This window comes from Dasypus novemcinctus, chromosome X (assembly GCF_030445035.2).
Source record: "Dasypus novemcinctus isolate mDasNov1 chromosome X, mDasNov1.1.hap2, whole genome shotgun sequence".
NCBI lineage: Eukaryota > Metazoa > Chordata > Mammalia > Cingulata > Dasypodidae > Dasypus > Dasypus novemcinctus.
In genome coordinates this window covers 147123796-147267092 of record NC_080704.1, presented here as the reverse complement: position 1 = coordinate 147267092, position 143297 = coordinate 147123796, and the positions used below count along the sequence as shown (strand labels likewise).

Sequence of the window (143297 nt, the reverse complement as noted above, 5' to 3'; positions counted from 1 at the left end):
TTTGCCAGAGTATATATTTCATACCTCAGTTTTGACTATAAGAGATTCAATAATTTGACATACATTTTTAGATGAGTAGAGATTTGGCTTAAGATCCAAATACTGTAGTTTTGTACAGTGTGCTGATATAAAAATTGATTAATATTTTTTGTATGGCTATGTATTAGGGTTCTTCAGGGAAATTGAACCAACAGGATATATACATATATATGTATATGTACACATATATAAATATATAAAAAATATTGTGTGATTTATTATAGGAATTGGCTTAGCAACTGTGGGGATTGGCAAGTCCAAATTCCATAAGGCTGGCCACAGGTAGATAGAAATTCTTTCTTACTGCTGAAATCATCAGTTCTCCCTTTAAGGCCTTCAACTGATTAGGTGAGACTTCTTTCACTGCCGAAGGAAATCTCCTTTGTGATTATAGATGTAATTTGTGCATGCAGTCAACCGACTGATGATTTAAATCCATGAAATATCTTCATAGTAATAATCAGGCCTGTGCTTGCTTGACCAAACAACTGGACACCATAACCTAGCCAAGTTGACACATGAACTTAACCATCACAACCTGATATAGGCACAAGGGGCAAAATTCCAAAGTTATAAAATGGTATATACTGAAAATTCTCTCTCCCTCCCTTATCCCCAAGGTGTCTAGTTACCTTTCCTGAAGGCAACCGCTCTTGCCAATTTCTTGTGTTTCCTTCTACAGATATTCCACAGTGCTAATTCTGGTCCAGAATCTTTTCCCTCCCCTAGAAATCTCTCAATATCTCGCAGCACAAAAATGTTGCTCTTTGTGGTAAAAACTTATGGTCTGAGCAGTAACATAGGACATTTACTGCCCTTACTACTTTGTGTACCCTTCCTCTGAAACCATATTCCCCGGGCAGGCGACAAGACTTTTATCTAAACCATTTTTAATTGGACATAACAGTAACTCAGACACTTTCATTATGAGACACAAGCAATCACAACACCTATCCAATCCATACATACATTGTGTGTATGGGAAAAAGTAGATGCTTTTGGTAGATTGTTGAGCAAAGAGGGGGTTATGTTTCTATGCGGGATGGAATCAGTGAGAAGTTGTTCACTGTTTTCCAAGGAATCGGAGAAGATTTCAACAAAGAGGTGCTGCATAAATGACAGAAGGGACAAACCTTGGTACGAAGTTGCAGAGAAGCATTCCAGCATGAGTTTAACCTGGGAGAAATCTTGGAATCAGGATTTGGGAATAAAAGAAAGAAGCTAGTGTTGAAAGGTGATTTGTGGAGAACAGAGGGGATGAAGTAGATTGGCAAGAAGAGGCAATACAATGAGAATGAAGTCATATGGGATGAAAAAGCTCATTTGCATTTGCATACAGTGAAGGCTTGTCTAAGGATCTGTGGACAGAATCAGTCTATATAAATTTACTAAGTGCCTCCTATGTTCCTAGCATTGCCATCAAAACTATCGTTCAGCCCAGAAATTTTTCTCTAACAGAGGTATCAAAGAATGAATTATGGGGCATTATGTTAGTTCTCCTATATTATGTTCTTCTCAGGGGTTAACTCTATTTACTAAATGGCCCTTACTTTCTTTAATAACTTGTTATGGATCTATCACCTACACATTTATATAAAATAGATTTTTACCACCCCGGCAATACTGACATTCTAGACTGAATGCTTCTTTGTTATGGGAAACTGTCCTGTGCATTGTAAGGTGTTTAACAGTGTCCCTGACATCTGTCCATCTGGTGCCACTAGCATCCCCCAGTTGCAGCAAACAAAAATGTCATTAAACATTGCCAGACATTCTCTGGCAGGTAAAATTGCCCCCAGTTGAAAGTCACTGATGTAAAGCCTCATGAACCTGTGGTTTTTGTTCTGTGAAACACCTTTTTAAAAACTAAATGTTTTAATTAAATTTATTAATTACATTAAACTTAAAAATGGAAAAGTTTTATAATGGAGGGTGGTGATGGTAGGACAACATTGTGAATGTAATTAATATCATTGAATTATACATTTGAAAGTGATTAAAATGTGACATTTATGTTGTATTTATATTACCACAGTAAATTTTAAAAAGTAAAAATAAAATAAAAATAAAAATAAAAAAGGAAACAACATAAAACCCATAGAACATGAAAAACAAAGAGTGAACCCTAATATAAACTGTGGATTTTAGTCAATAATATAATTCTAATAATATTGATTCATCAGTTGTGACAAATATACCACACTGATGCAAATTGATAATAATAGAGAAAACTGTGTGTAAATGTGAGTGGGGTGAGAGATTATATGGGAACTCTGTACTCTCTGCACTGCATTTTTCAGTGAAAAGAAATAATTTCTTTTTAATGAGGTAAAATTCACATGACATAAAATTCACCATTTTAACTATTTTAAAGTGTATAATTCGGGAAATGGATTGGCCCAAGTGATTGAGTTCCTACCTACCACATGGGAAGTCCCTGGTTTGGTGCCTGGTGCCTCCTAAAGAAGAAATCGAGCTGGCATGATGGGCAGGCGTGGGAAGCTGATACAACAAGAGACACAAGAAGAAAAACATAATGAGACACTAACAAAGCAGGGAGTGGAGGTTACTGGTGCCTCCTAAAGAGGATGAGCAAGACAGCGAGCTGGTGTGACAGGCAGGTATGACAAGCTGATGTAACAAGATGATGCAGCAAGAGACACAAGAAGAAAAACACAGTGAGAGACACAACAAAGCAGAGAACGGAGGTGGCTCAAGTGACTAGGCTCCTCCCTTCCATATTGGAGGTCCCGGGTTCTGTTTCCAGTGCCTCCTAAAAAGAAACAAGGAAAACGAACAGACACAGCAAGTGCGAACAAAGAGGGGGTGGGGAGAAATTAATAAATCTTAAAAAAAATAAAGTATATAATTCAGTGACTTACAGCACGTTCTCAATGCTGTACAACCAACATCCACTATCAAATTACAGAATGTTTTCATCACCCCAAAAAGGAACCGCATACCCATCAAGCAGTCACACCCCATTACACCTTTCCCCAGCCCCTAGTAAATACTAGTCTGCTTTCAGTGTTTATGGATTTTTCTATTCTAGACAGTGGCCTGTTGTGTCAAGTTTCACTCACATAACATATTTTCAAGGTTCTATGGCAGATCTGCATAGTTTTTTGTAAACCCTACAAGTGCCCTAAAAATAGTCTATTAAATTTAAAAATGTTTATCGAAATAACACATTCACGAAGATAAAATAAGATAATACTTGTGATGGTTAGGCTATTGTGTCAACTCGACCAGGTAATTGTGCCCAGTTGTTTGGTCAAGCAAGCACTGGGCTAACTGTAATACAAGGGCATTTTTTTGAACTTTAGTCACCATTGATTTTACTGCAGTGGTAAATCATAGCTAGCTGGTTATATTTACATAAATCAGGGAGATTGCCATCAGCAAGAGTGACCCTTAACCCAATTAGTTGGGTTAAGTGATTCCATTTAAAAGGGAAAGTGATTCCAGCATTGAGAGAGAATTTCCCAGCTCGTTTTTTGACAGCCAACATCTCCCAGAACTCATCAAGGATCTTCACTGGGCTTTCATTGGAGCTCCTGGTTGCAGCCTGCCTGCAGAACCTGGACGTGTGCATCCCCATGGCTGCATGAGAGACCCTTTTAGAATCGCATACTATTGACAGATATCTCTTGTTTATTCTGTTTCCCTAGAGAACCCTAACTAATACAGCTTGGTATTGGGAGTGATTCTTGAGGAACAGAGTCTTAAACATAGGGTGTCTGCGGTGGTTCTGGGAGTTTTGCAATTGGCTCTCTACTATAATTAGACTCAAGGGTACTAAGGACTCCCTTTCCAATAATGAAGAGGCTGCTAACAGTCCATGGCGCGAGTTGGCAATCGAGATACGCAAAATAGCATTACTGGATTCCTCTAATCCATGCTTATAAGAAGAAGAATTTGGGTTAGAGTGTTTTCAACACCTTAACAGAGTTTTGTGGAGTCAAATGGTATAATGATGTTGGCTGGTCCCTCCTAGATATTCTAGATACTGTTACAAAAGAAAGAGATGAGTTAAAGGCTTCAAATTTGAAACTTAAACACCGACTGGATGATGAGAAAGTTTCTATGTGTGCTCTGAAAGAAAATCTTGTCTCCTGTAGCCACAGGCTTGAGATATCTGAGAACCACTTAGACTCTCATTGTATGAGTAGCAAGTAGCGGAGTTACAAAGGAAAGTAAAATCTTCAACCCCTCAGGGTTTCTACATTTAAAATGAAGTCATTGATTGGAAAAAAGTGGAACCCAGAGAATTGGGTGGATGGAGACATATGGGATGATGGTGATACTGATGGAGACATTGGAACCCTGATTTCTGCTGAGACTTTACCAGATAAGCCTGCCATGGCCTGCCCTGTCCAGACCACACCTTGTTAACCTTGTATCATCCAGCCTCCAGTCTGCCCCAGGGAGTCTGAAACAACTTCTAGCTCTGAGGTGAGTACCAGCCAAACTGAAGCCTGCAATGCCCAGCCTCTGGTCTGCCCCAGGGAGTCTGGACCTCCTCCCAGCCCTGAGGCACATACCATCCAAACTCCAGCTTGCTCTGCCAAGCCTCCAGTCTGCCCTGAGGAAACTGCCTTCCAACCCCTGCCTGAAGAAATTAATTCTGTCTCCCAGAAGAAAATACAAGCTAATGCCCTGAGGTCAGTAGGTTGCAAGGCATTTCTAATCCTTCTATTTACTCACCCCCACCACCTCTCTTGTCTTTAAGACCTATTACTAGACTAAAATCACAACAAGCCCCCAAAGGTGAAATACAAAGTGTGACCCATGAGGAAGTAAGATATACTCAGAAAGAACTGCATGAGTTTTCCAACTTATATAGACAGAAATCAGGGGAATATGTGTGGGAATGGATACTAAGGGTATGGGATAATGGTGGAAAGAATATAAAGTTGGATCAGGCTAAATTTATTGATATGGGCCCACTAAGCAGAAATTCTGGATTCAGTGCTATAGCTTGAGGGGTTAGAAAGGGCTCTAACAGTTTGTTTGGGGGGGCTGATTGAAACATGGGCCAAAAGATGGTCTAGCATATCTGAGGTTGAGATGCCCGATTTTCCTTGGTATATAGTAGAAGAGGGAATTCAAAGGCTTAGGGAGATTGGAATGCTAGAATAGATTTACCATTTGAGAGCTGCCCGCCCACCCCACAAATGTCCAGGGGACACACCTTTAACCGGGACTGTGAGGAATAAATTTGTAAGACTAACTCCATTTTCCCTGAAGAGCTCTGTGGTTGCTCGTCTCTGTAGTCCAGATATTACTGTAGGGAGGGCTGTGATGGAATTGGAATCCTTAAACATTATGGGGATTATTGGACGTCAGTCTAGTAAAAGTCAAGTATTGGCAGTTAATTGCCAAAGTCAAGGTGGGTGTGGCTACCACAATGAAGGGCAGATTCAAAAAAGCACTCAAAATAGTCTGAGTTGTGTAGAGTTATGGCATTGGCTAACACATCATGGGGTACCTAGCAATGAAATAGAAGGTCAGTCTACTAAATTTCTCTGGGATCTGTATAAACAGAAGAGTTCTAGGCCGAGTGAACGAAACCCTAACTCAAATTACAGATGCGAAGAATCATGGCCCCTTAATTAATTCCTGGATTTTAGACAATATACAGACCCAGAGCCCCTTGAATGAGGAAGAAGCCAGGTCTCCCTGGGGAAGGATCCTGTTAAAGTGCCAAAAATTTATACTATCAGTCTTCCTCCCACCTTTTCCCAAGGAGATCTAAAGCCTTTTACAGGAGTAACTGTGCAAAAGGAAATGTCAGACATTTTGGGGATTATTAGACACTGGCTCAGAAGTGACATTAATTCCAGGTGACCCAAAACGTCATTGTGGTCCACCAGTCAGAATAGGGGCTTATGGAGGTCAAGTGATTAATGGAGTTTTAGCTCAGGTCCATCCATCTCACAGTGGGTCCAGTGGGTCCCGGGCCCATTATATGGTTATTTCCCCAGTTCCAGAATGCATAAGTGGAATAGACATACTCAGCATCTGGCAGAATCCCCACATTGGATCCCTGACTTGTGGAGTGAGGGCTATTATAGTTGGAAAGGCCAAGTGGAAGCCACTAGAACTGCCCCTACCTAGCAAAATAGTAAACCAAAAGCAATACCAGATTCCTGGAGGGACTACAGAAATTAGTGCCACCATCAAAGATTTGAAGGATGCAGGGGTGATGATTCCCACCACATCCCCATTCAACTCTCGTATTTGGCCTGTACAGAAAACAGATGATCTTGGAGGATGGCAATAGATTATCATAAACTTAACCAGGTGGTGACTCCAATTGCAGCTGCTGTCCCAGATGTGATATCATTGCTTGAACCAATCAACACATCCCCTGGTACCTGGTATGCAGCTGTTGATTTGGAAAATGTTTTTTTTCTCAATTGGTATTAGTAAGGACCATCAGAAACAGTTTGCCTCCAGCTGGCAAGGCCAGCAGTATACCTTCACTGCCCTGCCTCAGGGGTATATCAACTTTCCAGCCCTATGTCATAATATTGTCTGCAGGAATCTTGATTGTCTCTCCCTCCCACAAGACATCACACTGGTCCATTATATTGATGATATCATGTTGATAGGACCTAGTGAGCAAGAAGCAGCAAAGACTCTTGACTTATTAGTAAGGCATTTGTGTGAGAGAGGATGGGAGATAAATCCAACTAAAATACACGACCCTTCCACCGCAGTGAAATTTCTAGGTGCCCAGTGGTGTGGGGCATGTCGAGATATCCCTTCTGAGGTGAAGGATAAGCTGTTGCATCTGGCTCCTACGACCAAAAAAGAGGCACAATGCTTAATTCATCTCTTTGGGTTTTGGAGACAACACATTCTTAATTTGGGTGCGCTACTCATGCCCATTTACCAGGTGACCAGAAAAGCTGCTACTTTTGATTGGGGACTGGAAGAAGAAGAGGATCTGTGTCAGGTCCAGGCTGCTCAGCAAGCTGCACTACCGCTTGGGCCATATGATCCAGCAGATCCAATGGTGCTGGAAGTTTCAGTATCAAATAGAGATCTGTCTGGAGCCTTTGGCAGGCCCCTATAGGAGAATCACAGTGCAGACCCTTAGAATTTTGGAGCAAAGCCCTGCCATCCTCGGCAGATAACCACTCCTCTTTTGAGAAACAGCTTTTGGCCTGCTACTGGGCCTTAGTAGACGCTGAACCCTTTAACCATGGACTACCAAGTTACCAGGAGACCTGAATTGCCTATCATGGGCTGGGTATTGTCTGACCCGCCAAACCATAAAGTTGGGCATGCACAGCAGCACTCCATAATAAAGTGGAAGTGGTATATACTAGATAGGGTTTGAGTTGGTCCTGAAGGCACGAGTAAGTTATATGAGGAAGTAGCCCAAACGCCCATGGTCACCACCCCTGCCATGTTACCTTCTTTCCCAGCTCACAGCTTTGGCCTTTTGGGGAGTCCCCTATGATCAGTTGACCGAGGAAGAGAAAACTAGGGCCTGGTTTACAGACGGTTTCGCACAATACACAGGTACCACCTGAAAGTGGACAGCTGCAGCACGACAGCCCCTTTCTGGGACATCCCTGAAGGACAATTGTGAGGGAAAATCCTCCCAGTGGGCAGAACTTCGAGCTCTGCACCTGGTTGTTCATTTTGCTTGGAAGAAGAAATGGCTAGAGGTGCATTTGTACACTGATTCATGGGCTGTTGCCAATGGTTTGGCTGGATGGTCAGGAACTTGAAAGGAATATGATTGAAAAATTGGTGACAAAGAGGTCTTGGGAAGAGGTATGTGGATTGACCCTTTTGAGTGGGCAAAAAACTTGAAAATTTTGTGTCCCATGTGCATGCTCATCAGAGGGTAACTTCAGCAGGGGAAGATTTTAATAATCAGGTGGGTAAGATGATCTGTTCTGTGGCTAATGCTCAGCCTCTTTCCCCAGCCACTCCTGTCATTGCCCAATGGGCTCATGAACAAAGTGGCTATGGAGGTAGGGATGGAGGTTATGCATGGGCTCAGCAACACGGACTTCCCCTTACTAAGGCTGACTTGGCTACAGCCACTGTTAAGTGCCCAATCTGCCAGCACCAGAGACCCACACTCAGCCCCTGATATGGCACCATTCCTCGAGGTGACCAGCCTGCTACCTGATGGCAGGTTGACTACACTGGACCACTTCCACCATGGAAGGGGCAGTGATTTGTTTTAACTGGAATAGACACATATTGTAGATATGGGGTTTTCATTTCCTGCACACAAGGCTTCTTCCAAAACTACCATCCATGAGCTTACTGAATGTCCTATCTACCATGATGGCATTCCACATAGCATTGCTTCTGATCAAGAAACCCATTTCACAGCAAATGATGTGCAGGAATGGGCACATGTCCATGGGATTCACTCTTCTTACCATGTTCTCCATCACCCTGAAGCAGCTGGATTAATAAAATGGTGGAATGGCTTTTTGAAGACTCAATTATGGCACCAACTAGGTGGCAATACCTTGCAGGGCTGGGGTGATGTTCTCCACGAGGCTGTATATGCTTTAAATCAGCATCTGCTCTATGGTGCTGTTTCTCCCATAACCAGGATCCATGGGTCCAGGAATCAAGTTGTGGAAATGGGAGTGGCACAACTCACTATTACCCCTAGTGACCCACTTGGAAAATTTTTGCTTCTTGTCCCTGCAACCTCAAACTACAGGTTTTATTCCCAAAAGGAGGAATGCTGCACCAGGGAACACAACAATTCTACTGAACTGGAAGTTAAGACTGCCACCTGGCCACTTTGGGCTCTTCTTACCTCTGAATCAACAGTCAAAGAAGGGAATTACTGTACTGACTGGGATGATTGATCCTGACTAATACGGGGAAATAGGACTGCATCTACAGAATGGGTGTAAAGAAGAGTTTGCTTGGAATTCAGGAGCTCCTCTAGGGCATCTTCTAGCACTGCCATGTCCTACGATTAAAGTCAGTGGAAAATTGCAACAACCCAATCCAAGCAGAATCTTCAGGAATGAAAGTTTGGGTCACCCCACCAGGCAAAGAACCACGGCCAGCTGAAGTGCTGGCTGAGGGTAATGGAAACATGGAGTGGGTAGTGGAAGAAGGTAGTGATAAATATGAACTTCGACCACGTGAACAGTTATAGAAACAAGGACTATAATGGTCATGAATCTTACTTCCTTGTTTCATTATAATGGTGATCATATATGTACACAAAATTAATTTCTTTGTCTTCTTCCCCAAATTTTCCCTTATATTACAAGTTGTGTCTGTTTCATGTCATAATGATTGAGGATGTCAAGTTTGAGTGAATAATACCTAAGAACCTGCACCTTCTTCTGTATGGAATTAATGCACTTCTGGTTGTACGCAGGATAGTTGAACACTGTTAGGTGGAAATATATATATATATATATATATATATGCATGTCTGTTATGGTTTTTACTTAGAGATTAAGTATGGTTTAAGGTAATGTGTATGGTTGTTGAGTTGACAATGGATGGACTGTGATGATTAGGCTAATGTGTCAACTCGGCCAGGTAATTATGCCCAGTTGTTTGGTTAAACAAGCACTGGGCTAACTGTAATACAAAGGCATTGATGGACTTCAGTCACCATTGACTTTACTGCAGTGGTAAATCATAGATAGCTGGTTATATTTACATCCATCAGGGAGATTGCCATCAGCATGAGTGATGCTTAACCCAATCAGCTGAATTCCTTAAAAGTGGAAGTGATTCCAGCATTGAGAGAGAATTTCCCAGCTCATCTTTGGACAGCCAACATCTCCCAGAATTTGTCAAGAACCTTCATTGGACTTTCATTGGAGCCCCTGGTTGTAGCCTGCCTGCAGAACCTGGATTTGTGTATCCCCATGGCTGTGTGAGAGACTTATAGAATCGCATACTATTTTTTTAAAAAGATTTATTTATTTCCCCCCCCCACCCCAGTTGTCTGTTCTCTGTGTCTCTTTGCTGCGATGACTTCTTTGTCCGCTTCTGTTGTCAGCGGCACGGGAATCTGTGTTTCTTTTTGTTGCGTCATCTTGTTGTGTCAGCTCTCCGCGTGTGCGGCGCCATTCCTGGGCAGGCTGCACTTTCTTTCGCGCTGGGCAGCTCTGCTTACGGGGCGCACTCCTTGCTCATGGGGCTCCCGTCCGAGGGGGAAACCCCTGTGTGGCAGGGCACTCCTTGTGCGCATCAGCATTGCACATGGGCCAGCTCCACAGGGCTCAAGGAGGCCCAGGGTTTGAACCATGGACCTCCCATGTGGTAGACGGACGCCCTAACCACTGGGTCACGTCCGCTTCCCAGAATCGCATACTATTGACAGATATCTCTTGTTGAATCTGTTTCCCTAGAGAACCCTGACTAGTACAATACTGAAGGACTTATAATGAAAGGCTATTATCTTTTGTTCCACCCCTCCCACCTGTAGTCCCATGCCCTGAGAGTTACCACTTTTAACTGTTTCTGTTTTGGGTTTTTCTAATGGTTCTTGCCAAATTCATCTATTCTATCCACCCATCCACTCATCTATCCATCCATTTATCCATTATTTCAAACAAAATATTTATTGAGAACCTACTGTATGCCAGTCACTGTTTGTGGCACTGCAGTATAGCAGTGAACCAAACAGTCAAAAATCCCTAATCTTATTGAGTTATGTTCTAGTGGGAGAAAGCAACAATGAACAACATAAATAATTTTTAAATGTAATATGTTAAAAGACAGTAAGTGTTATGGAAAAAAACAAAGCAGAAAAAGGAGATAGGGAGTTCTTGGGTGGGGAGCTGCAATTTTAAGTAAGATGGCCAGAGAATACCTCTCTGAGAAAGGGACATTTGAGTAAAGACTTGAAGGAGAAGGTAGAGTGAGATATGCAAAAGGCACAAAGGTCCTGAGATAGGAACATATCCAGTTTGTTCAAGGGTCAGCAAGGAGGCCCCTGGAACTGGTGCAGAATGAGCAAGGAAGAAGGTAGAAGGAAGCATATGATTGTGTAGGACCTGGTAAACAACTGGACAAACTATGGGTGACAGTGTCTGAGTTAAGTTTTAAAATTGTATCTCTAGACTGAAAGGGGGCAAGAATGGAAGCAGGGAGATCATTGAAGGGGCTATTGCAATAATCCGGTTTCTCTAATAATATGCTTACCCTGTCCTTCCTTGGCTTGCCAGCTCTATTGGCTTCCTGTTCTGACAGATGGGGATTTAACTCACATAGACTACAGCAGGCTCCTCTATCTCCTCCTAATACATCACTATTTCTGGTTCCTCAATTTAGTTCCCCTCTCCACAGGTAACCACTCTAATGTGTACTGCCCCCTCTCCAGATGGCTCCCTTGTCTATTTGCTCGTTGTTTTCGTTCGTTTTCTGATCATTGTTTTTTGCTCATTGTCTGTTTGTTTTTTCTTTAGGAGGCACCAGGAACTGAACCTGGGACCTCCCATGTGGGAGGCGGTCACTCAACTGCTTGACCCACATCCACTCCCTGCTCGTTTGTTTTTGCTTGTCTGCTTGTTGTTTGGTTGTTGTCTGCTTGTTGTTTTTTCTCATTGTCAGCTCATTATTTTTGTTCATTGTCTGCTTATTGTTTTTGCTCAATGTCTGCTTGTCTTCCTTAGGAGGTACTGGGACCAGAACCTGGGACCGCTCATATGGGAGGTGGGTGCTCAACTCCTTGTGTCACATCTGCTCCCTGATGTGTACCTTTTTGTTAAAATGTCCTTTTGGTTGTCGTTGTGTCTTTAGATAAGCTACACAGATGTCTATTTCTTGTTCCATCATCTATAGGTGGTATCTCTTGATTTCACACCTTCTAAAATACTAGAAATGCCTATATGCATCCTTCCATTTCCCTTGCTTTGTCTACTTTCCAACTTCTGTAAGCTATGCTTTTACATTAATTTTGTTAACATTTACTTAATACTTTGTAATCATAATTAAGTTTCTTGTGATTTGTCTCTAGGTTAGAATCCAAAAGTTGAAAACAAATAAAGGTGGTGTTTACATTACTATTATATCAATACTTTGCAGTATAAAGCTAAGGGATGTGCCAGACTACATTTCTTCTTTCTAGTTCCAATGTCACTTAAAGAAGACTATTCCATGCCTCAAGTGCCAAATAATTCCGCTTTTAAAAAATAATTCATCGATTGCTTTATATTATTATATGCTCTAGCTTCCTTTATAATTGGAAAATGGTGTTTTGAACAGTTTAGTATTTTCTTGTAATTTCCTTTTTTTTTTTCCTGTGGAGAGACTAAATAAATGCATTTTTTTCATATCTTTGCTATCTTCCAACTTCTGCCTCTTTTTGTCAATTGTTAATAATCAATTCTATTCTTCTTGAAGCCTACTTCCTTTGTTAGTTTCAGCCAGCTCTTCACGTTTGATCTATGAGTTTCTTGTATAGTTTTTGTTTTTCCTGATATTTCTTACTGCCCCTTTTTTTGTTTGTTTCTTGCATTCTGTGCCTTTACTGGTTCCTCAAATTTTTCTACCTCTTAATCATAACATCTCCTTTACTGACTCCCCCTTTTCCTGGAGTCTTCTTCAAATGTTCTCTCTGATGTTTTTCTGGGCTGTTTGACTCCATAATTGGCTATAGTCTCTGTGCATTCAGTCAATAACCTTCCCACCAATTTCTATTTTCCAGAAATATGGGAAATATATTGTCAGCTGATGTCCTCCTTTTCTTCTTTGTTGTGGGGGTATGCCTTTTTAATCCATCTACTTTAATTCTAATAGTGCTTTAGCAGAGAGAGGAGCTAAATGTATGTGGTCATTCTGCCATATTGAACAAGAGGTAGACAGATTTATCATATTTTTTTTTAATTCTTGATTTTTAAATCCCTAAAATTAGTACATGCTCCTTGTAACCAGTTCAGATTTTAAAGAAGTGTATAATGTAAAACATAAATGTTTGCTCACCACCTCCATTCCCAAGACGTAACCCACTGTTTGGTAAATATCCCTCCAGATGCTTTATTCTTATGCACATATCAGATCATACACATACATGTATATAGACAATTGGTTTTTTATTTTATAAAATTGGATTTTATAAAGGTTGAGAAACTTGCTTTTTTTTAAAGGTGTCATTTTTTATTATAGACATTTTCAAATATATACAAATATAGAACAAATGGTCTAATTAACACCCATATACCCATCACCCAACTTCTACAATTATCAAATCAAAGTGAATCTTGTTTCATCTACAGCCCTACTCATTTCCATGACCTGCATAATTCTGATGCAAATGATATAACATTTCATTTGTATATATTTCAGTGTACATCTGTAAAAGAGGTTTTTAGAAAAAACAAACATAACCACAATTTCAACTCACCTAGAAAAATCACAATAATTCCTTAAAAAATTTTTTTTTCTAAGGCTTTTTTTAATTTTAATTTTTTCTTTATTTTTATTTTTTTGTCTTTCTTTCTTTTTTTAATGTTACATTAAAAAAATATGAGGTCCCCATATACCCCCCCCACTCCCCTCACCCCACTCCTCCCATAACAACCTCCTCCATCATCATGGGACATTCATTGCACTTGGTGAATACATCTCTGAGCACTGCTGCACATCATGGTCAATGGTCCACATTACAGTTTACACTCTCCCCCAGTCCACCCAGTGGGCCATGGCAGGATGTACAATGTCCAGCATCTGTCCCTGCAGTACCACCCGGGACAATTCCAAGTCCTAAAAATGCTGCCACATCACATCTCTTCTTCCCTCTCCCCACCCTCAGCAGCTACCATGGCCACTTTCTCCATCTCAGTGCTACGTTTACTTTCATTACTAATCACAATAGTTCCAGAATAGAATATCAGTTAAGTCCACTCTAATCCATACTCGATTCCTCCATTCTGTGGACCCTGGGATGGTTATGTCCGCTCCACCTCTGTATTAGGAGGGTGCTTAGATTCCACTTGGATGATTGATGCAATTCTCCCGTTTGCAGTTGTAGGCACTCTTGGCTCCCTGGTGTGGTGGTTGACCTTCTTCACCTCCCTGTTACCTGGCTGGGGTAAATCCAATAAACCAGAGGGTAGGAATTGCAATTCTGTTGAGGCTCAGGGCCTGGCTATCACATAGACAGTCCAGAGATTCAGGTCCCCTAAGTATACACTAAACCCTAGAGCCAACCACAGGTCTGGTAAAAGTGACAGAAGAGGTTTGTGAACAAAGATCACATCTGAGTCCAACTCCATCACACTCAGGAACACAAACTCCAAAGTAAGGCCAACTGACATGGCACTGAAGTCCATCTGTCATGATCATAGAACCTGTGATCATAGAACCTCAGAAGAACTAATACCTGGGGTTGTATCTACTTTAGCTGTCTCTGGGACTCTGCTGAGGTGTGCATAAGGGTGACCCCTCTGATGACCTCCTGGCTCTTTTTTGGAGACTCATAGCCATATAAACTCATTTGTCCTTTCCATTTCCCCTTTTAATTCAAGGTCAAAAAGCATTTTTAACTCCTGATATTACACGTAGGCCGAGATATTCTGCTGGTCTGAGTTGACCCTTTTATTCAAGGTCATTCTCCAGCCACATCATCAGCTGGTACTTGGTAGTAATCCTTCGGTGCCAGGGAGGCTCATCCCTACGAGTCATGTCCCATGTTGGGGGGAAGACAATGCATTTGCATACTGAGTTTGGCTTCCAGACTGGCCACATTTGAGCAACACGGAGGCTCTCAGGAGGTAACTCTTAGTTACCTAGCAGCTCTAGTTCTTATTTCAGGCCCACAGGCCCACAAGCATACTCATTAGCATCAAGGGCTCATTGTTGGGCAATCCTTCCTTATTGGTCTTAGCCATTGCACTTGGGAGATTGTTGCTGTTCCATTAGGGAGTGTGACAGAGCTCCCCTGGCCAGGAACTCAGCACTCCCCCAGCCATCGTTCCCAACTGTAACCACTATGAAAATATCCAAACATTTTTATGCACCCCGCACATATGCCCTGAAGAACTCCCTCCCAACCATGCGCTCCCCCCGCACCAATAACACCCTATACCAGTATTCCTCCCCCGCCACCATCGAACCCCTCTGTGGTCCAAAACCTCCCTGAAAATGAAGCCCAATATATTGCCAGGTTCCATTAATAGTAAAATGGAATATAGTGATGGGTTTAGAGGTTAGATATAGAATACATACTAATTTAGAAAAATTAAAGTAAAAATAAATTGGGGTATCAAAAAAATAAAAAAATGAAAAAGATTTTTTTTTTATTTTACCTTCCATCACTGCAATAAGTGTTGCACTGTATGCACATTGGCAAGCCAACTTCTTTCATCTCTTCCTCAGTGTCTATGTCCTTTCTTATTCTTTTTTTTCCTTCTAATTATTAAGCTTGTCTTCACAAAAGTTTTAGACCACAGTAATTCATATATACAATATACAGTACTCCCACACATTCAACATCAGACACTTTGTCCCTTCCCCAGTAATAATCTTTTTACATGTTCATACTATATTTTCTGAAACTGATGTACAGATATTGAGACAAAAGCTTTCAAACAAGGTTACACTTGGGTTTACATTATGGTTTATATTTTAAACTATACAATTTTCTAAATTTTTAGTTATCTTATGTTTTAAATTATGATTTGCATTTTAGCCTATAGGCCTCTATACATTTTTGGTGTAACATAACATGTCCTATATCCATCCTTGCATAACCTTGTGGAAAACTTCCATTGCCCCACAGTTAAACTGATTCCACCTATTTAATACCTCTTTCCCCCTCCCCTCAGGGCCCACAGTGACAATCACTCTTCATTGCTTGAAGGGCCTTGTTCAGAGATACTTGCAACAATGTTGAGGGCTTGACATGCTTGACTGCCCTAATGCATTGGGAACCACCATTTCTCTCTAGAGATACAATTCCCTCTATTTGAGAACATCAGTCCTCCCCAGGATGTGGGTATACATTCACTCTCATTGTATGGGTCTCCATCCAATGATATAACTCACTCTGACAAAATGAGCACTCACACACTCCCTAGAAGCCTGTCCTGTGTCAGATTCTCCCCTTTAAGCATTTTAAACAGGTAACCTTCCTTATTACATTTTTGAAAAAGTTTTCTCAACAATATACTCCCAACCACATATCTGACAATCTCCTATGTTCATATGTTCCCCCACCCTCCCCCCAAGTTTTTGGGCCATACTGCCCATCCTCCCATCCCTAGCCCCCCTCAAGCCCTCAAAGCCCCACCCAAAAGTATCCCTATGCCCCCATTTTATCCCTCCCCGTACAAATACTTACCTCCAGCTTATCATAGATTTCACCCAGGTAGGTGTCAGCTCACAACATTCCTCTACCCCCCAAATTCCTTTAAGCCTATCATCTGGTCTCTAGCTCTCTGAGGCAGCTTGGTTTACTATTTCATATCATTGAGGTCATGTAGTATTTGTCCTTCAATTCCTGGGTTGCTTCACTCAACATAAGGTTCTCAAGATTCATCCATGTTATCACATGTGTTTGTAGTGTATTCGTTCTTAAACCTGAGTAGTATTCCATTGTATGTATATACCACATTTTATTTATGCATTCATCTGTTGATGGGAATTTGTGTTGATCCCAACTTTTGGCAATAGTGAACAATGCTGCTATGAACATTGGTGAGCATATATCGGTTTGTGTCCTTGTTTTCAGTTCTACTGGGTATATACCCAGCAGTGGAATTGCTGGGTCATATGGCAAAGCTATAGCTAGTTTTTTGATAAAACGCCAAACTGTCTTCCAGAATGGCTGGATCTTTCTGCATTCCCACCAGTAGTGGATGAGTGTTCCCATTCCTTCACATCCTCTTCAGCATTTGCAGTCTGTTTTTTTCATAGCTGCCAATCTTACGGGATTAAGATGGTATCTCATTGTAGTTTTGATTTGCATTTCCCTAATAGCTAGAGATTTGGAGCATTTTTTTCATGTGCTTTTTAGCCATTTGTATTTTTTCTTTGGAGAAGTGTCTGTTTAAATCTTTTTCCCATTTTGTAAATAGGTTGTCTTTTTATTTTCAAGATATAAGAGTTCTTTATATATGCAGTATATAAGTCTCTTATCAGATATATATGGTTACCAAATATTTTCCCCCATTGTGTAGGTTCTCTTTTCACTTTTGTGACAAACTCCTTTGAGGTGGAGAAGACTTTAATTTTGAGGAAGTCCCATTTATCTATTTGTTCTTTTGCTACTTATGCTTTGGGTGTGAAGTTCATGAAGCCATTTCCTATTACAAGGTACTGTAGATGGTTCCCAACATTGATTTCCAAAGTCTTTATGGTCTTAGATCTTATATTTAGGCCTTTAATCCATCTTCAGTTGATTTTTGTATAAGGTGAGAGTTGGTAATCCTCTTTCATTCTTTTACATATGGATATCCAGTTCTCCAGGCACCATTTGTTGAAGAGGCCATTCTCTCCCAGTTGAGAGGTTTTGGTGGCCTTATCGAATAATATATGACTGTATATATGAGGATCTATATCAGAACTCTCAATTTGGTTCCATTGGTCAGTGTGTCTATCCTTGGGCAAATTCCATGCCGTTTTCAGTACTGTAGCCTTGTAGTATATTTTGAAGTCAGGTAGTGTGATTCCTCCAATTTCATTTTTCTTTTTCAAAATGTCTTTGGCTATTCGGGACCTCTTTCCTTTCCAAATAAATTTCATAGCTAATTTTTCTACTTCATTAAAGAATGCTGTGTTGATTTTTATTGGGATTTCATTAAATGTGTAGATCAATTTTGGTAGGATAGCCATCTTAATAATATTTAGTCTTCTTATCCATGAACAGGAAATATTCTTCCATTTATTTAAGTCTTCTTTGATTTCCTTGAACAGTGTTTTGTAGTTTTCTGTGTATAAGATTTTTACATCTTTAGTTAGATTTATTCTTAGTTATTTTACTTTTTTATTTACTATTGTAAATGGTATTTGTTTCTTAATTTCCTCCTCAGAGTGCTCATTATTGATGGACAGAAATGTTACTGATTTTTGTGCATTGATCTTATAACCTCTGACTGTACTGAACTCATTTATGAGTTCTAGAAGCTTTCTTGTAGAGTTCTCAGGGTTTTCTATGTACAGGATCATGTCATATGCAAATAATGAAATTTTTACTTCTTCCTTTCCAATTTGGATGCCTTTTATGTTTGGTTCTTGCCTCAGTGCTCGAGCAAGTACTTCTAAAACAATGTTAAATTGAAGGGGTGATAGTGGGCATCCTTGTCTTTTTCCTCATCTTAGAGGGAAAGATTTTAGGATTTCACCATTGTAAATGATGTTAGCAGTGGGTTTTTCATATATACCTTTTATCATGTTCAGAAAATTTCCTTGTATTATGATCTTTTGGAGTGTTTTTATCAAGAAAGGGTGCTATATTTTGTCAAATGCTCTTTCTGCATCTATAGATATGATCACAGGATGCGTTTCCTTCAATCTGTTTATATGGTGTATTACATTGATTGATTTTCTTATGTTGAATCATCCTTGCATACCCAGAATGAATCCCATTTGGTCATGGTGTATAATTCATTTAATGTGTTGTTGAATACGATTAGCAATTATTTTGTTGAGGATTTTTGCATCTAGGTTCATTAGAGAAATTGGTCTGTAATTGTCCTTTCTTGTGGTGTCTTTGTTTGGCTTTGGTACTAGGGTAATGCTGGCATCATAGAATGAGTTAGGCAATGTTCCTTCTGTTTCGATTATTTGGAAGAGTTTCAGCATGACTGGCGTTAGTTCTTTCCGGAATATTTTCTAGAATTCGCCTGTGAAGCCGTCTGGCCCAGGGCTCTTCTTCGTTGGGAGGTTTTTAATGACTGATCCTATCTCATTACTTGTGATTGGTTTGTTGAGATCATCAATTTCTTCTTTCATCAATAGAGGCTGCGTATGTGTTTCTAGGAATTTGTCCATTTCCTCTAAATTGTCCTTCTTGTTGGAATATAGTTTTTCAAAGTATCCTCTTATGATAGTCTTTATTTCTATGGAGGTCAGTGGTGATATCTCCTTTCTCATTTCTTATTTTGTGTATTTGCATCTTCTCTCTTTTTTTCTTTGTTAGTCTAGCTAAGGGTTTGTCAATTTTATTGACCTTCTCAAAGAACCAGCTCTTGGTTTTGTTTATTTATTTATTTTTAAAGATTTATTTTTATTTATTTAATTCCCCTCCCCTCCCCCGGTTGTCTGTTTTCTGTGTCTTCTTGCTGCGTCTTGTTTCTTTGTCTGCTTCTGTTGTCGTCAGTGGCACGGGAAGTGTGGGCGGCGCCATTCCTCGGCAGGCTGCTCCCTCCTTCGCGCTGGGAGGCTCTCCTTATGGGTGCACTCCTTACGCATGGGGCTCCCCTACGTGGGGGGCACCCCTGTGTAGCAGGGCACTCCTTGCGCGCATCAGCACTGCGCATGGGCCAGCTCCACACGGGTCAAGGAGGCCCGGGGCTTGAACCGCGGACCTCCCATGTGGTAGACGGACGCCCTAACCACTGGGCCAAAGTCCGTTTCCGGTTTTGTTTATCTTTTTAAGTGCTTTCTTATTTTCTATTTCATTTACTTTTACTCTTATCTTTGTTATTTCTTTCTTCTTCCTTCGGGGTTACTTTGTTGTTTTTTTTTACTAATTCCTCCAGATGTACAGTTAGTACTTCAATTTTTGCTCTTTCTTCTTTTTTGATGTATGAATTTATGGCTATAAATTTCCCTGTCAGTACTGCTTTTGCTGCCTCCTATAAGTTTTGGTATGTTGTGTTATCATTTTCATTAGTTACAAGGTAGTTATTAATTTCTATTGAGATTGCCTCTTTGACCCAATATTTTTCTAAGAATGTGTTTTTTAACCTCCATTTCTCAGTGCCAAATTTGGGGCTCTGGCCCTTGCAGATGTCCAGCTTTACTCCTCTGTGGTCAGAGAAATTATTTTGTATGATTTTGATCTTTCTGAATTAATTGGGACTTTCTTTGTGGCCTAGCATGTGGTCTATCTTGGGGAATGATCTATGTGCACTTGAGAAAAATGTATATCCTGCTGTATTTAGGTGTAATGTTCTGTATATGTCCATTAGGTCCAGTTCCACTAATATATTGTTCAAAGTCTTTTTTTCTTTGTTGATTCTCATTTGAGATGTTCTGTCCTATTGTCATAGTGGTATTTTAAAGTCCCCCACTATAATTGTAGAGGCATCTATTCTTTCACTTAGTTTTTCCAGTGTTTGACTCACATATTTGGAGGAGCCCTTGTTAGGAGCATAAATGTTTATGATTGTTTGTTCTTCTTGAAAGATTATCCCTTTCACTAATAGGTAGTGTCCATCTTTGTCCCTCACAATTGTTTTGCATTTAAAGTCTATTTTGTCTAATATTAATATAGCTACTCCTGCCCTTTTTTGGTTATTGTTTGCTTTTAAGATTGTTTTCCATCCTTTCACTTTCAACCTCCTTGAATCCCTGGGTCTAAGATGAGTTTCTTGTAGACAATATATAGATGGGTCATATTTCCTTATCCAATCTTTCAATCTGTGTCTCTTAACAGGTAAGTTTAATCTGTTGACATTTAGTGTTATTACTTTCAAGGAATTACTTATATTTAACTATATTTTCTTTGGATTTGTGTTTGTCTTATGTTTGATTTTTTTTTCTCTTTTTGTAGTTTTAGTTGTATTTACACTCTCCTCCAACTCTGTCTCTCCTGTTTTTTCTTTCCTCCTGCAGAACTCCCTTTAGTATTTCTTGAAGGGCAGGATTCTTGGCATACTCTCTTAGTTTCTTTTTTTTTTTTTTAAAGTTTTATTTTTATTTATTTAATTCCCCCTCCCCTCCCCTGGTTGTCTGTTTTCTGTGTCTTTTTGCTGCGTCTTGTTTCTTTGTCTGCTTCTGTTGTCGTCAGTGGCACGGGAAGTGTGGGCGGCGCCATTCCTCGGCAGGCTGCTCCCTCCTTCACGCTGGGAGGCTCTCCTTATGGGTGCACTCCTTGTGCGTGGGGCTCCCCTACGTAGGGGACACCCCTGTGTGGCACGGCACTCCTTGCGCGCATCAGCACTGTGCATGGGCCAGCTCCACATGGGTCAAGGAGGCCCGGGGCTTGAACCGCGGGCCTCCCATGTGGTAGACGGATGCCCTAACCACTGGGCCAAAGTCCGTTTCCCTTAGTTTCTGTTTACCTGTGAATATTTTGAACTCTCCATCATTTTTGAATGCTAGCTTTGCTGGATAGAGTATTCTTGGTTGGAAATTATTTTCTTTTAGTACCTTGACTATGTCATACACTGTCTTCTTGTCTCCATGGTTTCAGATGAGAGATCAGCACTTAATCTTATGAAGCCTCCCTTGTATGTGATGGTTCTCTTTTCTTTTGCTGCTTTTAGTATTTTCTCTTTGTCTTGTACATTGGATAATTTGACAAGTATATGTCTTGGCGTAGGCCTGCTGGGATTTATGCTGTTCAGGGTGTGTTGTGCTTCCTGAGCATGTACATCCACCTCTCTCAATAGGTTTGGGAAGTTTTCAGCCATTATTTCCTCCAACACCCCTTCTGTCCCCTCTCCCTTTTCTTCTCCTTCTGGGATGCCTATAATGCATATGTTTGTGCATTTTGCATTGTCATTCAGGTCCCTAAGTCTCTCCTGGATTTTTTCTATCTTTTTATCGATTAATTCTACTATCTGTTTGATTTCAGATGTACTGTCTTCCACATCACTAATTCTTTCCTCTGCCTCTGCAAATCTGCTGTTATTCGCTGAGAGTGTATTTTCGATTTCTTGGATTGTGCTATTGATCCCCATCATCTCTGTGATCTTTTTGTGCATGATCACAATTTGTTCTGTATGCTCTCCAAGTGTTTTCTTAACATGCTTTATCTCTTCCTTCACTTCATTGAATTTGTCCATGATACATGTTTTCCGAGCTTTAATTACTTGTTCAGTTTTCCACTTCTCTTCCTAGTTTTTAGTTTGTTCATTGTATTGGGTCATGTTTTCCTGATTATTGGTATGGTCTGTAGTTTTTTGTTGCTGTCTGGTCATCATTTTATCTTCCTGGGTTTATTCTGTTGATTATCTTCTTATTCTAGCCTTGGGGTTTAATTAGTTGTTTTTGTGTGCATGTTAGGTCTTCTCTTTGTAACTTTTTTCTTCATATTCTATTTCCCTGTTGTTTGGCTAAGTTTCCTTGAAGAAAAATATTAGGTCCAGAGAAAGCAAAAGGGGTAAGAAAAGAAAAATATAATAGTATTATTACTACTATGGTTCACGAACCACTACATATGGTTAACAGAAGAACCATATGAGATCTAGAAGAATGGATATAGAACTCATGGAAGCTGTGTATAGTTATAACTGTAAAAAAAAAGTGGAGTACCTATAATGAGATATTAAACTGAATATGGGGAGGAATATACTATGAATTAAAAGGTCAGTGTAATCAGGAGAGAGGGAAAAAGAAAAGACAGGACAATAACATAAAGAGTGAATAAATTATAGAAAACAGATTAGAGGTATTTGAGATAAAATGTCAGAAAAATTGAGGGCTAAACAGATTGAGGTGGAATGTAGAGAAACAATAAATGATGGAGGAGAGAATGATGTAATGGAAAGGGGATAGTGTTGGAAGCCAAAATCAATACACAGAGGAAAGAGAAAATTGAGGATGAGGAAGCACAGCAAATAAGAAAAACTGCCTGCAGCACTAATATAAAAAAAAAGAAAAAGGGGGAAAGAAAAAAGGGAGAAAGAAAGAGAGAAGAAAAAAGCAGAGAGAGGGGAGAAAAAAAAGAAAAAGAAAAAGAAAAAAAAAGGGTGGTGGTGGGGATAAAGAGGAAGAGAATACAAGAAAACAGACCAACGAAAAAGACCAGACAAGGCCTCAGGCAAAGAATCCTCTTTGCAATTGAATAAACTGCTTAGGAGTCTGACCTTCCCTCTTTCTTCCTTCCTCACTTCCTTTTCTCCCAAGGCAGCAGGAAGGCTGCATGAAGGCTCCTGTAGGAAATTCAGTTGGGTCCCTGGTGAACCAACTCATCTGAGAAAATAATAACTCTTAATTTCTTGAGAGAGCACTCACCCCTTGCCAGGAACCCTAAATATGCTATTGGAAGCCTGTAAAGCATGTCCTACTGTCCCTCTCCCTTAGTTGTGCTACAGGTGGGCTGGTTAATTTTCTGACTCCACCTTCTTCCAGACCAAGTTTCCTATCCCAGGGGGTTTAGGTAAATTGGGCTCTCTCACCAGATTTGCCTCTTCTCTATTCCTAGGCTCTCCTCAAGTCAGCTAATATCTCCTCCAAACTCAATAAAAAGGGGGAGGGGGACCAGAAAATTGAACCTGCACTCCTTGGCCTCTCTGCACCTCCCACCTACACTCTCCCACTTCCGGATTTAGTCCGCGCCAGGAGGGGTAGGGCAATTCTGGATTTTTGGGAGTGCTTGGCTCGGGAAACAAAGGCCCAGGAGAATGTGGACTCGGAGTATTTAGCATGAGCCACGGGGGTTCAGGGGACACAGGCTTAGGGGTTCACGTGTTTCGGGGACATAGAGCTTGGAAACTCCGCCCCACGACCGACAGTTCTCAGTGAACTCCACGGCTCTTAGCCCTAGGGGGAAGGGATTTGCCTTCCCAGGGCTTCCGAGTTCAGTGTTAGAAACCCACAGTTCTACCTTGAGCAAATTCCAATTCTGCTGCAGTCTCTCCAGATCAATGTCCAGACACGTCCCGCCCTGCAGGTTCCTGAAACAGCCTGCTCCAGTAGGACTCTGTCACCACACAGCTGGTCTTTTGTAAGAGAGATGACGACGGTGTATTTACTCAGACGCCATCTTGCCCCACCTCCACCAGAAACTTGCTTTTTATACTTTATATATTGGACATTCTTGCATTTCAGCACAGAGAATCTTAATTTTTTAAATGAAGATTTATTTTTTATTTATTTCTCTTCCCTCCCCTACCCCCCCCCCCAGTTGTCTGCTGTCTGTGTACATTTGCTGTGTGGTCTTCTTTGCCCACTTTGTACTCTTGTCAGCAGCTCAGGGAATCTGTGTCTCTTCTTGTTGCATCATCTTGCTGTGTCAGCTCTCCAGGTATGCAGTGCCACTCCTGGGCAGGCAGTGCTTTTTTCACACTGGGTGGCTCTCCTTACAGGGCGCACTCCTTGCGCGTGGGGCTCCCCTAAGCGGGGAACACCCCTGCGTGGCACGGCACTCCTTGTGCGCATCAACACTGCAGTGAGCTGGCTCATCATATGGGTCAGGAGGCCCTGGGTTTGAACCCTGTACCTCCCATGTGGTAGGCAGATGCTCTATCCATTGAGCCAAATCCGCTTCCGGAGAAACTTTATTTTTAAAGAAAATACTTCTAATGTAAAGATTTATTTTTTATTTATTTCTTCCCCCACCCCCGCCCCAGTTGTCTGCTCTCTGTGTCCATTCACCGTGTGTTCTTCTGTGACTGCTTCTATCCTTATCAGAGGCACTAGGAATCTGTGTTTCCTTTTTTTTTGTTGCGTCATCCTGCTGCATCAGCTATCCGTGTGTGTGGCACCACTCCTGGGCAGGCTGCACTTTCTTTCGTGCTGGGTGGCTCCCCTTACGGGGCGCACTCCTTGCGCGTGGGACTTCCCTATGTGGTGGATACCCTTGAGTGGCAGGGCACTCCTTGCACGCATCAGCACTGCACTTGGGCCAGCTCCACATGGGTCAAGGAGGCCCAGGGTTTGAACCATGGACCTCCCATGGTGTAGGTGGATGCCCTATCCATTGGGCCAAGTCCACTTCCCCTAATGTAAATTTTTATTGAAATATAACAGACACACAGAAAGGCTCTTCTTTTCTGTATGTGTGCTATAGCTCACATAGTTATTTTAACAAATCAATTTTATTGATACATATTAATAAAGCTTAAATCCATCCAAAGTGTACAATCAATGGTATTTGGTATAATCACATATTTGTGCATTCATCACTCCAATTATTCCCAGAGCACTTTCATTATTCCAATAATAATAATAAACAACAAACAAAACTCATCACCTCTCAATCTCTCTATGCCTCCCCTGCCATACATATGAGCTATTCTTTTTGGTTCTTGCTAGTATATTTGTATTTATATTTTGTAAAAGCAGTCTTATATATGAAATATCGTCATATTTGTGTTTTACACAGGGTTTTACTCTCTTATACAGTCCCATGTTACCGTTTTTAGCTTTCCTTTCAGTAATATACATGACTTAGACTTTCCCTTTCAACCACCGCCATACCCATACAATAGCACTGCTAGTTACAAACACCATGACATACTTTAACCATTTCTGTTCATTTCCAAATACTTACAACCTTTTTACCAATTCTGCAAAGATTAACCCTCAGATTAATCTCTAATTAACCAAATTAAAATTAACCAAATATTATATTGTGGGTTAAAGATTAACCCACAATATAAACCCACAATTTATATTGTGTAAACTCATGGAGTTTAGGTCATAATTTAGGTCATAATAGTGCAGCCATACAGTATTTGTCCTTTTGTGTTTGGCTTGCTTCACTCAACGTAATGTCCTCTGGGTTCATCCAGGTTGTCATACGCTTTATGACTTTATTTCTTCTTACCACTGCATAATATTCCATTGTGTGTATATATCACAATTTGTTTATCCATTAATCAGTTGATGAACACCTGGATTGTTTTAGACTTTTGGCAGTCGTGAATAATGCCTCTATGAACATCAGTGTGCAGATGTCTGTTTGTGTCTCTGCTCTCAGTTCTTCTGGGTATATACCTAGTAATGGTATTGCCAGGTCCCATGGCATGTCTACATTCTACTTCCTTAGGAACTGCTAAACAGTCCTCCACAGTGGCTGTGCCATTCTACATTCCCACCAACAGTGAATAAGTTTTCCTATCTCTCCTCATCCTCTCCAACATTTACAATTTTCTGACTTAATTTTTTTTTATTTTTCAGGAAACTTTAGATTACATAAATGTTACATGAAAAATATAGAGGATTCCCATATGCCTCATCCACCACACACACTTTCCCACATTAACAACATCCTTCTGTAGTGTAGTACATTTGTTACAATTGATGAACACATATTGAAACATTGTGGAAGCAGACTTGGCTCAATGGATAGAGTGTCTGCCTATCACATGGGAGGTCCATGGTTCAAACCCAGGGCCTCCTTGACCCATGTGGAGTAGGCCCACATACAGTGTTGATGTGTGCAAGGAGTGCCGTGCCATGCAGTGGTGTCCCTCGTGTAAGGGAGCCCCACGCACAAAGAGTGCAGCAAAAGAGAGACAAAGGGAGAGTCAAAGTGAAGTGCAGCAGAAACCAGGAACTGAGGTGGTGCAATTGACAGAAAACCTCTCTCCCCATCAGAGGTCTCCAGGATCGAATCCCTAGAGGGGAGAAAATGAGAAGAGAAGACAACACGGACAGCAAAAACAGCAGGGCAGGAGGAGGGGAAGGGGGGGAAATAAATAAATAAGTCAATCTTTTTTTTAAAAAGTTCAGTGATGTATTTAAAGGCTGTGAAAACATGGTGGCGCATGGATGGTATGACCTGTACAAACTGAAGAATGGGTCTCATTCTTCTCACCTCTCTATCCCTAGTTGGCAGAGTTGGCAGTATGGATAAAGGAGGGAGGTGAGCAAAGGCAGTTGCACAGATGTCATCATAACTCATAACACAGTATTGATTGTGTTTCTTCTATATGCCAAACATTTAGCACACATTTTCTCTAATCCCCTTTATAACACTATGAAGTAGGTAATCTCTATTTTACAGGTGAGGAAACAGGTTTAGGAGGGATAAATCATTTGCCAAGGGTTACACAAGCTATTAAATATCAGGGCCAGGATGTGAACCTAGGTCTGTCTTGCACCTAAGTTTATGTGCTTTCTACTTTATATACCATCCTGCTTCTTCTGTGTCAGTGATAGCAACGCATGACTCAGAGAAACAGATATTGCTTAAGCATACTCGTTGGTCATGTGTGGGCAGGACATTCTGTGATTCTTTCTATTGCTCATTAATTAATCCTACAAATATTTACTTATTTATAGTCAGAAAGTAGGGCGAGGAGTGTAGGTCAGGTAGATGGTGTGGGAAGGACGTAGGTGCGGGGAGGAGGGTAAGGAGACATGGGAGGTTTGAGGCTAGAGGAAATAGAGAATAAAGGGACCATCATGAGCTTGAATGCAGGAGGGGGATGGCGGCTGATTTTTAGGAGGTCTGTTCTTAGATGCAGTACTAAGTGGGTCTCTGGGTAGTTGTAGAAGACAGTTTCTAGAGTAACAGTTAACAGGCAAGTTCCGATGCAGTGGTGGCACTCAGGATCTGAGGTCCTTCAAACAGCACTCTACACCTATACACCCATAGCCACACGTATAGAACCATGAAGGTGGAAACAAGTATTTTTAAACAAGCCCATGAGAAATGTGTGCATCCGCATTTGAACTGTCTTATACAATCAAAGTCTATATCTTCATTCTAGTGATATCTAGTGCTTACCACGAGATTGTAACTCCCTTTCAAAGGAGCCAATACTGATTTGGAGGCATGAAGTTTGGGAGTTTCGTTGAGAAGAAAAAAAGAAAAGAAAAATCTCAGTTTATAGTCACTATTTAGCTGTGCATGTATTAAGAATTTGAATGACTAAGATGATGTAATTACCTAGAAGGAGCTAAGTTTAATTACCTAGAACTAAGGAGTATGTTTGTCCACATAGATTTTCCTTAGTTTTATTAGTGGTGAGCACAAATAACAAATTGTAATAAAACAAGCCTGATTTACATAGCCAGTTAATCCCAGAGGCAATGTGACCCAGACCAGGGAGGGGTAGAGCTCAGGAATGTGTCACTGTGACACATTGATTCCAGGACTCCTAGGCTTCACCTGCACCTGAGGTATGGGCAAAGCATGTTTGGGTACTGTGGAGGCTTATTTTTTACTGTTCCAGGGTCAGGAGGATGGCAGCTGGGGTGACCAAGCTTAAAAAAGTGCCTCAGGAAGAACTTTGACAGTCTCTTCTGTATTGGTTCCAAGTACCTCCACTGTAGAGAAACTTCAGTGAAGCTCAGGAAAGAAGCTGTCTCCCAACAGTGTGGCACACATTTGGAAGCCAAGAGCCATACTAATGGAGACAGACCTAGTGCCCTTTAAAGTCCAGTTTATAATATAATACAATGGTTCTCAACGGGGTTTCCTTCTCCAATATCAAAATTCTCAAGAATATGACTTCTTTGGGTCAGTAGCAGTGGCATGTTGTGGCAGTGACTTGGGAGATGGAGGTGGTGGAAGAATCAACCCAGACGGTGGATGTCTTGTAAGTCCCCCTCCCAAAGTGTCATGAGGTTTCAAAAATCTAATAGTAATTTTGGCAGTCTTTACTTCCTTCCCTACCTGGAAATATTTAAGTCCCATCAGTGGGGTTTCTCTAACTCGGTGACCGTCAGTTAGTTGTTGTCGGTCTGGCACAGCAAACTGACTTCCATGTCCTTGGGACCGTTATCCCTTTCAAGTTGCTTTTTTATGTTTATTTCATTCTGAAAACCTTGGAGTTGCAGGTCAGGCTGTCTGGGACAGAAGTGGGGTTCCTAGCTACTGAATGGGACTTGGGAGGCAGAGGACTTGTCTTTCTGCATTAAAGAGTAAAATCCCGAGTTAGGGTGGATTTTAGTGCAAGCAGGGCTGGAGAGGTCCAGGGCGGACCAAATTCGGTTGGGGCCCCGGGATCTGTGAGCTGGTGTTGCTTCAGCCTGTATGTGTGTGTGAGGCTGGTCGCCGCCCATCCCTGTCCAAACGGCACAACCCTTTGCGTCCGCCTCTGTTTAACTCTTACTGCAAGGCAATACTTGACGCGTTGGCGCTGGGACCCTAAAGGGAGTCTGGCGGCGGCTTGGCAGGTGGGCAAGTAGCAGGGAGCTGGGTGGGGGAGGGGGCGGAGGCTTCGTCGAGTGGCGTTCGGGTCAGCCAATGGCAGCTCAGAGCCGGAGTGGACGGGGCGGAGGCGCCGAGGCCAATGAGCCAATGGCAGGCGAGTGACTGCTGGAGCGACCTGGTGACGTGAGGAGCGTTGCCTTCGGCCAGCGGTGGGCGGTTGTCACAGTTGGTTTTGGGCCCCGGCCACTGGGGCCCCTGGTTAGGAGGAGGCAGCCTCCCGCCCTGGCAGGACAAGTCGCTGCCACCTTTCGGCGGCCGACGCCGTCCCCTGGGGATAGCTGACTTCCTCCCCTCGGTTGCCGGCCGAGGTCAGGCTCCCTCTTCCAGGTACCGAGAGATGGGGCCGTGCGGGGCTTCTCCGGGGCTCGGCCGCATGGTGGGCTGTCCGCCAGCGGCCCCGCCGCGACCAGGGGCGCCTGGCACTGCCCTCCTCCACTGCGCCCGGGGTGACCGCACGTGGCGTGGCGACTGGGAAGTGTGTGTGCGCGTACGAGCACGGGGATGCGTGTGCAGGTGGAGGCGGCGCGCGTTCCGACCCGACTGGGGCGCTGGTCGGCGGTGCGGCCGAGGCGGGGCGGGCCTCCCCAGGCCGCGCCCGGCCGCTCGGGCCTCGGGCCTCGGGGCCCCACGCTGGTGGGCCGGGCGCGGCTTCTCCACGGATGGTGATCTTTGTTCTCCCAGGCCCTGCTCCCCTTCCTGGTCTCTCTTTTCCCGCGGGGCGGGTGTATTAGGAGGAGATGGTTTTTCAGGTTAGTTGTACACAAAGGAAGTGTTTTTCTGCACCTCTGGTGCCACTGGTGCCCCCTCCTCCCCCTTTCCCCGGCCTTCGACGTTTACGCTGCCCTGCCCAGCGCCTAGTCTCGGAGCCTTGCCCTCTCCAGCCCGAGAATGATTTCCCGTCAGTCGCGCTGCAGGCTTCCGCCTCCTTGCCAGTGTGGGGCATGTGGTGTCAGTAAATAGAGGCCACTCCACCACACCTGACAGAGGGAGGAGGGCGACAGTGACTGACAGAAACGAGGCCTGGGAATCAGGATGCCAAGTAGAGGTGGGACTTCTGGACCCTCTGAGATGTCCCGGAGAGCACCTTTAGGACTTTTCTTAGCTGCTGCCATCCTCTCCCCCCACCTCCCCACCCATCACTCTCCAACCATTCCAGAATTTCTCCTGCTTAAGTCAGCCTTTCACCTACAGGTCTGTGAGGTGGTTTTCATTTTGATTGCCACCAACATTAGGCTGGTCCAGCCAGATTGTTTCGTTTCCCGGACTCGGGAAGTTACAGAGGGTTTGATTAGGGGAAATCTGTTTGGAGTCAGTACAGTGTGTGTCTGTAAGGACAATGTCCTGAGCCTCCTGCCCCTGCCAGAGGGTGACTTGTTCCCTAGCATGATTCATATTTGAGCGCCTATTAAAGAAAGAAGGTGAAGAACTGGAGGAGAAGAGGGAATGGCTCCTTAAGGACTCTATTATTTTTATTGTCCTTTGAATGATGATTATTGAACAGTGTGGTATACTGGGAAGTGCACTAAACTGGAATTAGCAGACATGTTTCTTCATCTCAGCTTTGCCACTGTGCCACATTGGATAAGTTATTTCCTCTCTCTGGTCCTCAATTTACTCATTTAAAAAACAAAGTAATTGAGACTATCGCCTATGATCATCACTGGTTATATTGTAAGCAGAGTAGTTAATTTAAGGAAAAATATTAGCCCCCTTCCTTTTTTTTTACAGAACCATTAACCTTTCTCCTTTTAGAGGACAAGCACAGACTGGAAAGAAAACTTTTCCTATTTCCTCACCTCCACCCCTTCAGGCATTGCTCATCTTTCTGTCTGGGAAAGGAGGGTTGAACTGCATTTTCTTATTCCTGCCTCATTTTTTTTTTTCTTTTTGTGCTTTTTCTTAGGGCTACACATTGGACTTTTGATGATGCTTGACCCAGCGGCAGCAATAGCAGGCAACGTGATTTCAAAGCTGGGCTCAGTATCTCTCTTTTCTCTCTTGTAATCACAAAGCCCATTTGGACCAGGCATTCCAATCATGTCTGTGATGGTGGTGAGAAAGAAGGTGACACGGAAATGGGAGAAACTCCCAGGCAGGAACACCTTCTGCTGTGATGGCCGTGTCATGATGGCCCGGCAAAAAGGCATCTTCTACTTGACCCTCTTCCTCATCCTGGGGACCTGTACACTCTTCTTTGCCTTCGAGTGAGTTTCCATTGGGTAGAGTTGCCTGGTTATGGTTACTTTGGGTCTAGGGGAAGAATCCTCTTTTTGTGGAGATCATGGATGGTCCTTGGATGACTTTCATTGTTCTCTTGACATGTCTAGCAATCCTTTGAATTCATTGGTTACAGCAGAGAGCTCTTCCTATAAAGACCAAGGCCCTTTGATACCAATTTTATAGCTGATTTGGGCCTATCTGACACACTTGGGAAATAAGGAGTTTATCTTTATTACTCACCTCCCCTTTTCAGGGTGTCCTTTTCTCCCCTATGGTCTCCTTAGGTGCTTGGTGACAAACTGCCTCTTTCCCCACCCTCCCAATCTTAGGAGCACTCCTCACTGAAATAACTCCACCTACTGTGGTTCCTATTTCCTTAGAGTCCAGCTCTCAGCTAGCTGTTAAATGGAAAAGCCAAATGAGTGGGAACCTGCAGACCTGGGTTCCAGCCTCAGCTGTGCCACCAACTAGCTGTGTGTCTGGCACATATGTGCTTATTAAATGTGAGTTGCTTTCTTTACTGCAAAATCACTCAACATAAACAACTCTCTATTCTGTGTTTGCCTGATACCTGCCTTGGAATTATTTTTTCCCCATGAAGTAATACCTAGTACTAGAACCACTGTTTAAAGTCTGTGTAGGTCGCTGCTCTAGGGAGGTGGCCAGTTTGGATTCTAGGGTGCTGTGGGCATGGCTACTAGATGTGCTGAGAATTTTTTATACTCTATGGATGTGAGCAATGCTAATTGGTTTGGGATTGCTGTGACGAAGGCCCCAAGGAGACAAGAGGTATGTGAGACTTCAAGCCACACCTGATATGAGCCTGCTATAGTTCACATACTTAGGTAACCTGGAAATGGAACTCCCGCATTGGGGCATGGCCATTGTAGATAGGAGGGGGCTACTTGGCCAACCTTTGTGGGTAATTAAAATGAGCTCTGGTCTCTTGGGACTCATTTTTGTCCTTCCTGTGTTATGGCTTCAGACTTTCCCAGTGCATCAAGAGTGATTTTTGGGCTGCTTTGCCAGACTTCTTGATGCTTGCAGCTGGCGGGAGTAACAGCAGTGGGAGGAGGGGAACCCATTTTATAACAGGGCTGGGAAAGTAAGGTCAGAGGAGCTCTTTGTTAAAGGCTCTTTTGCGGCTGCTGTTGCTGACTTCGCGAAGCATTTGGCAAAGTCAGGCAGGTTGCTGAAGGCTTCTTAGCTGCTTTCCAGTCTGAATTTCATGGCTGAGAGTGTGTATGTATTTGTGTGTGGTACAAATAAATGAACACGTGCACTCAGGCAGCATAAGCATAACATTTAAGAACATTTTTCCCTCCCCTCACCCTTCTCTCCAACTTTTCTTTTGCTTTGTTCCTGCCTTGCCTCTCATTGGAAGTGCACAGCTGAACTCAGCTCTCTATCATTCTCCCTCTCTTTCACACCTTGCCCTGTTGAATTGCTAGCTGTTTTTGTCCTTCTGTGGTTAAATTTTTATGGTGGAAACCATTCACAACAAAGATAAGACTTGTGTCCAGACCCTGAGTGATGTGGTACTTTCTGGGCCCAGGAAACCTCTGGTTTGATTGGCCATGGGAACTTGGAAATTTGGGAGCTATTGGAGTATGGCCCTTTTTTTTTTAAAGATTTATTTATTTTTTATTTATTTCTCTCCCCTTCCCCCTCCCGCCCCAGTTGTCTGTTCTCTGTGTCTATTTACTGCATGTTCTTCTTTGTCTGCTTCTGTTGTTATCAGCAGCACGGGAATCTGCGTTTCTTTTTGTTGCATCATCTTGCTGTCAGCTCTCTGTGTGTGTGGCGCCATTCCTGGGCAGGCTGTACTTTCTTTCGCGCTGGGCGGCTCTCCTTACGGGGCACACTCCTTGCGAGTGGGGCTCCCCTACGCGGGGACACCCCTGCGTGGCAGGGCACTCCTTGTGTGCATCAGCACTGTGCATGGGCCAGCTCCACACGGGTCAAGGAGGCCCAGGGTTTGAACTGTGGACCTCCCATGTGCTAGATGGATGCCGTAACCACTGGGCCAATTCCAATTCCCAAGTATGGCCCTTTTTATACCTGGGAGCCAAGAGAGAGTCTGATCTGGGTCTGTTCTACTTAGGCCCCTGAAGGCCTCTGGAGGAAAACTGTCTATGAGAAGAAGCTTATAATTAGCAAGTGACTGTTTGATAGAGACAGGTTGAGTCTTCTGTTAAGATGGCATTTCCCCCCAAGTTATTTCTTGTGCTCAGCTCTTGTCTATGAAGGCTCAAGTTGTTTGTAAACTGCCTGAGTTCCAGCTGTCTGTATGACAGAGTAAATATTTTGGTAGGTAGGGATGGGGGAGGGAATAATGGGAGGCAGAGGGGAGAAGGAAGTAAATATGTTAGCTTAAGAGTGGAACGGGGAAGTGTAAATCTGCCCAAAGAGATTGGTGGCATCTGTGTTCATAAATGTGCATATGTGTGTGTGCATATGTCTGTCATACAGACATACAGACTCCCTAGGTGGTAGCTGCCTTGTGCTGTGCAAATGACAGGTCATCTATGGGACACCAGCATGCCCTTGAGGAATTAAGTCTCTCTCTGGTCGATCTTTTTCTTTGGCATCCTTAGTTTACTACCAACCACACAGGGGGATAGGGCTTGAGGGACAGAGTTTGGGCTCCTTTGTTAGTGTTAGATCATTGTGAGACCTAAGGAAATCAGCTGATTTAGCCCCCTGCTGTCAGGCAGGTGAGGGCTCTGAATCAACAGTGACAGATGGCTACCCATTATAATTGTCAAATTGTTGAAGAGCATAGACCCCCACATCCTCTGGCTGTTAACATTTTTCCCTTGTAGGAAAATAGTCCAAATATTGAGGCTCATCTGGATGTATGTTTTAGTAACGTGGTTCTGCTTGCATGCAGCAGGTGCTTAGGAACAAGTGTGAGTTGATTTATCGCTGCCTGTGGCACAACTCTGGGTTAGCCAGATGGCTTGAGAAGTCTGATCAGGCCCCTTAAGGAAAAACATGCAGCATTAGTAATGCCAGTGGATAGCCTTTTACTTTTGGATTTGCCTTTATAAATCTAGACATTTCAAAGGAGGGACCTGTGATTTTCAGTGGATAGACAGTAGGTCGAATTCATAAAACAAAATAAGATTGTCTGTCCAGAAGCTAGTTGACTCCATATTGTTAGAAGTGTTTCAGAAGAAGCTGGGTGGCCATCTCTTCGGGCTGCTGGCACAGAGAAGATTCCTGCTGCACAGGATGGGAAATTAGACTAGATTATCACTAAGCCTCTCACAACCCTTAGAGTCAATGAAAGTCTATGCAACTTTGTTGCCATCTGGAAGACTCAAATATGAAAAAAAAAAAGAGTAAAGAAGATGGCCAATCAGTAGTTCAATAATATATTTAAATTTAAAATCAGAGTGAAAATTGTATATTGCTTAATAAAAAGGATTTCCTAATTTGTTCTTAGTGTGAGGGCTTTAGGAAATATGAGTGTATATGCCTCTTTTAGCTTTGAGCACATGAACCATTTTCAGTTCTGTCTGCCCAAACCCTTTCCAGTTTGTATAATGAACACATAGCAACCAGCTTGGCCTGGAATGTCAGGACAATGTAGCAGAATGACACAACCTGTGAGCTGTTCAGCTACTGAAAGGCTATTGTGGTGTTTCATCAAACCAACCTTCTGTTAAAGCATAGCCCTGGGGAAAAGAACAGGTACCTTGTTTTCTGGAATTGGCTTCCCAACTTTCTCTTTTAACTTTGTGACCAGACAGCTAGTGTGGACAAGGTCTCCAGACTTATCTTTCAGCAAGAATGAGTGTATGACTAGACACCTGAAGTGGAAGTAGTTTTTTGCTATCATCAGTATGTATGCTCTCCCTATATCAAATACAGAGGGACACATACGAAGGTACTGCCAAACTCAGACTGCTCCTCGTGGGTGCTTTTGATGTCCATATTGGCAAAGGAATCACTGAATTGGATGAACTTAAAAAGCTTTGTATCGCTGGTTAGTAATTGTCCCACTTCTCATAGCCTATCCAGATTTTCCCTGTGTTTTAAGTTCCTTCATGAAAACTTTCCAGAAATTTCTGCATTTATAGGAATAATTGCATACACCACTCATTTAGCAAGAAATCATACATTTCTTATATTTCTGAATTCTATTGTTATTATACTTTTCACTTGTCTTTGTCCCCCACAGCTAGATGCGAACCTTTTCAAGATCAGGGACTATCTCCTGTGTCTTTATAGCCATCCCACTATACTGTGCCTTCCACCAGTTCTTGCATAGAGTACTGGATCAATAAATGTTGCTGAATTAACACATTCTGGGTGCACTTACAATTTAACAATGTTGACTCACAGACATATAAAATGGTAGAGCTGGAAGGGATTTTGAAGACTATCTCTATCATTTTGCAGGTGAGGAAACTGGACCCAGAGAAGTGAGGTTACTTCACCAAAATCAGTTGGCCAGCTAATATCTCTATATGACACTGCCTTTCATCTCATTGCTACCATTTGAATATGGAATCCTGAAGATACTCAGATTGCTAAAGCTGTGCATAGTGCTAGACCAGTATATTCCAGGTTCTCGTTAGCTAGTGTTTGTGTTACCTAATGACATCTTATTATATGGGTCTCCCAAGCTAATGCTCCAAGAAAGTGAGGACATCTTTGTGGAAAACTGACAGCATTCTGGCATGCCATTCTGGTAGCCTTGCAGGAACAGGGAAGCCTTCTCTAAAGATGAACTTAGAAAGTAAGGCCTACCCTAGTCCCTCCTTCCAGGATGAGGATGGCTCAGAGAAAAATTAAGCAATATGCACTCCCTATCCTGTCACTCTCTGTGTGATCCTGATGAAATGGGCTCCACATCCTTACAGACAGACGGAATAGAAAAAGCAAATCTGTTAATATAAAGTTACTGGGTTTGAGGAGATGCAGGGCTCTGTAGACCAAAGCCAAACTTTGATGTAATAGAATATTAGTGTCTGTAATAACAATGTCCAGGTTAATGTAGAATATGTTAAGGTAAGATTGGGAAGAGGAAGAAGTGCCTTTGTCATGATCTCTAATAAAGAGAACATTGTATAAGGAATTACTATAAGGAGGTCAGTCTTGTACTTCTTGTAGCCTAGGATTCTGCCAGTGACTTGGCCAACCAAATAATAGTATTAGAAAGGTGTGGTTTTCTCTTTGATATAAATCTGTTACAGCACTTAGTTAAACTTACTTCCTAATAAAGCAGGTTCCCTGGGGAAAGGATGGAGTATGTCTCCTGACGTTTGCTTTCCTTTAACAATTCTTTATGGTTCTTTCATTTGGAATTTATCTGCATATTTTCAGCTTCTACTACCTTTTGTGGTCACAAGTTTCACAGGGTCAGTCTCCACTGAATGTATCTCCCATCCTTAGAGAATGAGTCTTAATTGTGAGCCTCTGTTTTGGGAAGAGCAAACACAAAAAACATGTCCCTCAGTATGTTGACATCAGTCAAGACGTTTATTATGAGAGAGAAGAGACCCTCGAAATCTTTCTCCTCAGAGATGCCATAGATGGCATTGTGTTTAAGAACAATGGGGGCACCTCATGCCTCTTGCAGTAGCAAGAAGCTAGCGAATTTAGGAAAATTAATTGGGTGTTTTTGGAATGGAACATTGAGAAGACAGGATTGATTAGATAAGGCCAGTTAATGGAGGGCCTTGACACTGACCTGTGGAGTTTGGGTCTTAATATATTAGGCAGCAGGGAATTGTTCTAAATTCTTGAGCAGAGGTGTATTATAATTCCCTCTGAAATTTGGCAGCTGCTGAGCAGGTTGTCTGAATAGAGATTTTGAACCTCCTCTGTGAGAGGATGGCATATCATCTCTGAATTGAAAATGTCCCTGTCTGATTAATTTCCCCCATTGCCACTGGAGCAAAACACAGTCGTGCATTTTCCTCTAACCTTCACATAGCAGTATATCTGGAGGCTGATATTATGTTTCTAGTGTTTCAGGAAACTATTTTCCCTCTCAGGAATGTCATCAGAAGAACCTTAAAACAGTCCTATGGGTGGTTCTACTTGTTTCCTTTGCTCTAGAGGTAGGTAGTATTTGTAAGAGAATAGATGGCCATCTATGTCAGGGAGGATGCCTATCATGTAAGTCCAAAGGCCATCATGGGGCTCTGATCCTTGGGCCCTTCCTGCTATTCCAAGCACAGTGCTTCCTTAAAGCCATCCTTACCTACTGTTATTGGAGCATTTTAAAGCAGTCACCAGCAACCCAAGAGAGCTTTTCTCTGCCACTTATAGTTCTTGATCTGAATCACCATTCTAACACTTTATTGGTCTTACTGTATTTTTTAGCTGTTTCATATGTTAGTTATGTTTTCCCAAACAAAATGAACTCCTACTTCTCTTGTTCTTCTTTTGTTAGGCCCAAGAAAGACTCGTTGGTTCATGGATTGCAGTGATAAAAGAACAAATGGAAAAAACATAGTGAGAAAGCTGTTAGGGAAACTTAGAAGCAGGATATTGTATGGAATATCAATCCACACTTCCAGTCTATGGCATAGACCTCCATGGAATCTGTCTGGTTTCTTATCAGCTCCATTTTTGAGATTTTTCATGTGAATGGAATTCTGTCATTGTCGCTGTTTCTCCCATGAACTAGCATACTAGGGATATGGGATGGAACATGATGCCCTAGCCCAGCCTGGCACTGCTGGTTGCTGCTGGTCAGTACCACCATGTGGCCCAGGGGACCAAGTAGGAGTCCTGTTGTCCAGCCCAGCTCTGGTAGCTTAAGGCCAGTCAAGAAACTGGTAAAGGATGGCTTCAAGTTATGGCATTTCTTTAGGTGGTGAAAATGAAGATTTAGTGGGGACGTGATTGTATTTGTAAAATTCACAATGAAGCAAAGGAATTTCTGATCCCCCTGGAAGGAGGAAAGCCTCTTGGTACTTTGAAACAAAGGAGAGTTCTGTTTCAGGAGGTGTATAGATATCACTATTCCAAGAAGTGATATAGATTGAAAGTACTAGGGGGCTTCAGAAACATTCAGCTACACTCAGGATGACAGATCCAGACTTTGCTAATAGAAATTATTCTTTTTTTTATTTTAATTTTTTTTAGAAGTTGTAGGCTTACAGAAAAATTATTCAAAAAGGACAGATTCCCCATATACTGCTCCCCCACTCAGTTTTCCCTATTATTAACATTTTGCATTAGTATGGTACATTTGTTGCAATTGATTAATCAATGTTATTATTATATAATTATTAACTAAAGCCCATATTTACATTAGAGTTCATTCTTTGTGTTGTACAGTTCTATGGGTTTTTAAAAAAATTCTTATTGTGGTAACATGTATACAACATAAAATTTCCCATTTTAACTACTATCAAGTGTACAGTTCAGCAGTGTTAATTATATTTACAATGCTTTGTTAACACCAACACCATCCATTACCAAAACTTTTCCATCATCCTGATCAGAAACTCTTGCTAATAGAAATGACTGATGTTTGAGGATACCCCTGACTTTTGTCATCAATATTGGAAATAACTAACAAATCTTCACGTTGCTTATTCCTGTCAGAGACAGAGCTCCAATTTACTGTAATCATGAGACTAACATAGGGGGGCATAGTCGTTCATGACTATTAAAGACAGACACGAGGGACTGTACTTCACAATTGCCTTAGCCATTGGCTTTCTAAATCTCCTCTTACTTAGAGTAGAAAGGCCTGCTGGTCGGACATCTGCCTTCCCAGCCCCACCCACTTACTAGTGACCACTGGCTGCCAATAGCCTCATCTCTGGAGGAGAACAATATAATGGGCCTGTTGTGTATTTGTTGACATACAGAGTGGATTGTTTTAGCAGGTGCAGAAGATTGTGTGGAGATTACAGAGACCTTTATCCTTGATGATGTAGTATAATTCAAATCTAAGTTGTCCTTTGTTGGTCTACAAGCAGATGCTGGAACTGGGTTTAGTTAAGCTTGGATCTTTCTGTGCATGGAGATAGCATTAGTTTTGGTTTTCTGTTGTTGTTTTATTCTCTCTGTATCTTTTCTCTGTAATAAAACTTCTTTTGGTGACCAGACATATAGCTCTGATTTTTCTGAGGCTCTTGATTGGAGGCTTTAGACCCAGGGCAGTTTGAATCCTGGAGATGTTACTTTGTTTTCAAGAGTGATTTTACTGATGGCCAGTGACTGCTTTCTTTTAGTGTGGTAATTTCACTTGGCTTGTTCATGGAATGAAGCCTTGTGTTTCCTATGTCCTTTGGGTCCTTGATAAGTGGAAGTGACTTTCATTTCTTGATTATCTGTACTAGTGAAGGGAAGAAATAGAAAAGAGTGTAATCCACAAGCTGTTGATAGGGAGAAACTTAATTTTCCTGAACTCAAGCTAGCCAGGTCCTTCATTCTTCGAATTTTTTTGCCTAACCCTTGGCTTTTTTTTTTTTTCAAATTCTACTCAATTTATTCATTTTTTAAAAAGATATTACATTAAAAAAATATGAGGTCCCCATTCGCCCCCACCATCTCCACCCCACCACTCCCCCCACAGTAACACTCTCCCCCATCATCATGTCACATCCATTGCATCTGGTGAGTACATCTCCGGGCATCGCTGCACCCCATGTCCCATGTTCCACACCATAGCCCACGCTTTCCCACGTTCCATCCAGTGGGCCATGGGAGGACATACAACATCCAGCAATTGTCCCTGGGGCACCACCCAGGACAACTCCAAATCCCGAGAATGCCTCCACATCTCTTTCCTTCCCCCAATTCCTGCACCCAGCAGCCACCATGGCCACTTTTTCCACATCAGTGCCACATTTTCGCCATTATTAACCACAATAGTTCATGAATAGAATATCATTAAGTCCACTCTGATCCTTACTGTATTCCTCCTTCCTGTGGACCTTGGCTTGGTTGTGTCCATTCCACATCTATGTCAAGAGGGGGTTTAGATTCCACATGGATATTGGATGCAATCCTCCTGCTTTCAGTCCACCACACCATGGAGCCTAGAGTGCCTATAACCCTTGGCTTTTAGGAGAAAGACGTTAAGTACTGTAAACCTTTAGAAAACAAACTAAGAGCAAAGATTTTGTTAAAATCAACCAAACAAGCAAGAAAGCACAAAAGCCCCTGAAGTAATCTTCCAGGTTCAATACATATGTTCCCCTTCATAACAAACTGCTTAGTGTAATATTACAGTTAGTTTCCACCCCCCTCCCATATAGTTGTGTGTATGGTGGGGAGGCAGGAGTAGGATCTCCTGGGGGTTGTTCCAAAACTGCAGCGAATATACAACTCAAGGTTAAACATTTGCTCTGAATGGACAGCAGCTTGCTTAATCCCCATGCTGATGAGGTAAGCCTTTTTCCTTGTTTACTTTCCCTGCTCTCTCTCTGGTCCTTGCTCATCCACTTATAGTGTTGTCTGCAAGAGAAGATCTCTGTTTTGAAGGAGAAAATGTGCCTCAGGAAGAGGAAAATAAAAATAGATCAGTGATAACTTTCATCATATATTCCCATTTACTTGGTTTGAATTCAGTTAAAATCAACAAGTCTTTACTGTTACCTTCTTTGTTTCCATACTTGTATTAGTCTGTGAGTGATAAAGGATCATAATAATAATGCCAATAGCTAATGTTTATTCAGCATTTACTGTGTGTCAAGCACAGTTCTATGCAGTTTATTTATATTAGCATACTTTGACCTTCTAACAACCCCATGAAATACTATTATTACCCTCATTTTACAAATAAAGAGACTGAAGTTTACTAACTCACCCGAGATCACACAGTCAGGAGCTGGTAGAGCTAGAATTCCAACCCAAGCAATCCCACTTCAATAAGAGAAGGTTGTTTGTCTTATGACAGTTCATTTGGGGGAAATGAGGTCCACACACTGAGAAATAGCTTGGAAATGCTACAAGACTCTGGCAGTGAGGGCTACTGGGGGTAGAGAAGGAAGAGATTGGAGCAGCTTAAGAAAGGCCTTTTGGAGAAGGCAAGACCTCTCTAAGTCTCAGGTTCTTCATCCATCTAATGGATATAATGGAATCTATCTCATGGATTTATTGTGAGAATCAGATGAGATAATGCCTATCAAGAGCTCAGTGTGGTGCCTGGCATATGGTGGGTGCTTAGTAAATTGTAGTTGCAATGATGATGGTGATGATATTGATACTTCCAGGTCTTGAAAGTTGGGATATTACAGAGGGGAAGAGGAATGACTTTCCACATGTGTTATGAGGAAAGGGTGAGCATGAACCTGAGGTTGGAAAGAGGTTGTAAGGAGATACAGTTTTCTTACTCCCTTGCTTATAGTTATTAACCATCTACTAGCTGGGCTAATTGAAGAGAGTAGAGGAATGGATGTTACAAAGTCAATCAGGAGCCTTAAAGCTTTTCATTGGCCTTGAAGCATGCTGAAATGCTCTGTCTGACACTATAACCCTGCTTCATTACTGGTTCTCATCTCTTTTTCCTCCTCATTGAGCTCAGGCCTAATGCCAGATGGGTGAGTACAAAAAACCCTAGACATTTCCAGAGTGAGTTCAACCTATAGTACTTACAAATCCTTGGCAGGCCCGAACCTTTCTTGAGGCAGAGAGGAAATGTGGTTCTTAGCAGGCTAATGGTAGGGACAGGGCCCAGGGATAGGGGAGGTCCCTTGAGGCTGTCTTCTATCTATATGTTATAGGTGGCATCAATTAATCCAGTATTTGTTGAATTCCTACTATGTTAGAACCATATGCTAGATGTTGTGGGTGATTCAAAAGAAGTAAAAAGCATGGTCCCTGCCCTTGAGGCACGGCTGATTTTGTTGTTGAGACCAGATTGACATAGTTGCAAGAATTAGAGATCCACATAGGGTAGGTATAATTGAATGTTTAATTGTCTGCTTTCTTCAGGTGCCGCTACCTAGCTGTTCAGCTGTCTCCTGCCATCCCTGTGTTTGCTGCCATGCTATTCCTTTTCTCCATGGCTACACTGTTGAGAACAAGCTTTAGTGATCCTGGAGTGATTCCTCGGGCCTTACCAGATGAAGCAGCTTTCATAGAAATGGAGATAGGTGAGTTTCCCAACCAGCTGGTGAACTGCTGTACAGTGTGTGGCCTTAAACAGTGAGAGAATGGAATCATCATAGTAGTTGCAGATTAACCATTACTTCCAGTCTATACCTCCTGAGATCCTGACTCTAACATCATGACCACCCTGTAAGTTTGGTCAGGCAAGATTGTAGAGTCATATGTTTCATTTTTCCTTGTGTTGGGTTCCAGTTCAGGAGGGATTTGTTATTAAGGTCCTGCTGCATTGTTCCTTAGAGGATTTTTTTTTAAACTTTTGGGTATCATTGACACATTTGAAATTTTGACAAAATTGTAAACCTTCTCCCCATAAAAATATCCTTACGTGCATGCACATACAGACAATTTTGGTTGTAATTTCAGGGATTCATAGAGCTTAAAAGCCCATTCATGGGCATCTGACCAAAATGACAGAACTCCTGCGTTAGGGGGACACACAAGGTGAGACTTGGTAGCTATCATGCTACCAAGCTGAAATTTCTAGAAAGATGAAGGAAGCAATTAAATGACCAGTACTGGGCAATCTGCAGCCCAGGGTAAGAATTGTTGGGGCATAGATAAATGGTTACACCACCTAGGATTCAGAGTGGCTTCAAAAGCAGTACCCTCCAGGGCTAGGGTAGGGGCTATCTCAGGAGCTAACAGTGAGAAAGAAGCCTATGGTGCCAGTATTGAGATGGACTGGGAGCCCACCACATCCAACAACAGTGCCTATCTAAATCATTCTCAAGTTGGATACCCAAGTAGCTTGAGTCAGCATCCAAGCCAGATAGCATAGCAGAAAGGGACTCAGGACTTGTAAGACTAAGAAGCTATGCCAGTGGAGCCAATCTGTGGCTAGGCTTTAGTTGTTTTAGGATGCTCTGAAGGCTTCCATGCTTTTGTGTATTTCTTTTATTTTAGCTGTATCTCCCCCTTGCTTGTTAGTGGATTTCTTTTTGAAAAACTCCAGCCTGCTTTAGTTGAGCTAAGAGGAAATCAGCCTGTGCACATCTGAACTAGAACTATTTATGTGTGGGATGATATTGGGAATAGTGGGAAGAAAGCAGAGGCTAGGTATCTTGGCACAGCTGGAGTTCTGGGGTGACCTGGTAGAATTGGTGTAGTTAGGAGCCAGTTAAGGAGGGAGAGTTGTGATTGCTGCTTTCTCTCCACCTGGGTTTATTCCTTTATAGTTCCTTTTCATTTACATACGGAGAAGCTGAGGGTCAAGGTACTGCCTTGACTTGTTTCTTGCACCACGCACCAGGTTGTTAACAAGGTTAGCTCTTTTTTGCCAGGTTACTAGGCCCAGTGACTAGCTGTCATGCTGTGACCTCTACATTTAGCATATTTCTCTAGATAGAAGAGTATGTTTTTGAGTTCATACTTAGGTTTATATCAGCAAGTTTTTATCAACTTATATTTAGCCCTGTACTGGATATGCTGTGGGTGGGGACTGTAGGGTGGGGAGAAAAGAAGGCACGTGATTCCTTTACGTCATATCTCCTCATGGGGAGGGTGAACCACAGACTCTGCTTCCCAGGTACCTTCATGCAAAGCATATGCAAAGGAATATAAGGTGACGGCTTGTTCTTATATCATCCTCTAATGAATAGCTATTCCTCATTGGTTTAAGATTGTGACATACTGTTATTGTTTGATTTCACAGCATCCACCCCACTCCTCAAAAAAGGAAAAAAGTTCCATATGGCAGATATTTTAAAAATAAGAGTGATTTGAAAAAAATATTCTGTTTTTAGAATTATACTGCACAGTGAGGGTGCAGCGAGACAAGCACTCTCATATGCTCTGGATGGCAGGCATGCAAATAGATACAGTCTGTTTGGGAAGCGGCTTGGCAGTACGTAATTTGGGTTTTGAGGGTTACCCTTAGACCTGGTAATTCCACTTCTCTAAAGATGTATTATCCTAAAGGAAATAATCAGAGATTTATACAAGTTACTATGGAAGGATTTTTCTTATATCATTTTTTTAAAAATTTTATTCATTTTGTAAAAATATTACATTCCAAAAACATGAGGTCCCATTCAACCCCACCACCCCCACCCCACCACTCCCCTCACAGCAGCACTCACTCCCATCATCATGACACATCCATTGCATTTGGTAAGTACATCTCTGGGCATCTCTGCACCTCATGGTCAATGGTCCACATCATAGCCCATACTCTCCCACGTTCCATCCAGTGGGCCCTGGGAGGGTTTACAATGTCCGGTGATTGCCTCTGAAGCACCATCCAGGGCAACTCCAAGTCCCAAAATTCTTTTTTCTTTTTAATATGAGCATAGCTATTTTAATGCCAGCAACTTCATATTACTGCTCAGACTTCAACATATTAATACTTCTCTTTTTTCTTCTTCTGTTTAAGAAATTAGTTTTAGTACATGAATACAATCTTGGAGAAAGAAGGAGACTGGGGTTGGGGTGGTAATCAAATGGAGTTTAAGCTTTATCTGTAATGTTTTAATTTTTTTCATTCAGCAATCATTGGTTGAACATATAGGAATCAAGCCCATGCTAGGTTCTGGGTATTTAACAATGAGTAACATTCCCTTTCTGTTCCCAGGTTGGATGAGACAGAAGTGCAAACAGATAATAAAAATATGAATATGAGAAGGTCTGATATAAACTTGTTTTTGTAATCTGGTAGATTATATATCCTAAAAATTCTATTATAAAGCACCTGGAAATACTACATTGGGCATTCAAAATATGCTTTTAAATATATGGTTGATATTCCAAGAATGTAAAAACAAAAGCGTTAAAAGGCACTTGCTCCGTTCCTCCTCCCAATTCTTTGGTAGTCCAACCCCACCCTACTTCCCCTTACAGACTAGCACCACCGAACCTGGAAACAGCAGTGGTTAGTTTTCCCTGGAGCTGCTTGAGAACATTTGCTGATGTAGGTAACGTGGATGCTTAGGTGTTAATGGTCATGTGTAGGCAATAGGAATGAGGACTTCCTGTACAAGTTGGAAAGTTGAAACCAGGAACCTTGAATATATCTCAGTGCCTTAAAGGATTCCTCTCAGTGAAATGGTGGAAAAAAAATTCTGCTGGTGAAGAGAGCTGACCAGAAAATTTTCTATCAAAGCCTTGGCTCTAGGTGGGGAAAATATTTCTTTACATGCAGCATCAGTTACATAGTAAAAAAGCAGAGGCAACTTAAATGCCCAACAATATGGAATGGTTAAATAAATGATAGTACATTCATGCAGTGGAATATTATATTGCCCATAATGATGTTTTTAGGGGAAAAAATAACAACCATGGAAAAAGTTTCACAGTATAATGTTAAATGAAAAATATAGGGTACAAATGTTTATTTATAATATGATCTCAGATTTTTAAAATTCATGAATGTTTACTTGTCTGTGAAAAAAAAGATTAGAAAGAAATACACCAAAATGTATGAATATCTTTAGTTGAGAGACTATAAGTGATTTTTATTTTTTCTTCATTATCTTCTGTTTCTCCCAAATGGTCTACTGCAATCAGCATATATTACTTTTATTTTTAAATAATTGTTTTTCTAATTTTAATTATTACTAGTTTATGTGTTTATTTTATTTTTGCAAAGTAGTATCCTTTTATATATATTGCTTTTAGCTTAATTCTCATTTTGCAATATATTGTAAATATTTTCCCTGTCATCATTCATCTACATCATTTTAAATAGCTGCATAATACTCCATTCTATGCATGTATCATAATTTACTTATGCAACCTCCTACTGTAACATTGAAGTTATTTTCAGTGATGTATGGGAATCCTGTATGTTATGCATGATAGTTTTATAAGCTCACAACTTCTCCTATTAAAAAGAAAGAAAAAATAATAGTGACTGTACCACACTAGTTCAAGGTATTAATAATAGAGTGGTATATGGGAAGTCTGTATTTTGTGCATGTTTTCTGTAAACCTGCAACTTCTCTATTTAATATAGAAAGTGACTCTGTGAATGATAGCCTTGTATAAACATCTTTTAGAACATATCTTTTTAATTTTGATAAATCCCTAGAAGTAGAATTGATAGATCATTTAAAATTTTGGTGACCACTGCTGTATTGCTTGCTAATAATGTCTGAGAATGACCTTTTCCCTCATCTCTTGCCAACATTGGGTATTTTTACCCCTTTTAATATTGGTAGAATTAGGTGGAAATGATATCTTTAGGTTTTAATTTTTATTTCTCTGATTATTAGTAAAGTTTAATGTTTTCATTTCATATGCTTTTTATTTTTTTATTCTGAAAAATATATACAACCTTATGTGATTTTAAACCATGTTTATTTCTTTTTTAATGAATGTGTTTCTGTGTAGTCAGACAAAAAAAACCTTGAAGAAATACTTTTTTATATGTACACAGAAGAATTACATGACACTCAGTGGAATTTTGGGGAGATACTCTGTAACATTGAAAGTCTGGTCTGGAAATGCTGGTGTAGAGAAGACAGTGGACCTCGGGAACCTTTGATTGCCCCCATTGCTTTTGGAGATGCTTTTGGGCTCAAATAATGGCCAGATGTGAGACTAACTGTCTTTACCGGTTTACAGAAGCTACTAATGGTGCAGTACCCCAGGGCCAGAGACCACCCCCCCGTATCAAGAATTTCCAGATAAACAACCAGATTGTGAAACTGAAATACTGTTATACATGTAAGATCTTCCGACCTCCCCGGGCCTCCCACTGCAGCATCTGTGACAACTGTGTGGGTGAGTAAAACTAAGGTACTTTGCCTGGGGGAAGACTGAGTTGAAGAAGATGGTCAGGGTGGTTTTCGATTCTTGGGGAAAACCAAAGGGAGTGGTATGATAGATTAGAACTCATTTTAGATAAGAAACAAAGCTCCTCAACAACTCTGAATCAATTGTACTTGTGTAGATCAAATCACAATTTAAGTATCCTCTTGGCTAAAATAAAAAACAAACAAACAAACACCTCTTTGGTAAATGGGAAAATACACTTCTTTAATTTACCTGTTTTGCAAACCCGATTTTCCTCTACTGGATAGATCTGTTTCAAGTGGGGCCCACCTTACATAGGGGGAGTAGAACCCTAGTGTACTGGAGGGCAGCTTCAGGGAAGGAAAGGCTATATAAGAAGTTGTACTCTCAAGAAGAACAAAGTTGCTAGTGTTTAGTGAGTTGCTACTACATCCTAGGCACTGTGCTGTGTGCTTTCCCTTTCTTTCATTTAAGATTCGTAACAACCCCATGAGGTAAGTATTATCCCTATTTCACAGATGAGGAAATAAGTGAATCAACTTTATATAAGTTCATGTAATTAGTATGAGATGGAGCTGATTCAGATCTGATTCCCAAAACATCATTTATTCTGTCTCTGCTATTGCTACATGGGTGGTGGGATTATGTGAGCATAATAATGGTTCTGTGCTGCCATTTGCATGTATGTGGCTTAGTGTATTCACTGCATACTTTGAGCTGAACCCTGAGAAACATGAGAAACAGGCAGTAAACATGCCTATGGATAAGTATATATATGCAATTCCTTAATATAGGCATAGTTCTAACATTATTTATATATGCCATGTAGCATGTCTAAGCACATTGCTTTCCTTTCACTACCCAATTCTATAGGCAAAAGTTGGGGAAGCTTGGTATTCGAAGAAGGTCTGATGTGATGGTTTTGTAAATAAAGAATTCCATCTCCTTATTAATACCCTTAAATATAAAGAATTCCTACAAATGGATTTTTTTAAAGAAAACCTTAACATTCTGGTAGAAATATGGACAGTTCATAAAACAGGAAATACAATTGGCTAGGCGACATGAAAAAATATGTTTATCCATACTAATAATCAAAGAAACAATAAAAATCGAAAGGATGCCTTATTTATTTATTTAATTTTTACAGCCTGAGGATCAAATGAGACTTCGCATGTGAACATCCTCTGCAACTAATTATGAATTGTCCTCCCCCTCTTCCTCTTATGTCCCAACAGGCGGTGTGCTCTTTTCATATCCCTAGGGCTATAGCATCCTAAAACAATGGCTTTTTAATATAGAAAATAAGCTGAATAACGCTTAGTCCTACGCTGGTAAGAGTGTAAACTGGAACAAACTTTTTGGAAAGCAATCTCATAAGATTCATCAAAAGTCCTAAAACAGGTACACGCTTTGATGCCAGTGATTCCTTTTCTAGGAATCTATCTCAAGTAAGATGTGGTAAGAGGTTTAGGTATGGAAAGATTTACCTCAGGATTATTATAACAGCGAAATATTGGAAGGAACCTATTTGTCCACCAATAAATGAGTGGTCAAGTAAAATGTGGAACAGTCACTACAATACAATTTTATGGGAAAAGCTCATACCAGAAAGCTAAGTGAAGTAAAACAGAAGATAGGCTACATTTGCAATGTGATATCAGTTACATGTTTTAAAAAAATTGTAGGTGTGTATAAAGAAATCTACAAAGAAATACACCAAAATGCTCATAGTTATCTGTAGGTTGTGGAATTAAGAGTGGTTTTGTTTCCATCATTTTTCTTTTTCTTTTTTCAAGTTTTCTACAATGAGCATGTATTACTTGTATTATCAGAATAAGTGTGATTTAAGATATTGTAAAAAAAATCTGAATAAATCTGCATTCGCTAGGGTTTTCATATGGCAGGTTTGTTTAAAGTGAGGCTACATCTACAGTTCTTGATCCAGATATTGCCCTAACCGCTTGGGCATGTCATTCTTTTCTACACCTTCCTTCTCTTTTCTGAATAGGTGTCTTGTAATTCTTCAAACCAGGAAACTATTCAGCCTTATTTTTTGACCAGTACACAACTCATTGTTCTTTAAAAATGATATTTTATTTTTTCTGTTAATTTTGATTAAAGCAATACATGTTCACTGTAGAAAATATGAAAAGTATAGAAAGCATAAATAAAATTTAATCCTACACCTCTCTCCATTTTCCTATATTTCCTTCCAGTTTAATCTTGTTTGCAAAATTGGATCATACATTATAGAGTTTTCAGCCTGCTTTTTCCACTTAACATTATATCATGAGTATTGGTAATACTCTTTAGTAATTTTTTTTAGTAATTAAAAAAATATTTTAATGACTGCTTAACCCATCAAATGACTATACTCTTAATTTATTTAGGCAGTCTCCTGTCATTAGACATTATTCACTATTCCATTTTATTCATTATTATAGCACTCCAATCAATATTATTGAACTTACATTTCTATGCACATCTCTATTTCCTTATGCTAAATTACTGAAAATGGATTTATACTACTGTCACAAGGTTATGAGTGTTATTGAGGCTTTTGACACATAGTGCCAAATTGCTTTCCAGAAAGGTTCTCTCATTTATACCCTCACAGTCAGTATATTTGAATGTCCATTTTACCCTATTCTCACTAGCACTAGATATTATTTTTTATATTCTTATTTTGATAGGCAAAAACTGTCTTAATGCTTTACTACTATTTATTAACTGTTTTTGCCCTTTGCCTATTTTCTTGAAGAGGCATTTGTTTATTTTTCTTATTGATTTGTAAGGACTTTTCATATAGTAAAATACAAAATTCGTGTATATTTCCAGTTGTGTTTTTTTTCTGCTTTAATTTTCTGTATAGTATTTTTAACATATACAAATATATTTTAATGTTTATGGAGTCAATTCAGTTTCTTCTGTGGTCCATGTTTTCTTCCATTACTTTTATGCTTAAAAGAATCCTTCTCCATCGAGAGAATAAATGTTAAGCTATCCTTATAGTTGTTTTATGGTTTTACTTTATTTTTATACTTAACTATTTATTTTATGTATACTTGTTTTATTCATAATTTATAACGTACTGAGATACCAAAGTATTTCTAATGATGACTGAATTTAACAAAAAAATTTTAGCCTCATCTTAAAACATCCACTGATCCATCTCAATCAATGGCAGTATCATATCAAATGTTCAACGGAACACACACACACACACAGACATGCACACAATTGCACAGTTTTCATAAAGGTTGATTTCATTATTAGTGGGTAGCACATTTAACAGTCAAATACATTTAAATAATGTATAGGTGACTGCAAACTGCAGCATTGGTAACTGGATAACCAGTTCAACTAGAGACTAGCTAAAAGTAAGTGTCTAAATATTTAAAATACAGCTCTTGTTTAGATCATCCTTTGTTTTGATCACCTTCTTGGTGTGTGTGTGTGGGAGGGATGTCTGCTGGTCACAATGGAAATATATTAAGGCCAAATCTTCTGATAACCATTCCCAGAGGCTTCTTTAGCTAGATTAAGTTTCCAATTCCAGGGCAATCCCACGTTTGTGGCCTCCAGCACTAATACTCTTCCTATCTACCAGGCAGACAGCATAAGCTTCAGGCCTCATTGTCTTAGTGTAGCCCACTCCAATTAAACTAGAGTTGTTGACATTTGCAGAAATGGAAGCAGTGGGATCCAACTGATATTTAGCTGCAATGCCAAAACAAGTGTGGTTGGTACCCGATGTCCAAGCAAGGTTTACTGAGGTGTCAAGATCTTCCCATACTTTCTGATAAATTGATCCTCCAAATTCTGTCCCATCATTGACATTAGTGTGTAGCTGAAAGTCTCCAGTCCTGTAGCCCACTGCAAAGTTATTCCTTGTCATCTTTGATTTGGTACTGTCAAAAGTCATCTGGTAACCAGCAAGCTAGCCCTCATAACCAAAGACAGCTGAACCATGGATTGCAGGTCCAGCAGAATCAAAGTCAGCATCACAGCCAAGGTTTATACACTCCCTCTTGTAAGAAGACTTGCTTTTATCACTCTTTCCTATGTTTGGTGAGAAGGTGGTATCAAATGTCAGTTTCAGACCTTGGCAAATCTGGTCTTTGATTGCGATTTCTGTTCCTAGAGTGTTAGAGTGTTATCAGTATTCCATTTTTCTGTGAACGAGTGACCATACTCACACCATTTGTGTTTGGTCTCCAAGGTCCCAGTAACTTTACTGGTGTCTATATTAGATGAACCAGATGTTGTGAGTTCCACGCCACTGCATGACTTTGTTTTCACATCCGGTTTCACCAACCAAAAACCAAATCCTTTGTTAAAAATATCTCTGGCAGCTTTGCCAAGGTCAGCGTATGATGGAGGAATACACGTTGGTCACACACAGTCTGCCCATAAGTTGCCATAGTGAGGTGGTGGGAAGGGGTGATCTGGTTGTCTACTGAGGGGTGCTGCCGCCACCACTCTGCTTATAGCTGAAGTCACTAGGTTCGCTGAAGAAAGGGATGCAGCTGCCAGGGCCGGAGGGTGAAGTCTACACTTAACTCTTTAATTCATCTAAAATTTATTTTGATAGTGTGAGAAAAGAAACTAACCTTATTTTCCCCCAAAATAGCCAGTTGCCCCAGAATTGTTTGTAGAATAATACTTTCTTTCACCATTGATTTCATAATACTGCCTTTATTAGATAGTAAATCCTTCTATATTCTAGAGTCTTTTTCTGAGCTCTGCATTACATTGAGCTAACCCACATCATTTTAAGTATTGGAGATTTATGATATTTTTAGTAACTGGACATCAAGAAAAACCCCAATACTCCTTTTTCAAAAATTTCTTGGCTATTTTCACCTATTTATTCTCCCTGAACTTAGTAGGCCTACTTACAAAGATTTTTATTTGGAAAAGCAATGGCTCTGCCACTAACTGGCAGAGTGAGGCAGTTCACTTAACACCTCAGTGACTTAATTTCCTCATCTGAAAAATGGGAAAAGAATTTCTCCTTTTTCCTAATTTACAGGGTGATTATAAAGATCAAGTGAGATTGCTATAAAAACGTTTTGAAAAAGTAAAATATAGAAAGCAGTATTTTTTATAATTGAAATAGGCAATGATCCTGGAGGACTTTGGATTAGGTATTATGTGTAAAATGGGATTGCTGTTTGTTCTGGAGGCTATGGCAGTGGACTCTCTCTTTCTTCCACAGAGCGCTTTGACCATCACTGCCCCTGGGTGGGGAATTGTGTTGGAAAGAGGAACTACCGGTACTTCTACCTCTTCATCCTTTCACTCTCCCTCCTCACAATCTATGTCTTCGCCTTCAACATTGTCTACGTGGCCCTCAGTGAGTATGCCTGCTTTTGGGGGAAGACTTAAGGATGGCTTAGATGATTGATCCAGTTTCCTGGTGGGAATTTACCATTTGTGAATGTACCTTAGGACCAGTTACAAATGAGCAGGGCTCCAAACCTCAACTCACATCAGTAAGTATTTACCAAGTATGTTGACCTTCCCTCTGGCCCTTTTGAAGACTGGAGCCGTAATCACTGGTCTGTACCTAGAATACTGCATATTTCTGAGCTGATTTCAAAGGATGGGGGTATATTTTTCTATATGCATCCTTTATTCTTCTACCTTGTAATACCTGCCCTGTTCTAGGTGGTAGAAGGGGTTATAACAGAAATGTCTTTCAGTAGCTCGTGGTCTACTGTGGGAGATAGAAAAGACACATCCACATTTGTGCGTGTGCACACACACTCTCCCCCTCGCCCACCCTAAGGGCAGATGGGATGTGGAGTTAAAGAGTGTCATTAATTAAGATAACTTCCTGGAAAGAGATGAGGTCTGAGCTGGATTTTGAACAAGGGAGGGACATATATTAGTGAGGAGAGAGGCTTTTCCTTAGATGTTTTTGATTTCTTTCATCTGTTAATATCCACATGCATGCCCGTAGTTGGAAGCTAGGAAAAAGGGAAGGAAGCTGATGCTTACCTTCTGCTCGACTCTCTAGTCCAGTGACCGGGTGCTGCATTGGAGATGTAAAGTCTTTAGTCATGACTACCAGCTTAGAGGTGAGAGTCCCTTGCTTGAGTGAGAGCTTATCCCTTGCCATTTGTGACAAGGAATAGGGAGGGAAGGAAGTGAGTAGGCACTGGGGCAGTGTATATTTTTACTAAAGTCACTAATCTTTCTCTCTTCTCTCAATCTCACAGAATCCTTGAAAATTGGCTTCCTGGAGACATTGAAAGAAACTCCTGGAACATATCCTCTCCTGGCAGGATGTCCCTGTGAAGCCCTATTAAACTACTTTTCAGCTTGCTTTCTCCCTGTAGCTCTCCTGCAATCTAATTTTTCAGACATCAGAGGGTATCAAAGTCTAAAATAAATGATATAGTTTTGGTATAGCAATCAGAATGGAAGATGGCCAGGGTGTAAAGGGATGCCTTTCCCTCACCCACTCCTTCCTTACCTCTCTCCCAAGTCTCAGGCTCAGCCTTGCCTCCTAAGCACATCTCTTATGTTACTTACTAGGAGCTCTGCCTTGCTATTACAGCTAAGGCTTATTTTATTTTAATTTTTTTACAGCAGTTGCTTTTCTGAAAAGAAGATTCAGGTGGGATTTCTATAAATCACATCCTGTTTTCCCCTCAATTTTTCATTAATAGAGTTTTTCATCTGCCCCCCAATAGCATTTGTTTTTTGATGGGTTTTCCATTGGCAGTGATGGCCAACATTGTTTACTTTGGCCCCTTCCTAAATTTCACTTCAAAGACCTAATGGTGAATAAACACTCACATACACTAAAGATGCTAGAAATCTATCTGTAGTGAATAGAAGAGAATCCTTTACCTTTCACAAGGGATATATCCAGTGAATTTAGAATTCATCTGTTGTTTTAGATGGATACTTAGCCATTTGTGCCATATTTTCCAAAGATGGTGTGGGCCATGCCATGAGTATGGGCTGAGACCTTGAGTTCCCTGGGGTGGCTTCTTAAACATTCCTTAACATCACCTTACTGTTCTAGAAGTACTCATTTGCTTCTTCACACTCTGGTCCGTCGTGGGACTAACTGGATTTCACACTTTCCTCGTGGCTCTGAACCAGACAACCAATGAAGACGTGAGTCAACTTCTTCTCCTCACATATGCTTCTTTTTCTAAAAAACTTTTCTCATTACCTGCTAAAGAATTGAGTCTCCAGGATCTGGAAAGTCGAGGCAGGCAAATACCTGGCATGTGAGATTCTTCAATCATGTACATGTGTGGAAGAGAAAGCAGACTATTACTTTGTTTGGAGCTGAATGTCTGTAGGGTGTTAGAAAGAAGAGATTGGAAAGTTGGGTGGGTACAAGGTCTTTGGCTGTTTTAGATCCTTGAAGGCTAGCTGGGGACTTTGGATTTGGAATGGAGAAGGACAGGTGCACTGAATAAATCTTTGCTTTTTATAATTAATTACCAATTAATCCATGCTTATTGTCGAAAATACAGATGAGCAAATAGAAAATGAGTCCCTATAACTTTAGCTCCTATTGTTATGGTATAATTTGTAGTTCTGTAGACTTGTCCAGACCTGTTCTCATGTTTATATGTATATATTATGCATATTTTAATAAAAATAAAACATATCATTCAGTTGCCTGCTTTTCTCATTCACTCTATTATGAACATTTTTCCATGTCTATGTGTCTGTTTCTTCAACATGACTTTTAATGTAAGCCTTGACTTTTATCTTACAGATCAAAGGTTCATGGACAGGGAAGAATCGTGTCCAGAATCCCTACAGCCATGGCAACATTGTGAAAAACTGCTGTGAAGTGCTATGTGGCCCCTTGCCCCCCAGGTACTCAGGGGACTAGAAAGTCCTGCAGTTCTTGGGATGAACAACTCAACCTGATCCTGTTACCTGGTCTGATGCATTCTGAATGTGACCTTTTGGTGTCAAATACTTCTTTCCAGGGATTGCCCCTTAGAGCCATATGAACTGTAGACATGAACTATAGACCATGAACTGGTTGTTTTGGAAGGATGGACATTTTGTTCTTATTTCATCTGTTTGTTCCCTGGTTAATGTGGTGTTCTTGGTTTGTGGGAGAAAAAGTGAATGGAAGACAGGAGACATGCTAGGATCAGACTAGATTGCCAAAGGACAGGTTTATGTTTTCCAGTATACACAACAGGGGTTCAGTGAGATGTGTGGGTAGAGGAGTGACTGTGATGTGCTTTATTAAATCTCTTATCTCCTGGCCCTTTAGTGTGCTGGATCGAAGGGGTATTTTGCCACTGGAGGAAAGTGGAAGCCGACCTCCCAGTACTCAAGAGACCAGTAGCAGCCTCTTGCCACAGAGCCCAGTAAGTGTTCCTGACTTTAAGGTTAAGACAGTGATAGAGAGGGTGTAGGCTCAATTTACAGCTTAAATATATAATTGGGCAATTTTGTTTTTTGTGTGTTTTTAAAAAATTTCTCTCCCCTTCCCCACCCCCAGTTGTCTGCTCTGTGTGTCCATTTGCTGTGCGTTCTTCTAAGTCTGCTTGCATTCTTGTCAGCGGCACTGGGAATCTGTGTCTCTTTTTGTTGCATCATCTTGCTGCTCCAGCTCTCCATGTGTGCGGCCCCACTCCTGGGCAGGCTGCACTTTTTTGTGTGGGGTGGCTCTCCCTACGGGGCGCACTCCTTGCGTGTGGGGCTCCCCCCCTACGTGGGGGACACCCCTGTGTGGCAGGTAGCACTCCTTGCGTGCATCAGCACTGCGCGTGGGCCAGCTTTACCACACGGGTCAGGAGGCCCTGGGTTTGAACCCTGGACCTCGCATGTGGTAGGCGGATGCTCTATCCATTGAGCCAAGTCCACTTCCCTAATCGGGCAATTTTGTATCCTATTTACCCCAGCTTCCCTGTCTCTGCTTCTACTCTGACATGCCCTTGGGGTAGATTGAGATTTACTCATTTATTCAAAATATATTGAGCAGCTACTCTGTGCCTGCCACTGTACTTGATGCTAAGGATAAATCAGTGAACAAGGCAAATGATGTTCCTGCTGTCAAGGAGCTCAATGTCTAGTGAGGACAAGAGTTGAAAATCAGTCATTATCATTGTTGTAAAAAGTGCCTTGAGAAGGAAAGCATAAAATGCTATAGAAGCAGAGAAGGGGGTCAGGGGATGGTGTTAGAGTTAGTGAGCTAGTTACTTTTAGAAGGAGGCTTCCTCACTAGAATATGCAGAAACTGGGGAAATGGCCCCAGCTGTCCTGCCCAAGGTAGATTTTATAAAGTAAGCATGTTCCTAAAAAGTTGTTTTTTGAGCTTTCTTTTTCTGTGATAGCTTTATTGGGATCTAATTCATATACCATACAATCCACCTATTTAAAATGTACAATTCACTGGATTTTAGTAGTATATTTACAGAATTGTGCAAACATCACGGCACTTAAATTTTAAAGTATTTTCATTACTCCTCCTGCCCCAAACCCTGTACCCATTAGCAGTCGCTCTTAGGAAATTGCTAATCTACTTTTTGTCTATAGATTTGCCTTTTCTGGACATTTCATATAAATGGGATTGTGCAATATGTGATCTTTTGTGAATGGCTTCTTTCTCTTAGCATTATGTTTTCAAGGTTCATCCATGTTGTAGCATGTATCAGTACCTCCTTCTTCTTTTTTTGGCTGAATAATATTCCATTTTGTGGTTATACCACATTTTATTTATACACTTCATCAGTTGACTGACATTTGGGTTGTTTTTTGTTTTTTTTTTAAGATTTATTTATTTATTTCTCTCCCCTTCCCCCCCACCCCAGTTGTCTGTTCTCTGTGTCCATTTGCTGCGTGTTCTTCTTTGTCCACTTCTGTTGTCAGTGGCATGGGAATCTGTGTTTCTTTTTGTTGTATCATCTTGCTGTGTCAGCTCTCTGTGTGTGTGGCACCATTCCTGGGCAGGCCGAACTTTTTTTTCACGCTGGGCGTCTCTCCTTATGGGGTGCACTCCTTGCGCGTGGGGCTCCCCTACGTGGGGGACACCCCTGCATGGCATGGCACTCCTTGTGTTCATCAGCACTGCGCATGGGCCAGCTCCACACGGGTCAAGGAGGCCTGGGGTTTGAACCACGGACCTCCCATGTGGTAGATGGACGCCCTATCCACTGGGCCAAGTCCGCTTCCCTGGGTTGTTTCTTCATTTTGGCTGTTGAATAATTGTGCTAGGAGCATTCATGTACACATTTTTTTGTGGCTATATGTTTTCATTTCTCTTGATTGTTGTATTAGTCAGCCAAAGGGGTGCTGATGCAAAGTACCAGAAATCTGTTGGCTTTTATAAAGGGTATTTATAAGCTTACAGTTAAAAGGCCCTAAAAGAGTACAACTCAAGATTGGTTTCTCACCAAAGTCAGTTGCTGTGTGTTGAAGCAAGATGGCGGGTAGTCTCTGCCTGGTCTCTCAGGCCTTAGCTGTTCAGCTGCTCTGTTCTCTTCAGCAGCAACTATCAGGCGAATGGCTCATCTCTCCCTGGGGCTGCAGGATCAAAGGTCTCTCCTCTTCCGGGTCACGACAAAGTTCTCTCCTTTGGCATCTATGGAGCTCTTTCTCTTTTCTTGTTTATCTTCTTCTGTGAGTGTCCATTTATATCAGCCCAAGAGGGTGGGGACTCAACCCTGAGTCATGCCCTACTGATGTCGTTGAATCAAAGCCTTAATCATAACAGATAATTTAATCAAGACATGTCAGTTGAATCTAATGCATTCAAAAGGTATCACACCCAGAGGAACAGACCAGTTTACCAAGTTCAAGGAATTTAGCATTGATATAATGTTTATATTTTATATTCTAATTTTTTCTTATATCTCAATAATGTCCTTTTGTACATTTTCTCCTCCATTCCTAGATCTCATCCAGTATCATGTATTTTATTTAATTGTCATTATCTCTTTAGTTTCTCTTTCTTTTTAAATTATGGAAACAGATATACTACTTAAATCTTCCCATCTCAACCCCTCCCAAACATACCATTCAGTGGGATTAATCACATTCACAATGTTCTAGTAACTTCCCCACCATCCATTATTAGAATTCTAGTTCACCCCCAACAAAAACCCTACACTCATTTTGCATTAATTCCCCATTGCTCCCCCCACCCCTAGTAACCTGTACTTTACTTTCTATCTCTATGAGTTTGCATATTTTCTCTGTGGTTACCATGGGTGTAAATTTAATATCCTAAAGCAATCTTCTTTACTTTGATACCAAATTAACTTCAATAGCATACATAAACTGTGTTCCTATACCCCTCCATCCCTGTACCTTTACATAGTTCTTGTCACAAATTCATGTTATGTGGGTCCAAAACCACTGATTTATCATATTTTCTGCATTTGCCTTTTAGATCCTGTAGGAAGTAAAAACTGGAATTACAAACCAAAAATACAATATTACTGGCATTTATATTTACCCATGTCTTTACCCTCACCGGTGATCTTTATTTCTTCATGTGGCTTTGATCTCTTGGCTACCTCCTTCCCATTCAACCTACAGAACTCTCTTTAGACACCATCTAGACCCTGGTCATGAGATCCCATTTGGAACTCTTTCTGGGGTCAAGGGGAAGCCCCAGATAACTCCAAATAACAGGCCTCCCTATTGGCCTCCTGAGAGCTAACAGGTGGGGCAAACAATCAGAACAGCAAACAGTTGGGGCCCCTCCCCAACATTAGGAAAGGGGAGGAGGAAAGGCTTTAAAAAGGCCTAACCTGGGGTCCCACATGTCCATCTCACCCTGCAGCACATCTGCAACCATGTCTAGAGTTGTGTACTGCTTTTTTTTCTTCTTTCTTAATAAACTCTTTACTCCCTTGCCTAAAAAAAAAAAGAGCTCTCTTTAGTATCTATTGTAGGGCTGGTCTAGTGATGATGAACTCCCTGGGCTTTTGTTTGTTTGGGACTGTCTTAATCTCTCCCTCATTTTTGAAAGACAGTTTTATCAGATATAGAATTCTTGGTTGGCAATTTTTTGCTTTTGGCACTTTAAGTATGTTTTCCCACTGCCTTCTTGCCTCCATGATTTCCAATAAGAAATCATCACTTAATCTTATTGTGGCTCCCTTGTATGTGATGTGTTGCTTCTATCTTGCAGCTTTCAGAATTCCGTTTTTATCTTTGGCATTTGACACTTGGGCTGTGGCATGGTGCAGTATGGATCAATTTGGGTTTACCCTGTTTGGAGTTTGTTCAGCATTTTGAATGTGTATATTCATGTCTTTTCTTAAATTTGGGAAGTTTTCAGTCATTATTTCTTTGAATATTTTCTCTGTCCCTTTGTCTTTTTCTTCTCTTTCTGGGAGAGGAAATACATAAATTGGTATCCTTGATGTTGTCCCACAGGTCCCTCAGGCTCTGTTCACTTTTCTTCTTTCTTTACTCTTTCTTCTCCTCAGACTGGATAATTTCAATTATCTTATCTTCAAGTTCATGGATTCTTCCTTCTGCCAGCTCCACTCTGATGTTGAACTTCTCTAGGGAATTTTTAACTTCTTTTACTGTGGTCTTCCACTCTGTTTGGTTTCTTTTCATAATTTCCATCTCTCCATTGATATTCTCTTTGTGTTCCTCTGTCATTTTCCTGATTTCCTTTAGTTTCTTTGTCCATGTTTTCCTTTAGCTCTTTGAGAAGGACCATTTAAAAAGAGTCATTGTCTTGAATGTCCCAGGTTTGATCCTCCTCATTGATAGTTTCTAATGCTTTAATCTTCTCCTTTGCCTGGGCTATCAGTTCCTGTTCCTTTGTATGTTTTGTAAACTTTTGTTGAAACCTGGACATTTTGATATTTTAGTGTGTTATTGCTAGATTTTAGACTCTGAGGCATGTGTTCCTTAAGCTTGTAAACAGCTAGTGTCATGACAGAGCTTTCCTTGAATGCCAGGAGATAACACAAAAAAGGAAAGAAGGAAAAACAGAGAACACCTTTCCCAGTCTTTGCAGATTGACATGTGCAAGTGCTTCCCTTCAGAGGTTATTCATACAGTGAATTAGAGAATAGTTCCAGGCCCAAACATAGTATCCTCCCTGGTCCTTTCTGGACATGTGCCTTGTCTTGGACATGTACTTTCAATGCCAGGAATTCCCCCATTTACACAGAGGAATGCTTCCTCTTCTCTAAGAAATGGTTTCCTTATAGTCCTAGGCAGCATGACTTGACTACTCTCTGACAGCATTCTATATGAGAGCGCTATGAGCTGAATTCTACGTGCAGGGCAAGTTCTGGGATGGCGAGTCCCTCAGGCCACCACTAGATGGATTGCACCAGGCATACAAGTTCCCATTATGTGCCGGAGGGTTACTTTGCATCTTCCCAAACCGGGACCAGGGACCCACACTGGGAGCATGGGCTGGCTCCAGACTAAACCAGTGAGAAGTGGGGAAGTTCCCAGCCAGAGTACAATGAGATCCTACCTTTTTTAAATTTAATTTAATTTAATTTAATTTTTTAAATTATCTTTTTTAAAAGTTAATAGATCACACAAAACGTTTCATTAAAAAACATGAGGTTCCCATATACCCCACTCCCCATCCCCCACCCCATCAATTTTTTTAATTGTATTTTTTTAAAGATTCATAGATCACAAAAAATGTTACATTAAAAAAATATGAGGTTCCCATATACCCCCTGCCCCACCTCACCCCACTCCTTCCACATCAACAACCTCTTTCATCATTGTGGCACAGTCATTGCATTTGGTGAATACATTTTGGAGCACTGCTGAACCACATGGGTAATAGTTTACATTGTTGTTTATACTCTCTGCCAGTCCATTCAGTGGGTTATGGCAGGATATATAATGTCCAGCATCTGTCCCTGCAGTATCATTTAGGACAACTCCAAGTCCCAAAAATGCCACCACATCACATCTCTTCTTCCCTCTCCCTGCCCTCAGCAATTACCATGGCCACTTTCTCCATATCAATGCTACAATTTCTTCTATTACTAGTCACAATGGGTCCATAGTAGAATATCAGTAAGTCCACTCTAATCCATATTTTTTTCCTCCATCCTACCATTTTTAAGTAACCTTTTTCTTGATTTGGTGCTTGCCCTGTTCCTGCAGTCCTTTAACTCTTTTCTGGAGCTTTTAGAAAGATATTTCTGCCAAATCTTGCTGGATGTTCAAAGCTTCTATGGGAGAATGGAGCCCTGAAGTGTCTCACTCTGTCATCTTGATCAGTGTGGAGCCATTTTATTCTTTTATTATTATTAGAGAAGTTGTGGCTTTACAGAACAATCATGCATGAAATACAGGATTCCCATATACCATCCTATTATTAACATCTTTCTTTGGTATGGTACATTTGTTACAATTGATGAAAGCACATTTTTGTAATTGTACTGTGGTTTAACTTAGAGTTCATTGAGTTGTGCATATCCTGGATTTAAATTTTTTAAAATTCAACTAACATATATACAACCTAAAATTTACCCTTCTAACCACATTCAAAAATATAATTCAGTGCTGTTATTATGTTCATAATGTTGTCCTGCTATCACCACCATCTGTTACCAAACCTTTTCCATTGTCCCAAATCCAAACTCTGTACATTTTAAGGCTTAATTTCCTATTCCCTACCTCCATCCCATCCCCTGGTAACCTATATTGATTCTATTGTAAATAAAATTGTTTTTCTAATTTCATTTTCAGGTTTGTTGGGAGTGTATAGATATATGATTAATTTTTGCATATTGATCTTGTATCCTGCAACCTCACTGAACTTGTTTATTCTAATAGGTTTTTTTTAAGATTTATTTTATTAATTTATTTCTCCCCACCCCCTCATTCTTTGTACTTGCTGTGTCAGTTCATCTTCCTTGTTTCCTTAGAAGGTACCAGGAACTGAACCCGGGGTCTCTGATATGGGAGGGAGGTACCTAATTGCTTGAGCCACCTCTGCTCCCTGCTTTGCTGTGTCTCTCATTATGTTTTTCTTCTTCTGTCTCTTGTTGCATTAGCTTGCTGCACCTGCTTGTCACGTTAACTTGCTGTCTCGTTCATCCTCTTTAGGAGGCACTGGTAATCCCCACTCCCTGCTTTGTTTTATCTCTCATTATGTTTTTCTTCTTGTGTCTCTTATTGCATCAGCTTGCCATGCCTGTCCTGCCGTGCCAGCTTGCTGTCTTCTTTAGGAGGCATCAGGAACCGAACCAGGGGCCTTCCATGTGATAGGCGGGAGCTCAATCGCTCGAGCCACATCTGCTTCCCTCTAATAGGTTTTTTAAAAAAATATTTATTTATTTTACATATTTATCCCTTCCCCTCATTGTTTGTGGTCGCTGTCCACTCTCTGTGTCCACTTGCTGTTTGCTGTCTGTGTCTGCTCATCTTCACTTTAGGAGGCATTGGGAACCAAACCTGGGATCTCCCATGTGGAAGAGAGGCGCTCAATCACCTGAACCACCTCAGCTCCCTAGTTTGTTGTGTCTCTTATCATCTTTCCTCTTTGTGTCTCTTTTGTTGCATCAGCTTACTGCACCTGTCTCCTGCACCAGCTTGCCTTCTCTAGGAGGCACCAGGAACTGAACCCGGGACCTCCCATGTGGTAGGCGGAAGCCCAATTACTTGAGCCACATCTGCTTCCCACTCTAATATAATAGGTTTTTAAAGTGTTATTTGAACTTTTTAAAAAAAGATTTATTTATTTATTTTCTCCCCTCCCTCCATTGTCTGCTCTCTGTGTCTATTCGCTGTGTGTTCTTCTGTGTCTGCTTGTCTTCTCATTAGGGGGCTCTGGGAACTGAACCTGGGACCTTCTGGAGTGGGAGAGAGGCAATCATTCTCTTGTGCCACCTCAGCTCACTGGTCTGCTGTGTCTCTTATTATTTCACCTCTGTGTCTCTGTTGTGTCATCCTGCTGCACCAGCTCTCCATGTGGGCCAGCACTCCTGCATGGGACAGCACTCCTGTGTGGGGCAGCACTCCTGCGCGTACTCCACAAAGGCCAGCACTCCACATGGGCCAACACTCCACATGGGCCAGCTCACCACATGAGCCAGCTTGCCTTCATGAGGAGGCCCTAGGCATCGAACACTGGACCTCCTATATAGTAGACAGGAGCCCAGTTGCCTGAGCCACATCCACTTCCCCTGAACTTTCTTTTGAAATATAATAGAATCCTACTTTTTTTTTTAGGAGGTACCGGGATTGAACCCAGGGCCTTGTACATGGAAAGCAGGTGCTCAACCACTGAGCTACATCCACTCACCAATGACAGTTGATTTTTTCATTTGTTTGTTTGTTTGTTTTTAGGAGGTACTAGGGATCAAACCCAGGACCTCGTACTTGGGAAGCAGGCTCTCAACCATTTGAGCTACATCTGCTTCCCAGAATCCTCCTTTTAAGTGAATACTTTTTGTAGAGTGGATAATTGTTCTTTCATTTGCCTTCCTAAATTAAAAATTTTCTTTTTAAAGTAGAGTAAGCCCATGTTTATTTATTATAATCATTTTGAGTATCATTTTCCTGATGAGCCTGGTCTTAAATCATAATAACAATCTAGGCTGGTGATTCTCAGTTGAATGTGGTGAAGAGTGGTATAGTAGAATCATTCAGGAGGTATTTTCAAAGCACATGGTCATCTGAAGATTTTTTTATTTTTTATTTATTTATTTATTTTTTTATTTCTCTCCCCTTCCCTCCCCCCGCCCAGTTGTCTGTTCTGTGTCCATTTGCTGTGTGTTCTTTTGTGACCACTTCTATCCTTATCAGCAGCACTGGGAATCTGTGTTTCTTTTTGTTGCATCATCTTGTCATGTCAGCTCTCCGTGTGTGCGATGCCATTCCTGGGCAGGCTGCACTTTCTTTCGCGCTGGGCGGCTCTCCTTATGGAGCATACTCCTTGTGCGTTGGGGCTCCCCTAGGCGGGGGACACCCCTGCGTGGCAGGTTACTCCTTGCGCGCATCAGCACTGCACATGGGCCAGCTCCACATGGGTCAAGGAGGCCCGGGGTTTGAACCGTGGACCTCCCATGTGGTAGACGGACGCCCTAACCACTGGGCCAAGTCTGTTTCCCAATCTGAAGATTTTGATACCCCTCCTTGGTTTAGAATCACTGTTCTAGGGAACTATGTGTTGGGGCAGGAATAAGATCAAGAACCGCTGGGTTAACCCTGGTCTAACTGAGGCCTTGTTAGACAAGTAAATGATAACATTCTGTTGTGAAAGGGAGGTGTCTGTGTAATTATTTATCCCTATTTGTGTCTCCTACTATATGTCACTCCTATTATTTGTGGTCCCTATTTGTATTATCATGAATAATAGTGGAAACATCGATTCACAACAGACAGTTAAGACTAGAACTGAAATAAACTCCTGTTACGTTTGTTGAGAAGATGACGGGCTGATCTTGGGCCTGCGTTTGATGTTAGGGGCTGCATATCTGCAGCACCACTGTGGTCGATGGGTTTAGAGGAAGAGTGCAGTGTCTATGGATTATCTCCATTTGGATTTTGAGGGAGAGGTTGATACTGAATTTGATACCTTTTCTTCTTCAGGTCCCAACAGAACACCTGAGTTCAAATGAGATGCCGGAGGAAACCAGCACTCCAGAAGAGATGCCACCCCCAGAGCCCCCAGAGCCACCACAGGAGGTGACTGAAGCTGAGAAGTAGCCTATCTATGGAAGAGACTTTTGTTTGTGTTTAATTAGGGCTATGAGAGATTTAAGGGGAGAAGACAAACCTGAGACAGAGAGCAAGTAAGCTATCCCTTTTATTGTTTTTCTTTGGTCTTTATTCACCCAGTTGCACACTGGCATTTTCTTGCTGCAAGCTCCTTCTGGACTCAAAGCAGTAACAGAATATGTCAGTCACCTCTGGTAACTAGACAAATGGCTCTCTTGGGCCCGGCAGTGGTTTTCCCTGGCCTCAGCCATGATGTGTTCCTGGACACCCCTTCCTTCCTTCTAGATCCCAGCTTTCCTGCTTGGGGTCATTGGTCTAATTCTGGGGTTAAAGGTTCTTGAGTTTGGCTGAAGTCCTTTCAAGCTGCTGCATGTCATGAGTCCAGGGGCAATCACAGAGACCTCAGGCCAGGGGTCCTAACAGTTCTTGGGACCTTCAGAATTGAAGAGGATGGAGGGGTTGTAGGAGTCGCCTAGCTACTACAGTGCCAATATTGCCAACTTTTAGGAGTGGAGCAGGCACCTTCCACTTGTATTTATTCACGGAGCTTCTCCTTTGTTCCCCCTCCACTCTCTAACACCCAAGCCCCACTCTTTTCCAAGTACATCTATGTAAGTAGTTGTAGTAGAATAACAGTTTACATTTCTTGTAGACTACCTGGAAAGTTTTTCATATTTGTGCCATTCTCAATAAGAATTTATGAGATGCCAACGGTATGGCACCTCATACTCTCTGTCTCATCTTGCGTCCTTTCTCATTAGCCCATTAAATTTTTTTCCTTTGACTCTTGCTCCCATTAGGAGCAGTAATGGCAGTAATAAAAATCTGCACTTTGTTGTTTCCTTTTCCTCAGAGGAAGCCCGAGTGCTCATTTAAACACTATCCCCTCAGACTCCCTGTGTGAGGCCTACAGAGACCCTGAATGCACAAATGGGGAAACCAAGGCACAGAGAGGCTCTCCTCTCCTCTCCTCTCCCTTAATGTCCCCTCAAAAAGAAAACAAGAAAAAAAAAAAAGATAACCAATACTTTCATTAAGCCTAGGCTGAGTGAGGAGGGAAACCCCAGCACTGCTGCCCTCCCGGGTAACCCACTCCAAGGCCTTGGCCCACCTTGGGCTATGGTAACCACACCAGGGGCTTCCTCGAAGCCCCACTCTTCCAGCACTTCCACCGGCAGAGTCCCAGAGCCACTTCATCCTGGGGGTGGGCTGTGGCCCCCAGTCAGCTCTGCTCAGGATCTGCTCTATTTCAGGGAAGAAGATTTATGTATTATATGTGGCTATATTTCCTAGAGCACCTGTGTTTTTCTCTTTCTAAGCCAGGGTCCTGTCTGGATGACTTACAGGGACGGGGGAGTGTAAACCAGAACTTTTAATCTATTTGAAGGCAATTAAACTGTGTCTAATGCAAACTGCCTGCCTCCTCCTTCCCCTTTCCATTTCAAGAACCACCATGGGGGTATGAATGTTTTTGTGTGTGGGTATATGGGCTAAGGCGGAGGTCAAAAGGGGTTGCTTGTTACTACCAGTCCTTTCATTTTCCAGGGGACCCTTTGTGTTGCAGAGATACCTCCCCAACTCTCCATTGATTCATACTACATCTGGGTTGAAGTTCTCCATATACTGGCTCTGACAAAGGGCTTTCAAGGCAATATACAGTGTTAACAAGATTGGGAGGGTAGAGGGGGGTATATTTACTCTCCTTAAGAGGACAAGTTCTTTATTAGGATCTTGTTTTTAGGCAGGTGAATGCTATTAATTGCAAATGAGTCTTGGTTATTAAAACAGGCTCATCGGGGCTTTCTCTTGGAAATATTTTGTTAGTGAGCTTTTTCAAGTAATGATATGTATTTCTTTTTAAATAGCCCATAATCAAGACTCCTTACCAATTCCTGTCTCACTCTTCCCCGTTAATTGGAATTAATGAAATTTGACTGCTCCCAGATTTTCTCCTATATCTTTTGATTTTCCTGGTAGCAGGATTTGAGTTCAGCAGTCCTTCTCTAATGGAGTGGAAGTGGATGGAGAGAAAGAGGGAAGAGAGGAGAGACTGGCTCAGATTCCGCTCCTATCTGTCTCTAATATTCCGTTGTTTTTCTGGCTCTCTCAGTTTTGTCCTTGTAGTTAGATTTTTGTTTGAAACCAGGCCAAGCTCTGGAGCATTTGGAAGTTATTAAGTTTTTCCAGTTAACCTGCCTTCTTGTAAGTGGCACTTTTCAGTCAGTACTCAGCCCATCCGGTCTCACACCATCTCTTCTCCTGGGTTAGGATGGATTTGTCTCCTCCCTCAGTTTACCCCAGCCATTCTCCTGCTGACCCTTAGATCAGAGAAACTTTGTTTCTGATGTGAAGGGCCAAAATGGAAATCTCTTTTTGCTAATGTGATTAGAAAAAAAATTCCTGCCCTCTTTTCCTTTAGAAATCTGTATTTAAGACCTTGGCCAGATCTATCCCATTCATTCCATGTACCAGCTGGGACTGTCCCTAATCTGAGTTCTGATCAGAGGAGACATTAAAGAATTGATCTTTCCCATGGGAATCGGCCTGAAATTGTTTGGTGTTTTCAATGGTTGACACTCTATCCAACTCTCTCCCTTTCTTTCCCATTCCTCAAGATTCCTAGGCACCCCACTTCCCCAGATCAGGATAGTTGGCACTGATCCAGAATCTCTGAAAGAGGGTGGAATTTGGCTATTTTGGGCCATTTCTTCTTGTCCATTTGACTCTCAGGTCCTCTTGGCCTTAGTTGCGCTCAGCGTCTCCCTCTGTTTTTTTTCCCCCCAGTGGGCAGAGGTGGTTACTAACTCTATAGAGGTCGCTAAATCACATTCTTCCCATCCTGACCTTCCTGCCTTTACCTCTAAGGCTCCCTTTCCTACCGACTAAATCTCTTTACCTTGGGGGGAAAAAGTATTTTGTGTTTAAATCTATTTTCTAACTTAATAGCAATTTAATATGTAAATTTCTCTGCTTTTGTGTGAGCCTACAAATGTGTATGCATTGAGTTGTTTTTTTTTTTTTTTACACTCTGTTATTTCTTAATAAAGAAATCTTTCTTTTTGGGGGAAACCAGTTATTGAAGGAGACTTGAATGGTTTTAGAAATACAGGGATGTCTGTTTCTTTGTGCTTCTGCCTTATTTCTTTCTTGTGCCTAGTGTGAGTGAGCTGCTGCCCTCCCCCAACCTTTTGACCCCTTCCTTTGAGAGGGCCCTCAACTTAGTGGGGCAGAGAGAGGGACCTGTCCTGTATATGGTACCCCTCTGGGAATACTTGGATTGGCTAAAGTGGTAACCTAGCAACCTAGCCCCCTCCTCTCCCTATGAACTGGCCCTCTTAGTCCTTTTCTTCCAGCTCAGTTCATGTTATACTCCTGAGACTGAGGCCAGGCTGGAGAAACTCGCCAAGAGATCATAGTAAATGGTTTAAAAAATGATAATTTGTTCTTGTTCTTTGGTGCTAGTAAAGAAGAGCAGTGTTTCTAATAATTCAAAAAAAGCATTTGTGTCAGTTTTGAGAATAGTGTCAAAGGCTAAAACTGTGAATATCATTAGTTTAAAAGGATGCAAGCCCAACTCACTAAAGAGAGTCATTGTGGATTTCATGTTTTGGGTGAAAGGAAAATGGGAACTATAAACCTGCATTTTGAATGTCCTGTAAGACATTCAGTGGGTGGGAAAACTTGGTATAATTATGTTACAAAGAAACACAAAATGTTTTTTTTACAGTTTTAATATATGCACTGACTTTCCAGGAATGCAGCAACTGTGTAAATTGAGGGAAGATAGTACTTTATTTTGCTCAGAACTTTACCAAGAGCTGTTGTTCATGACTTTTGAAAATCTTGTCACCAATGGCAGTGCCGTTCATTGGCATTTAAGTTGCCAATACAACATACTTTTGTCTTCATTTGTAGCTGTTGCATTCACAATGATTCTCCATATACGTGGAAACATCTGATGACCTTATTATGTCTTTTAGCATGATCTTGCCCAGGTATTTTCATATTGAAATCCATATCATCTTATTAGGAATATCTTATTGTAAATTACTTTCATTTCTCTTTTATATTATATTTAGTGCATTATATTGCTAGTGTTGAAGTTATGTGTATAAGCAGGTTATGCTAACTATGAAATTCATTTCAGGGTGGTAAAGGTTACATTACAAAATATTGTATATACCAAGGGAGGGTTGGGTCCAATAGACTTGAGAACCACTGGAGTAGATCATCTCAAAGGTCCCTTTCTAACTCTAAATATTTGGAAAGCTTAGAGAGAAAATAAATACACATTTAATATGCTTAAATTTTTTTTAAGTAGTACATACTTACTGATGAAAATTGGGAAAGTAGAGAAGATTTTTTAAAATCACCCATAAATCAAGATATAGTAATCACTGTTAATGTTTTGGTGTATTTCTTTCTCGTCATTTTTCTGTTCATGTATATTTTTAAACATAACTGGAACTGGACCACAACTATAAATGTAGGTTTGTAGTCCTGCTTTTTTGCTTAATATTTTCCATATCATTAGGAATTATATGAAAATACTTCTTAATAACTCCATAATAAGTGCATGAGCATTCCTCTGTTGGTATTTAGGAATTTCTGAGTTTTTCACTATTACACATAATGCTGTGATGAACTTACTTGTACATGGGCATATCTATGATTATTTCCTTAGGCTTGATTCCTAGAAGTGGAATTTTTGAGTCAAAGGGAATGTTCTCTTAAAGGCTCTTGATAAATGTGGCCAAATTGTTTTGCAGAAAGGTGGTCCCAGTGTGGCCTGCCAGCGGTATATCAGGGGGCCTGCTTCAACAGACCTCATTTAAAACTTTGGTAATTTGATAGCTGTAAAATGGTATCTTAGTGTCATTTAATTTATATTTCTTTGGTTAATAGGTTAAATTTTTTCTGCACCTCCCATTCTGTCTTATGTTTATTGCATTTGTATTTCTTGTGAATTGCCTTTTCAAGTCCTTTGTCTATATTTCTTCTGGTATTAGGGAGGTTTATAATTGATTAATAAGGACTTAGAGTTTACCTTCCACTACAGGGCAGGAAATGAGGGGGCTCTTGAATTGGAAGGGGTGTTACAACTCTGGAACATGGAGTAGAATTACCTCCCTAACATCCCATTTCCTTTTACTCTTTCTTCAATAGTCCCCCTTCCCAATGACTTTTATTTTTTTTATTCCCCCCCACCTTGTGGCTTGCTTGCTGTCTGCTTTCTGTGTCCATTCGCTGTGCGTTCTGTGTGTCTGTATTTATTTTTTTATTTATTCCCGCCCCCCCCTCCCCCGTGGCTTGCTTGTTGTCTGCTTTCTGTGTCCATTTGCTGCACGTTCTTCCGTGTTTTTCACTTGTCTCCCTTTTTGTTGAGTCACCTTGCTGAGTCGGCTCTCCCCAGCACTTGCAGGCAGGGTAGCTCTCCGAGGCGTGTGGGCGAGCCTGCCTTCACAAGGAGGCCCCGGGATGCGAACCCAGGGCCTCCCATATGGTAGATGGGAGCCCAGCTGATTGAACCACAACCACTTCCCCCCACTGACTTTTATGCCAGCGACTGCTCATCTTCAGCTATTTGACTGTGTCATCTTGGCTAAAAGGGTTGTAGTTTTGTACCCAAATGAGAGACATGATAGTTATTTGTCATGAAATATAGACTCTGTTGAACAACATAGCCAAGAGGAACATATTTTTTAATAGAGATTCTTTTTTATTTTATTTTATTTTATTGTATTTATTTCTCTCCCCTTCCCCGCCCCCCGCCCTAGTTGTCTGTTCTCTGTGTCCATTTGCGGCATGTTCTTCTTTGTCTGCTTCTGTTGTTATCAGCGGCACAGGAATCTGTGTCTCTTTTTGTTGCGTCATCTTGCTGCGTCAGCTCTCCGTGTGTGTGGCACCATTCCTGGGCAGGCTGCACTTTCTTTCGCGCTGGGCGCCTCTCCTTATGGGGTGCACTCCTTGTAGGGCACACCCCTTGCACGTGGGGCTCCCCTGTGTGGGGGACACCCCTGCGTGGCAGGGCACTCCTTGCACGCATCAGCACTGCACATGGGCCAGCTCCACATGGGTCAAGGTGGCCCAGGGTTTGAACTGCCGACCTCTCATGTGGTAGGCGGATGCCCTAACCACTGGGCCAAGTCCGCTTCCCAAGAGGAACATATTGATCATGCAATCCATGCTGCCCTCTCTCTCTCTCTCTCTCTCTCAACAAATTAAGTGCTGTGACTTACTCAAGGTCACATAGAAAGTTACTCTTAGAGCCAAGACCAGAATTCAGATCTACCGACTCCCAGTCTAGATAACTTTCTGGCAAAACCCACTGCCTCTCAGTCAAGCAGGTATAGACAGGTAAGGGAGCTTGGATAACTCCAGATGTCACTTGAATGAAATGAGCCTTTCATTTATTTAATATTCAATAAATACTTGTTGACTACTGACCATGTACTGGGATTAATTTGAGGAGAAATTGTATTGCCTATCCAATTCTCTTGTAAGTAAATTGAGAAACAGCCATGATTTTAGGATTATTTACCATTCTGGATTAGTTTAACCAATGATTCCTTCATTTTAGGAATACAGAGGGCTGACTATATACATTTGGGCTGATATGGGGGGTGGGGGGAGGGTTGTTTGGTTTTTGTTTTAAACTTAAATCTCTTAAATCTCCCTCGAGACCCCTGCACTTAGGTTGAACTGATGATGGGGTTTCTTTAGCATAGAAAGTCAGGAAGTTGCCTTGTCGGGTTCCCACAGCCAAGTTGGCTGTCCCTTTGTGAGGGTCATTGCCTGGGCTCTTTCTAATGCTATCCCTGCCAGGTCCCAGAGGTAATGGTACACAAATACTATATTAGTAACTGTGAAGTTATAGGAAGAGGTGAAGCCTACGTACCGAGTGTTATAGAATTCCGTTTATTTAGGGCCTTCCTGGAGGAGGAGTCTTGGCTGGTCTTGAGGGGAGGCAGTTCCTTCCCACTTGATTGTGTTGTTGGCTGAATAATATGTAATGTGGCCACGGTTGTGTGAGAAGGTAAGGTAACTTCTATTGTGAAGGAGAGGTGTGAGAGCCACTTCTTTTCCCCAGCTGGGAAACCTCATACATCATCCTGAATTTCCTGACTTGTGGTGGTGGGGGTGGGGTGGGGTAGGGTTGACCTTGCTGAGACTATGGTAATTAGTATCCTTTTTTCCCTTAAAAAAACCTCTTTTAGCTTTTGTTTTAATGCCGTAGGTCTCTGATGGCCCAACTGCAGCCTCCAGTCTTGTGAAAAATTTAGGCAAGGATCTCAATGAATGAGAGGTTAGAAGCCAGACTAACAGAGCCTAGGGCCCTGAAGCCATGTGTCAGATCAAGCTGCTGCAGGGATTGGGGGAGATAGGAGCGGGAATAAGTGGAGATAACAGCTTTTGTGGGGGTAGCTTGAGGAAGCTGATCAGACCTTGCTTGGGGCAGTCCAAGATAATGTTGGAAGAAATAGAGGCAACTCTTGAGAGATAGCTTACTGGGATATGCCAATGCTCCAAGCTGCTCTCTGGGCTGGAATGGGGAGGAGGGAGGTATCTCTAGCTCTGAATTGGTGAGCATGTTGGGCTCTAAATCCTCTTGAATCTGTCCTTTATCCTTTTCCTCCTAGCAGCCCATGGAAGTCCAAGGGAGTTGCCTAAAATAAATCTAATGCCCAGGACTAGTGATCTGCCTCTGAATGGGGCAGAGCCAGAGCTGCCCCATACTCCCCAGGTGAGCTTTTTCTCCATCACCAGCCTTTCTGGGCACAAGAACTGGAACCCACTACCCCTGAGTTCCCAAACCCTCCAGGGACTTGGATATCAATTCATCTTTGGGCTTTGCCAGGGCCATTGAATGTCCTTCAGTCTGCAGACAAGCACAAGCCTTTGTGCCCAATCTGGAACTTAGTACCCTGGAGGTTACAAAAAAGGTCAAATAGCCACCATTTTATTGTCATTATGCGCCAGGAACTTTATATGCCTTGTCTCATTCCTCTAACAAACTCCAAAAGGTAGATATTAGATCAGTATTCCTATTTTACAGAAAAGAAATGTGTGTCTGTGTAACTTGCCTTTAGTCACATAAGTAGTAAGTGGTAGAGCCAAGATTTGAAACTCTGTAGTTTAACTCCAAAGCCTTTGCTCTTGGCCACTGTACTAACTAGGGGTCAGGGGTGAGATGGGTCTTAAAGGGAATGAAATGGTGGTAGCAGGGAGGTGGAAATGTAGGAGATGGGACACATAGTCATTCATTGAGCATCTATTATATACTGGACACTGGACTAAATACATACCTATTTCATAACATCACAACAACCTCATGGGGCTTCTTTTATCCCTACTTTATCAATGTGGAAACTGAGGTTTAAGGAAGTTAAGTGACTTGTCCATGGTAACCCAGCTAGAGAATGGCAGAGCCAAGACTTGGACTCGGGGCTACTGTAGAGGAGCTTTACTTAATATACCCAGGCCCTGGGTGGGGGTGGGGTGACCTAGAAGTTTTAGGTCCCTGGCCCTCTGACATCCAGGCTGGAGATGAAGGTGGGTTTTCTAGCTGTGAAGACTCAGCTTCCTGGGCTCCAGACCTTGGTTTGCTGGCTCAGGGTGCCACTTGGCATCTTTTAGAAATCACTGGTGCTCAACAAGAGCTTCTGGCAGCCCTGCCTGAAGAAGGGGCTTTGGGTCCTGGGCTGCAGCCCTGTGGGGGCACTGCCTTTCTCACCCGTCATGTCCTGGCCTGTAGTCCTTATTGCCCCTCCTCACCTGCTCCCTCCACAAAACAAACAAAGAGAAAAACAGCCCATGCTCATTGGAGCCCTTGCACAGCTACCTAGTTTGAGCCAGTACTCCTCCAATAGACCAAATTGGATCCTGAGAGCTCGGAAACACCCTCCCAACTCCTGGACAGGAGAGGATTTCAGAACATCATTTCTCAAGTCATTCCTGATTCTCCCAGTTTCTTTATTGCAGCTTAGAGCTGATAGATAGGCATTACCTAGGGGTTTTAAAAAGGTTTTGGAATCTCCTCTGCTACAGCTCTTGTGTGTGTGGATTTTAAGCATTTTGGGCATTATCAAGCCCCCATCCCCACTCCACCCCCATCTTTCCAGAAGCCTGTGCCTAAAGATAGCTTGGGTCCTATTTGTTTATTTGGTTTAATTTTTTTAAAAAGTGAAATATTCTTTCTTTTTAATAGATAGAAAAGTAATGGATACTTAAAAAATTCAAATAAAACAAAAATGTAGGTAGAAGGTGAACCTTTCTCTTCCTCATTTTCCCCCCTCACACTCCACTCACTGGATCACCACTGTTAACCATTTGGTCTAGATCCTGCTGGTCGTTCTTCTGTGTGTATGGGTTCATTTTTTCTTAAACAAAAATGAAGTTACCCTTTAAATAATGTTCTACTACTTGCTTTCCTCCTTGATCTAGCATGAAATTCGTTTACAGCAAGAATGTTTGTATCTTATTTGTATGATTTGAAGATTTAAAATCAAAGAATAAAAGAATCATGAAGATTTTCCCCATGTCATTAAATATTTTTCTACGACATAATTTTAATGGCTGTATGTTATTGTATGAATGAAATCACAATCCATATAACTAATTCTCCACTATATGCTGTTTCCAAGATTTTACTCTTACAGACAAAGCTGTCATGAGTATCTTTGTGCGTGTGTGTATATATACACACACACACACACATACACATTTATGTGACAATTTCTGTCGATGAAGTCCTAGAAGGAGAAGGGCTGGGTCAAAGGGTCTGCCCGTTACGGAGAGTCAGATTGTCCTCCAGAGGGCTGGGCTTCTTTGAAAGGGTATTGGACAAGGCCCTTTGAGAAGCGATGTAGTATGGAGGTTAAGAGCAGGACTCTGAAGTCAGGCAGACTCCTTACTCTGTGACTTCCTAGCTGTGCAACTTTGGTCAATGTCTTCGATCTCTCTGAGCCTCAGTTTCTTCCTCTGTAAACTGGGGTGATGACAGTGCCTACCTCAGTGGGATACCATGAGGATGATATAATATCATGTAAAGCACTTAGTCCCTGGCACATACGTCAGTGCTCACTGACATGTAAATGACAGCATTGGTTTCATTTGGGAGTTGAGGCTTTCTGGGCTTTTGTTTCTTTGGTGAGGGTAATGCTTTTATTTTCCTGATGCCCACAGCCACTGAGGGCAATGGGATGAGTGCAACTGAGTAACAAGGCCTGGAAGTAGAATGGCCTTGTCCTCACTATGGTAACAACCCTCCAATTTGCCCTCCCTAATGCAGATAATGGCGGGAGAAAAAGAAAGGAAACTAGGGGTCTTCGTCTCCATCCCACCACCCTTGGAGATGTTGTAGCTTCAGTGGGCACAGGGTGGGGCTTGGAAAGAGGTAACCTCAGAGTAGAGGCCCTGATGAATGCAAGTCTCCCCCTCTTGGACTCTGGACAGCCCCTCAATGCTGGTCCTTCCTCACTGGGTTGAAGTTCTTCATGGCTCCTGTGAAAATGAAGAATTACAGGAGAGAAATAGCTACCCTCACCCCACTCTCAGAGCCCAGCAAGGCACGGAGGCCATGGGCGCCTGTGCCCTATTGTCAGGAGGGTGGTTGGAGGGAGAGGACAGAGCTGTCTAGGGCTTCAAACTGGAGCTTTATTTAGGTCAGCAGGGTCAAGGGCACTGAGCATCTTCAGGAAAGGCAGAGATGGCCCTGAAAGGGCAATGGAGAAACATTCTGCTAGGGGTAGCTTTGAGAGATTGCTCTGCCCCTCCTCCAACCCTCCCTCCATAGGAAAGATAACTGGAGACAGTAATTTAGTTGTACCATGTACTTTATTACTACTAACCTTTCTCCCTTCACCCCCTTGTATTTACACCCAATCCCTCCCCCCAAGCCAGCTTTGAACAGTTCTTGGTAATGGGTTGAGAAGCGTGTCCATCAAGCAGGCAGTTCTAGATGTAGTGGGCACTGTTTGTCTCCAGGCCAGTTGGGCACCAGGGAAGGGTTACTCTGGGGATTCAGGGCACAGACTTGGTACTGGGGTTGAGGGAGACCCCTACCAGCAGATATGCTCCCTCCCCTTCTGGAGCTCAGGGTACACTAAAACCTCTAATAAAACAAAATTGGGGTAGTGGGCTCAATGGCAAGCTTAGTGCTTTCTTTGCTTGTTAAGACCCACATAAGTGGTTAAGTCTGGACCCAAACCTGCATCTGGCTTCCAGGTGATCCTAAGGAGCAGAGGGGTAGCTCTGTCTTGGAAGCCAGGTCTGACCTTCTGCCATCAGCCTTGGGGGAGTCTTATTGGAGTGGGGGAGGAGTGGAAGGAGAGGGGAGGCACTGTATGAGGTATGAGCATTGTTTCAAGCTAGAGAAGTTGCAACTTGGCCTCAGGGGAGACAGGGAATGAATGAGCAGGGGGCACCATTTCATTTGGGTACCAGAGGCTCCTCCAGCCCCTCAGTAAACCCACTGGTGCCCTGAGCCACGGGTAACAGGAGAGCAGATCTTTTAATGTCACAGAACGTCAGAACTGGCGAGACCCTCAGAGACTCTCCAGTGTAAGCCCATCAGTCCTAAGCCCAGGGACGGGATGGCATTTGGCTCATGCCACATAGTAATTTAGTGGCAAAACTTCAAAGAAAGGAGAAAGGAAGTGAGAAGAGTACACGCAGCTCTCTTCAAACCTGATTTAGGGAAACTAGATTGACCCATACTCAGTAAGGGTCCTTTTAAACAATCTATTTCCCTAGAGGTTTGAGACTGACCTGAAACACTAACTGAACCCCCTTTAGGCACAGTGCAACAGGGAAGGTTGTGCAGAGGCCAAGAAGGTTTGTGGGCCTTGATGGGGAGGGACATGGGCAGGGTGGCCCCTTGGTGCCCTGCTTGCCGGGGTTTGGATGGGGCCAGGTGTTGTTGTGCTGTCAGGAGCTGATGGAAAGAAGTCGCCAGGCAGGTAGGATATGCCCTCAAGGTGGCTCCTCATCCACTCCAGGTGATCTTTGAAGGGCCCAGGCTGGGCCTCTGTGGTCCTAGCACCCCTTGGGAAGCAGGGCCAGGTTCGATGCTAGTCCTCTGGGCCCGGGGCCACTGCAGGAGACTGGGCCCATCCCCACAGTGCTTGCAACTCAGGCCCAGCCTCTGCCTGCACTGCCACCTCCGTCTCAAGGTGCCCCGGCCAGGGAAAGGCCCTGCAGCTGCTCTTCAGTGCCCGCCAGCTCCGCCTCATCACGCCCGCTTTCTGAGCCCTCAAAGCAGCCCGAGTCACGAGGGATGTCCACCTTGGGCTCTGATACCGTGTGCACCACTGGCTCCTGGCTGCTTTCAGCGCCCTCTTCGGCTTCCTCGCTGCCCGCTGCCAGGGGCGAGGGAGAGAAGACAGAACATGAGGGTCTTGGGCCTTAGCTTGGGGAGAGTCAGAAGCCCTGCGGAACCCCTGCATGAGGGTAGGAAAGCTGGGAAGTCCACTATAGGCTGTCTCTCCCTCTGGGCACCCACCCCCACCCTCACCCCCACCCCACCCCCACCCCTCTTTTTACCACATCCAGCCACCTCTATGGCCCAGGATCTCAAACTTCATCAGCACCAAGCTAAAAGCCAGGAAACCTTGGGCTTGAATCCTGGCTCAGTTATTACCTAACTTTGCGGCCTTAAGTCTCCACTCTGATCTCAAAGGGGGTTGGATCAAACCCCTCCTGCCACAAACTCCTAGAGGCTTGCATTTAAGTATGGAGCATTCCCTTCCGCTGTGGGAGGGCCCCAGGCCAGAGTGTGGCAGGGCCAGGCCTCCCCTCCTCGAAATATGAGGCACAGGCACCCACCACCTGCTCCTGAACCCACTCACTGTCATAGTCCAGCAGCAGCTCGGCAGCTGTGAGCAGCTTGGCCCGGTGCTGTGGGTCCATGATGTTCAGCTCATTGAGATGTGTCTCCCGCAGCTCTTTGAAGTCCTCCAGTGTCTGGTAGCCATTGAGCAGCAGGGTGGATGTGTGCTCCTGTAGGCAGAGGGCACAGTTGATGTTCCCTGGATCCCATCCCTGGGGCAAGAGTGCCTCCCTTGATACTAGTAGCTGGTCCAAGAGACTTTTGGGCCCTGGGGAGTGGGACCTCCTGAGTTCAAACCTCCAGACCGATGCGCTCCAGCAGCTCATGCAGAGTCTTAGGCTTGGGTCTTTTGCCCTTGCTCTGTCGGCGGCTTGGGCGGGTAGGACCCACAGCCTCCTCGGGCAGCACGTCCACGTAGATGAACTTGAAAGAGCCCAGCCTGCCATTGAGCAGGCCCAGCCATGTGCCCACGGGTGGCTTCTCGATGATCTGGATCACATCTCCTTTCTGTTGGGGAAGAGGAGAGGAGAGGGGAGGGGTAGTCCCTTGGCCTCTGCTGACACTGTCTTACCTGGGCTCGGTCTGGCCTTCTTTGTGGATCCAGCCTGCCTGGCTTAGGAGGGGCCCAGACGCCAACGTTACCTGCAGTTTCAGTGAGTCGCGGTCATATGGGCTGGGGGTGAAGTCAGTGTGGACTCGCGCCCGGCCACAGAAGGGCCCTGTGTACTGGGGAGCAGGTGGTTCCTCTCCAAAGCTGCCAGAGCCTGGGCTGGGGCTGCAGAGCTCACTGCCTGTAGGAGATGGGGCAGAGAAGAGGGTTACCTTTGTCTCAGGACAGTGGGGGCAGTGCCCAGCAGGTGCCTGCCAGGCGGTCTGGCTAGAAACCCCAAGGATGCATACTGGAGAAGAAAGCTGGGCTCTGGGAAGTCTCTGTGAAAAGGATTCTGACCCATCCCTCAGCCACTCTGCAGGAAGACAGCTTTACCTCTAGGGCCTCAGACATGAAAATCATTGCCAACAGGAGAAATGCTTCATAGACCAAAGGACAGGCAAATTTAGAGGGCCTCAGGAGACTGATTAGGCCAATACCCCAGTGAACAGGCGAGGGAAACTGAGGCCAGACAAGCAAAGTGACCTGCCCAAGGCCTCTCACCTTGTAAGAGGGTCAATTAGATTCGGGGTCTCCTGACTTACATTCCAGTGCTCCTTCCACCCAAAAAGCCACTCCCTGCATTAATAGTTTACTTTTTCTACTTAATAAGACTTAGTGTTTATCACAATGTCACATGGAACTCAGACGGGCTCTTTCTCTCTGGGAAGGGCAGGATGATGGACATTTTAAACGGCTTTCAGTGAGGGCAGGGGTGGGGCAGGGAGGTGTCTGTGGAGCCAGAGAAAGAGCAGGGAGCTTGGAATATGATCTCAGGCCCATAGCCCCTCCTCCAACCAGGGCTGCCAGAGCCTCTCATCCAGCTCCGACGACTTCTAGAAGATGCCAAGTGGCGCCCTGAGCCGGCAAACTAGGGTGCAAGAGGCTGAGTCTTCACAGCCGGAGAACACCCTCCCCCACCGCCTGCTCCCCATCACCAGAGGGCCAGGGAGCTGTAAAGGGCCCTGCCTCTGGCTCGCCTTGCAAAGAAATAGGTGGGGATGGGCTGGTCCAAGATGGCAATGAGGCTCTTCCTCTGTTCTCGAGCCCCTTCAGAGCCTGAAGACAGCAAGTGGAAACCCATCTAAGACAGACCTGGGCTCAAGTCTTGATTGTGCCACTCATTTGACTGGGTCACCTTTGGCAAACCACTTAAACTCCCTGAGCCTCAGTTTCCACATCAATAGTACTGGCCCCATGGGGTTGTGAAGATTTAACATGAAGCGGGCTGGGAAAGCTCCCAGCAGGCAATCAATAAGGGTCCATTTCTTTTAGCCCCTCTCAGACAGCCCACCTGCGTGGCCCTAACTCCATCCTTTTCTCCAGACCCAGAAGGTGGCCCCTCCCTACCTGGCCTCCTCACCTGTGGATGCCTGACGGCTGAGTGCCGGGAGTTCATGCTCCTCCTGCTCAGAAAAGGCCAGTGCCATCTTCTCAGGGCCCGGGCTATCCAGGCTGCAGTCCGGAGATGTTGGGGAGGCTGAGCCCTCCTCCAAAGTGTCTCCCTGTGGGGGAGAGGAGGCAAGAAGTCCCAAGCAGCTCAGCTGGGGCACACATGGGGCAGCCCCAAGTGCAGGAGCAATGGGCCTGGGCTGTACAATACTGTCTGAGCCCTCATTTCCTCTTCTGGAAAATGGGAAAGACATTCCTTGCCCTGCCAACCTTGAGGAATGCTGCTCAACCGGAATGCTGCATGAATGTTCTTTGCCAGCTTAAAGTGCTGATGTCCATGCCAAAAAGGCCATGGTACAGAGCTTGGACCGAGAGCTGTGGCTAGGGCACAGTCAGGCAAAAAGTGGTGCTGGAGAGGAACTACTTTGGGTTGGGCACCTAACTATGTGCCAGCACGTCTGTCATTTCATTTCATCACTCTAAAGAGAGGGTTATAATTGCCCTGATTTTCCAGATGAGGAGTCACATTCCCAAGGCTGGCCAGCAGTCAGAGATGCCATGGGAGCCCACAGCCACGTTGGCCTGACTCCAGAGTTTCACGCTCCTACACACCACAGTGCTGTGGTGTGCCGGTCACTTTAACAGCGGACTCTCTTGGAATAAAAGTGCTGATTTGTGATGTTTGCCAATGCCCAGATTGTAAATACTCCTCACCATGACTGGAGTCAATCTCCCACTGTAACATCACTGAACGGGAGGCGTCGGGCAGAAATGTGCAGCTGCACACCCTTAGAGACTATCTCCAACACATAAACAGTGGATGCAGGGATAATAGGAAAATGTGGTACAAGAATTAGGAAGCGACCAGGTTTGAGTATTTAGTAGCTTAGTTTTTCATATCATTTATTTCATGGTAAGTTTATATCACTAAATGGAAAGAATGGCTATGTTTGACAACTGGCTTGCAAAATAACTGAATTATTTCAGTTATTTTCAGCTCTTGTGAGCTGATATAAACCAGAATGAGCCGGCTCTTACACACCACTGCCTCCTGTAAGAACCACTAGCACACCAGACTCACTGTGCCATTTCAGCTACTGGGGATGTGCCTGCCCACAGCTCTGCTTGTGACACCCTTCCAGAGCTGAAGCCAGCCTTCTTTATTTTCTTTCATACATGGGTCCTCTTCAAATCAGGGCCTCCCAGTCCTAGGGGCTAGTTCTAATTAAAACTGACAGGTGGATGAATTTGCCTCAGGCAATCTTATCTCTCTCTCAGCTGCCCCTCCCCTCAGACCTGCCTTGGCAAGAAGCTTCTGTTAACCAGACTTTCACCCCTCCTCGAACCCCACCCCCTTCCCAGGCAGTGTCCGTTCCCTCAGAACCCTGACTTGCTTCAGTGTCTGAGGCTGAGAGGGAGCTCGCCCTCCCATGTGACCTTCTTTCTTGTATTTAACTAGCACCTTCAGGCATGATACCTGAGCAGTGGCTGTCAAGGTGGCCATGCACATGCCCTGCCAGAGTGGTGCCTGTCCACCGACACCCCCTCAACCCCACCCCAGCCCGTTCCTCTATTCCCAGGCCTCACCATCTCCTCCGACAGGGCCTTCACCATCATTTTGCCCATCTTCCTGTTCATGGTTCGGGAAATCACTGCCCTCCACTTCTTCCCCAGCTTTTTGCCACTCTTCCCAGAATCCTCTGAGGTAGGGGTACCTGAATCATCTTCCGGAATCTGTGGCAACAAAAGGAAGAGGTCCAGGGATCCTGGTGACTCTGTTTGGGCTGAGGACTTGGAGGCAGAAGGAGGCCTTCTGTTCACAGCAGAGTTGGGGATGGGGGGCAGGCTCCCGTCCCTTACCTCTTAACCCTAACCCTGTCTTGATCTCCACCTCCTGCCAGGGGCCCTATTTAATTTGTAATTAAAAAGAATGCAGGTCAGTTCTTGGGGCCCAGAATCTTGGTAGGTGGGAGTGGGGGGGCCTTCTGGGTTAGGTTTGCCTCAACAATCCTAAAATCTCCTTTCCCCCTTCCCCCTCCCCCCAACCCTCCCACCCAGGGCCAGCAGCCAGATCCCCCAAAGAGGCTCTGAAACTCACATTATCATCCAGATTAAACTCCTTCTCGCTCACCACGGGGGAGCTGGGTTTGGATTTGGCGAAATCCTTGAAACTGCTGGAGCGCTGAAGTGAGAGCTGGAAGAAGCAAAGGTGTTGCAATCACTAGCGCTGAAATGACTGCCCGAGTAACCATCTGTCTCCCCCACCACCACCACCCACACACATACCCTAGGGCCCGGCAGAGCCACATGAGCCCTGAGGGCACAGGGCTAATGAGGCGAAGTGCCAAGAAGTCCTTGTAGCTACCTGGCTACACCAGCCTAATGGACCCCTAATCCTGGCCACAGACCAAGTTTCCTGACCAGGCTTCAGAATAAAACCACATTTCCAGCAGTACCTGAATTTTAGTCTTCAGAAGAACCCTGGAGTGAAAAATTAAATGAGTCAGGGTAAGTGTATTTCTACTATTAGAGACATACCTCAGTGTATACAAGAGGATCATGTTTACAGAAGGAAGAACAGGTCCCCTCCCTGCCCCAAACGCTGCAGCCTCCATGCTATGGACCTGCTCTGCACTTGCTCTTCAATTACTGTGCTAAGGGTCAACATATCAGGGCCTCCAACCTGATAACCTCGCATCCCAAGAGGAGCAAGGCCATCCCACCAGAAACCAGTAAGACCTGGCATTACACTTTCTGGAAACCACAAAAGGAGCTTATTCACAGAAGGTGCCTACAGATTTGGGACACACATAATTGGGGTTGATGCAGCAAAAGAAAGCTGCCATTTTCTCTTTATTCATCTAAGCTTTTACTCTTGGCCATTCATATGATGAGCTGGCTACTGTTGATGTTTGCCTGCGTTGGGACTTGCAGGCATGACCCATTGTTTGCGTGGATGAGACTGTTTTTAGGAAATGAGCGTTCTTAACTGTATGTGCATGCATATGCCGAGATAGCAGCTGAAAACCACTAGGGCAAAGCAGGTAAGGAGGGCAGACTTTCCACATGAGAAGCTGGGGCTGAGCCTGTATCAAAATAAACAGGCAAGAACAGAAGATACACACAGGAACCAGGGTTCACAGATGGCCAGACAGATAGACAGGGATAGACTGCAGACATCAGAGATAAGGGCTGGAGGAACCAAAGCCTTGAACGCACACGAAGCCCCACACAAAGCTGAAAGTTTCACATCCTCTTTCATGCTAAAAGGGGGGAGGTCCAGCGACAAGCCCCCAGGGCAGGGGCAATATCACCTGTTCCCACCCCACCCCCCAACACACAAACAAGTGGCTCCAAATCCTGGGGACAGCAGGGTAGCAGTTTAGCATTCTGGGTGGATCTTAACCAAAGCAACGTGAACAATTGGGGGTCAGGGGTCACACATCCCTAGAGGTCAGAGCAAGGAGAATGACCAGTAACTAGGTCAGCCAAGCAGACATCACCACCGTGAGGGCTTCATGGGTGGGGCCCCTGCAGCCTTGGTCAGAAAATCTCTTACATGCTACACCGGAGAGCTGGAAAAGGGGCCCATGGGTGGGGGTAGGAAGGGGAAAGGATGACCGCAGGATGACCGCTCTGGTTCCCAAGCATCTCTTCCAGCCTCCTTCCTTGGTTTTCTCCTCCCACTAGTCTTTCCTTTTTCTCCCTTTCTTTCCCTTTCTCTCCTCTACCTTCCATTTATTTCCTCCTCTTGTATGGCTCGGATGCAGCTGCCTGGATAACTTCCTCCTCTTATTGCATGGAAAAGAGGGAACAGAGAGAGGGTGGGCACTGGGCAGGCCTGCTATTTATAGGCTGGCGGGGCCTATTGTGGCCTTCCCTCCACCAATGCTCAGACTGGTTTGCAGACCAGGAGGCTGAGAGTCGCCCCTGAAGCCCTAGGGACTGGCGAGCCTGGAAAGCAGGCAAGAGGGCAGGCATGGGGCCAGAAGAAGGCTTTGTTGGTGAAGAGTCAACTCACTGCTCGGCTGCCCTTTAATTGCAGCTCTTTCCCAAGGCCCTTTCCTGTCATTAATCTGTAATCTGGGGCCTGGGAGGAGGAGCCTTTGTCTCCCGAACTCTGCTTGATGGCCCCTCTGTCCCAGCCTTAGCACAAAGTGGGAAGAGGCAATCCAAAGGAGGCCATGGAGAAGGTTCTGGGGTTTGAGTGCAGCTGGCTGCTCCTCAGCCCAGGGAGATGGAAAGGACAATTCAAGTTCTCTGGGCCACCAACAGTAGGTAGGGTGGCCCTTTGACAGGCCTGCCTTCAACCTCAGGGGCAAACCCAAATGTCCTGAGTGCTTTTCAATGACCCTGAAGGAACCTCCCATCCAGGGATGCACTGAAATCTAGAGCCCCTTTTGGCTTTCTGTCTGACCTCCCTCTGGGGTGAGGACTTCCTGGGGGAGGTGTTATACTCAACTGAGGTAGGACTGTACACTGTTGGCCTGTCTTCCATGTTCAAAAGGGAGTATGTGGGCCTCTTGGAAAGAGCTACATTTCTGGGCATCAGCTGAGTTCAACTTTGGGATGTATCATATGAGGCGAGTTACGTAAGCCCTCTGAGCCTCATTTTCTTCCCTTGGTGTCAGGGGGTGAGGGTTCAAATCTTGGTTCTGCTGCTTACTAGCTGTGCGAACCTAAGCAAGTGACTAAACTTCTCTGGGCTTCTGTTTCCTTATCAGTAAAATAGCACCCACATCATGGGGTCATCGTGAGGATGAAACAAGTGAGTTCACACACAGAGCTTAGAACAGTGCCCGGCACATAGTGAAAAACTCATCAAATGTCAGGTAATGCTTAGCCTTTCACTTAACCCACCTCCATGCTCTTACTCAGGGTGTTGCCGATCTCTCCGTCAACCATCTTTTCTCCCCTCCTTCAAAATCCAGTTTAACTGGAAACAACCCAAATGCCCATCCAACAGTGGAACAGATAAATTATTTGCGGCCCAGTCACACAAGAGAATAGTACGCAGCAATGAGATTAGTATGACTGTCCCCAATATGGATGAGTCTCATAAGCATGATGATGACTGAGGAAAGGGGTCACAAAAGGGTTGATACTATATGGCTCCATGTATATGAAGCTCAAAGACTGGCCAAATTCATCTCTGCTGTTAGAAGCCAGAATGGTGGTCACCCCAGGGGAAAGGGGGCATGTAGTGCCTGGCAGGGTGGGGTGGGGGCACAAGGGCAGCTACTGGAGTGCTGGAAGTGTTCTGGTTTTTCATTGGGGTGCTGCCTGCATGGGGGTGCTCACTTTCTGGAAATTCATCAAGTGGTACACTTACATTTTATGTGCTTCTCCAGAGTACCTTGTACTTCAATCAAAAGGATTTTAAATCCAGTTTAAAAGACACTGCTCCCTGCAGAAACTCTGCCCTGATGACCCCTTAGAGTCTCCCACTGCACGGGTTGTCACCCTCTTTTCCGGCTTCTTAAGCAATCCTGGGTTCTCCGCAACTACCCTCTCCGTGTAACAGTCATGTGCTGAGTTCCAGGCCTCTCGCGCATGTGTGTAAATCCAGAAACAAGGGTTAAACACCTCCTGTGTGGCTGGCACCCTGTGTAGTACACTCCAGCCTCACCACAGCCTCCTGCTGCACCCCACTCCCCAGCTGAGGAGATGGCGACTCTGAGAAATGGAGTGACCCAGGCAGGCTCACGTAGCTGGCGGTGGAAAGAACAGAGGTGCAATTCCCAGGTCTGTGACTCTGGAAGCCTGTGCATATTACCGTGCTCCCGCCACCTCAGAGCTCATGGGGTAGCCTATCCATGTGTGGAAGTGGATTGAGTGCAGTGCCGAATGTGGGTGGTGTATGAACAGAGCTACAAGAAGAGCAAGTAGGAGTGTGGAGGAGGAAGAGTTTAGGAGGGCTTCATGGAAGAGGCACACTTGAGCTCAGCCATGAAGGGGAACCAGGTGAATTGGGAAAGGTTTGAATAAGAGTGCAAGTCGGGGTGCTCCCAGTGTGGTGCTGGACCAGGCAGGGTGGGAGGTGGAGCAGTGGAGGTGAGCAGAGGTCAGCCAGCCCAAGGAACTTGGGGTTTATCCTGCGAGCAATGTAGAGCTACTGAAGATACTAAGTGCAGGCTGGTGAGGGTAGGGTGTCACGGCTAAAGGTGTGAGGTGGGAAGGGAACCATGGGAGATGTAGAGGGGTGGGACTGGGGGAGACGGGGGCAAGAAGAGACTGTCAGGAGGGAACAGTTGAGCACTGGAAGGGGATCTTAGCTTCCTCTCCATTGCCCCTGATGGGAAGTCTGGGGTGTAGCAGAAAGTCAGGGTAAGGTGTGGTAGGATTATCTTTAGGGAAGGCAAGTCACAGGGCAGATCCCTTTATCCTTCCTATACCCCAACACAGGCATTTGGGTGAAATCGGATCAGAGTGGGTAGAGAGAGAACTTGAGGGGGGCAAAACATCTCCAAAGGGCAGCTAAGGGGTATGCCCTCCCCTCACCCCGGGGCCTCCCCACTCCTTGGTCCAGAGGAGGTGCCACATCCTGACCCCACCATCCTTGAAGGCCTGCCTGGCTCCTCCCTCTGCTGTCTGATAGGTCACTCATTCTACGGCCATCTGGGTCTGCCCAGCAGAGCTCTCCTACTGATGAGTCCTTTATGCTCATCCAACTCTTCGAGTGCTTTTGAGATCAGTAGGGGGACAAGAGCGTGGCGAGGGGGTTAAGACTCTGGAGTCAGACAAATCTGGGCCAGAATCCCTGCCCTGGCAGCTTACTAGCTGTGTGACTTGGGTGCATCACTTCACTGCTCTGAGCCTTGGGTTATAAAGGAGGGACAATGACAATATCCGCCCCTACCCCACAAGGCGGTTGTGAGGCGTCAACAAGCTAAGAAAAAGGGCCCAGCACAGCACCTGGTGCCTGATGAGCCCTCGCTCAGGGGTGCGGGGGCAGTGAGCTGGCGCTATTGAGTTTTTCTTTCTCCACTGCAGGGCTGGGACTCAGGCTCATTCTACTTTGCCGTGTGCTCCCCACCCACGCCCATGCCTACCACACGTACCCCCTCGTGTGTGCCTGCAACGTGTGTGAAAAGGACTCACACATTGTTGGTGCCAGATGATCCGTACAACTTCCTGAGGTGGGCAGGTCGGGAGCTATCCCCCTTTTTGGAAATGTGGGAACTGAGTCCCAAAGAAGGCATATGGACTGCCCAAGGTCCCACAGCTGGAAAGTGGTAGGAGCAGGATTCCAACTCAGCTTTCCTTGACACATCCTCCCTCCCTCCCCCCAGCCCCCCACCGCCAGCTCAGTCTCCATTTCAGAGAACAGAGAGGAGAAGCAGGGACAGGAGAGAGGGGCCACCCGTGCCTTTATACTTTCCTCTCCGCCATGTCACCTTGGCCTCCAAGGGAAAGGGACTTGCCCAAGGTCATCTGTGCAAGCTGTGAGGGAGCCAGGTCCACTGACTCAGGCCTGGGGAAGGGGCGGTCTCCACCTTATGGAGGCTTGGCTTTTCTAAGGGAATTTCTATGACACGGGTTTTTAGAGAGTATGGAAGCAAGCTCATCCTAGTTTGGGCAGAAGTACAGTGGGGTGGGGTTTGCCTGGACTACATTCCCTTACAGAATGCAGCCCTCAGAATGCTACATGGGCTTTGCTTCTCCTGGGACAGGCCTGGGGGAAATCCCACAGGCCCACCCACCCAAACACAGAAACTGGGTAGTTGAAGTCGGGAAAGGAAAAGGGGCCTTCTGGCTTCCCTGTGCCCCTGAGTGCCTCCACCTGAGGTGGCACAAGGTCCCAGTGCCAAAGTGTTAGCTCTTTCTCAGACTCTTTCCTCTGGCTCAGCTCCCCTGTGGTTTGGGGCCCAGCAGTGTCTAGAGTAGTCTGTTTCCCACCCCCACCAGCCTGAGAGCAAGGGGAAGTGGCCCTGCTCTCTGAGGAGTGGCAGCCAATGGCAGGCCTGCTCAGCCTAACAATGTAGAGGGTTTGGACAGGGGTGACAGAGCCCATGTGAAGATTCACGAATCTCACCCCCACTCACCTCCACTCTAGCCTTAGAGAAGCAGCTGTGGTGGGGAGAGTAAAGCCGGAAATGGCTGCCGCCCAAGGCCCTGAGATGGGGTAGGATGCTCAGCCCAGTGCCCTGGGACTCAGCCTCTCAGTCGTCTCAGCCTCTGCCTGGGAGCTGCTCCCCTGACAAGGGGGCTCCCCCATAGGGCATGTAGACTGAGCTCCAGGGAAAACAGGCAGGGCAGAGCGAGGGCCTCAGTCTGGGCCTGGGGCTCAGCTTCTTAGACCGCCATCTGGCCGGCTTTGGCATCTTCCCAGAATCCCACAGGATGTGCAGGATATACTTGATGATTGCCTGGGAGAATTCTAGAATCGAGCCGAAGAAGTAAATCTAGGAATCCTTAAATTTAACCAGAGAAACCTAGATCTGGCAGAGCCTTCAAGGAATCTTCTAGTCCAGCCTCAGCCCCAGAAAGATGAACACCACAGCCGTCCACGACAGCTACTTTTCCCCTTGGCCTCTAATATCCTTCCATTGAACCTTCCCTCCTCAGCCCTCACTCCCACTCATCATCTCAGCAGCTTCACTTTTCAGTGTCCACAAACAAGTCTCCACACTCATGACCCTATGTTCTCCCACATCCCACTGCAGGTTTGGAGGTCCTTTTCCTGTGTCTGGAAATCATCTCAGGCTATCTCCAATGGGCCTGGGGAGCTGGGACAGAGCTGAACCAGGTGGGCAGGGTTTGGGCTATGGCCAATAGGTGGGCTCCCTGGGAGCATCAGCGCTCCAAACTGGGCATCCCAGCAGGCCCCTTTGAGTGAGACTACTCCTGGGAGCCCCCGCTCTGGCAGGGGTGGTGGCAGGATCAATGTTGGGGAGAGAGAATTAAGCACAGTCTCAGGAGTTAACTCAAGAATTGTCTTTTTGTAATTCTCAAATTCTGGTATAGGATTATAGCCTCTAGTTTGAGGTCCCTAGCCCATCGTTGTAGCATTCAATTCTGTTAAGTCTAGACTTTTAAGAGTCTTTTCCGGAACTCCGCTACTCCAGAATCGTAAAAGTCTCTTTTGTACTTCTGCTACTCTAGTAATCTTTGGGTCCCGGTCCCATGGCCCTCTGGGAGAACAGACCCTACTTATGGACTCAATGTCTGACTTTTGGCTCTTCCTATGTCTAAGGGTCCTGAAGAGGATGGGGTTGAGAGAGCAGAGGGGGGAAGGAAAGAGTTCACAGATGCTCCTTACCTTCTTCTTCTGTGTGGGTTCCTTATCGCTGGCGTTGGAGGGCTTTCGGCGCAACATGGTCCTCTACTTCGGTGAGACTCGGTCCCGCCTCTCCAAGGTCTCAAGATGCAGAGGTCTCTTTCTCAGCCACACCAAAACCACCTAGGGGGCACGGCATGGACTGAACCACTGGCTGCCACTCTGACTGCTGCAGTGGCAGCTTGGGGGTGCAGGCCATGGACACCCGGTGGCGGCAGTGGCATACAGGAAGCCCTGCCACGTGACCTGTTCTTACAGCAATTGCAGTCCCTGCCGGCCCCTAGGGAGGAAGGAAGTCCCAGCTTCAGTCTCCAGAGATTCTGATGCAGACGGCTCTTGGGTTGAACAGTCAGAGAAAAGTCCCTACCCTGCTGCCTCATGTCAGTCAACATCAGTCCTTCTACTCTCTCTTCCTGGAGGTGGTCAATCTATTTGACATTAGATGACCTACTCAAGCCCTTTATCTCACTGACCAAAATCCACAGGCCAGAAATTGGACCATCTGTTTGCTTGTTGGATCAATGCTCCTGGTCAGCTTGTATCACCAAGGTCATCACTGGCAACCATCACCACTGCTACTATCACTCCCACAGCCATCACCTTTCAGCCGTCACCCTACAGCCATCATCACTGCGGTCGTCCCCACTGCCACCAGCACACTTACAGCCGTGATCACTAGAGAAGTCACCCTTCCAAGAAATATCCCTCAGCTTTCACATGAATATTTATCATCATCATGACCTTCACCATGACAGCTGAAAGGTATTTGCAGGCAATTTTACAACATCAGCAACCATCCCGTTGAAAAGGCATTTATTGAAGGCCTTTGCAGTAAGTTTAGAATGTTTACATTGTAGATGATCCGTGGCAGATTATGTGAGGTGTAAGTGTGACTATGTTATTGTCTTTCTTTTGGAGATTAAATATGATTTAAGAGGATGTGTGTGGGTGTCAAGTTCATAAGGGGTGTACTGTGATGGTTAAGTTCATGTGTCAACTTGGCTAGGTTATGGTGTCCAGTTATTTGGTCAAACAATCCCTGGTCTAATTGTTACTGCAAAAGCATTTCCTTGGTGGTTTTGCATCTATAATCAATTGATTGCATCTACAACCAACAAATGAGCTTGCCTTCAGCTATGTGGGGGTCTTCTCATCCAATCAATTGGAAGTTTTAAGAGCCAGAACTGATTGAAGATTTCAGAAGTCAGAAAGAAGCATTTCTGCCTCTGCTTCAACTGGCCAGCCTCTCTTGAGGAATTCATCACCCTCATCAGAGTTTCCAGCTTGTCCTATGGAATTCTGACTTGCCAATCCCCATGGCCAAGTAAGACAATTACTATAATAAATTCTACCCTCTCTCTACATACACATATACATACTTGAGATACACACACACACACACACACACACACACATATATTGGTTAAAAAGTTCTCCATAACCCTTTTCCAAATTGTTTAGTAGGTGAATAGCCTTCTCTGAATTAAGCATCTATCTACCTCCCTTTTTAAAAAAAATACTAATTGTTCTGAACAGAAAATGCATCAGTGTTTTTTATGGGGGGCCTGAGGAGAAGTGGGAGGGAATACAAAAGGGCAGAAGGAAATTTTTAGGATGATGGATATTTCTTTATCTTGACTGTGGTGATGGTTTCATGGTAACATATGTGTATCATAACAAATTGTACACTTTAAAAAACATGCAGTTTATTGTATATTGATTATACCTCAATAAAACTGATTTAAAATCAGTTTTAAATGCTTAAAAAATCATACTACACAAACTGTGTTGGTATGTGCTGTTTACACTGAACACAGTCTCCTAAGATTTTCCCATGCAATGAAATATTCTTCAACTGCATAACTTGCAATGGCTGCCAACCATTCCATTGTATGGATAGACCATGATGATTACTACTTTTTTATCAGAGAAGTTATAGGTTTACAGAAAAGTCGTGCATAAAAGACAGAGTTCCCATATACCTCCCTATTATTAACATCTTGCATTAATGTGATATGTTTGTTACAATTCATGAAAGAACATTATTATAACTGTTCTATTAACTATAATTGTTCTATTAACTATAAAGTCCATTGTTTACAATAGGGTTCACCTGTGTTGTACAGTCCTATATTATTGGTTTTTTTTTCAAATTTATACTCTGGTAACATATATACCACCTAAAATTTCCCCTTTTAATCACATTCACATAGATAATTCAGTGCTGTTAATTACATTCATGGTGTTTGCACCGTGATTATTTAACCAGGCACAAACTAATGTACTTGGGTTGACTCAATTTTTTTTCCAACTCTCCATTAAACATCCTTAAGGTAAATATTCACATCCACAATTTTCCCTTAGGATCAGTTTCCAGAAGAGGAATTGCTGGGGCAAAAGGCGTGCACTTTTTTAAGGCATTTGACTCTGCGGCACTTGGAATCCTGGGCTGGACTTCACCTGTTACTAAGCTGTTCCCCGTGACCTGCCCCATGCCCTCTCACCATCCACGGTCAGAGTGCGGGGAAGACAAGGGCCTTCTCCCAGCTGAAACCCTACTTCCGTGGGCTCCAGCCCACTCAGCCTGCCGGGCAGACTCATGAAAAGATTCCGTGCCCTCAAATCGCTTCCCCATGGGCCTGTGCTTTTCAGATCTGAAAGTCCCCAGTCGCCTGCCCAGGGACACGTGTGTGTCGTAACTAGCTAAGAAGCCTGGGAAAGGTGTCTATGACCCATCAGGCCTTTGGTGCTCGATGTGAGCAGGGTTGGGAGGGTGCCTCCGATGGCCTCCTGGCTGGGGCTCGCCGCTGTGGGGGCTCGGGGCACCTGGGGCTCAGGTAGGCAGGAGCTGCCTGGGAGGGAGGAGCTGGCAGAACCTTCCTGGCTTGCGCTGTGGCGCGTCCCTGGCCCGGCGCGCAGGATGTGCACCGCTTCCTGTTTGCTCAGCCCGGCAACAAGCTGGGCTCACACACTAACCGCAAAGCCTTCAAAGGCAGCCAGCAAACCAGGGCGCTGGGCGGGCGCGGCAGCTTTGCCTAGCGCCTGGGAAAAAGGCGGTGAGGGGGAGGAGAAGAGACTTTAAACCTCGCAGAAGGGAGCCAGTGTTTTCAGCCCCACCCTTCTGAGAGCTCCTTTTCAGATCTGCCACCTTTGGCCAGAAATCCAGGCACTTACCGGTTCACTGTTCCGCCATCTGGACTTGCCTTCCTCAAACTCTTCTCTCCCAGCAGACTGCCTGAACCTGTGTTCCAGTAGGTCAAGCCCCAGCAGGTTAATGGGCCCTAAACACTTTTAATGGGTTTCCCCCTCCGGGCAACACATTTGCATTTTGTCGGTAGCTCTCAGGTACACAGAGCCCAGTAGTTCAGTGAATAGCAGCACCTTAAAATTGTTAATAGGCCTAGGTACAAAGGAACTAGTTGTCAAGGTCCTTTGTACCCGGGAGCTTGCATCCTAGGTGGGGGAGCAAGCTCACATTTGCTCAGCACTTGCTCTTTGTCAAGCACTTCACAGATGTTATTCAATCCTGACCACAACCCCTGAGGTAGGTATCATTGATTTAAATTGGGATAAAAATCGGAAAGATGTGCCTGGAAGTATAAACATGAGTCCTTAGAGCCTTGATTTAGCAGCAATATGGCAGGCTGTGTGCTGGTGGTAGGGTTGTGTTTCCATGGATAGTAAGATCAGTCTGCCTTTAGAGGGCGAGCATAGGACTGCCAAAGACACAAAGGCCATCGTAAGCCACATTCCCTGAGCAGCCGCCCACCAGCACCCTGAAAAAGGTTCTGATTTGGTAGATGATCATGGACAGGATATTGGGGCACGCAAGCCCCAGACAGGTATGAAAGTGTCCCTCACTCTTCTAATGGATACATTCTGATTTAAGATAGGGAAAGTTTGGATAGCCAGGGATACTTTGTTTGGAAACTGCTTCTCACACAGCCCTACTGATGTGGATTGTGGGTGGGAGGCTCTTTGTCTCTTCAGAGATAACCTAAACTATCTGTGACCTGTAGGTGTGGGATGATAAAAGGCTGCAGTCCTGCCCAGGAAACAGTTTAACAATGCAAGGTCTATAAACTTTAAGTATTCAGGGGAAATGCAAACCAAATATGCTAAAAGCTTATCCAGAATGCCTGAGGTCCATGCTAAAAGCTTACCTAAGATGTGGAAGATATATATGCTAATTCAAGCCTATTGAGAACTTTAACAAAAGGACCATTTGGCCTTTCCTCTCTGTGTAAAAGGGACTCAAAAATCCTGTTGGGGGTTTGGGATTGAAATGGAAAGCTCCCGAGTCCAGGCCGGCAGTCAATAAACCATTTTTCCTTCTCAAAATCATTCCTGAGTCCTGGCCTCTCTATACGCAAATAATTGAACCTCTCTCAAATTCTACAACACTACCCCCACCTGAAAATAATACCACTTTGTGGCAGGCCATGGGCTTTATAACACTCCTCTAAGGCAAGCACTGTTATCACCCCCATTTTCCGGAGGAGAAAGCTGATCACAGAGGAGTTAGCCAAATTGCCCAAGAACACAGCTAGTAAGTGGTGGGAATTGAGTTTTAAACACAGGTCTAGTCTTAGTTCAGGACCCATGCTGTAAACCCCTAGGCCAGTGTTCCTCTGATGTGGACACAGAGTTCCTGAATGAAGTGAGAGCATTGTGGGATCTTTTGTGCTCAGCCCTTTCTTGACACCCTATGCTGGTTCAGCTGCCACATTAAGTGCCAAGGGGCCACCTGGAGGAAGGTCCAGAGGTTAGTGAGCAGGATGGGGAGGGGCTTCTGGAAGTCTCATCATTGACGCAACAGTTATAACTGCTCGGGTTGCTGAAGTGGGGATGATCTCCAGAGAAGCTCTTGTCAATCCTTGAAGTACCTGACACCTGTGACATTTAACCTGGAGGGTTGGGAGGGGGAAGCAAGTTGACTTCAAAGTTGTGTAGAGGAGGCGTTGGAGTTGGCCCAGTGGTTAGGGCGTCCGTCTACCACATGGGAGGTCCGTGGTTCAAACCCTGGGCCTCCTTGACCCGTGTGGAGCTGGCCCATGTACAGTGCTGATGCGCGCAAGGAGTGCCGTGCCACGCAGGGGTGTTCCCCGCATAGGGGAGCCCCACGTGCAAGGAGTGCACCCCGAAAGGAGAGCTGCCCAGCACGAAAGAAAGTGAAACCTGCCCAGGAATGGTGCCGCACACACAGAGAGCTGATGCAACAAAAAGAGATACAGATTCCCGTGCCGCTGACAACAATAAAAAGCGGACAAAGAAGACGCAGCAAATAGACACAGAGAACAGACAACTGGGGTGGGGGTGGGGGTGGGGGTGGGGGGGATAGAAATAAATAAATATATCTTAAAAAAAAAAAGTTGTGTAGAGGAGGGAAATAGATGTGTTCTGGGTGGCTAAGAATGATGGGGAACAGATACGTGGTAGGTTTGGGTTCTTTCTAAGAAATAAATTTTGTGAAGTCATTTGAGTTGGTACTGGTTGCCCTGTCAAATAACAATCTTCCCATCTCTAGAAATGTCCAGAGACCACATAGTGTCTTGGAAAAAACCCATCTTGGTAGACTGACCTATTAGCAGACTTCATTGTTTTAACCTCAGGCAGGGTAGCAGAAGGAGGAAAATTGCAGGTGGGAAAAAGAGAGCAGAGAGAAAAGAGGCAGGAGGCTCTTGCCATCTATTCCTCATGCACGTATACACTAGACAGGTAGAGCTTTCTGCTTCAGAAACACTGATGGGAACCACTGGCAGCAGGGGCTGGTGGGAGAGAAGGACAGTCGTCTCTGAATCTCTGGACTAGTGCTAAGGTCTTTGTTTTAAGAAACACACCTGCAGGCAACTGTGGCAGTTCACACCAGAAAAGGAGGTTGGACTTTGATGCTCCACTAAAAACACACTAATGACTCACTGGAGGGCCTTTCTGTGGGCCAGCGAGGGCCTGGCTATTTTGCCTAGAACTCTGTCCCAAACTTACAAGGACAAAGGTCATTGAGTAGTGGGCCCCTGGCCCTCCAAGGGACAGTTGTCTAGGGCTCTAGAGAAGAGGAGGAGAACACCTCTCAGAAATGGAGCCAGGGAAACCTGGTTTGGCACTCCTGCCTGACCGCCTATTGGCTGCATGAGATTGGGCAAGTGAGGTTACCAGTAATAAGCCCTGGTGAAAACAATAAGAGTGATGATGTGGCCCTTGCTTGTGTGTGTGTGCATGTGTGTGTGTGTGTGTGTGTGTGTGTGTAACCAAGGTTACCCAGAAGACATGCATGGAGTGCCCTCAGCCCAGTGCTCAGCTCACAGAAGGTGCTTGGTACCTGGTGGGCGACTTCACATCATTTCACTCCAGGTTCGCCCGGAATTTCTCCTCTGTCCAAAATCAGGAGCCCTCTCCCCTCAGCACCTGCTTCTAGGCCTCCTCTGAACCCCATCTAAATCTCTGCTACATGGCCCTGTGGCCCATATCCCGTGTGTCTCCACCTGGTCGAGGGCAGGGACTCTTGGCCCAAGCTATTCTTGAACACAGGAGGTATGACCAGCAAGAGGGCCAAGAGTTGCTAAAAGTACCTCTTCAGCTTCACTCTGGGCCTTACTATGGACCACTGGGGTTTTTTCAACCACCCATCCCACTGCCTTGAGCTACTTGCTTCGTTCCGGTTTCACAAAGAAACAAGGAAGTGAGGAGCTGGCCCGGCCTCGGGGCAGGGGTTGGCTGAGTGGGGGTTCGGGGAGCCCCTCCCACTCCCAGCTGTGATGAGCCATGGGGGCAGGGATAGAGAGGGAGGAAACAGTTGCAACTGAATCTTTCATATTTCTTTTTTCTTTTTTTTTGGCACTGAGAGTGCCCAACTACTGATTTGAGGAAGTGCCCAATGAGTTGGTAAAATTCACTGCTGACATGGTTTAATTGGGTGAAGAGCTGCCAGCCCAGCCCCTTCCAAGAACCCCACCCATGAAGGCTGGCAAATGGGAGAGGGCTGACTGTAATTTTTAAAAGTAACTGTTTAGACTGTGTGTGTGCATGTATCAGCCATCTTACCTGTGCCCTTTCTTGTTCCAAGAAGGATTTAAAGTATCAAGAAATGTAGCCAAATGCCATCAGCACTATTATGGTTGTCACAGCTGTGTGGCCTCAAGCATCTCTCCTTGGGCCTCGGGTTGCTCCTGTTAGAGGCAGTGAGGGGAGCACACACACTGAAGGTGAGAGAGGAGCCAGCAGTGAGTTCAGTCAGTCAGGATGCTGGCTCTAAAAGGGGGATGTGACCTTGGGCACACAGCCTCTTTCTGCGCTGCTATTGAAGATTCCGTATCTGTACACTGAAGGGATTTACTCAACTTTTTGTTTGTTTCTTTGGTCATGGAGCTCTTATTCATGAAGAGCAAAAGGAAAACTTGGGGTCCTTTGTTCAAAAAGTAAGAATTTCAAGATGGTGACAGCCCATAAGGGCTGATTTTTTTTCCCCCAGGAGCTCTGCTTTCTGTGGCAGGCCCTGTAGCATTTCTAAGGCACCTCAGCCTCCAGGGAGCATAGCTGGAAAGACAGAGGTTAGAGATTTCTGAAAATCCTGTCTAGTTTAGACTATTTATACATGAAATTGGGGTTCCAAATTCCTTCCTTACCTACTTCCAAAAGTTAGGCAAGAGTTGAAGTAGTGCTTGGCAAATTACCATGTCTTGCCTGTGAGGCTTCCTGGCTTATGGGGTGGAGTGCTGTTATATCTGGGTCTAATGGGCTTTCTCAACACAACCTCAAGATGAAGGTGGGAGAGATATTTTACAAAAGGTATAACTGAGCACCAGAGAGGTGAAGTCACACAGATGGCACAGCTGGGACTAGTGCCCCAGAACTCTAACTCTGAGGAAAAGGGCCTTTTTCATATGGCACTTGCCATAGGGGCAATTGGCAGATGAAGAGAGGTTTGGTAAGCCTCATCCTCCAGTATAAACACAGAGGACAAGAGCCCACGGGGACATTTAATAAATATTCAATTCCTAACGGTGTCAGAAGTGCCCATGTGGGTGCCAGTCCTGCTGGGTGTGCCCTGTTTCCCTGCAAGATCAAGAATCAAGCCCTTAAAGCAAGAATGGTCTGTGTATCGGCCATCTGGGATCCCAGGGAAGGGAGAGGGGAAGGGGTGGAAGGGAGGGTGCTTCTGCTTCCTTGGATCTTGCATTGAATGCAGGAAAGGCCAGCGTGTGAGCTGCCCTGGGGCTGAAAGGACTGCGAGTGGATCTTAGTCAGTTACCCAGGGCCCTCTTGCTGCCCATGGCCTGCCAGAACCCCAGGAGCAGGCACCAAGGCACAAAGGTGATGGTCTGGGCTGGCAGGAGGCAGTATGGTACAGGGAGTATGAGTTGGGCCTGAGTCCCAACTCTGCTTCTCACCAACTGTGCCACTCTGGTTGGGCCTCAATTCCCTCATCTGTAAAATGGTGAGAGCCAGGCCACTTACCCTTTCCTAAGAGAGTGGGTGCGGGAATCATCTCCCTGATTTGATTCCTGTTTCTTTCCTTTACTTAATGAGTGATCTTGAGCAAGTTGGTTCATCAGTGTGAGCCTAGTTCCCTCACCTGACAAATGGGAATAACAAAAGTACCTTCTCATGTTGTGAGGCTTAAATGAGAAAATGGATGTAAAGCTTTGCACATACTGTACATATGAAGCACTCAGTAAATGGTAACAGTAATGATAGTACTGATTGTTTTAGTTTGCTAAAGGCTGCCAAGGAAATATACCAGAAATGGGTTGGCTTTTACAATGGGGATTTACAAATTTATAAGCTTACAGTTCTCAGGCTGTCAAAGTGTCCAAATCAAGGCTTTGTCAGGAGACGCTTTTTCCCTGAGCTGCAGCTGTGAATGATCAGGTACATGGCAGCATCTGCCAGTCTCTGCCTTCTCCTCTGGGCTCTGTTGCCTTCAGATTCTGGCCGCTCCTTCTGTGGTTCTTTCCCGGGTTTCATTGATTTCAGCTTCTTGCTCTTGTGGCTTTCTCTCTCAGTGTCTGTGGGTTCCTCCCTGAGCTCCTGGGTCTTTTCTCTTTGTTTTGGCGACTCCTTTCTCGGTATGTTCATCCCATTTATAGAGGATGCCAGTAAGAGGATTAAGACCCACCCTGGGCTGTGTCTTATGAGAGTAATCTAATCAAAGGGTCCCACCTGCAACAGGTTCACACCCACAGGAACAGATTCATTTAAGAGCAGAATTTTCTGGGGTCCACAAAAGACTCAAACTATCACAGTGATTATTTTACTTTATTATCATTAGTTAGCTTTGCGGGGTGAGCAGGTGTGAGGGCAAATGACTAAGGAAGCAGGGACTTGGCCTTGGTCCTCAGTGAGGATGGGCTAGGAATGCGGCCTTTGGATACAAGCATAGGTGGCAGTAACTGGTGCAGGTCATCATCATACCCAGAAAATTAGACCTGGTGGTCCTGAGCAGGGGGCTGCACTGCCTGGCACCTTTGCCCAGTGCCCTCTTTGCCCCCACCCCAGGGACTTGTTTCTTTCCTTTCCAGGGCAATGTGCTACTAAGACGTGGTGCTGGCCCCAACTTTTCTGGACCACATTTGACAAATCTCCCACTGTGGGGCTTGCCTCTCTCCCCTCCATACAGCCACAACACCTTTAGCACAGGCTGGAGGTGGTTGGAGGGGCAGGGGGTGCGTGTGCAGAGACGCATGCTCACACGCACATTCTCAAGCATGTGCTCCCCAACGGAGCCTCTGAGAGCCTCACACACCCGCCTCCGCCTCACCCCTGCTCTTCCTCCCCCACCACAAAAGCCACAGGTAACAGCAGTCTCTGGCAACACAGCAGACACAATGCAAAACCCAGAGGCAGGCGTCAGTTGCCAATCAGTTGCCAGGCCATCTTAAGCATCTAGCAGGATGTGAGCCCAGGTGGCTAACGGCCGGCCCAGAAACTCTTCTCAGTCCCAACCGAGGGCCCAGTGAATGAGGAGGGGGTTGGGAAGTAGGGTAAAGGATCTTGTAAGAGCTGGATGGCCGTCCATTTCCAGCTTCACCATCTCCCAACCAGAATGTGTGTCCTTGGCCATGTCCCACCCCCTGTCTGGAGCTCAGTTTTCCTGCCTGTAAAATGGAGAAACCAGCTTCCTCCATCCAAGGAGGTACAAGGATTTAATAGCATTGTTGCTGGGGCTCCACAAATGTCAGGGGTGGCGATGAGGCGCAGCTGCTCCAGCTGTTCCCCAGCCTCTGAGGGGACCATATTCCAGAGCTCCTCACCACATTCCCCCTTACCCCTATCCAAATTTCTATGACTTAACTCCCTAGCCTGTAATTTGGCATGAAGCCTACCCAAGGTTTAGGAGCAGTCAGCTTACGTGTTGGGGTGACCGGTGTGGGGGTACCCTCCCTGGATGGCCTCTGGTTCCAGCCCTGCCCTGCCCTCCCACTATTCTGATTTCCATCACCCTAGGGTAGCAGTCTGCAAAGACAGTACTCCACCACCCTTCCTTCCTCTCCCTCACAGGCACAGCAGGCAGCCCCCAGGGAGTGCTTTGTTCTTCAGGCCCTGTGGCTGGCAGCCAGGAGGCTGTTGTGGGCTGGGGGCAAGTGGGGGTGGGGATGGCCAGAGGTAGCCTCCTCAGGGGTGGGGAGACCAAGAAGGCAGGGGCTTGTGGGGAGGGAGCAGCTTTGGCTAAAGTCAGCGGGTGGTAGGGTTGGGCTCTCCCGGGGCCATGGAGCCTCTAAGCCCTATTGGTCTTTTTGGGGGAGTAGGGTGAGCAGTGGCAGTAGGCTCTGCCAGGTAATAGATTGGGCCTACTGGACTCATGGGAGATAAGGATCTTATCAGCCTGGAGGGGGCCTGCCTGAGGCCAAGAAGCCCTGTTCCATTGGGGCTTCATCTTGGAGGAGGAGGCAGAGGGCAATGGTTTCCAGGCATTGGGCAGGCTCTTGAGGGATGGATGGGGCCAAAAGAGGGGAGTCGAACAAGCCTCACATCTGGGTGGAGGATGAGCACGGGTGGCTGGAGCCTTTAGACACTCCAGCCAAGGACAGCAAGGGTGGAGGCTGCCAACACAGCGGCCAGGGAGGTGGTGCGCGGGGCCCTCGCCGACAGGGGCTCTGTGTGCTGCTGCAGCCACGCAAACTCCTCCAGCAACTGGCGCCGCTGCAACTCTGGCCCCACCTTCTCGCGGATGGTCTGGTAGTAGTGGTTCAGGTACTGGAGCTGCAAAAAGGAGGACGGATGAGGGCCTCTCCCGGCCGAGCTGTCAAGAGGCCAGGTCTTGGTGCTATTCCATCCGCAGCTGTGGTACTCTAGATCTCCATAGGTCCCCAGCCACCTTTAGGCCACAGGCATTCCCAGGGGCTTTCCAGAGGCAGTTCCACTCCCCCTGCCCCCCAGTGGCTGTTTATTGTTATAGTGACTTTCATGGGGGTGGAGGAGGATGGATTTCAGGTCCAGGAATGAGAGTAAGTCGGGTAGCCATCATCATCCCCATTTTAAAGAAGAGGGGACTGAGGCCCAGAGAGGGACAGGGGTCACCTACAGTTCTAGGACTTGTAGTAGCAGCGTCCAGAGACCCAGTCTCAGTCCACCAGTTGGGGCTGGCAACCTGGTCTGACTGGAGAGGTTTGGAAGCACTGGGGAGCTGGGGGGGATGCCCCAGTATATGCCAACAGATGCCTCCAGTGTGGGCCCTCCTGGAGGAGGGGATGGGGCAGAGGTCTGGAGTTTGGAAGGAGCAGAGGTGGGAAAGGCCCAGGGTTGTGGAGAAGGCCGGCTGAGGGTAGACAGTGCTGAGGGGCACTTACCTGCTGGGGGGACAGCAAGCTGACATCGATGAGGTTCCGGTCATAAGGCACCAAAGATACCACTTCAAAGGTCAGGTAGGTCCCTGGGTACTGAGAGCCCATAGAGAAGGTGTGAGGGCAGAAAACTGAGAAGAGGAGGAGCTAGGCTGAGGGAAGGAGGGTGTGAGCCTCGCATCCGGCACAGGACCTCATCTTTGTCAACCCTGGAGACTCAGGTAGGCCCAAGCCTTCCAGAGTCCTCTTGGCCAACACCCTTGTCTACCACTTAGCATTCCTGCCTTTGGTGCTTTCCTCGTGATTCCAGAAACTTAGATCAATGTTTTGCAAAATGTGTGCTTCAACAGCACCTAGGGAGCTTGTTAAATAGGCAGATTCCACACCACTGGAGTCAGAATCTCTAGGGCAGGGCTGGGGAACCTACCTGAAAAAATATAGATGCATATATTTGTATATGTGTATCTGTGCATCTCACTCTCAATTGATCTATCTATAGAGATAAGTATAAAGAAGAAAAAATAGTCCATAATTCCCCTCTCCTAGAGAACCCTTGCATGTATGTGCCTAGAAAATTCAAACAGAATCAAATAGATACACAGTGAAATTTGAAAGTCTCCTCCCTGCCCATGTTTTCTTTCTGAAAAACATTTTAGGCATATACTCCATATATATATTTTTTAATTCACTCAAAATAGATGGTATCCCCCACACCCCCATCAGCACCCCCCCCCAATACTAAACTTAGGAGAGCACTCCATATCACCACAAGTAGATCTACCTCACTTTTTTTAAGGGCTGTGTGAGATTCCATAATATAATAAATATAATGTACTATAATTTATTAAACCAGTCATGGGTATTTAGGCTGTTTCTGGTTTTGCTTTTTTTTTACTATTCCCATCAATGCTACAATCAACTTCATTGTAGAAACATCTTGCTAAACTTTGGGAACTATATTCAGAAGGTATATATCTGGCAGGGAGATTACTGAGACAAAAGGTACAGGCATTTTGATCAATATTGTCAAACTGCCTTCTGGAAATATTGTACCAATTTATACTTCCCCCACGAGTGTATGAGAGTACTGGTTTCCCACATGCTTACCAGCATTAGGTATCATCAGTCTCTCATTTTTGCTGATCTGATAGGTGAATCATGGCATTCTATTGTTGTTTTGATTTGTATTTCTTTTATTCAAGAGTGAAGTCGAGTGTCTTTTCATTTGCTGATTTTTCAGTGAATTATCTCTTCATGTCCTTTGCCCATTTTTCTGTTTTGCCTATTTTTGTCGTATGGATTTGTAAAAGCTCATTTGTAAAATTGGCCCTTTCTCTGCCATATGTACCATATTCATCATACATCTTTTGACTTTGTTTTTGGTATTTTTCCCATATAGAAGTTCTCTAGTTAGTTTAGATTCAGAGTTACCAATCTTTTCCTTCATGGCTTCTGGGTCTGGTATAGAAAGGCCTTTCTCCACCCTGGGATTATAAATGAATTCATAGAGGTTTTCTTCTAGATCTTCTGTTGTTTGATTGCTTACCTTTAAATCTTTGATCTATTTTGGGATTTTACTTTGCTATAACAGTGAGGTTATTCAGTTTTAATCTACCCTCATACTCTCAAAATGATTAGCCAGTTATCTTCCCTTATTTATTTATTGAACAATTCCTCACTTCCCTATTCTTTAGAAATGCTGGCTTTATTGTAAACTAAATCCCCATTTCTTATGGAAATTAGAGGGTCTATTTCTGGACCAACTCTTCTGGACCATTGTTATATTTATTTAGTTCTTTGCCAGTGCCATATTGTTTTAGTTATGGTAGCTTCATAGTATGTGTTGATATCTAATAGGGCTAGTTTCCTTGCCCTCCTAGGTAGTTCCTATCTACTTAGCTATCTTTGCATGCTTCTTTTTACCAACAAACTTTAATATCATTTTGTGAAATTACAAAAATATCCAGTTAGTATTGAAATGGAGATTGCCTTGAATTTATGGGTTAATTTAGGGAGAAATGATATCTTTGCAATATTGAGACTTTTTCCCAAAGACAACCATTTATTTAAATTTTTTTTCTGTGTGTGTGTCTTTCAGTAGAGATTTTCCCCATGTAAGTCTTTTTAAGTTTATATCTAGGTATTTTATCTTGTTCGTTGCTGCTATACTGACACTTTATTTTTAACAAGTTCTCCTGGTGATTATGACATGCATTGAAAACCAGTGATTTTAGGCAGGGATATTGATTCACTTGCTCTGGAGTGGGGCCCATTGGCACTTAATTAAAAAAAAAAAACAAGCAACCTCTCCAGATGATTTTTAACGTGCCAGCAGGTTTGAGAAACTCTGATTTAGGGAATTCCTACAGACCTAAGGAAGACTCCAAATAAATTCATGCCCACACATCGAATGAACTTTCCCAACCCCCATATGGCCCAAAGGTACTGCTGTGCAAGTTTGTACCTCCAGCCCATCTTGGTGCCACTTTACCTTGGTCTTTGCTTCTACCACAAGGGCCACATCTTCAAGCCGTATCCCAAATTCTCCATCCTGATAGTAACCAGGTTCTGTGAGACAGAGATGCTGGTGGCATTAAGCAGGAGAGGACCCAACCCTGGGTTTCCTGTACCAATTAGTGATTGATTGGAGGGCTCAGCTGCCTGACATCCCCCTGGTCATGGGAGGCTCATTGGCCAAGCAGGGGCAACGTGTTGAGCCTTGAATCCCAAAGCTGACCTCCATTCCTTGTTGCTGGTGGGGAAGACCCCACAACCCACCTGGCTCCTGGGGGCACTCCTGTTTCCCTTAGTGCCATCATCCTATCACCCCAGCATTTGATTGGAGATCCCAGAGTGTGGCTGTACTACTCCCAAGGGTAAAAAGAGGGTGTGGGCTGAGGGGCTTGGGGTTAGGGTGCACAGGCCCTTTGGGGCTGGAAGAAGGGATGGGAGTGGGGAGGTAAGGGAGTACAATGGAGGAGCCCCAGGCTGTTCCTGTGCCTAGTGTGCTCCCTGAAGGCTGGTGTGACCTAGCCTGTGCACTGAGGTGGGAAGAGATGTAGGGGCCCAAGAGCCATACCGATGGAAGTGAACATGCCCTTGGCCATGGCGATGTTGTTGGACTGGAATCCCACTGGCCCTGGAAAGGCACATAGAGGTGCAATGTCAACTCTCCTGTATTTGCCAGCTTAGAAGCCAATAGGCCCAGGAAAGAGTAGAGGACTAGGGGTCCCAAGACTTCTGCAGCAGCATTTCTCCACCATGTCATTGTCTACCTGAAGTTTGTACAGACCCGATTAGCTCTGGCTTTTATTGCCAGTCAGTCACTAGGCCTTGGCCTGACACTACTTTCTCTTGTACCTTCCTGCATGCGAAGAAGGGGTTAACTGCTACCATTTCTCACTTACCTTGGGGAGAATCACCTCCCACCAGCTGGTTGACCTTGGGTGGGTCACTGCACCCCTGTGGGTCTTGGTCATTTCCATACCTGGGCAATGCTCTGCCTCCTTCACAGGAGGCCGTCACACAGGGGTGGTGCCCTGGGGGAGTGATGAGGAGACACCTACACTCATGCACGCAGAGGAAGTTGCCAATGCCATGGCCTGTCCCGTGACCATAATTGAGTCCAACGTCCCACAAGGCTCTGCGGGCAAAAGCTTCCACCACTCGCCCTGGAAGAGAGATGGTGACCAGTTAGTCAGCTGGGCCCCAGAAACTATCTACCTTGCTCCTGGAGGTTTGTGTTGTCAGCACTGCCCCTTCCTGCACTTTGTACCAGGTCCAACTTCCAGGGCGGTACCTGACGAGAGGGGCTCTTGGAGGCAAGGAAGCATGTGATGACACATGACATTAAGATCGGGTGGAGGCCAATGGATGAGGCCAGTGACACCCAGACTGACACCACCCTGCATGTGCTCCCCAGTTAGACCAGCCTCCCTCCAGTCTCTCTGTCACGCCCATTGTATCCATTACCTGGACCTCCAAATCCATTACAATTTCTCCCCATCCATCAAAACTCAGCACTTCCTCCAGGAATCCTCCCATGACTGATTTCCCCCACCTCTGAGTTACTGCATTTGATTGGGTTCAGGACCTGGCTCTCCTGCTAACCAACTGTGTGACCTTGGGCAAGTTACTTTCCCACTCTGGGCTGGATTTTCTTATCTATACAATGGATGGGATGATGATATCACCCCTGTCCCCTTAGCCTGCCAGGGTGGTGATCTAGCCCCAGTGAAATCAGGGCCTGAGGCTCTGGGTCCAGCCTGGTCTCTAAAACCTACCTGATGTAGCAGCAGGAAAGATAAGTCTGGACAGATCGATATTTCCTATCAACACGCGGGTATATGCCTCCTGATGGGGAGAAAGAGAGGTGATGTGGAGGACAAGAGGAAGAGCCAGGAGATTTTTCACCTGCTTGGCCTGTGCAGGCCTGTGTGTGTCTGTGTATGTGGAAGGGTGGTAGATGCTCATGTTTGGTCACCCCACGTTGGTTCTGGAAGACAGGCAAAGGGAGCTGCTGAAGTGGCAGGAGAAGGGGCTCCCAAAGCTGGGGCTTGGTGCGTGTGGCTCTCTTTGGGGGTTATGGCCCATGGGGACAATTAAAATGTGCTGAGGAGATGCTTGTAGGTGGTGGTAAGCTGAGGCTGAGATGGTCAGAGCCTGGAAGTCAGACTCTCTGGGCTGGAATCCTGACTTGGCCACTCCAACTGTGAGTCTTTGGGCAAGTGACTTGAACCTCTATGTGCCTCAGTTTCCTCTTCTGTAATGGGATGCTAACAGTATTTAGCTCATAACATTGTCAGGAGGATTCGGTAGACTAACACATGTAAGGTGCTTCAAACAGAGTAGATAAATGCTCAAATAAAGGTTAGCACTCTTATTGCTATCACCATTACCATCCTTTTATTTCTCCTAAGGCCTTACGTTTAGTTTTGGGCCTGATATCTTGGCATGTCAGCTCTCCCCTGTTAGGGCTGTTACCTTGTGGAAAGGGGGAGGGAGGAGGGCTGCCAGCTGCTACTTCTTTGGTTCACTCCCTAAAGCCATGTGGTAAAGGGGAGAGAGCCAGGACTTGCCATCTCAACTGGGGGCAGCGAGTTCAATCCGCATGGAAGCCTGCATGGAGTTTTTTTCCTTCTTCTCTCTGATTACAGCACAAGTTCCCACCCATAGCAAATACTCTGCTTGCTCAATGTCCTCACTGTTTCCTGAAAACACCCAGCTCATTTCTGCCCCTGAGCCTTTGCTCATGCCATTTTCTCACTTGGAATGCCTTTCTTCCTCCTTTCTGCTAGGCTATCATCTTCTCTCTTTGCCCTCTTCAACACCTAGCACACGGCTAGGCCCATGGACATCACTAAATAAAGATTTGTCCATTGATTTACTGGAATGGGATAGGAATAAGCTTGGGCCAAGGCCCCATTGGAGGTGTAAAATATCTCTGGGGAAGCAGCAGGGAGCACTGTATTTTCAAGCAGTGGCTTGCTGTGTGACCTTGGACAAACTACTTAAACACTCTTGGCCTCAAGTTTCATCTTCTGTAAAATGAAAGGTAGTTTAATGGAGTGATTGCTTAGGTCCCCCATGATGGGAGTGGGGGTGGAGAAATCTGGGTCCAATGCTTACCTTTTGGAAAGCAGAAGGGGTGCCCCAGTGAACTGTTCTGGTGATGTCTGTGGTTCCATCCCTGTGGAGAAGAAAAGGCAACTCTGTCCAGCTCTGCTGAGCCATGGGAGTAGGGATCATGGCCATGTGCTTCCGAGGTGCCTTCCACTGGGGTTTGGGCAGCAGGGCTGCGAGGGGGTGGGATGGGAGGTGTCTATGCCTTACGTGGCTCTGCCAAGCTATCAAGTTCAATATCACTATGTTATCTGACACTCCTAATTCCCCTATATGTACCCCCACCTCCATACCACCCATTTTGGCTGATTTGTCAATCTGAATTTCCTTGGATCAGGCTAGTTCTAAAAGCTAGACTTCTTCCAGGCTCCCTGGGAGGCAGGAAGGGATTGCCTCTTTTTACAAATGTGGGAAACTGAGGTTCAGAGAGATGACATGATCAAATCAGTCCCACACATTCGGATAGTTCTTTACCATTTCTTGAACACTTTCACAGCCCTCTCCCCCCCGCCCCGCCCTCTGGGAAGGCAGGCAGAGCAGGCCTCATGATCCCCATTTCACAGATGAGGTCACTGAGGCCAGGAGGTTGTTTCCCTCTCTGAGCCTCAGTGAAGCCAGGTCTGGAGCAAGCACTGACTCTTCACATGATTCTTTCCATTATGAACAGTGATTGGCTTAGAGTCACAGTGAGCTGAAGCCTAAAGTTCTGACTTGCAACTGCTATTGCCGAGGATAGCCCCTGTGGCCACCCCTGAGGAGGAGGGAAAGGGTCTCAGGGCCCTGGGTGCTCCTCCCTGAGAGTAGGTCACAGGGTGTGGTGGCCGCCTTCTTCAGAAGGAGAGAAGAGGAAGTGAGGTGACCATTTCCCCGGCCTCACCCTGCTCTGAGCATGCCCCAGATCCAGCAACGCCCCCACAAATTCACTTCCCTTTTGAGCCTCAGCCATAAACGGGTGACAAGCAAGATTGCTAAGCAGTCCATCTGCTATGCCGGCTCCTGAGAGCCGTGCGGAGAACACGCAAGGACCCTTTGTCATGGGGCACATTCACTGTTTCCACAGGACAGAACCTGGGAGACCATTTGAAACTATCCCTTGCCCCTCCATCAGTTCAGCACACCCCTTTGTTTCCCCCACTCCAAGCTTCCCACAGTCCGTTGGCTTCCTGGATGAGAAGGGAAATTCTTTCAGGTCAGTTCAGCTCGGCTCAGCTCAGCTCCTGTGTGACAACCAATTGATCACATATTGGCCAGGAGTGGGGTCAGCTTATTCTCAGGGCCATTGAGGTTGACTATTGAGGTTGTGCACCCTACAAGAGTAACAGGTCTAAAGGGGTGCCATTCATTTCATGGTTATATGCTAATTTCAATGAGAACACTGAGCAAACCCCACACACATATGGTGGAGTCCTGGAGGAGGGAGACTGTGCCCCTCCTCCATAACCTACAGAGGCACGCACACACTCAAAAGAGCATGGGGAAGCGGACTTGGACCACTGGTTAGGGCGTCCGCCTACCAGATGGGAGGTCCGCGGTTCAAACCCCGGGCCTCCTTGACCCGTGTGGAGCTGGCCCATGCGCAGTGCTGATGCGCGCAAGGAGTGCCGTGCCACACAGGGGTGTCCCCCGCGTAGGGGAGCCCCACGTGCAAGGAGTGTGCCTCATAAGGAGAGCCGCCCAGCATGAAAGAAAGTGCAGCCTGCCCAGGAATGGCCCCACACACATGGAGAGCTGACACAACAGGATAATGGAACAAAAAAGAAACACAGATTCCCCGTGCCGCTGATAAGGATAGAAGCGGTCACAGAAGAACACAAAGCAAATGGACACAGAAAGCAGACAACTGAGGGGGGGGGGCGGTTGGGGGGAGAGAAAAAAAGACAAACTTGCATATTTTTAAAAAAAGAGCATGAGTATGTACCCATGATGAGGAGTGTGTCCTGTCCCAATGTCTCCCAGGTCACCCCTGAAGGTGCTTTTCTTACCTGTCTGCTGCCCTTAGGCCTGATTCTGTTTCCCACTCCCCAACCTGACCTAGTCGCCTCACGGTCCGGTACTGGCAGTGTGTGGGCTCTCTCCAGGGTGTGCATGGGTGGGTGAGATATGGGTGCATGTGTTTGTGCAGCCAGGCAGGGCCACTGAGTGTGTTTGTTCAGGCTGTGTAATAAGATGTGGACTTAAAAAAACATTTCATTTGAGGAAGGTGAGTCTTTGCCTAATTCTCACCGAGGTACTACATGGGCAGTCCAACTACTCTGGCTGCTGTGTGTTACCCACTTGTGCAGGGACCCAAATATGTGAAAACGAAAAGGGAGCTCTAGAGCTCATTCAATCTCAGATGAGGAACCTGCGGTTCTGAAAGGGAAAGCTTTGGCAGGCTCTTGGCTTTGCTCGGCCTGGCTGGGAGGACCCGGCATCTAGGATGTTTGAGCTGAGACAACTGGGCCAGGGCAGGGTGGGGAGTACATACCAGTATTGCCCCCCGGAATCCAGCAGGTACATCTCATCCGAGGACAGTTTGCGGTGCAGCTCCTTGGTTGGGCTGCAGAGGGGGGAGAATGCTAGAAGGAGCAGCCTAATCCTGCCCCGGGCAGGATAGGGTTGTGAGTGAAAGCAGGTATAACCCCCACCCCTGGGGGGTAGGCTCCCAGGCGGATGCCTTTGGGGAAGTCATTATCTGGGAGAGTATCCTGCTTCTGCTGCTAATCTCAGCTCACATCTGTTTATCCTGCGAGTGGGTATTCTGCACCTCACAGAGGAAGGTCCTGGTCCCAGGGAGGGGAGAAAGGAAAGAACCCAGAATGGCATCACTGGAAGAGGCCTTAGAGACCACCTCAGCCAGCCATCTCCTTTTCCATAAGGAGAAACCGCCTACAGAAGCAAAAGGACTTGGACAAGACCACACAGTAAAGTGGTGATGGAGCTGGGCCTGGACGTGGGTGCCAGAGACTCAGTTTGTATTCTCTTCCGTAACTTCCTGCTGCCTCTGAGACAGAGGGCCCTGAGAAGCCAGGGCACAGGATGGAAGGGTAACCTCGAGGGTGGAGCAGAGGAGTACCGACCCTACCACTCTCCTCTGGGGGAGAAGGGGCTGGGGCAGAGCAGCCAAAGCCTTGGGAGATGCCAGGGGAGGAAATTCTGGGACATTCCAGAACCTTCCTTGGATGGCATCTGATATCTCCCTGTTGTGTCCATGCCAGGCTGAGGTATCTGGTCTGCTTAGCCCCCCACATTTCATCACACCTGTGGGTATTTGTTTTCTATGGGACCAAACATCTGGCTAGCCTACATCTTGGGCCCATCTTGGTTGGATGAGGCTGAGTGAAGAGGCCTCTCTTCATGCAGACTTGTGAGTTTTAAGAATGAGCTAACATAAATAACGAACAGAAAGCCAAGGAAAAGCTTCCAACAGCACCCCAGCCTCCCTCCCAGCTCCTACAGCTCTGAGCACTCACAAAGTCCCAGCCTTTTGGAGAAAAAAAAAATCACTCAGGCCTCTTAAATCCAAGGAGACTCCTAACCCTGGACTGAAGTCCATCATCCCCAGCCTCCCACGGTACTAAAGGCCTCAAACCTTAAAGATGGACTCAGGTCCCAGAGCACTCCCACCTCTGCAACCCTCCACCCCATCTCCCCTGCACACACACACACACACACACCAGGATCTTCCTACAGGACCCTAGAAAATACTTTCTTTTGAAGTACCTGTAGTGGGCTAGGGCAGCATTCAGGCCACTAGCAGAGATGGTTTCAAAACTGGGCCCGGAGGAGAACATTTCTTCTCTGGAAAGCACAAGGCAAGAATGATCAACGGCTGGGTCCAGGGGCTAGGCTGGGCCTGGGATATCTAACCAGAGCAAATGAAGGTCACAGCTGCCTCTACCTGGGGCAGTGGTCATTTAGTTCTCCCAGTCCCACCTCTGGCTTCCATCTCCTCAAGCCCCGTCCTGTCACTTATAGAGAACTGAATGTCAGAGAAGGAAGAGAATGTAGACACCAGTTCTTCCCCCTCTACCTCCATTTTACAGATGGGGAAACCAAGGCCCAAACACTCACCATGAGTTAGTGGGAAAGCAAGAGTGAAGAACCCTAGCTTCCTGTATCTGAAAACTTCCTCTAACCCTGAAGCAGCATTTTGCACCTCAAAAATGCAATCTGCCCATGATCTGGGCCAAGCATGCCCTCGGGAGAAGCCCGGCTCCAACCTGGCCCTAGGGCAGGTCTGGCCAGGGAAACCCTGAGCCAACCTCCCCAAGAGACAGCGAACTTGTGCTGGACACAGACACTAGGGGGTGCTGTTGGGCTGAGGCCCTTTATGTTGTCCCCTTACCGCTGGGCTGGGGATTGTCATCTAACAACCCCTACTCAGCTCTCCCCGCCTCTGAGAACCTGTTACCCCTTGTTTCAGACAGGTTCCCAAATGCAAGGTGGGTCTTCCTTCCTCTGAAGTAAGGAGACCAATTTCCTCTTCCTATCTGCCACCCTCAGAGTAAAAGCCATAAAGCAGAGTGGTGGTCCTTCACCCTCGGAACTTGTCCACGAGCTCTGCCCCAGAGAACTCGTCCACTGTGCCTTTGGGCACGTTCTTCTCCAGCCAGACCAAGTACCGGATCACGGCCACAGCATCCCGTATCTGGAATGGAGGAAGCAGGGAAGCAGGAAGACACATGGAGAAAGGAGATTGATCAGGCTACTCTGAAATCTAGAGCTTTAAAAATCTGAGGGTTTGACAGGCTATTTGATGATATTAAGGGGTTCTTGTGAAGGTTTATAGTTATGATCATAGTGTCATGGTGATGTTGCTAAAAGGGTCTTTGTCTTTCAGAGATACTTACTGAAATGTTGATGGAAGAAATGATGTGGTATTCTGGGGATTTGCTTTTAAATAACCCAGCAGCATAGGGTGGTAGTGGAGGTAATAAACGTGGGGTTAGAGATGAAACGAGATGGACCATGAGATCCTAATTGTTGAAGCTGGGTGATGGGTGCATGAGGGTTCCTTGCACTATTTTCTTGGCTTTTGTATAGGTTTAAAATTTTCCATAAGATAAAGTTGTGTATTTTTTTAATGAGGTGGTTTATCCTCATTTTAACAGGAATATTAAAAAGAGTGAGCCATCCCCTTGCCAGGGTGAGGAAATCACTACTGTTAACACTTAATTTAACATTTAGAATGTAACAGGTGGTACTCAAAACCCTTTATATATTGATAGATAGATAGGTTCACTTAACCCTCACAACACCCCTAGGTTGTAAATTACTGTTATGATCCTCATTTTACAGATGAGGTAACAGAGGTCCAGAGAGGTGAAGTGAAGTGGGTAGAACTGGAATTTGAACTCAGACACCCTAGCTCCAGGGCGCATGCTCTAAGCTACCTCTGCTCTCATGTCAGTAAGGGGTGAAGTGCAGATGGGTGCCCAGGAGCTTAGTGTTTGAAACTTTGTTTCACTGAGGGTCTTCTTCAAGGCTCCTCAGAAGAGTTTCCTGTCTAACCAAACAGAATAGGAGCTCCCAAAAGGCTATGTCTGCCTGCAGTGGACTTACGTGGCTGGCCTTGAGGAGAGCCTGCTCCTTGCTGGTTTTTACTGCCTTGGCCATCATTACTGGGGAGTAGGTATCTGCCACAAGTTTCTCCTGTCAAGGTGCAGGGAGAAGGGTGGGGAACAAAGAGGAGGTATGGGAGCACCAGCCATGTCACAATGATATCCCCAGCCGAGGTGAGACTTGCCATTCCATAGAGCAGCAATGCCCTTTCTTTTTAGGGCTTTCCAGCTACTCAAGGCTTTCCCATGGTTCCTCCATCCCTCCAGGAAGGCTTCCTTGATTAATGTTGCCCTGCTTAGTGGCTCACTACCTGCCCCTGGATCCCACTGGCACTTTGGGAGAGGGCCTGGGCTGCATCACTTGATCCCCATTGGTGGGCTGTTCTGATGGTACAAGTTCCCTGGACATATAATAGCCACCACTTACTGGGTGCCTATCGTGACGAACACTAGGGTTTCTGTGCATTATCTCCTTTACTTTTTTGTTTTATTTATTTTTAAAGATGCTTTAGATTACATAAATGTTACATCAAAAATCTAGGGGATTCCCATATGCCCGACCCCCTCTCCCTCCCCCACTTTCCATGTCAACAACTGTCTTCATTGGTGTGGTACATTTGCTAAATTGATGAACCTATATTGAAGCACTGCTACTAACTGGATGGATTATAGTTTACATTATACTTTACACTCTGTCCTGCACAATTTTGTAGGTTATGACAAAATATATAATGGCTTGTATTTGTCATTGCAATGTCACGCAGGATGATTCCAACGTCCTGAAAATCATTATCTCTTTTAAATCTCAGAGCAACTCCTATGAGGTTGGGACTCTCACTGTCGCTTTTTTTTTTCCTTTTAGAAATTTTTTTGTGGCAGCATAAGGAGAATATAACAGCTCTCATTTTAGCAGCTTTCTTACTGCCGTTTTACAGGTGAGGAAACTGAGGCCCAGACTGGCTTTGTCGCTTGTCCAAGGCTGTCACACAGCCAGTTAGGGGCAGAGCTGGGATTCGGTCTAAGGTCTGGCTAATGCCAAAGCTTTACCAGTCTGCACTCTCTTTAGCCTCCTTGACAATCTATGAGCTCTCTGGGGGCAGACATCCGGGTTTCCTTCTTCTGTCTCTCCCCGGTGGGGGTGGGGACTAGGAGGGAACTTGCTGCACAGTTGTTGACTGACCAACTGACTGAATGGCCAAGGGACTGTGGCCTCACATCAGGTTGAGATTTCTCAGGGGTTGGTGGGGGAGGGCCCGGGGGCCTGTTAAACTCACCTTGGGTACCACCTCATAGAGCCCATATGTGGTATAGCTGGTCCCAATCCAGATCCTCACGTCTCCCGAGGCATAGGCCTGGACGGTACTGCGGACTTGGCTGTAGTCCAATATTTGCACACACATAGAGCCTATGCAGCTGGAGTTCAGGTACTGCAGGGTCTCGGAGCTGAAGCGACTCTTGTTTGCAAATAACCTGGGTGGGGAGGATGGACTAGGAAGCTTTGTTCCCGGAGGTCGGTAGAAGACAGCACCAGAGAGCCAAGCAGACAACACTTAGGATATGAAGGGAACAGAAGTCAAGGGGTCAGGAAAAGCCAATAGGAGGCTTCCTAGAGAGTCCAGCTGGGGCAGGCACCAAGCTCATGGGCAGTGCGATACATGAGGGGTGGCAATGGAGGAAGTCATGAGAGCAAGCCCAGGACAAGCCATACCTGATGGAGGAGTCTGTGAGCAGCGTGTAGGAATAGAAGAACGGGTTATAGGGGATGTCGTTGCTGCGGAGGTTGAAGAGCCCTGGGGAGAAGAATTGATGGGGACTCCTTGAGATTGATCTGCCTGAGGCAAGCATTTGTGGCACCTGTGCCCCCCTGTCTGCCCCCGGCAGCACACCCACACTGTCTGCCTAGGAATATTTCTCAATATTCTGGGGGGTTGTTGAGATGATGATAAGAGCTACCGAACCCTTCCCTCAGAAAAATGCATAAACCCAGCCAGCATTCAGCACACCAGTACAGTGTGTTCCCGGGATGGGGATCAGGTGAGAAGCCCTGAGCCATGCTGGGGCAGAGTGGGGCTGCACTGGGTATCAAGCTGGGAGTGTGAGTGCTCTGGTATTGTGGCCAGGAGATTGGGAGGTGTGTGCTGGTCCTTTTCTCCTTAATGACACCAGGCACTTGGCTGCCAAGGTCAGCCCATTCCTGGTGGCCGGTGGGCTGGCTCCAGCAGAGCCTGGCCTCCCTGGTGTGCTTACTCTGCAGACATGCCTCCCCTGAGCTCCTCCTACCCCCTTACCCTTCTTAGTTCCCACAGGTCATAGTGGCGGAAACTCTCAGGAACCAGTGGGTACATGGGTGATTGGGGGACAAGACCTGTGCTACAGGGCTCAGGAGGCTTAGGGGTTTGGGGAGGCCTAGTTGCCCACCCATGTCCTCAAATCCCCACTCACAGGCAGTTTCATCAAGCGCCGACAGAAGGACGGCAGTTGGGGCCTTGCGATGCTTCTGCATCTGGCTTCGGATGCTAGATACTTTATCCTGCCACGTGCTCCCTAGAAGCCAAGGAGCCCAAACAAAGTGTCAGTGAAACACACTTCCCTTGGCCCTCTGTTCCTAGGAGGACTCCCTTAAGGCAAGAGTTGTTTTTTGTTTGTTTAAGTAATGGAACCCTTTCTTTAAACAAAGTCTTACTTTGTAGTCATGAAGGGCAGAGGTCTGGAGCTAAGTTGTCTGAATTCAGATCTTGGCTCTGTCATTACTAGCTGGGTGATGCTGGGCAAGCTACTTAGACTCTCTCTGTCTCATTTTGCTCATCTGTAAAAGGGGCACAGATGATGGTAATATCTACCTCAAAAGGATTAGGAGGAGGATCAAATGAATTAATATTTGAGAAGCATGGAGAAGAATGGTGCCTTGACATTTAGTAAGTCTGGTATAATTTTTTGATCAATAACTAAGCGTGCAGAACAGATATCAGGAGAGTGGCCCTACCTGAATAGGATCTCTCTCCTGCAGTCACCCCCATGCTTACTAAGCCACAGGGCCTGGGCTAAGTAAGTTGTTTTAATCCTTACTTGCCCCATTTTACAGATAAGGAAACTGAGGCTTCAGAGATGTAAAGTGACTTGTCTAGGGTTTCACAGCTAGCAAAGGGATTTGAACCCAGGTCTGAATGACTGCATGGCCCACACTTAATCTGTACAGATATAGCGCTGTCTTGTTAACATGGTCAGTCTCCAAGCCTAACCTTAAACTTTGTGCCACAGAGCTGTCCTTTCTGGAATTCTTGTATCCTAGTTCTATGACTTCACTTTCCATCTTATATGCCTATTCCCAGCAATGCATATGTAGAATCTGCCTTGAGGCAGGGCTAAGAATTTGCTGGCAGAAGGTCATAAGCGTTAAAGGCCCTAGGTGGATCCAAAGAGTAGAATAAATCACTTAATTCCATTTAAAAAAAAAGAACTTTAGGCAAACAGGTAAAATTTCAACAGGAACGAAAGTTTTGAGTATGATACATTTTGGGGGTTTGTTTTCTTTTTTATTGTGGCAAAAATACATATGACATAACTTGCCATTTTAACCATTTAAAAAGTGGCATTAAGTACATTCACAATGTTGTGCACCCATCATCACTATCTGCCTCCCAAACTTTTTCATCACCCCCCAAGGAAATCCTGAACCCATTAGGTAGTCACTCCCCATTCTCCCCTCCCTTCAGCTCCTGGCAACCACCAATCTATTTTCTGCTTTTATGCATTTGCCTATTCTGGGTATTTCATATAAAAGGAATCATATAATATGTGGTCTTTTGTGTCTGTCTTCTTTCCCTTAGCATGTTTTCAAGGTTCATGGGTGTGATAAATTTTTGAGACATCTAATGAAGCCCAAATGTAAGGCTCTTTCCATGTTTTTCCTTTTTCCTTCTTTAAATCCTGCGAGTGGCTAGAGATGAAGGCTCTCTTGCTTCTACAAGCTTATTTAAGATGAACTCTGTTCTTGGGCTTCCAAACCCAGTTCTGGCTCTGGATGGTATTTCCTTGAAGACTAACAGCCTGTGACAGCTCAGCATCTCCTCCCTTGTGGAAAGTGACAAAACTCGTGCTAATTCTCTCCTGGTCCCTGGAAGGGTTTTTCCTTCTATCTTATCCTCTCCCTGGCATAACTGTGACCTTCTTTATCTAAATGAGAGGAGTTTTATTATTTAACCTTCTTGGATAAAAAGTTTCTTTAAAAACTGTTTAGATACAGAAAGAATGATTCTGCAAGTTCCATCAGAACAGATAAAGAAAATTGGACACAATTTTAACTTGTTTCATCATACCTGCTATTTTGAAATTTCCTTCCTGCTTTTTGGACTCCTTTCCAAACAAGAAATATGCATGGACCTGGATGTGGAAGGGGCCTCTTAGCTTGCCTGACAGTTTTATTAGGAATCCAAGTCCATTGGCTCATCTAGAATTCCCAGGAAAATGATAATCAGTAGCCTGTTCCCTGTCAGGATTTTAGTCACCACTTACAAGAATCATAGAGCAAAATGTTCTCTTATGATGTATTTAGATGGTGTCAATGAGGTTGTTGATGCTAGATTTTTCTGGGTCAGTTAACTTTCCTTTGTTGTCCAGCCAAAACCTGAACCTTAATCTGTGATATAGACAGAGCCCTAATCCTGATCCCCTACTCCTGCCATCTCACAAATCTGACCCCAGCTATCTCACAAATCTGAATGACGTATCACAGGAGGGACTAGAACTAAAGGTCTTAATGATTCAGTACATATCAGTCTGTACTAGAAAGAAAGCAACTCATATCATGGCTTTTTTTCTATCTCTCTTCAAAGGGGTATAGTTTTTACCTCTCCCTGACTCCCTTGGTTCCTCCTTTCCTGCTTCCGCTTGCTTTATATCCTAAACTCTTTATTCCAGAATTTTTCTAAATGTGGTCTGAGAACGTTTTGACTCAGAATCTGGGTGGGGGGAGACATAAATATGTATTTTAAACAAGGATACCAGGCAATTATGGTATACACTAAAGTTTGAGAACTATACTTTTGGTACCTCTCATAAAGAATTTTTCAGACAAAGGAGTGGCAACAGGGACCTGCGTTGTTACAACTTGGAAAAGAGAACCGAACTACCTGTGAATTCCTCCTTCAGGGCATAAATTGGCTGGCTTGGGATGGGAGGCCTCTGGGACCCCCATACCAGGTCCACCAGGTTGTCTGTGATAGACACCAGCTGTCTGTGAAAGCCTTGGAGGGCCAGGTCATAATTCTCCCAGGAACCTGAAGAGATAGGAAGGAATCACTTATGCTCTGACCATTTATAGCTCAAGAAAAACAGTGGTTCTTGAAAGTTAGCCCTTATACCTCCACTTCCTGTTACTGTCCTGCAGCCCCAGCTGCCCAGGTCCTGCCCAAGCAATCGGGCCCTCCTAGAAGGCAAGCCCTGATCTTGGGGGGGGGGGGGGGGGGGAGGAGGAGGTGGTTGGCCTCTCACCCCCCTTCTGCTGTCAAAGCCTAATTACCCTGAGCCCACCCCAATGCCATCCACATCCAATTGCCCAAAGTAATCTTTTTAAGTGCCAGTGGCTGTGGGTAGCTCCTCTTTTGGATACTAACCATTTCAGCAGGGTTCCAGTGCCATAGCCCCAAAGAATGCTGATGTTCAGGCCATTGCACAGGCCAGCAAAGAAGTCAGTCCTGAAGTGGGAATCTTTCAGTATGTATATGTGAGCACTCCAACTTTGGGGACATGGGCTGGCCAGCTGGCTGAGACCCCAGGTCTCAGGGAACTGGATTCCTTGCGGGCGGGGTGTACTTCTCTGCTCAGAGGCCCTCCCACCTCCTTTGATCCTTCTACGCTGCCTTCCAGAAAAGGGCTACCGAGGGAGGTAAATGCCATAACTGGTAGAATTAAAGGACCTGAAGGGAAGTTATGGGTTCAAGGACATCCTGGCCTGTTCATCCACTAAATCTTAATGATTTCCTGAGTCTTCCAGGTAGGATCTCTGCACTCAGGACTTAAAAAAAAATTGTATCCATGCTTTTCAATATATTTTAATTACCCAAATCCATGGATACAGCCTTGTTGCAAAGTATTCTGCAACCACAACTTCAAACTCTCTGCCCTTAGAGTTGCATGGCCTCTCCTTTGACTAAGGTATGTTTCTTTACAGCCCAGGGAAGATGAGTTGCCCCTGTTGGCATGGACAAATCCAGGGCCTGAGGGAAGAACATACCAACGGAGAAGAGGAAGGGGTCGAAGCCCACACGCCCTCCAGCAGGAATCTCGGTGAGGAGCCAGGTGACAATGGGTGCAGTGCCAACTGTGAGAAGGACAGGGAGACAGAGGTCAACTCTGCTGCCAGCCCCAGGCCCTCCAGCCAGGCTTCTTTCATGCTATGGGTGTTCTCCTTGATATCAGCCTCAAAAGTCAGGGATGACTGCAAAGTTTTCAAGCTTCCCACAGTGGCCTGGCATGGTCTTGCATGCACCACCGCATTTAACCTTCCTGTACCTAGTCCAGGTTCCGGGGCTTGGGAGACACATATATGTCCCCCCATTCCTCTTACCTTCCTTATGGAGCTCCCAGTTGCAGTCCATCTGCCGCTCGGCCTGAGTCCAGTAGCGACTGTCAGTCCAGATTGCTGCTTTCCCCAGGGTCACCACTGCGGTTCCTGGGGCAGAACAGAGAAGCCTGGAGGTGAGGGGCAAAGTCAGGGAATGTGTCTTTGGCTAGCTGATGCACAACACAGGGCTGTCTCTGTGACTGTCACAAGGGGCCTCTGGGAAGAGTTTCACTCCTCCATTGGAAGGATGTGAGGCAGGAGGTGTTCAAGGGAACCTTGGGGGAAGTGGGCAGAAAGCGAGTCCTGGGTCAGCCATCTCTGTTTACAGGAGGCCACATGAGGGGCCATCGGGACTTTTAGCAGGAAAAGAAGGGGAGCCTTCTCTGTGGCCATTTCTAGGTCCACCAACAGAATCGATGAGGGCTGAGTGATGGCTGTTACCTGCAGACCCTGTAAAGCCTGTAATCCATGCACGCCTCGCATCATGTTTGCCGATGTACTCGCTCTAGGAAATCAACAACATCATCACTAGCCTTTTCCATGGAGTCAGTACCCATGAGGAAGGCCCTCAACCACATCTCAGTTCTTTCTGTCTAGTCAGATCCTACCAGTCCTACGAGGCCAAGCACACTTGGCACCTCTTCCAGGAAGATCTCTGTCACTCCCCTACCTCTCTTCCTCCCAGTATCTTCCCTTTCTTTGAACAACTGCATCTCTTTGGGTCTAAACCCCACATTCCAGCACTGAACTCAGTGTTACCCTGAACTGTTCTGCAAAGGAGTCTTGCCTACTGAACCTGAATGCAAATTTTCTGCAGTCTGGAGTCACGTCAGTTGGTTCTCTGGGGTTCTCCCCTCCAGTCCTTGCCCCCTTCCCTAGTCTAGCACAGTGCACTAGGCACATCATAACACCATAAATAACTTTGGCAGAGGGTTTTCAACATTATTTTAATTTTTTTTTAAGAGGTACCAGTGATTGAACCCAGGACCTCGTGCATGGTAGGCTGGCACTCAACCACTGAGCTACATCTGCTCCTCATATATTATTGCATTTTCATACTTGTAATCCTTGGAGACAGGTCTCATTATTCTCACTTTACAGAAGAGGAAACAGGCTCAGAGACATTCAGACACATCCCCAAGTTTCTTAGCCCTTTCCAGCATGTGGAAAATTAATGCAAACAATCTTATTGACACTGAAAATGCCTTCTTTTCCAACTGGGTTGGTGCTGTTGGGGAGGTAGGTAGGGTAGAGATGGAGCCAGTGGTGGGAAAGGGTAAGACGTGTGAGCAGGGAAAAGCAGTTCTTGCTCAGACCATCTTGTTTCCTGTCTGCTTCCCCCCTAACCTATACCCCCAAACTCACATAGTCCAGGACCCTGGATCATTTGATGTTCCATCCAACCTATCCCTTTGAGACCCTTGTTAAAACGAGATGGAAAAGCCTGGGCTAGAAGAAGGGAGCTTAGAGTTCTTCCATGCCAATCCTCAGCCCACATTCTAACCTCCTAGGGGTAAACATTCATTCTGGATCTGACTACCTTTTAGGAATTGATCAAAATCAATTTTGAAGTTGTATGTAGTTTCATTCCATAAGGTCAAAGAGATTTGGCAGTTCCGTCTTTCCAATGAAGAGAGATGCTTTCTTTTAGTTGCCCTAAAACTACCATGTCCAAGCTCCCTACGTCCTTTGCTTTCTGTTGTCTGTCAAATCCTCTCTCTGCCTCCACCTTCTGGGACTTAACAGTTTCCTGTCTGTTTCCCCTTCTCATAGGCTAAGCTGGGGTAGGGGGAAGGGCAATGGGGAGGGGAGTCATCCCTCACCATGTGAGCATCCGTGTCTGGGATGATGTAGGCAGAGAGATTCTGGGCCTGCAACTGCTGGCGGAGGGCCTCGAGCCGTGCTGTGGTGTTGACTGCAGTGCCTGGAAGGTACTGAGAGATGACAGGAAGACACTAAGACACATACATATACCTTGCTTAGAGAAAATGACACCTGGGTTCCTGGTCTCCAGAGAAGCCTCCGACCTCGCTCTAGGCAGGGGGTAGGGGTGAAGTGGCGGATGAAGGGGGTTAGGCTGGCCTGGACCAGAGAAAGGGGGTACGGCAGCCAGTGTTACGGTTTAGCCTAGATTAAGATGCCTGGGCTTAGTGAAGATAGAAACGAGCTTTGAGAGGAATCTCTTATGAAAGTAACAGGAACTGAGTCTGGGGCAGGGTGGCGGTGGGCAGAGTACGTATGGGTAAGAGTTACAAAGACCTTGGCTCTGGCACTGGGATGGGCCAGAGTGACAGTCCAGCTTTGGATGCCTTGGGGTAGGGTTGCTAGATTTAGCAAATTAAAACACAGGATGCCCAGTTACACTGGAATTTCAGATAAACAATACTTGATATTGTAGTGTAAGTCTGCCCCATACAATAAGTAACACAAAGTTATGCTAAAACATTACGCATTATCTGACATTCCAGTGTAATCGGGAGTCCAGTGTTTTATCTGGCAACCCTATCTCAAGGACTTATTCAAGTTTCCACCCACTACTCCCAAATGGCAGAGAAGAGTGTATGAGTACCCCAGTAGTTCAGAGCAGTATCCCCCAAAATGGCAGTACTCTCCAAGCCTGACATTTCTTGGCAGGCTATTTTCCCTTTAAAATGAAACACATGACTTTTTGTTTTTGTTTTGTTTTGCCTTCTACTCCACGATCTAGCCATGTTTGTTTTACTATAAAAGTAATGTGGTTTGCCCACCCACCTGCCAGCCTGCTGTGGTTCTAGAGCTGATATTGTAAGCAGATGTACGACGTTCATCCTGTGGCTTATTGTACCGCTGGCATGCCCACCACCTCACACCTCCTGGTCCACTCCTGCCTGGGGGCCCCGGTAGAGTCTCCAGCTAGACTGTCTGATAGTTTACTGTCTGATCCCCTTCTGTTCGAATCTGCTGGGCCCTTCTGCTGTCTTCTCACCTTAAGCCTCCCTCTCTTGCCCTTGGCTCTTCTAGCCCTCTGGCTTCCTCCCGCCTCCCTCCTTCTGCGCTGTTCCGCTGGAGTTTTAGTTTCCTCTCCTCCCAACCCTGTGGGGCGCTCTGCCTGGCTTCTGCTAAACCGGCTAGAGGTCTCCCCGCCCCCTTCCACCCCTCCTCCCTCGCGGGGCTTCCCAGGACGGAAGCAGATAACCTGCTGCGGGAACCGGAGGGAGGGAGGTGAGGGCACTGATGGGGTGTGTGTGTGGGGGGGGGCGGGGGGAGACGGTAGACACCTGAGAACGTGCTGCCTGCCCTGAGGGTTGTTAATCAGAAACAGGGGGCCCCCTGCATCTGGAAATCAGGAGAAAGGCTGGTAGTGGGAAAGGCTAGTTCCAGAGTCAGTGGGGGATGGAGGGCGGGCACGAAGGGACCTGTGGGGGTGGGGCCAGGTCTCACCGGAGGGCTGGTTGAACAATTTCTCACATCCTCTCCTCCGAGGTCTGCTGGTTTTGGGTGGCCCCAGGCACAAGCTAGAAACCGGGAGAAAAATCTAGATAGCTCCTACAGAGAGCTGGCGCACAGGGACAGTCATCCCCCACTCCCCTCCCCCCTCCAGAGCCCCCATCCTTTGAAACACAGGATGCTGTCCAGCTCTCCTTGGGAATAAAACAAACCGCATTTCATAGGAAATCCGAGCGATTTGGATGGCACCCTCTGTCACAATCAAAGAAACCTGTTTCATTGACAAGTGGGTTTTAGTGCTCCTTAAATCAATTTTTTTTTTCTCTTCTAATCTTATTAGGCCTTTTCAGGGTCTATGGAACTGGAAAAGTTGCGTGTAAATTAAATTTTTGTAATCAAATTTTCTTTCAGATGCTCTAGAGGATCTTGCTAAATAATCCCCCCCCCAGTTTAAATCTAATTTTATATATATTGGGTTTACTTAAATTCAAGGTCCACTTGAATTTGTACCACTTCTTACAACCCAAATCCCTGCCTATCGTGCCAGGCTCATTTTAAATGTATAAAACAAGCAGTCCCAGTCTGACATCGTTGCCTGGTGGGGAAACTGAGGCCCACAAAGGTGTAGTCACTTGCTCATGTTCTGCCACCATGAGCCAGTCATAGAACAGGGACTTGAACCCAATCTGTCTGAGTTAAAAGAGGGGGGAACCCTTTCCATCCCCCCCCCCCAACCACGGGATGTGGGCCTGGAAAGGTAGTGCCACAGAAGGGACAGAGTGTGTGGAGATCTAAGTTCCAGTTTGGTGCTTTGCCCCAAATTTGGTGTGACTGAGAAGAGTGACCCAATATTCACGGAACCAATATTTTCTAAGTGCCTACTATGTGCCCAGCCCTGGGCTAAGTCCCACAGTGTGCTGGCCTCAGTAGAAAGAGAGGGTTAGGTTAGAGAAAGCCACTTCTGCCTCTGAAAGTCCTGTGGTCTCTGATAGTCTTTCTCATCTCCCCACCCTCCACCCTTTCCAGGGTGATTTCCTAGAGGGAAATGGGGACATGAGTATGGAGAGAGCTTACACTTTTTACCCTCTAAGTGGGTTGAGCTACAGAGGGAAGGAAGGTGCCCGGAGTCTAACATTGTCAATGTCCTGCCTGATTGTGTTGGTCTCAATCTCAAGGGGCAAATGGGACCTGTACGGTTGATTTAAGAAAATGAAAAAACACCCATCTCCGTAGGAACAGGTTTCTGGTGACATGGTGGCACTAAGATACCAACATAAGAAGCTAGATACAGCCAACCCATGTCCCTCTAGGCTCCCAGATCTGCTGTTCTCTGAGGCCAAGGTTTTGGCTCCCAAGGGCAGGCTCTGCAGCTGAATTGGTACAAGGCACTTGGACTGTGGCAGAGGGGTGGTGCTCAGGAATAAGTGAGCAGGATCCTCCTGACAGCCGGGGAGGGGGGTGGGGGGCTGCTGAGCTGGGCACCTATTGTGGCCAAAGAGGACAAACAGGGCACTGTACGGGGAAAGGAAGGGTGCTGAACCAGGCTTGACCCCAAGTCATGATGGCCCAAGACCTGGCCCTGGGGCACCTCTTCCTCAAGAGGAGGGAACAAGAGGAAAACAGACAATCTGGGGCCCAGCCCTCACTCCAACCCTTTCTGAGCACAGAGGGGAGAGGCCAGAGTTGCTCTCCAGCTGGGCCTGCCCTCCCTAGCATGGGAGGGTGAGGCTGGGGTACACATACCACAGAGGAAGACAAGCCAAGGGTAGCAGCTCCAGCGAGCTGGGGCCATGGGGTGCCCAGATGTAGACGCTGGATGGATGGAGGGGCTGGGAAGGGTGGGCAGGGCTGTTTCCCTGGACCTCTTCCTCCAGGCCTTTCCTGGGCAGGAGCAGCCAGGGGGTGGAGGCTGGCGATGGGAAGGAGGCGTCTGACTGGTGGATGGAGAGTTCCGGTTCTGATCCTTTGTTTCTGGAGGCTGCCCTGAGTCTGGGCCTGCAGGGAGCCTCTGCTGGCTCCTAGTCACCAGGAATAGGGCGTTAGCCTGCCCAGGGCAGAGTCCAAAGATCTCTGAGGCAGAGGAGCAACAGCTGGTCTCAATCAGCCTGCTCATCCCAACCCCCCTGTCAGCAACCAGGCCCTCCAGCAAGCTGTTTCCCATTAGCTCCCCGCCCCTAGTAGCCCCCCCCCCTCCCCCCGCCAGCCCCGCTCAAGCTCTGGCGTCTCACTGCTTTTGCCTCAGAATGGATGTTTACCCTTCCTCCTCCTCCAAGCTGGCTACTCTCTGACAGCTTGCATCCTCCCTCTCTTTAGGGCGTGGAAAGCCCCACTATCTCCTTTGGGAAACTTGGTTATAGCTAGAGAGTTAATTTCTTAAGCCGGGGTGAGTACTCTCAGCACAGTAAAAGTGCCACCAGCCACTAGCAGAAGGCAAGATTGCCCTTCCCTTGACATCCCATGAATCCCACTCATCTGCACATTCTATACTCTGGGAGACCAAGCTGTTATCAGCGCTTCATACCTGAGAGAGAATGAAGATCCAAAGGTACCTGTTTTAGTTTACTAAAGCCTGCCAAGGTGCTATACCAGAAATGGGTTGGCTTTATAATGGGGATTTATTATCTTATAAGCTTACAGTTCCGAGGCTGAGAAAAATGTCCAAATCAAAGCACCACACTACGCTCTGTCCCCAAAGATGGCTGTGGGTGATCCTGGATTGTTCTGCACGTGGTGGCATCAGCTAGTCTCTGCCTTCTCCTCTGGGTTCTGTTGCTTTCAGCTTTTGGCTGCTCTTTCCGTGGCTTTCTCTCTCAGTTTCTGTGGGTTCTTTGTTCTTGTGTCCCTTTTCTCTCTTGTCTTCATCCTGTTTATAAAGGACTACAGTAAGCAGATTAAGACCCACCCTGGGTCACACCCTATGAAAGTGATCTAATCAAAACCCTTAACTGATATGATCTAATCAGTAGGTCCCTCCTACAATAGTTGCACACCCACAGGAGTGGATTGACTGTAAGGACGTGATCTTTTCTGGGGTCCATATGGTCCCAAACAATCACACACCCCGTATTTGGAGGGATCAGGGGATGCCCTTGGAGAGAGAAGCAGACTCAGAAAGGAGAGTTTAGGGGTTCACAGAAGACAGGTTTGGTTAACTGGAAATGTTCTTGCTGCCATAACTTGTAGAACAGAGACTTGGTGACCCCGAAGTGTGGGCCATGGCATGAGGGGATGGGAGAAGCTGAGGCCAACCTTGTCTCCACACTCACCTGCATCAGAGGGCAGCATTGCTATAGTGCCAAAGGAGCTTCTATCAAATGCCCTCTAGAGCCCCTAGGCATTTGGGCTCAATGAAGGCAATATCTCAGAGAAGAATGCTTTGGAGAGACAGACTAAATTACATGTACTCATCTAGCCTGGAGGGACCCAGGGGCAAACACCCATTCATTTTTATTTTTATTTTTATTATGTATCCACATTCTGCTTTTGCCTGCCACAAAGTTTAAGGCAGCTTTCAGAATTCCATCCAAATACCATAAGATAGACCACTTTAAAGAGGAAACGTGGGATGTAATACTTTCCTCGGGCCGTGGTAACAAAGTACCACAACCTGGGTGGCTTAAAACAGCAGAAATGTATCTCCTCACCGTTCTGAAGACTAGAAGTTGGCAGTCAAGGTGCCGGCAGGGCAGTGCTGCCTCGGAAGGCTCTTCCTATCTTCTGGTGGCTGCTGGCAATCGTTGGCATTTCTTGGCTTGTAGCTGCATCATTTCAATCTCTGTTTTCATCATCACATGGCCATCTTCTAAGGATACCAGTCATTGGATTTAGGGCCTGTGCTAATCCAATATGACCTCATCTTAATGAATTACATCTGCAAAGGCCCTATTTCCAAAGAAGGTCACATTCTGAGATTCTGGGTGGACTAATACATTTTTTGGAGGGGGATTCTATTCAGTCCAGTACAGGGGCCTTCATGCCCTTCTCTAAAAGACGGGAGTCAAAGTGAGTGAGGAGGTTCAGTGAACTTCACCTTCAGGAATAAACAAAGAGGGCAGGAATCTACCCACAGCTTCAAAGGACAAACCAGGGACCAGGACGAGGAGAACTTTGTATGGCTCTGTGACCACTGATGCTCCTGCTACCTTTTCACTGACCTCTTTCTCCCAGCTGTTCCAGGACTGGTACTGAAGTTATTCCCAGAGGACTAAGGACATGCCTCCTTATTTCCTCTGTGCACTATATTAGGCACCCAGAAGGGCAAGCAGACAGAGCTGAGGGGGTCAGGCAGCAGAAGGGCCTTGCTGAACAGACCCTAAAGAGAACCTTCCAGAACAAACTCAATCTGGCCTGCATCAGGATAACCTAAGAGAGCTGAGTTGGGAGCCGGACTGCTTGGGTTTTGATCCCAGCTGTCTCATCCCCTAGCTGTGTGGTCTTGGGCAAGTAACTTTGCCTTTCTGAGCCTAGTTTCCTCCCTTGTGAAGTGGGAGAAATAATAGTACTAACTTCTTAGGGGTAAGATGAGGATTAAATGAGTTAATGTTTGTGAGACTCTTGGATGGTGCCTGGCATAGAGTAATGAGGAAGGGCTATATAAGTGTTTGTTAAGTCAAATACATAACTAGAACTACAACCAGCCTCATCTGTACCTTGCTCTTTCTCCTGGCATTCAACATTGCTGAACTGGCAGTTAATGTTATAGTAAGGATCAGCTGGGCCAAAGGGCCAACTCTGGGAACAAACAAACAGAGCTGGCCTCCCCTCCCTCATCTTCTGGACTCTGTATGGGGATGGTTTTGGTGATTATTAAGGCCCCATGCAATACTCAGCCCTCTGGCATTCCTCCCCCCCTTTCCCCTTGGGTCCCCTCCTTGGCCCTAGTGGCGATGGTGACCTCACCTGCCTTCACCCTCAGTTCCTCCCTCGTCTCCTTATCTGGAAGTCAATGTCTTTACTCATCAGTTTGATACTTGAGCCTGACTTGGCAACAGGCCTGAAGTAGAATGAAGTGGTTCAGGGTGGGGAGGGTGAATGGCCAAAAGTCCTCGTACCAAAGTTATTTGGAAGACCCACAAGGAGCTGTAGCCTCACTGGGGCCTGCACAGGCAGCCTGACCTCTGCGAGTTTCACACTATGGCCCATGATTCGTCTAAAGGCCAAACTCCAAAATTGGAAATGTTGGTCTTCAGGGCCCCTCCTGTCCATGCTCTTTTTTTGTACCCCAATCCTACCCCTGCTTCCCAGGGTTTATCACCCTGACTTCAGACCTAGGCCTGCCCTCTCTGGGCACTGATGGCTGCCTTCCCTCCATCACGATGCACCTACCTGGCCTGTATCTTCTCCCCCTAGGTGCCAATAGGTATCCTGAATCACAGTTCAGATGACAGTAACAGCCCATGTCGTGAGTATGACTGAGAAATGCACGTGCAGGGATAAGCAGGCAAGGAGCTACAGCAGGAGAGGCACAAGCAGCCCCTAGACCCTCTGGAAGAGTAGAGCCTGGAGGAGGGACAGGAGTTTCTTTATCAGCAGAAGGGTGATGAGTGCCAGCAGGCCGGGACTTCCTGGCACCTTGGAGGAGCAGTAATGGAGAGGGCATTGGCAGTCAAGGTGCAGAAGTGGCACTGCAGGCAGTGGTCACAGGGAGGGCCAGCCATCTGGGGGAAGATTGGCAGCAGTGCTATAAAGAGAAGACAGTGCCCTGGCCTGGTATAGCCTAGTGGTGGCAAAAAAATCACTGACCCAAGGGGACTCTGCATACAGCAAAATCCCATTGCCCTTGGGATAAAATTCAATCTCTTCATCTAAGTGGTCAAGACCTTCCTCCCTGATATGTCTCATTACTCATCTCTTCTTGTCCATATTCTCTGTATTCATCAAAGTCTAGCTCAAAAGGCACCTCCACCATGCCATGACCTCCACTTCAAATTCATCTCTCCACCTTGGGGGCTCTCATAATATTTTGTGCAGTTTTCTGTTTTCAAAGCTTTGTGTTAACCTTCCACCCTCTTGATTCTCTCCTCCTAGGCCACCCATCCCTGATTTTTAGGAGCAAGCATGAGCTTGTTCTTATAAATCTCTGGATCCACCAAAGCATCTAGGCAGAGACCAGCAAAGAGCAGACACATTTGACACTAAACCCCAACAGTATGTGGTTTACCCTCCCCACCTCTAACCTAAAAGAATCCCTTTAAAGGGGGGCAATTTTCTAGTCTCCCCCAAAGGTTTCCGTGGTGCTGTTGGGTGCTCTTTCCATCACACTTACCTGCTTTGACACAAAGTCAGCCCCACCTGGGTCAAGTTGTGTGTGTGTGTGTGTGTGTGCGCATGTGTAAGGGGTGGTTATGGGGGAGAGAACCAGAGTTTGTTTCATGGAAGCTGATCATTGTTATGTAGCCAGGACTTCCCCACCCATGCATCCAGGTAGCTGGAAAGGGAGCCTTCAGAACAAGGGCTAGGCCACTGTGATTGGTGGATCTAGTGGGCAGCTCATTTCCAGTCAGTTCCCAGCTTCCCATGGCTCCTCCTCCTCACATAGTAAGTTGGGGTGTGATCCAGGAGCTTTGTTAGCAAGCCCCAGTGGGTCTGTATGGGCCAGTTAGCTTGTTCTGGTTCTGTGATCGCAGACTGAGTTAGATCCTGAGCCCTGGTTGAGACCTAGGCCCTGCCAGTCATGTTATGAATCTGCACTGCTCCTTCAGGGGCCTCCCAGTACCAAAGGATCTGTGACTAGAGCACCACAGTGGGTCACCAAGGCTCCAGTCAGTTCTATGCACATTTTCCCTTGGTGGTTTATGGGAACTCTCTCAACCATCTGTCTTTTTTGGGAGCCTGATTGCTTTATTGCTCAGACATCTTAAGCCTCTCTTCTCACCATCTCCATTCCAGTCAATGTCCGTCTTTCAGTCCCTCTTATTTATCACGCTCCCTCTAGCTACAGGATCTTTGCTCATTCTTTTTTTTTTTAAGATTTATTTTTATTTATTTATCTCCCCTTCCCCCCCCCCCTCCATTTGTCTGTTCTCTGTGTCTATTTGCTGCATGCTCTTCTTTGTCCACTTCCGTTGTCAGCGGCACGGGAATCTGTGACTCTTTTTGTTGCGTCATCTTGCTGCGTCAGTTCTCTGTGTGTGTGGTGCCATTCCTGGGCAGGCTGCACTTTCTTTCGCGCTGGGCGGCTCTCCTTACGGGGCTCACTCCTTGTGTATGGGGCTCCCCTACGCGGGGGACACCCCTGTGTGGCAGAGCACTCCTTGCGCACATCAGCACTGTGCGTGGGCCAGCTCCACACGGGTCAAGGAGGCCCGGGGTTTGAACCACGGACCTCCCATGTGGTAGGCGGATGCCCTATCCATTGGGCCAAGTCTGCTTCCCTGCTCATTCTTTTTCGTTGCCCTGGAATACATTTCTTTCCTCTCTTTGCCCTGTGAACTCCTCATTCTTCAAGTCTCACCTCAAGTGTTACTTCCTCTTGGAAGCATTCCCTGACCTCCTGGCTAGGTTGTATCCCTCAATAGTTCTCTTACTGCCTGTGGTGGATTGAATTATTCACTCCAATTTAGAAATATTCTTGGTCTTGATCTGCATTCCTGTGGGAGTGAACCCATTGTAAATAGGATTTCTTCAAGTTATTTTATTTAAAGTGTGGCCCAACTGAATGAGGTTGGGATTAATCAGGATTACTGTAGTCCTTTAAAAGCAGAAGATATTCAAGCATAGAGAGAGAGAAAGCCACAGGGAGGAGCTGGAAGCTGGAAGTCAATGGAACCTGGAAGAGAAAGGAGGGGACATCACCATGTGTCAGGAAAGCCAAGGAACCCAAGGGTTGCTGGCCAGGCAGAACAAAACAAGCCTTCTAGCCTCCTAAACTATGAGCTAATAAGTTCCTGTTATTTAAGTCAAAACCAGTTTGCAGTATTTTTCATAGCAGCTTAGCCAAACTAAGACACTGCCTTTGTCACAGTTCTAACATCTGCCTTCTACCACTTCCCCAGTCATGAAAGGACCATGGCAACCAGTCTCTCCCCAACACATCTGATGTTACCCTGGGTTCAGTCAATGACCTATCTAATGTTCTAATGTCTTGGGTCCTCCAGCTCAAAGCCTCTACTTTCAAAGCCCTTTCTTCTCCATTCCTTCCCAGGCACCCACACCCAAGGCAGCATATTGGACCTTGTCATTGTCTGGGATTTCTGAACTCCAACTTTCAGTCTCTGACCATACCTCCTATCCTTCTGGAGCTAGTCTTCTCTCCCTCTCTCCTACACCTGCTGTTTGACCTCACTGAGACTTCCTGTCCCTTACCCTATTCTCTTTCTCTCCATTTATTCTCTGGTCTCACTTTTCTCCCCCCCTTTTTTTTCTGGACTACATAATCCATTACCAGCTCATTTAACACTCTTGTCTCTTTCTTTGTCTTTCCGCTACATCCATCATGCCAATCTCCACCCCCAAGTCAAGCATGCTCCAGCCTCAGGGCTTTTGCACATTCTGTTCCCACTAATAGGAATGCTCCTTTCCCAAATACATCAGGATGGCTCACTCCTGTCACTTCATTCAGATCTTTGTTCAAACATCAGCTTTGCAGAGAGGCCTTCCCTGATCTCATGATTTCAACAGCTCCTCTGTTGCTCTTTATCCCCTTATCCTGCTTCATTCTTTAGAGCACTTATTACCACCTAATATTATGCTATATATCTATTTGTCGATTTATTTCTTTTGGTTCATCTCACTGACTAATATGCAAGCTTCACGAGAGTAGGGGACTCTGTTTATTTTGTTCACTGCTGTATCTAAGGGCCTAGAACACTGCCTGGCACTTAGTGGGCCTTCAATAAATATTTAGTGAATGGATGAGTGAACCATAGGACAATTGAGCCATCTGTCTTCTCCACAAGAGGAGATAACGCAACTCTAGATTGAGACCACTCCATATTCATGGTGCTCAGTCATGGCAGGCCTCCTGGTGCTGCCTGGCAGTGTCAGGTTAACTCCCTCTCCTACTGCCCTCATAGGCTATTCCAGACTTTCACCCTTTTCCTCAAACCTCTACCCAGCCTGTATTCTATGACTGATGGACATTCAGGTTGTTTCTGACTTTGCATTATTACAGACAAACACAATCAAAAGCCATGTACGTGCATACAGATTTCTCTAGGATCCATATCTAGAAGGAGAAGAGTGTACATTTTTCATTTCAGTAGATTCTGCCAAATTGCCCTCTGAGAAAAGCTGTACCGGTTCTCATTCCTGCCCACAGGGTCTAAAAAAAAGCTGTTTCCATAACCTCATCAATACTGGATATCATCAATGTCTTAAAATTTTGTCATTTTGATGGGTGAACGTTGATTTCTTGCTGTTTTGTTTGTGTTTACTCAATTCCTAGTAAAGGATGAGCACTTTTTATGTGTTTATTGGCCTTTTCTTTTTTCTTCATTTACAAATACCTGGTCTTGTTCTTAGGCTATTTTCCTATCAGGCTGTTTGTCTTTTTCTTATTGAATTTAAAAGGAAATGTTTATATATTCTGCATTATTCATTTTCTTCTCTTTAACTATTCAACATATACAATTATTTATATGCTGCAAATATTTTCTTCCTTTAAATTTTGTGTATTTTTGTAGTAATGAACTTTAATTTTAGAGAAATATTAGATTTACAGAAAAATTACACTGAAAGGTAGAGCAGATGTAGCTCAGTGGTTGAGTTCCTGCTTTACATGTATAAGGTCCCAGTTTCAATCCCCAGTACCTCCTAAAAAAATTACACCGAAAGTATAGGGAATTCCCATATACCCCCATACCCCCATACATAGTTTCCCCTATTATTAATACCCTACATTAGTGTGGTACATTAGTTACAACTGATGAACCAATGTTGAAGCAATGCTACTAACCAAAGTGTATAGTTTACATTGTGCCTTATGCTTTGTGCTGTACAGTTTTGTAGGCTTTGACAAGTGCATAATGTCATGTGTTTGTCATTGCAGTATCATATCAAACAATCACTGCTGAAAAATGCACTGTGTTCCACCAAGTTTTATGTCATCAAAAATCTATTAAAATATTCTTTTATGATTTCTAGGATTTATATCTTACTTTAAAAAGGAAATATTATAATATTTTCTTATTGAACTTTAGAGTATTTTTTGTGTGAGTGCATGTATGTTTAGCTTATTAATCCATCTGGAATTTATGTTTGGGACATAAGAGGTACAAATCCAACAATATTGTAGTTCTTCCAATTTGACAGCTAATTGTACTGACACCATTTATTATCCTTTCCTCATTTATTTTAAATGCCTTATTTAGACTGTGGAGACATCCAGACACCATAGGCAGGCCTGACAGCTCAGGAGTTTGGTGCCAAGCCAGTGGGCTCTACTTTGGAATTTATGCTCCCCAGTATGACAGATTTGGATTCGATTGTGGTTTCCCTATACATGGCTCTTCTGCCCCTTCTATTTGAACTTATAGTAAGTACTAGAGTTGATAGGTTTACATCCAAGAGACTTAAATCTTTGGGCTTTCCATGTGCCAGTCGGGCTCTGAATCCCAGTGGATTTGCAACGCCTACCCTCCAGTTCATTGGACCCACCCAGGACAACAAGCAAGGAGATGATGATGGACAATAACCATCCCAAGGAACAGAAAGAGTCTGCAACTGCAAGCAAGATAGTCCCATCCGTCTGCCCCTTGGGATCTAAGCCCCCTCTCAGTTAGAGGTGGGGTGGACATCACCATCCCAGAATACTCAGAGTTGGGGAATGAATGATGGACTAGAATAGACACACAGTTATTCTACTATGGACTTATTGTGATTCTAGCAATGGAAGAACTCTTATCATTGATGTGGAAGCAGTGGTCACCAGAGGTTCTGAGGGAGGGAGAGGGGAAAATAGGTGTAATATGGGGGCATTTCCAGGACATTGGAATTGTCTTGAATGACATTACAATGACAGATATAGGCTATTATATACCTTGTCATAATTTATAAAATTGTGTGGGAGAGAGTTTATAATGTGGGAAAGTGTGGGAGGGGTAGGGAGTGGGGCATATGAGAATCCCCTACATCTTTTATGTAACATTTATGTAATCTAAGTATCTTCTAAAAAATAAAAAAATGCCTTACTTATTGTACATTAAATTCTCACATATACATGAAACTATACTCGACGTATTTTGTTTCATTGATCTATTTGTCTGCTATTGTGCCAATACCTGTTTTAATTACTATAGTAATTATACTATAATATTTGAGTAATATTTTGGTAGCTGATAGCACTAGCCATCCTCCCCCCTTTTCAAACACTTCTTAGTCATATTGCATATTTTCTCCTCTAGATGATCTCAAGATAGCTGGTCAAAATGTGCCATTGGTATGGGAAGGGTGGCCATGGTGGCTGCTGGGTGCGGGGAATGGGAGGAAGAGATGAGATGGGGAGGTGTTTTTGGGACTTGGAGTTGTCCTGGGTGGTGCTTCATGGACAACTATGGGACATTGTAGATCCCCCCAGGGCCCACTGGATGGAACGTGGGAGAGTGTGGGCTATGATGTGGACCATTGACTATGGGGTGCAGCGATGCCCAGAGATGTGCTTACCAGGTGCAATGGATGTGTCATGATGATGGGAGAGAGTGTTGCTGTGGGGGGAGTGGGAGGTGGGGGCGGTGGGGTTGAATGGGACTTCATATTTTTTTAATGTAATATTTTTTTAAAAAATGAAAAAAAAAAAGATAGCTGGTCAAGTCCTATAGAAATTCATGTTGTAGTGTGGATTGAGAGTGCATTAAATGTTTGTATTAATCTGGGGAAAATGTACATCTTTATGAAGACTGAGTCTTTTTATCCTGAAACATAGCATGTCATTTCATTGATTTGGGTCTTTTATGCTCTTTTGTAAAGTTTTCCATCCTCACCCTAACCCACTGTGGTCTGATTTTAGCACCTGCCACTCCACTAAATACTCTCTTACTGAGGTCACTAATGACCTCTGTGGTGCCCTTAATTTGAGAATTGGAGTCTATTTCTTCTCTTGGAACTGGATGGGATTTTGTGACTCTTTTGACCAACAGAGTGTGGCAAAAGTGATGCCACATGACTTTTGAAGCTGGGTTATAAAAGGTGATACACCTGCCTTGCTTTCTGGGACACTCACTTTTTTTTTCTTTTTTTTTTTATTTGTAAAGAAGTTTTAGATTACATAAATGTTACATAAAAAATATGGGGGATTTCCATTTGCCCAACTCCCTCCCCCTCCTACACTTTTCCACATTAACAAAATCCTTCTTTAGTGTGGTACATTTGTTACAATTGATGAACACATATATGAAGCATCGCTACTAACCATGGACTATAGTTTACATTATACTTCACACTCTGTCCCACACAATTTTGTAGGTTATGACAAAATATATAATGGCCTGTATCCATTATTGCAATGTCATGCTGTACAATTCCAATGTTCTGAAAATGCCTCCATATTACATCTATTCTTCCTCTCCTTCCTCTCAAAATCCCTGGTGACCACTGCATTTATATCAGTGATAAGAGTTCTTCCATTATTAGAATAATAATAAGTCTACCTTAGTCTATTATTCATTCCCCAATCATGAGGATTTGGGGATGGTGATGCCCACTCTGCTTCTAATTGAGTGGTAGCTTAGATCCCATGGGGCAGATGGATGGAACTATCTTGCTTGCAGTTGCAGATACTTCCTGTTCTTTTGGATGGGCATTGCCCATCACCATCTCATTGTTAGTTTTCCTGGGTGAGTCCAGTGAACTGGAGAGTAGGTGTTGTAACTCTGCTGAGATTCAGGGTTCAACTGGCACATGGACCAACCAAAGATTTAAGTCTCTGGGACATATATTTAACAAATATAATGCTAATTATAGGTTCAAATAAAAGGGGCAGAAGAGCCTTGTGTAGGGAAAATATAAATGAGTCTAACTCTGTTACACAGGGGAACATAAATTCTAAAGCAAGGCCCACTGACAGGGTGCCAAATTCCTGAGCTGTCTACCCTGCTTATAGTGTCTGGATGTCTCCAGAGCCCTCAGGAGCCCCACTATTTAAGGCACTTTTTGCTGTGGCAGTCAATGAGATCTGACTGAGATGTGCATAACTGTAATCTCTGGAATGACCTCCTAATTCATTTTGAAATCTCTTAGCCATAGAAGTTCATTTGCATTTGCATTTCCCCCTTTAGGTCAAGATCTTTTTCCAGATGCATTGCTATTTGGCACTTGGTGATAACCCCTCAGTGCCAGGGAGGCTTATCCCTGGAAGTCATGTTCTATGCTGGGGTGGGGGTGGGGGGAAGGCTTTGTGTTTATATGCTGAGTTTGGCTTAGCGGCCACATTTGAACAACAAGGAGGTTTTCAGGAGGTAACTCTTAGGCCATATATAATACTAGGCTAAGTTTCAATTTCACAAGAAAAGGCTCATAAGTACAATCATCAATATCAAAGGTCTGGTGTAATGGTCTATTTTCCTTCACTAGGTACTGCCTTTGTACTCGGGGGATTTTTGCCATCCTATTACAGAATGTAGCAGAACTCCCCAGGATGGGAATTCAATATTCTTTTGGTTATTGTGTGGGTCTCCACCCACCAAGACAATGCCCCATGCACGCCTGAAGGTATTCATATGCCTTTGAAACATATCCCAGGTGAACCCCTCCCCATGCATCCCCTCATCACTGGCATCCCACACCAGTGATCCTCCCCTGCCAGTTGTGACCCTTCTGTGATCTAAGATCTCTCCAAAAATGAAGCTGAAAAAACAACCAAATAAAATAATAATAATTTAAAAAATAACAAATAAAATAAAAAAGTTATTTTTTTTTAGTTTGAAATAAAAATTTAGCACTGTCTTCCATTATTGTAAGATCTGTTGTCTTGTATGAACAGTGACATTTTCTTCTGTATATTCCCCCAGTCTTTTTTTTTTTTTCATTTTATCTTCAAAGAAGCTTTAGGTTACAGAAAAGCCACATAGAGAATATAGAGGATTCCCACATATCCAACACCTTTCTTCTTTCCATTCTCCCCTATTAATATAATTTTACATGTGGATAGTACATTCATTAAAATTGATGTACAAATATTGAAAATCATTGCTACTAAGCATGGTCAATGGTTTACATTATGGTTTACATTTTGGGCCATACATTTTAATAGGTTTAGACAAAATTTTAAATGGCCTATATCCATTATTGCAAGATCATGCAGAACAATTCTAATGCCCTAAAATGCCCCATGTTCCATCTATTCTATACTCTCCCTGCCCTCAGAACCTATGGTAACCACTAAGTTTTAATTTTTGAAGAATAGGCAAAATCTATGATAACGTGGAAGGGTGTAGTTCTGCAGTAGATTGGTGGAGCAGTGATACTATTGGATTCAGCGGTGCTGGCCTGTGAAGGGGAGGAGGGTGGGAGTTTGGGTTGGACTATCCATGGAAATGGGGAGAGGTTCGGGGGAAGAAGCAAGTGAACTCTGGGGATTTGCGAGTCTGTGGTTAAAATTATAATGTTGGGAATGTTCTTTTGGCAAATATGGCAGAAGAGGGTTACTGGTGTAGGGTGTTGGATGTGGGGTGTGTGTAGGGAACAGGGCGCACCTGGGGTAAGCTTCTATAGAATATGTAAGTGTTCGTCTTGACATAGTGTGTTATTTCAGTGGGTGGAGACCCATACAATAAACAAGAAAACATTAAAATCCCATCCTGAGGAGTCCTGCTATGTTCTCAATTAGAGGGAGAAGAATCCCTCGGGAACATAGGCAGTGCCTAATAAAAGAAAACAGACCAATATGTCAAGCCCTCAATATTAATGCAAGTAACTATGGAACACTCACTCTTGACACCTTCAGCTGTCAGTCCAACTACCATGAGACCTCTATACTGTGAGGAAGCTCAAAGTTGTCCGTGCAGAGAGGTAGTATGGAGAGGCCCTGAGACCCAGTGAAGAGAGAGTGATGTCCGGTCAGCTCCCAGCTGCTCCAGCCACCATCTCCCCAACATTCTAGTTCAGGCCATTCTCTGACTGTAACCATCTGAAAGACCCTGCTCAGCTTCTCAAATTTCTGACCCATAGGAACCAGGAGGTAATATAATATTACAATGATATGTTTTTTTTTTGTTTCAAGCCACTGAGTTTTAGGGTGACTTTTGTTACATAGCAATAGGTTACCAAAACACCCTTCTAATCACAAAATCTAAAGGGCCATGTTATGACCTCTCTGTGGTAGTTGACTTGGTAGATTGTTTCCTCCTTGAAACTCTTTCTTCTTTGACTTCTCTGACAATAATTTTTCCTGGTTTTCCTCCCACATCTGTGGCAATTCTTTTCAGTCCCCTACTTATGCCCTTTTTCTTCTACCTGCCCCATAAATATTGATATTCTGGCCTCAGCCTTCTTCTTTTTTCATACATGACCCTCTCCCTGGGAAATCTCACCTGTCTACATATTGATTCCAGCCCAGTCCTCTTTCTTGAGCTCCGGAATCCAATCACCAGTTGCCCACTGCCCATCTCTCTACCTGGATGTCTCACAGGATGTCTCACACTCATCATGTCCACAATGGATCTCTTCATTTTTCCATAGCCCAACATGTTCCTCATCCAACGATCTCCACTGTTCCTATCCCAATAACTGGAATCCTATCTACCCAGTTGCCCTAGTTAGAATCCTAAGAGTCATTCCAGACCCTTCCCTCTCCCTTGCCTTTCACATTCTATCAGTCACCATGTCTCATCATACCCACCTCCTAAATACTCCTAAAGAACATCCTTTCCTTTGCTTTCTTCCCTGTACTATTGCTACAGCTCCTAACTGGTTTGCCTGCCTTCCGTTTAATCCTTCCAAACTACTCTTCACACCATGGCCAGTGATTAAGAACACAGACCTTGGAGCTAGATAGATCTGTTTTTGTGCCCTACCTCTGACACTCACTGGCTCTGTGACCTTCACCTCTCTGAATCCCAGTTGCTCTATCTGTACAGTGGGGATAATAATAGCTTTACCTCCTTGCAGAGTTGTTGGAGGATTCAGTAAGATAATGCACATGCAGCATCTAGCACAGTGCCTGGCACACAAGTAAATGCTTAATAAATGATTGTAGAATGCTTGAGAAAGGGACTTAAATTAAAGAATATGGATGGCTTCAACAGCCCACCTTCTTCCCTGAAGACAACAGTTCCAAACTCAGGGACCACACTGGCTGTGGCTTGGGTATGTTTGCTCTGAACATGAAAGACTGTGAATTTGTGTAGATTAGGGGACTGTATTAGTCAGCCAAATGGGTGCTGGTGCAAAATACCAGAAATGGGTTGGTTTTTATAAAGGGTATTTATTTGGAGTAGGCGCTTACAGATACCAGGCCATAAAGCATAAGTTACTTCCCTTACCAAAGTCTATTTGCACGTGTTGGAACAAGATGGCTGCTGACATCTGTCAGGGTTCAGGCTTCCTGGGTTCCTCTCTTCCCAGGTCTTGTTTTTTTCCAGGCTCAGTGTTTCTCTCTTCCCAGGGTTTGCTTTTTTCCAGGCTTAGGGTTCCTCTCTTCCCAGGGCTCCAGCTTAAGGCTTCAGCATCAAACTCCAATGTCAAAACTCCAATATCAAAAACCCCTAACTCTGTCCTTTGCCATGGCTTTTATCTGTGAGTCCCCACCATCAAAGGGTAGGGACTCAACGCCCTACTGGCACAAGAGGTTTACATAATTACTTAATCAAGTAAGCCTATGAATCCAATATAATCTAATATGCCCAGAGGAAAAGATCAGTTTACAAACATAATCCAATATTTCTTTTTGGAATTCATCAATAATATCAAACTGCTACACTCCACCCTCTGAATTCCAAAAAGACATTACAATATATTTTTTAAAAACTGCAAATCAGTTACAATGCAGGACTAAATCATAACACATTCAATTTAAAGAAATATAGTTAATTTTGGGGCAAAGCCCTGTCTGTTATAGACCTCTGAAACTTACAAAACAATTCATCAGCTTCCAATACACAAATGGACAGATGAAGGATAAACATTTTCATTACAATAAGGAGAAATTGGGAGGGAAACATGAGTCATGGTTTTTATAAAGTTCAGTAGACCTGCAGGGAATCCTCTTTTGGATTTCAAAGTCTGAGAGTCATTCTTACAAAGATGGTTTTATCTCCTTGGGGCCTTATGGGAAGCCACCCTTTCCACAGGTTTGCCCAATGACCATTTTCTTGCTTCCACCCTCATCAAGCATCTGGGTGTCCGACCAAGCTCCAGACCTCTCCCTCCAAGAGTGTGGGGGTAATTGCCCCACCTTGCCCCGTCTTCGGGTTAGAGTCTTAATCCCCCTCTTTCAGGGACGTGAAGACAATATTCCCCCTAAACTTTGGCATACACACTCAACCCTCTCAGAGCAATGAGTTGACAACCTGGCCTTCCCTAACCTTTGGGGGACAGGTCCTCTCCTCTCAGACCTGTGAGGTGCTGACCTTAACTGCCCTAATCCTTGGGGAACGTGCTCCACCATCTCTGTACCCTGGGGCGGCAAAACTCTCCCAGAACATGGAGCAGGATCATCTACCCTCTTCAACTGCTGGGGCAAACTCAACCTCTCTGTATACATGGGTAGGGTTCTTCTCTTGGTCCAAGGAGATGTCCTAATTTCAGATCTCAGCTTCCATGGTTTTCCTCTTGAAATCCTTTCCCTTTTAATCTCTCTTTTCCATGTCCCTTTTATTCCAGACTAACAGTGGTTTTGTTCATACAGCTCTCTCAAGAAGTGTTTGTTTAGCATGCAGGAAGCAGGGGTCCAAGCCATCAGAGAGTAAGACTTTCCACAAGTCTTTCTGACATAACTGCATCTTCCCTCCTGATTTACAAGTTCCAAGTTTAGTTAAGTCCTCCAATGGGGCACATTCTTCTGGGAGCTTGATTTCCAGAGGCTTAGAGTTTCCAGAATTAGTTTCAGTTTTCTTTGTGCCTGACAGTTCAGTCCTCAGTATATCTCTCTTGTCTATAAGCTGCAAGCAGAAGCCAAGCCACATTCTCTGGGTTTACTTTGGAAATTCCTTCAGCTAAATGCTCAGGCTCTCCATTTTCAAATTCTGCCTTCCATAAAACACCAGGAGTTAATCTTGCTAAGGTCTCTGCAACTTTAAAACACAGATTGCCTTTCCTCCAGTTTCCAATAATAGTTTCATCATTTACTTCTAAGTTATCATAAAAAGTCTTTTTAGTATCCATATTGTTATTAACAGTCTCTTCAAAATGATCTTGGCCTTTTCCATCAAGCAGCTCACAATTCCTCAAAAAAATACCCCTTACCCATTTATAAAACCATTCCAGCATTTCTGTAATTGCAAAAGCAATTCCCCATTCCTAGGTACCAGATTCTGTATGGTTTCTGTTTGTAAGCACACAGAGGAAAGAGAAGCAAAGCCCTGGAAAGGAGGAACCTAGGAAGCCTGAACCCTGGCAGATATCAGCAGGCATCTCGCTCCAACACGTGAAAATAGACTTTGGTGAGGGAAGTAACTTATGATTTATGGCCTGGTACATGTAAGCTCCTACCCCAAATAAATACCCTTTATAAAAACCAACCCATTTCTGATATTTTGCATCAGCATCCCTTTGGCTGACTAATACAAGGAGGGTGCAGATATTTTGGAAGACAGAATCAGTTTGTATTGCATTCTTGAGGTCAGGGTGACAGCTAGGAGCTGGAGAAATTGAAGTGCTTGGAAGATGACTTAACTGGATTAGCTGGGTCCAGCAATCTGGAGCCAAACAGCAGAGGGCAGCAGAGGTCGATGAGAGTGCAATTCCCTGGGTCGGAGTGGGGGTGGGGGTGGGGCAGAGAAACCTAAAGGAAGAACTTGGGGTCCTAGTTCCAAATGTGGGGTTGGCTATGGGAGCTATCCAAAGGACAGACATGCTCTTGGGCTCGCTCTCCCTTAGGACCTGGGATGAAGATGTTTAAGGAAGTGAGAAGGCTTGGGAGAGAGAGGGGGCTTGAAGTTGGGGGTGAGTATTGAATGAGTTGGGACTTTTGCAAAGTATGTTTTAAAAAAATGCATCTAACCTAGTTTGGTATCTACTTGGGTCTTCTCTCTTTTCTCTGAGTCCCAGTGGTCCTTCCAAGAACCAAGTTATCAAGCGGGGATAACTTTATCTGTGTTAGATAATGAATTTGTAATATAGGTAGGGACCACATCCCTAAGGTATGGGACAGGGGAGGCCTAGGCTCATTTGTTTTTTAGGAGGTACCAGAGATTGAACCCAGGACCTCATGCATGGGAAACAGTGGTTGAGACCACTGAGCTACATCCGCTCCCCAATGAGAGTTGTTTTTTGTTTGTTTGTTTGTTTTTAGGAGGTAATGGGATCAAACTGGAGACCTTGTATATGGGAAGCAGGCCCACAACCATTGAGCTACATCTATTCCTCTAAGCGCATTTTATGGATGAGGAAATCAAGGCCCAGAGAGGGGGAAGTGACTTGCTTAAGGTAATATAGTCAGGGTTAAGAGTAAAAACCAATGCTTACTGAGATCTTACAGATACCCTTGAACATGTTATATGTATCACCTCATTTAATCCTCCCCATAATCTTAAGGGGCAGAATGTGTTGCATTATCACAGTTTACAGATGAGAAAGTGGAAGCTCAGAAAGGCTAAGCAATTTGCCCAAGGTCACACAGCCAGTCTGTGGTGATGTCAGGATTTAAACTCAGGCAGACTGACTCCAGGGCCTGTGGTCTTAACCATTATACTCTATTCCTCACCTAGGTCTCCCAGTACAGTTTCCATTCCCCTCCATTGTCTTGGATGGGAATGTAATTTCAGTAAGTCAAATCCTGGTCTCAATTAAATATAATGGCAAGGCAGTTTGCTACTTTAAATGAATCCTCAGTTCATTTTCTTGTAAGGTAAATACCCCATTTTTCATCTCCCCATCGCTTTGTGATGTTCATGCTTTGTAATGTTCATGTATTTGTGAACTGTCCGGGTGATATGTGGTTTGTATGCTTCCTACAGAGCATTACTGCCAATGTGTTCTGGCTCTCTCATGGGCTGCCTTCCTATACCAGATGGTCAGTGTAGGTCCAGGGATGGTGAAAGTTACTTAAAGAGATGGGGTTTTGGGGGAGGATGATTCTCTATTTTATTCTCCCTGTACCATTGCTTGTTGTTGACCAAATTAGCTGTTCTTATTCTTATTCAGTGTTCTGTCTTCATAGAGGTATCCACACACCCACCCATCCATCCATCTGTCCATCCATCCCTCCATCCACCCATCCAGACATAAAATACTTGCTGAACACCTACTATGTTCCAAGCAGTATGCTAGGCCCCAGGGGTATAGTGATGAACAAGGTGGACATGGTCCCTGCTCTCATGGAATTTCTAGTCTAGAGGGGTTATAAGTAGTTTGCAAATCATTCTCTCTCAGGTGCCCCTAATTGGAGCTGGAAATTACCCATAGTCTCCATCCCATTGCCTTAGCCTGAGCCCTCATCATCTGTCTCTTCCTTGGACTACTTTAGCTGGTTGCCCAGTCTTTGCTTCCTCTTGCCACCCCTCACCCTCACCTGTGCATAGCAGACAGCTGAAGACAGAACCCACATTTGAAAACATCCTTATTGACTTGTCACATCCTTCCCCTGCTCAACCTGTTAAAAATCCTTCAATGACTCTGTTTCCTGCCAAATGAGGTCCAAATTCCTTTACTGCCTGATCAGATTCAAGCAGCTCCGTGAGCAGATCCTTTCCTATCCTCCCCTCCTCACTCCTATTTCCTACTTGTCCTCTTGCTCTAGTAGGGAGAGTCTTTCTACTGTCCCCATATATCACCAGCTCATTCCTCAACTGTACTTTGGTTCCATCTCCTCAAATCTTACCTGTCCTTCAGAAGATCCAACTAGAGTACCACTTCCTGCAGGAAGCTTTCCCCAACTCCTATTCCCATTCTCTGCTTTCTTTTTCTGTGATCCTGGGTCCAAGTCCCTGCTGGTATGAGGATCAAATGTGATGCCATTGTGGGCAAATTCTTTGTATTGTGTAATGTGAGACTACCTTCATGTCTGTTTTCATAGCTACCATTTATTGAACATATGTTCTCTGCTAGATAGTGGGGTTCAGTGGTTTATAGCCATCATCTCATTGACTCCTCATAACACTCGATGAAATAAATAAAATTTATTAAACCCATTATTCAGGTGAGGAAACTGTAACTCACAGAATTTAGGTATCTGGTCCAAGATGACACTTAAATGTAGATCCATCTGGGGACCTGTGCTCTTTCAATAGGTGATTCATTGGGCTGAGCCAATTTAAAACCAAACTCAGCCTCTTTTTAGCTCCCTGTAGTTCAACTCTATATGGCCTTTGAATTCTTTTATACTTGTTTTTTACTATTTTCCTTGGTCTTGATTCTGTTTCTATTTTTTTTAAATTACTTTTATTGTTGTAGGC

General features: G+C 44.9%; 3 protein-coding genes and 1 pseudogene across 4 annotated transcripts; 1 reads left to right on the top strand and 3 right to left on the bottom strand.

Annotated features, from left to right (window-relative positions):
- The first annotated feature begins 29094 nt into the window (after nucleotides 1-29094).
- On the top strand, nucleotides 29095-66141 carry ZDHHC9 (zinc finger DHHC-type palmitoyltransferase 9). 2 transcript variants are annotated; one of them, XM_058292077.2, is made up of 10 exons: nucleotides 29095-29335; nucleotides 30912-31212; nucleotides 42146-42306; nucleotides 46883-47041; nucleotides 52278-52415; nucleotides 53284-53332; nucleotides 54091-54193; nucleotides 54810-54913; nucleotides 55326-55422; nucleotides 64601-66141. In XM_058292077.2, exons 2-10 carry the CDS (start codon nucleotides 31046-31048, stop codon nucleotides 64715-64717), a joined length of 1095 nt encoding a protein of 364 aa, XP_058148060.1. In that variant the 5' UTR covers nucleotides 29095-29335; nucleotides 30912-31045; the 3' UTR covers nucleotides 64718-66141. The 2 variants fall into 2 exon arrangements, with proteins under 2 accessions (XP_058148060.1, XP_071069143.1); XM_071213042.1 differs by lacking the exons at nucleotides 29095-29335; nucleotides 30912-31212 and adding an exon at nucleotides 31609-31731.
- LOC139438140 (voltage-dependent anion-selective channel protein 2 pseudogene) lies at nucleotides 50598-51480 on the bottom strand (annotated as a pseudogene).
- Nucleotides 66142-75546: 9405 nt separating the features above from the next.
- On the bottom strand, nucleotides 75547-89106 carry SASH3 (SAM and SH3 domain containing 3). The gene is made up of 8 exons (XM_004465661.4): nucleotides 88862-89106; nucleotides 81698-81793; nucleotides 81187-81333; nucleotides 79571-79712; nucleotides 78201-78349; nucleotides 77856-78065; nucleotides 77578-77728; nucleotides 75547-77088 (listed from the first exon to the last, which is right to left on the bottom strand). The coding sequence occupies exons 1-8, from the start codon at nucleotides 88916-88918 to the stop codon at nucleotides 76898-76900; spliced, it is 1143 nt and encodes a 380-aa protein (XP_004465718.1). The 5' UTR covers nucleotides 88919-89106; the 3' UTR covers nucleotides 75547-76897.
- A 9009-nt stretch (nucleotides 89107-98115) lies between these two features.
- Nucleotides 98116-123685, bottom strand: XPNPEP2 (X-prolyl aminopeptidase 2). Its single transcript, XM_004465660.5, has 21 exons — nucleotides 123556-123685; nucleotides 121807-121880; nucleotides 120210-120320; nucleotides 118828-118891; nucleotides 118390-118494; nucleotides 118057-118143; nucleotides 116954-117100; nucleotides 114267-114368; nucleotides 113533-113614; nucleotides 113099-113294; nucleotides 111826-111915; nucleotides 110802-110911; nucleotides 109984-110061; nucleotides 108749-108820; nucleotides 106288-106348; nucleotides 104943-105012; nucleotides 104226-104330; nucleotides 103739-103798; nucleotides 103151-103227; nucleotides 100666-100755; nucleotides 98116-100078 (listed from the first exon to the last, which is right to left on the bottom strand). The coding sequence occupies exons 1-21, from the start codon at nucleotides 123602-123604 to the stop codon at nucleotides 99884-99886; spliced, it is 2025 nt and encodes a 674-aa protein (XP_004465717.1). The 5' UTR covers nucleotides 123605-123685; the 3' UTR covers nucleotides 98116-99883.
- Nucleotides 123686-143297: the final 19612 nt, after the last annotated feature.

Bases quoted from the DNA above. Each gene is read 5' to 3' on its own strand.
- ZDHHC9 (XM_058292077.2), top strand. From the start codon at position 31,046: ATGTCTGTGATGGTGGTGAGAAAGAAGGTGACACGGAAATGGGAGAAA. The intron at 53,333-54,090 runs ATATCCTCTCCT...ACATCACCTTAC, and splicing joins TTGAAAGAAACTCCTGGAAC to TGTTCTAGAAGTACTCATTT. The intron at 55,423-64,600 runs GTAAGTGTTCCT...TTTCTTCTTCAG, and splicing joins GCCTCTTGCCACAGAGCCCA to GTCCCAACAGAACACCTGAG.
- SASH3 (XM_004465661.4), bottom strand. From the start codon at position 88,918: ATGTTGCGCCGAAAGCCCTCCAACGCCAGCGATAAGGAACCCACACAG. The intron at 79,713-81,186 runs GTGAGGCCTGGG...TCTCCCCCACAG, and splicing joins AGGCCCTGTCGGAGGAGATG to GGAGACACTTTGGAGGAGGG. The intron at 77,729-77,855 runs GTTTGAACTCAG...CTCTGCCTACAG, and splicing joins TGGAGCGCATCGGTCTGGAG to GAGCACACATCCACCCTGCT.
- XPNPEP2 (XM_004465660.5), bottom strand. From the start codon at position 123,604: ATGGCCCCAGCTCGCTGGAGCTGCTACCCTTGGCTTGTCTTCCTCTGT. The intron at 121,881-123,555 runs GTATGTGTACCC...CCCGGTTTCTAG, and splicing joins TTGGCTTGTCTTCCTCTGTG to CTTGTGCCTGGGGCCACCCA. The intron at 120,321-121,806 runs GTGAGACCTGGC...GTCATCTCTCAG, and splicing joins ATTGTTCAACCAGCCCTCCG to TACCTTCCAGGCACTGCAGT.